Source organism: Jaculus jaculus, chromosome 3 (assembly GCF_020740685.1).
Source record: "Jaculus jaculus isolate mJacJac1 chromosome 3, mJacJac1.mat.Y.cur, whole genome shotgun sequence".
Taxonomy (NCBI): Eukaryota; Metazoa; Chordata; class Mammalia; order Rodentia; family Dipodidae; genus Jaculus; species Jaculus jaculus.
In genome coordinates this window covers 39487239-39631417 of record NC_059104.1, presented here as the reverse complement: position 1 = coordinate 39631417, position 144179 = coordinate 39487239, and positions in this window count along the sequence as shown.

The following is a 144179-nucleotide window of genomic DNA, read 5'->3' as shown; positions in this document are numbered from 1 at the left end:
AATAAATGTGTACCTTTTATTAATAGCTTTTAATATCAATGGCCTTAAAGTACCAATCAAAACATGCAGGTTTATGGATTGGGTTAAAAAGTAGGATCCTTCTATTTGTTGCCTCCAGGAAACTCACCAATCCATAAAAGACAGACACTATCTAAGCATAGAAGGCTGAAAATGTTATTTCCAGCAAATTGGTCTAGAAAACAAACAGATGTTGATATCCTGATATCTGACAGGGTAGATGTTGCAGTCCGGTTCACATTGCTGGTAGAAATCACCCAACTAAGAGCAGCTTCTGGGAAAAAGAGATTTATTGTGGCTTAGAGGCTCGAGGGGAAGCTCCACGATGGCAGGGAAAAACGATGGCATGAGCAGAGGGTGGACATCACCCCCTGGCCAACGTAAGGTGGAACACAGCAACAGGAGGGTGTGCCAAACACTGGCAAGGGGAAACTGGCTGTAAAGCCCATAAGCCCGCCCCCAACAATACACTCCCTCCAGGAGGCCTTAATTCCCAAATATCCATCAGCTGGGAACCTAGCATTCAGAACACCTAAGTTTATGGGGGACACCTGAATCAAACCACCACATTCCGCCCCTGGCCCCCATAAACTGATATCCACACATGATGTAAAATACAATGCATTCAGTCTGACTTTAAAAGTCCCCATAGTTTTTATCAATCTCAATGATGTTCATACATCCCCATAGTTCAAGATCTTTTAACTGAGCCATAATACCAAAATATAACCTCAAAAAACCCATAATGATGCAGAATAAATATTCACACTGCAAAAGATGGCATTGGGCATAGCAAAGAAACATTCAACCAATACAAGATTTAAAACAACCAGGGCAAACATCAAACTGTAGCTTCAAGTCCAGCAACTCAAACCAGCGACAAATCTTCAAGTCCAATAATACCAGCAACAAGTCTCTAGCATTCCAATTCCGCCCCTCCAGCTAGGCCACTCACAGTCCTGGAAAACTTCATCGGGGCCGGCAGCTCCTCGGCAGCCATCTCATGGTCCCGGCATCTCCACTGGGTCTCCACTGCAATGCATGGTTCATCCTCATGGCCCCATGGGGTCTCTATGCAGGCAACAGGCAAACCTGCTTCACACTGCCCATGGCCATTTCCAAAACACAAGACCGTGTTGCAAACTCAATGACCTTTCCAGCATTTCTTATACTCCACGATACCAGGTAGGTTGCCAATTTGTTAATCCAGGGGGGAATAAAGCAGACTTTGAAGAACAGGACTCCTTGAGCACTCAGGCCCTTTCAAAAAAGTCTACATTCTTCTTGTTGCCCCAGCGCAGGTCAGCTAGCCCAGTCTCAAAGGTTGTAATCTCTCAGTTGCAGCTGAATGGGCAACAGTTCACCCAAAGATTTTTCTTTCTGTGCCATATCCCTCTGCACACACCAGTTCATTTCTACGCAAAGCAACCCTGCCCAACTTCTCAGGACATGGGCACAAGAGCAAGCTTCTCACACAAACTGTTAGCCCAGTCCAAGCAAAGCTCTTTCTCACCCTCATAAACCTCACAGTCCATAGTTCTTATTGCATTCAGGTCTTGCAGCTCAGACCAGAATAGTCCATTAAGCTGTACTTACAGCACTGCGAGGCATCTCTTAGGCCAAGGTTTCAAATCCTCCCACATTCCTCTTGAAAATCAGCTCCAAAAGGCCGAAGCCACACAGTCAGGTGTCTAGCAGCAATCCCACTCCTCGGTACCACTTTACTGTTGCAGTCCGGTTCACATTGCTGCTAGAAATCACCCAACCAAGAGCAGCTTCTGGGAAAAAGAGATTTATTGTGGCTTAGAGGCTCGAGGGGAAGCTCCACGATGGCAGGGAAAAACGATGGCATGAGCAGAGGGTGGACATCACCCCCTGGCCAACGTAAGGTGGAACACAGTAACAGGAGGGTGTGCCAAACACTGGCAAGGGGAAACTGGCTATAAAGCCCATAAGCCCGCCCCCAACAATACACTCCCTCCAGGAGGCATTAATTCCCAAATATCCATCAGCTGGGAACCTAGCATTCAGAACACCTAAGTTTATGGGGGACACCTGAATCAAACCACCACAGTAGACTTCAAACTACCATTAGCTAGGAAAGATTAAAAAAAAATGTAACCTAATATTGACTAAAGGAACACTCCAGTAGGAAGACATTGCAATTCTAAACATATTTGCACCTAATATATGGGTTCCTAATTTCATCAAACCAAAACTATTAGAATTAAGGACATAGATAACACCAAACACAGTTGTTGTGGGTGATTTCTATATCCCTCTGTCATCAATTGATAGGTCGTCTGGGAAAAAATAAATAAACAGAGAAGCATCTGGATTAAGTGAGGTCATAAAACAAATGGACATATCTGTACCTATATGTACAGAACATTTCACTCAAATGCTGTGGAGTACACATTACTTTCAGCAGCACATGAAACATTCTCTATAGTAGACCTATATTAGGATACAAAGCAAATCTTAACAAATACAGGGAAATTGAAATAATTCCTTGCACTCTAGCTGATCACATTGGGAGTAAACAGCAAATAAACAGCAAGAAAAGCTATAGAGCATACACAAAACCATGAAAACTAAACAGTGCACTACTAAATGATGACTGGTCCAATTAATAAATCAAAAAGGAGATCAAAAATCATAGAATCAAATGATAATGAGAGCACAACATATCAAAACCTTTGGGACACAATGAAGGCAGTCCTAGGAGGGAAACTTACAGTTTTCAGTGCCAATATTATGAAATTACAAGGTCGCAAGTAAACAACTTAATGCTTTACCCTAAGGTCTTGGAAAAAAAAAAATTCAAACCAACAATCAGTAGAAGGGAAGAAATAATGAACAATAGGACAGAAATTAATGAAATAGAAACAAAAAACTGAAGAGTTGGTTCTTTGAAAAAAATATATATGATTGGTAAATCCTTAGCAAATCTAACCGAGAGAGAGAGAGAAAGAGAGAGAGAGAGAGAGAGAGAGAGAGAGAGAGAGAGAGGACACAAATTAATAAAAAATTGAAATGAAAAGGCACTATTATAACAGACACCAAAGAAATTCAGAAAATGATAAGTATATACTTTAAGAATATATACTCCACTAAGTTTGAAATTCTGAAAGAAATGGATGATTTCCTTGATTTGTATGACCTACCAAAATTAAATCAAGAAGACATTAATCACTTAAAACGACCTATAACAATTACAGAGATACACACAGTTATAAAAGTATTTCCCAACCTAAAAACTTACAGGCCCATGTAGATTCACTGGTGGATTTTACTAGACATTCACAGAAGAACTAACAACAATGTTTCTCGAACTTTTCCATGAAATAGAATAGGAAGGAAATCCACCAAACTCCTTTTATAAATTCAATATCACTCTGTTACCAAACCAGATAAAAAAAAGAACAAAAAAGGAAAATCATAGACCAATCTCCCTCATGAACATAGATATAAAAATTCTCAACAAAATATTGGCAAACTGAACACAAAAGTATGTCAAAAGGATCATTCACTCCAACTAAGTAGGCTTTAACTCAGAGATGCAAAGATGGTTCAATAAATGCAAATCAATAAATATAATGTACTATATAAATGGAAAGAATAACAAAGAAACACATGTTCATCTCAATAGATGCAGAAAAAGCATTTGACAAAATCCAACATTCATAATGATAAAAATCCTACAGAAACTGGGAACAGAAGGAACATATTTCAAAATAATAAAGGCTGTTTATGACAAACCTACAGCCAATACAATACTTAATGGGGAATAACTTGAAGCTTTTCCACTAAAATCAGGAACAAAACAAGGGTGTCCACTCTCCACTCTTTTATTTAATATAGTACTGGAAGTCTTAGTTATAGTAAAAAAGCAAAAGATATACATAAAGTAGATACTAATTGGAAAGAAAGATATTGTATTATCATTATATGCAGGTGATATAATTCTACACTTAAGCAACCCTAAAGACTCTACCAGCAAACTGTCAGAGCTGGTAAGCACTTTGAGCAACAGCAGGATACAAAATATGCACACAGCAGTCAGTAGTCTTCCTATATACTAACAACAAATGTGCTGAGGATGAAATCAGGGAATCACTCCCATTCACAATAGCCTCATTTTTTAAAAAAGCTATCTTGGAATAAACCTAAACAAGGAGTAAAGTTTCTCTACAATAAAAACCTCAAAACACTCAAGACAGAAATTGCAGAAGACACTAGGAAATGTAAAGGCATTCTATGCTCTCAGATTGGAAGAATCAATATTGTAAAAATGCCAATCTTACCAAAAGAAATCTACACATTTAATACAATCCCCATCAAAATCCTAAAGGCATTTTTAATGGAAGTAGAAAAAAATCCTAGAATTCATTTGGAAGCGCAAAACATTCTAAAATATCCAAAACAATTTTGAGCAGGAAAAGAAAGACGATGGTATCACCATACTTAATTTTTTATTATATATTTTATTTACAACTTCTATAATTACAGGCAACAAACCATGGTATTTCTTTCCCCTCCCTCCCCTCCCCTCCCCTAACCCACTTCTCGTTCATAGCTCTGCTCTTTGTTATATTCCCTCCTTTTGTCCATTAGTCTCTCTTTTAATTTGATGTCATCATATTTTTCTCCTATAATGAGGGTTTTGTGTAGGTATTGCTAGGCACTGTGAGGTCTTGGATATCGAGGCCAAATTCTGTCTGGACAGTAGTATGTAGGGAGTGGTACCCTTCCTTTGGCTTTTACATTCTTTCCGCCACCTCTTTTGCAAAGGACCCTGAGCCTTGGAGGGTGTGAGATGTTTCAGTGCTGGACACTCCTCCATCCTTTCTTCTCAGAACTATGTTGCCTTTTGGGCCATCCCAATGGTCATGGCCTCTGAAAAGAGAAGCTTCTCTAACCAAAAGTGAGAGTAACGTTACTGTATGAGTATAAACATTACCATGTTTAATTCTAACCTATATTACAGATCCATGCTAATACAAACAGCATGGTAGTGGTACAAAAGCAAAAGTGTAGATTAATGTAACAGAATAGAGGAACCAGATGTAAGTTCTGGTAGCTACAGCTGTCTGATTTTCAACAAAAATGCCAAAAATACTCATTGGAGAAAAGACAGCCTCTTCAACAAGTGCTGCTGAGAAAACTGGATAATTTATATGTAGGAGGATGAAAATAGATCCTCCATGCAAAAATATTAAGTTCAAATCCATCAAAGACCTTAATATCAGACATGAAACTCTGAAACTGCTGAGGAAAAAGTAGGAGAAACCCTTCTACATTTTACCATAGGCTATGACTTTTGGAATATAATCCCAGTTGCTCAAGAAATAAATCCACTAATCAACCACGTGGACCTCATGAATTTACAAAGCTTTTGTACAGCAAAGGAAACTGGAAATAGAGGAAAGAGGCAAACTACAAAATATGAGAAAATCTTTGCCAGCTGTAGATGTGACAGAGGATTAATATCCAGGATTCATAAAGAACTCACAAAACTAATAATAAGCAATCAAACATCCTAATTTCAAAATGGACTATGGGACTAAGTAAAGACTTCTCAAAAGAAGAAGTACAGACAGCCTATAAACATCTAAAAAAATGTTCTACATCCTTAGCCATCGAGGAAATACAAATTAATACTATCTTGAGATTCCATCTCACTTTTGAAAGAATGGCTATTATTAAGAAAACAAATAATAACTGCTGGAGAGGACATGGAAAAAGAGAAACCCTCACACAGATAAAAATAGATTAATCATATGACCCAGATATACCACTCCAAGGCATATATCCTAAGGACTTGTTGCCATACCTTTGAGATACTTGCATATCCATGTTTGTTACCCCACTATTCCCAATAGCTAGGAAATGGAACCAGGCTAGATGTCCCTCAACTGATGAGTGAATAATAAAGGTATAGTGCATTTATATAAATGGGTTCTATTTAGCAGTAAAGAAAAAAATAAATTATGGAATTTTCAGGGAAATGGATGGATCTGGAAAGGATTATACTTAGTGAGGTAACCCAGGCCCTAAAAGCCAGGCACCACATGTTCTCTGTCATATGTGGATCCCAGCAACAAATATTTGGACTTATATGTGAGTGGAATGAAACTTGTTAGTAGAGGCCAGTAAGCCAAAAGTGTCTGTAAGGGAGAGAGGAGAGTGGGCAACTTAAGAGGATGGTATTTTACATACATAAATAGAAGTACAGAGTACTGGGGGTGGACAGGCCCCCAGTGATGTCAGGGGAAGAGACTGGATAAGGGAAGAGTGGAGGAAGGTTAATCAAAATCTAAAAGGATATGAATAAGTCGTATGGAAAAGTACTATATTTTGGACAGTGGTGCACCCAGAAGCTGTAGACTGTTGCTTGAAAATTTTCAGTGCCAGGGATGGAATATATTCCTGTGAGTTGTTGCGTAGGGAGGTCCCTGATACTCCTCCAAAACATTACTGGCTATTGCTGAGGCTCTTGGTTTCCCACCAGGAAGAGATGACAAAACCCTATTGCTGAAGGCTCCACATGCTTGGGCTGCAAACACTGAGAAACCTAGCTGGAGCTAAGCTGAAAACTTTTTTCATGTACAACAGCTGGCAGAAAGCTGGAGAAAGCTATGCTGCATGCAGCTCCATGGGAGAAAGAGAAGTCAACATTGCAGATAAACAACAGTGGACATCACTGTAAATCTTAAGTTTGGCCAGCCAGGCCAAATTATCCAATGGGTAAAACAGTGGCATGTATGTTATGCTGGGAACCAACTGTTCTCTAATTGAACTGAAGGCCTATTCCAGAGGAGGGAATACATGCCTAATACTAAAAACCTATTACAGAGGAAGTCATGAGTCCTAGGGGTATAACACCTACTGGTGTTTGGCTAAATGCATATATTATGCTGACTACACTGCCCAGTAAGCATTTTTCTTAATGTTCATGTTCATAAATTAATGATACTCTCACTTTTGGCTACAGAAACTTCACTTTTCAGATGGTAGTGATCTCTGGGATGACTCTACGGGCACTATGGTTCTAAGAAGTGACAGAGGAGTGCTCAGCACTGAAACATTTATATTATAACTTCCAAGGTTCATGGTCCACTGCAGAAGTAGTGGCACAAAGAATGTAAGGGCCAAAGGAAGGGTAAGACTCCTTACAATGTGCTCCTCCAGACACAAAATGTCCTGGATACTCATGACTTGACAGTGCCTGGCATTACCTAAAAAAAAACATCATAATAGGAGGAAAAGATGATATCACAATAAAGGAGAGACTGACTGAGAGGGAAATGGGGATATGATGGAGAATGGAGTTGTGAAGTGGAAAGTGAGGGGATGTAGGGAATTATCATGGCTTATTGTCTATAATTTTGTAAGTTGTCAATAAAAAAACCTTACATTATGAAGTGGAATACTATTTAGTCATAAAATGTGGAACTTGTATATCAGGAAAAATAGACAGACTTCAAAATAATCATGAGCAAAATAAGTCTGATAGTGATACATAATATTAGTCCATACAAATGAATTCTACAAAAGTACAAAGTAATCTATTTTGCTCAAGGTGACCTCAGTGAATCCCTGGAAGATGGGAATGGAGTAGTAGTAAAGAGAAGTGTGAAGATTAGAAGTGGGCACAATGTTTAGGGGATTATGAATATGGTTAAGCAGCTCAAGAGTTAGGACAGTGTTATAGCTTTATGCTTTTGTCAAGAAACCAAGCTATATGCTTTCATTTAAACAGCTTTCCATGTTACACTTGTTAAAATGTAGCTGTTAAAAATTCAAATAACCAGCTTTGTTTATAAATGTTGATCAATATCTTGATGGGCTATCACTTAAAAATTTCCAAGCTCATATCATAGTATTAACTCTTCTATAATGTATTCTTTCCAAGGTGACTGGTTTTACATTTACTGTTGCAGTCCGGTTCGCATTGCTGTTAGAAATCACCCAACCAAGAGCAGCTTCTGGGAAAAAGAGATTTATTTTGGCTTAGAGGCTCGAGGGGAAGCTCCACGATGGCAGGGAAAAACGATGGCATGAGCAGAGGGTGGACATCACCCCCTGGCCAACAGAAGATGGACCACAGCAACAGGAGGGTTTGCCAAACACTGGCAAGGGGAAACTGGCTTTAATACCCATAAGCCGGCCCCTAACAATACACTCCCTCCAGGAGGCATTAATTCCCAAATCTCCATCAGCTGGGAACCTAGCATTCAGAACACCTAAGTTTATGGGGGACACCTGAATCAAACCACCACATTCCGCCCCTGGCCCCCATAAACTGATATCCATACATGATGTAAAATACAATGCATTCAGTCTGACTTTAAAAGTCCCCATAGTTTTTTATCAATTCCAATGATGTTCATACATCCCCATAGTTCAAGATCTTTTAACTGAGCCATAATACCAAAATATAACCTCAAAAAACCCGTAATGACACAGAATAAATATTCACACTGCAAAAGATGGCATTGGGCATAGCAAAGAAACATTCAACTAATACCAGATTTATAACAACCAAGGCAAACATCAAACTCTGTAGCTTCAAGTCCAGCAACTCTAGCCAGTGACAAATCTTCAAGTCTGATAATTCTAACCAGCAACAAGTCTCTGGCATTCCAATTCTGCCCCTCCACCTAGGCTACTCACAGTCCTGGAAAACTTCATCGGGGCCGGCAGCTCCTCGGCAGCCATCTCGTGGTCCCGGGATCTCCACTGGGTCTCTACTGCAAGCCACGGTTCATCCTCATGGCCCCATGGGGTCTCTATGCAGGCAACCAGCAAACCTGCTTCACATTGCCCATGGCCATTTCCAAAACAACAAGACCGTGTTGCAAACTCAATGACCCTCTTTCCAGCATTTTATACTCCACGATACCAGGTAGGTGCCAATTTCTTAATCCAGGGGGGAATAAAGCAGACTTTGAAGAACTGGGCACTCTTTGAGCACCCAGACCCCTTCAAAAGAGCTGACATTCTTCCTGTTGCCCCAGCGCAGGTCAGCTAGCCCAGTCTCAAAGGTTGTTATCTCTCAGTTGCAGCTGAATGGGCAGCAGTTCACCCAAAGATTTTCCTTTCTGTGCCATATCCCTCTGCACACACCAGTTCATTTCTATGCTAAGCAACCCTGCACAACTTCTCAGGACATGGGCACAAGAGCAAGCTTCTCACACAAACTGCTAGCCCAGTCCAGGCACAGCTCTTTCTCACCCTCATAAGCCAAACCTCACAGTCCATAGTTCTTACTGCATTCAGGTCTTAGAGCTCAGACCAGAATAGTCCATTAAGCTGTACTTACAGCACTGCAAGGCTCCCCTTAGGCCAAGGTTTCAACTCCTTCCACTTTCCTCTTGAAAATCAGCTACAAAAGGCTGAAGCCACATAGTCAGGTGTCTAGCAGCAACCCCACTCCTGGTACCACTTTACTGTTGCAGTCTGGTTCGTATTGCTGTTAGAAATCACCCAACCAAGAGCAGCTTCTGGGAAAAAGAGATTTATTTTGGTTTAGAGGCTCGAGGGGAAGCTCCACCATGGCAGGGAAAAACAATGGCATGAGCAGAGGGTGGACATCACCCCCTGGCCAACAGAAGATGGACCACAGCAACAGGAGGGTTTGCCAAACACTGGCAAGGGGAAACTGGCTTTAATACCCATAAGCCGGCCCCTAACAATACACTCCCTCCAGGAGGCATTAATTCCCAAATCTCCATCAGCTGGGAACCTAGCATTCAGAACACCTAAGTTTATGGAGGACAGCTGAATCAAACCACCACATTTACTAAAGACCAAGTTCAAGATATTAGAAATTGATTTAGTTATATTATACTTAAGGAGGCAGAAGATATAAAAGAGAGTAAGCTTATTCTGATAGGTCAACACATACAAAAATATCCAAGTATAACTATATTTATGTCAAAGCAAAGCACAGTGGCAGGCATCTGTCCTAGATGTTTGAGTTCTAGACAAGCTTGGAGCAGGCAAAGTAGTTGGTTTCACTCTGTGTCCTGGAAATTGAGCTAACTGTTGATGTTCACAGCAAATCTACATGTGAGCACAGATTTCTTGAGACTACTCAAAGGTGTCAGGATCATCTTGCTCAGTGACAGAGAACTTGAACCCATGTCTTTCTGAATCCACAGATACCCCCTACCACCTCCATTCTGCCTAAATGCACTCTCTTGTATTCTCTTTCAGTAAATATACAAAGCAGACTTAGACAATCAATTATTTTTTTTTCTTTTAAGAAACATAAAAATAATAACCCAAAACTTAAGCAGTATGTCAGCATTTCTGAAAATAAAATGAGACCATCATTATCATATAGGGATGGAATAAAAGCAGGTTAAAAAAAAAAAAAACTACAATTCAGTCAGAATGATTCTATTAGGACAAATCCTCAGAGAGATAAAAGGAGCAGACAGATTGCTACTGAGAGAGAGAGTGTTGAAACTGAATGTGATAACACTTACAGAAATGAAAGTTGAAATGCTTAGAAGAATGAAAAAACAAATGCAGTATTTTCTCTCTGTCTTACCACATCAGGAGAAAGGGAAATGCATATTTTGTCAATTTATCCTAGTCATTGATCTCTTGGATACTGGATCTAATGAGGCAAGTAGGGAAAAAAAATGCCAAGTGGTTCTTACCTCTGCACATTGTTGAGTTCAGGTTACTATGAAAAACTTGTGCTTCACAAAAGAAGGCCTATTCAAGTGGAGGTTTCCATCATCATAATAAAATATAAATCTTAAATACTACCAATGATGGAAGTAGTCTTTTAAATGCCTAACAACCATCTTCTGCTAAGGTGACACTAGACATTATCACATCTAAACATCAACATGAAGAGGAAACAAAATTCCTCAAACATCTATCTTACAGGAGCTGCTTTCCAAAATAAAGAATTGCTCTGCATTTTCAAGATTGCTGTCACTTTTTTTTTTTTTTTTAATAGCAGTAAGACTACTTCAAATGGGAGGTCATTCCTCATATGCTACATCAATCACTCTTTTAGAAATCATTGGACTATATCACAATTAATTGAATTCAAATCAATTAACATAGAAAACACAATGCATATACACATCACATCATTGAAATATTAATCAGCTTTTCAGTCACATATAAATAGGATGTATAATGGAATATTTAGTAATGGTACACTTTACCAAATATAATTAGTTCCCTGTAACAATTTTAACTGAAGCTCCTGTCACATTATTAGGCATATATTAGACACTGAAGAGAAAAAATAAAATCAGAGTTGTAAATTATAGGACATCTGAAAAATATGAAAAAATATAAAATACTTAAATTGCCCATTTTATGAAATATTAATCATATATGCATATTCAATTTTTCATACTATGTAGAAGAATTTTGATATTATATAGCATTTATTTATGCGGCTATACAGCCAGGCCAAAGGCCCTGTGTACACTTAGACCTTTTTCATATACTCTATCTATAGAAGGGCCCACCCTTCTGGGGGAAGATTTTTCTCCCTTAGTTAGTCTTTCCTACAAACATCCTCACAGACATGTCCAAAGGAAGTATCCATTATTTGATTCTAATCAAATTGATAAGAGTTTAACTGTGAAGTATATTCCCTTACACCTTGTATTCACGAAATATTCCTAAAATCTTGTCAGAAATACTTCTAAAGTATTAGTCAGTTTAAACTGAAAATGGCAAAAGAAAACCTAGAAAAAATTTTCTTCTTATATTGTTAAAGATTTTTTTTCCCCAAAATTCATTATTACAAATTGCACATAACAAAATGAATCATCTATACCACTTTTGTTTTCTTATTTTATTTCTTGAAATTTTTCATATATTTAAGACCATATACTGGGTCACAAAGACTGCCTCCACATATTTAGGAATATTGACATAATTCCCTGCATGATATCAGATCACAATGCTATATTGCTAGAAATCAACAACAAAAGAACCACCAAGAATCCCAATGGCACCTGGAAAATAAACAGCACACTTTTAAACAATAAATGGATAGTTGATGAAATAAAAAAGAAAATTGCAAACTTCCTGGAATTGAATGACAATGAGAACACATCATACCAAAACTTATGGGACACAATGAAAGTGGTCCTCAAGGGAAAATTCATAGCACTCAATACCTTCATAAAAAAGACAGAAAGATCCCAAATGAATAACCTAATCATCCACCTAAAGGCACTGGAAAAACAAGAAAAATCCAACCCAAAGAGCTCCAGAAGGAAAGAAAACAATAAAATCAGAGCAGAAATTAATGAATTGGAAACCAAGGAAATAATTAAGACAATTGACAAAACAAAGAGCTGGTTCTTTGAAAAAATAAACAAGATTGACAAACCCCTGGTCAATTTGATCAAACAAAAAAAGAAAGGCTTCAAATTAACAAAATTCAAAATGAAAAAGGAGAGATCACAACAGACATAAGTGAAATTGGGAGAATCATCAGGACTTATTTCAAAAACCTCTACTCCACAAAACTGGATAATGCGGAGGAGATGGATAAATTCCTGTACACATACCATCTATCAAAGATAAACTCAGAGCAGATTAATCACCTCAATGAACCCATCACACTCATGGAGATTGAAAAAGTAATAAAAAAAAAACCTCCCCAAAAAGAAGAGTCCAGGACCAGATGGCTTCTCAGCTGAATTCTGTCAAATCTTCATGGAAAAAACTCAAACAACTCTTCCTTAAACTATGCCAAACAATTGAAGAACAGGGAAAGCTACCCAACTTCTTTTATGAAGCTAGTATCACCGTAATTCCAAAACCAGGCAGAGATGTCACAGGAAAAGAAAACTACCGTCCTATTTTCCTAATCAACTGAGATGCAAAGATCCTGAACAAAATCCTAGCAAACCAAATCCAACAACACATCAAAAGCATTATCCACGATGACCAAGTGGGATTCATCCCAGGAACACAAGGGTGATTCAACATACAGAAGTCTGTCAATGTAATACACCATATAAACAAGCTTAAACATAAAAACCATGTAATCATTTCGATAGATGCAGAAGAGGCCTTTGACAAGATACAACATCACTTCATGATCAAAACACTCGAGAGAATGGGCATAGTTGGTACATATCTTAACATAATAAAGGCAATATACAAAGCTCCAAAGGCCCAAATAATACTTAATGGAGAGAGACTGGAGGAATTCCCATTAAGATCAGGAACAAGACAGGGTTATCCTCTCTCACCTCTGCTTTTCAATATAGTACTGGAAGTCTGAGCTCAAGTAATCAGACAGGAGAAGGAAATAAAAGGGATACAATTTGGAAAGGAAGAAGTTAAGTTTGCTCTATTCGCTGATGACATGATTGTATATGTAAGAGACCCGAGAGACTCCATCCTAAAACTCCTGAAGGTAATTAACTCCTATAGCAAAGTAGCAGGATACAAAATCAATGCACAAAAATCAGTAGCATTTCTATATGCAAATGAAAAAGATACAGAGAAAGAAATAAGGGACATAGTCCCATTTTCAATAGCAACAAAAAAATAAAATACCTTGAAATAATGTTAACCAAGGAAGTGAATGATCTATATAGTGAAAACAGAAAAACACTCAAAAAAGAAATCGAGGAGGACTTGAGAAAATGGAAAGACCTCCTGTGCTCCTGGATAGGCACAATTAACATTGTGAACATGACAATCCTACCAAAAGCAATATATAGATTTGATGCAATTCCAATTAAAATCCCTACAGTGTTCTTCACAGAGATAGAAAAAAAAAAAAAAAAGATCTCAAATTTCATATGTAAAGGCAGAAGGCCTCGCATAACCAAACATATCCTCAGCAAAAGAAATACCTCTGGTGGCATCACCATACCAGATCTAAAGCTATATTACAAAGCCATACTAATAAAAACAGCATGGTACTGGCATAAAAACAGGAGTATAGATCAATAGAATAGACTTGAGGACCTGGACTTTGGGTCAAGCAACTATAGCTACTTGATATTTGACAAAGGCCTGAACAATAAGGCTGGAAAAAAGACAGCATCTTCAACAAATGGTGTTGGACAAACTGAATAACCACATGCAGGAAACTGAAACTTGATCCACACATTTCACCATGCACTACACACAAATCCAAATGGATCAAAGACCTCAATATAACACTAGAAACTTGAATACTACTGGAAGAAAATTTAGGAAGTACTTTCCATGATATAGGAATGGAAAAAGACTTACTGAACAAAATCTTGGTAGCTCAAGTTCTTAAACAGTCACTCAACCAATGGGATCATATGAAGCTGATGAGTTTCTTTACAGACAAGCATACAATAAGCAAAGCCAATAGATTACCCACAGAATGGGAGAAAATATTTGTGGGTTATCCAACTGATAGAGGTCTAATCTCTAGAATCTACAAAGAACTCAAAACTCTATACAGTAAAAAGTCAAACACCCCACTCACAAAATGGGGCAAAGAGATAAAAAGGAAGTTCACTGAGGAAGAAATACAAATGGCAAACACACATTTAAGAAAATGTTCATCATCCCTAATCATCAAAGAAATGCAAATTAAAACAACTATGAGATTCCACCTTACCCCAATAAGGATAGCAAACATCAAAAATTCAAACGAAAATAAATGCTGGCGAGGATGTAGAGAAGCAGGAACACTCATCCACTGTTTGTGAGAATGTAGGATGGTGCAACCACTTTGTAAAGCAATATGGAGACTCCTGAAAAAGCTGACTGTAGGAATACCAACAGACCCAGTTATTCCCTTAGTGGGCATCAACCCTAAAACCTTGAAAACACAGGCCAGAGATATTTGCTCAACTATGTTTTTAGTGGCATAATTCGTAATAGCTAAGAGCTGGAATCAACCCAGATGTCCATCACTAGAAGAATGGATAACTAAGATGTGGTATATCTACACAATGGAATTCTATACAGCAGTAAGAAAAAATGACACAAAGAAATTTGAGGAAAAATGGTTGAACCTGGAACAGATCATTCTCAGTGAACTTACCCAATCACAGAAAAAAAAAAAAAAAACCTCGCCACATAGTCTCACTCATTCACAGCACCTAACCTGAATCTACCTTACACACCCAGCAAGCATCTCATGGACTAGACACTAGGAGGGATGGGGAGGGTGGGGAGGGCATCGAAGGGGTGAGAAACACTAATCTAGACCCAAACAACAATGGTACCATAAAATTCTACTTCCTAAGAGGCAGACCAAATGGCTGAATCTTCACCAGGCCCTTTCAGGAAACAGCTGAACCACAAGACACTGCAGAGGGTAGGATCAAGTCTAACCTAAAGCCTCTACATCTTCCCTCCCTCCCTCTCCCTCTCCCTCTCTCTCTCCCCCCTCTATGTCCTATATATTAGTTACCTTTTTTTCCTCATTTTTTTAGGGGACACTGACCTGTAACTCCCAGTACCAGCATGGGGCTATCACCCACAATGAGCTTTTGATCAGAGAAACCAACAAGGTTTTCTAAAAGAATGACAGATTTATGTCACAGTACTTGATGACCCACCAAAGGTTAGTGGTAAGACCCTATTGCTGAAGACACCATATGCAGCTGGCACATAAAATGGAACAGCATGGCTGGAAGCCAGGAGAGAGTCAGTCCCAAGACAGTCAGCGTGTCTAGTGCCAGAAGGTGCTACATGGACAACTGGGGAAAATGACCAATATCTGTCCAAGCAACTCATGGTCCAACCAGTTAGCAGCAAATAACCTGGTGTGATGCCCACACAAGTGCAATAGTGGCACACAGCCATGGTGGGGAACCAAGTGCTCTTGATTTGGCTAGCTGATCCCCTCAGTGGTACTAGACCCATAGCTAGAGCTGGGAAACAAGTCAGAACCATATCCAAACATAAGCCCACTCTCCAATATGAAGCTACCATCAATAATGGGCTACAAGAGGGCCTATACCTGTTAAACTCTCTACGAAAAAAAGTAAGGGCTATCTCATTTGTCCTGGTGCTAACTTACTCTCCGTTGGATAATCTGTTTCTCTTTTTCAGGTAGATGTAGATCCTAAGGAGAGAGCCACCCCATCATGCCTCCAAAGGGGCTCGACTGAAACTAAGGAAAATTGGCGTAACAAGCAAGGGTGCTGTTTTCTGGATGAACCGGATACCAGAACAAGGGGAAAGGAGACCAACACAGAGAAAAAGCAACTCCTACCAAATCAGAGAACCAGAGCCTCAGAGGCCCCCAACACCTCATCACTGAAGCAGACCAAAAATGAACCCAAAGTGGCTCAGGGAAATTTTGTGGAAGAGGGGGCAGAAAGAATGCCAGAGCCACATGTTGGGTCATGATATACAGAGACATTTATTGTACCAATAACTGTGGGCTAACTCCACAATGCATGACCCATTTACATCAACAAGGAGGGGCCATTGGGGAGGGGGTAGGTTACAGATGAGCCTAATAATAGTACCAAACTGCCTGTTCTTGCTGAATAGAAAACTAATAAAAAAATTTCATATATTTATGTAATGTGTTTTAATTATAATCCCCTCATATCCTTTTCCATAGCTTTCTCTTGCCCCCTTCTCCATCTTCCTTTTATTGAAACTTTTCATCCCAGTTAGCCTCTCTTCTATTTAGATGTATTTTGGGGTTGGGGATTTAGCTCAGTGGATGAGCGCTTGCCTAGCAAGCGCAAGGCCCTGGGTTCGGTCCTCAGCACTGAAAAAAAAAAAAAAAATCATAAAAAGACCAAAAAAAAAACAATCATAAAAAGACCAAAAAAAAAAAAAAAAAACCAAGGGAACTATTTAGATGTATTTTAATTTCCATGTGTGTGTATGTGTGATGGATAATCTCTGCCTGTTAACTAGACAGAATTTATAATTAATGTGGAAACAAAGTTCTGGTCATGTCTGTGAGGGGTTTTCTAGATAAGGTGAGAGTACTTGTCCTCATTGTGGTCAGCAAGTTCCATGTGATAGATTCGTATACTGCATAAACAGGAAAGTATCCAACATTCATTGCTGTCTATTTCATCAGTGTGGAATCAATGTGAATAGCTTCCTCAAGCTCTTGTCATCATATTCTCCCTATAATGATGGACTATGACCTGGGATTGTACATGGAAATAAACTCTTTCTCTCTTAAACTAAATTTGTGCCCGGTATTTTGTCCTAGCAATGATAAAGCAATTCATTTTTACATGACCCACTGAGTTTGTGCTTCTCAGCAAAGTCAGTTTGACCCCTCAGATTCTCTTTGAGTTCATATTAATTTGAAAGTGTTTTTCAATTTCTGAAAAGATATCATTGTGATTTTTGTAGATATTGCTCCAAATCTATGGATTATTTTTGGGTACAATTGCTATATTAGTAGTACCAGTCTTCCAATCCATGGACGTGATGTGTTTTCTTCCCCTTTTCCTTATGTTTTCCTTTTATGGATATATATTTTTTATTGATTTGAAAGCAAGAGATACAAATAATAGAGACAAAGTGAATGGGTGTTCTAGGGCTTCTAGTGATTGCAAATGAACTGGAGTCTTTAAGCTTTCCAGGTAAGTACCTTAACTGCTGAGCCATTTTCCAGCCCTCCTTACATTTTCTTTAATTTATTTCATCAATGGTTTATGGCTTCATTTAAATAGTCTTTCACCTTCATGATTAAGTTATGTGCATGTCATTCTCCCTAATACTACATAAAATAGAATTTCTTGGGCAGATTTCTGTTTCAGATTGCTCATTGTTTGTTTATAGAAATGCCAAAAGTTTGGAGTACTTTTTACTTAAAATGTTATAATTTTGCAAGCAGGGATAGTTTTACTTCTCTTCTTCTATCTATAAGGATGTTATTTCAGTTATTTCTAAAGCCTAATTATTCTAAAAAAGAAGGGCTACATGTAGATCTCTTTATCTTATTCATGTCTGAAATTGTTCCTGTCTTTCATCACTAAGAAATTATGTTAACTTTTGTCTTACATATATAGTGTTATGTCTCATTGTTGTATTTCCTTTTATTCCTTGAATATTACATAACTTGTTAGAAAGTACAAACAAATATTTATATCATGAAAGAATTTTGTTTTTCAAATATTTTTAATACTGATTAAGAGGACCATGCGCCATATCTCCTTCATTGTACTTAGAATGTAAGTTATAATTTAGATATGGTTTAGGTGAGCATCCAAACCTTGTTTTGAAATTAATAAACAATTTAAAGTACAAAAGGAGTAGACAGAATCTGATTATAGTTTGGAGTGTTGTATAGGCAATGATCAGGTTGAAAATCATAAGGGTAGGTCCTCCATGGTTGAGTCTCCATGGATTTATAAGGAGAGAGAAAAGATACAAGACAGTCAAACATGCCCTCATCTTTTGCCATATGACACCCTAGTTTAAACCATCAAGAATGTTATGCCAGCTGAGGAGCAAAAACACAACCCTCTTTTCTTTTTCTTTTTTTTTTTTAATATTTTTTTAAATATTTTATTTATTTAGCGACAGAGACAGAGAGAAAGCTAGATAGAGGGAGAGAGAGAGAATGGACACGCCAGGGCTTTCAGCCTCTGCAAACAAACTTCAGACGCGTGCGCCCCCTTGTGCATCTGGCTAACGTGGGACCTGGGGAACCGAGCCTCGAACCGGGGTCCTTAGGCTTCACAGGCGAGCACTTAACCGCTAAGCCATCTCTCCAGCCCTCTTTTCTTTTTCTTTTTTAATTATTTTTTATTTATTTGAGAGTGACAGACAGAGAGGAAGAGAGAGAGAAAGAGAGTGAGAGAGAGAGAGAATGGGCGCGCCATGGCTTCCAGCCACTGCCAACAAACTCCAGACACATGCGCCCCCTTGTGCATCTGGCTTATGTGGGTCCTGGGGAGTCGAGCCTCGAACCGGGGTCCTTAGGCTTCACAGGCAAGCACTTAACCGCTAAGCCATCTCTCCAGCCACAACCCTCTTTTCTTTATGAATTAACATGTCTTAGGCTTTTTATTGCAGTAATGAAAAACAGGACAATAAAGTATATTTCACTGATCAGCTTTTGTCTACTGAACAATCCTTGTATTCTAAGAAGAAAATTTTGATTGTGGTGCATAGACTTTTAAATATGCTGCGGAATTACACACACACACACACACACACACACACACACACACACACGTATGCATTTGGTTTCAGATATCAATGCTTGTAACAATGATCAGGTGATACTTTTCTCACTACTTTATATCATTGTCTTACTATGATATCTTAACAACATTGTAGAATGAGTTCTGAAGTTTTCCCTTCTCTTCCACCATTTTGGAAAAGTTCAAGTATTACTTATTTTTCAATGGCTAATAGAGTGTCAAAAATGAAGACATCAGGTACACAGCTTTTGCTTTTGAGAAGTTTTTGATTACTGATTGAATCTGTTTGCTAAGAGATATCCAAGACCAATGAGAATAAGTACTTGAAGAAGTCAACTAATGTTATGATCAAAAATGCAATTATAAGGCAGTACTAGAATCCAGAGTTTCTGATTATAAGTTTTTATTCTTGCTATTGTTTTACACTTTCATAGTATCAAAACTAAAAACTACAATTGAGAATACTTTCATTATGGAAAGGAAGTATTGTTTTAATATGTAGGAATTCTATTTTAGAAGTAAGCATTTATATGAGAAGATTATGTTTTGCGGATTTGTTATGTTACTTTCATTCTTTATGGTTATCTAGAAGGAACCAGTAATGTCCATGTCAGCCCCTTATATCTCTTCTCCAATTCATAATTCCACATTAGAAAGTTTTCTGTTTTATATCATAATTCCCATAAAGTTACCCCCAAATCAAATTTCATCATCATAAACAATTAAAAATAGTTTTCTGTGCTATCTTTCTCTTTTCCTTTTTTAGTAGTTACATTTTTAAAATTTTTATTTATTTATTTGAAAGTGACAGAGAAAGAGGCAGATAGATAATAGACAGATAGATGATAGATAGATAGATAGATAGATAGATAGATAGATGATAGATAGATAGATAGATAGATAGATAGATAGATAGATAGATAGAAGAGAGAGAGAGAATGGGCATGCCAGGGCCTCCAGGCACTGCAAACAAACTCCAGATGTGTGTGCCTCCTTGTGCATCCAGATAAGTTGGGTTCTGGGGAATCAGGCAAGCACTTAACCACTAACCATCTCTTCAGCCCAGTAGTTACTTTTTTTTTTCATTTTCTTATTGAGAACTTTATATTCTCACTTAGTATGATTTGTTTTCCAGGTCCTTCCATTTTCCTACAGCTTTCATGATTTCATTTTTTCTTAATGCTGAGTAGAATTCCATTGTGTATATACCACATCTTCTTTGTCAATTCAAAAGTTGAGCATCTGGACTGACTCCATTTCCTAGCTATTGTGAATAGAGCATCAATAAACATGGTGGAGCAAGTATCTCTATAGTAATGTATAGAGTCTTTAGGATATGTGCCCAGGAGTGGTATAACTGGGCAAAAGTTTGAACTATTTTATATATAACTTCCATAATTATAAACAATATCCCATGGTAATTCCCTCCCTTCCCCCACTTTCCCATTGGAAACTCCACTCTCTGTCATATCCCCTCCCCCTCTAAATCAGTTTCTCTTTTATTTTTATATCATCATCTTTTCCTCCTATTATGATGGTCTTGTGTAGGCAGTGTCAGGCACTGTGAGGTCATGGATATTCAGGCCATTTTGTATCTGGAGGAACTCGTTGTAAGGAGTACTACCCTACCTTTGGCTCTTACACTCTTTCCAATATCTCTTTCACAATGGACCCTGAGCTGTGGAAAGTGTGATTGAGATATATCAGTTCTGAACATTCCTCTGTCACTTCATTTCTGCACCATGGAGCTTTCTGAGTCATTCTAAGGCCACTTTCATCTGAAAAGCGGAGGTACTCTAACTAAAAGTGAGAGTAGAATTAATATATAGGTATGAACATTATGAGAAGTGCTTACTGGGCAGTTTAGTGAGCATAGTATAGACATTAAGCCCATAGTATATGCAATTAGACATTATACCCCTAGGACTCATAACTATCCCTGTTATAAGTTTCCAGAATCAGGGATGTATTCCTTCCCATGGAGCAGGCCACTAGTCAAATTAGAGGGCAGTTGTTTTCCCCCATAACAAATGTGCCACTTACTGCACCTGTTGGCTCATTTGGCCTGGCTGGCCAAATATAAGGCTTGCAATGTCCACTGGTGGGTATCTTCACTGGTGTTTCCACATTCATACTAATTTCTGAAGTGTCTGTCCAAGTTTGCACCCCGACCAACAGTGGATGATGGTTCCTCTTTCCCCATACAATCACTAGTATTTCTTGTCTTTTTTTTTTTTTCTTTGATAATAAGCATTCTGACCAGAGTGAGATGGAATCACAAAGCAATTTTAACTGGCATTTCCATGATAGTTAACAATATTGAGCATCTTTTGAGTTTTTATTTCTTCCTTTGAGAACTCACAATTCAGAATTTTTTTGAGTCAGTTGATTATTGTTGTTTTTTAATTGGTTAATTTTTGAGACATTTGTATATTCTAGATAGTAAATCTCTCTCAGATGTACAGATGTTGTAGATTTTTTCAAATTCTATAAACTGTCTGTTGATTGTGGATGGCTAGCTTAGCTGAGCAATAGTTTTTAATTTCATAAGATCCAAGTGTTTAAGCAATTGTCTAATTACTTAAGGCTACTGGGGTCTTATCCAGAAATTATTTCTGTATGCTTATATATTCAAGTGTTTTTACTACTTTTTTTTTTCTACTCATGTTAGAATTCAGGTCTCAGGCTAGAGAGAAGGCTTAGCTATTAATTCACATGCCTGCAAAGCCTAAGGACCAATGTTCAATTCTCCAGATCCCTTCTTAGCCAAACGAAGGTGAGGGAAGCACAAGGTCACACAGGCCCACTAGATGGTGTAAGCATCTGGAGTTTGATTTCAGTGGCAGAGGCCCTAGTGTGCAATTCTCCCTCTCCCTCTCCCTCTCCCTCTCCCTCTCCCTCTCCCTCTCCCTCTCCCTCTCCCTCTCCCTCTCCCTCTCCCTCTCCCTCTCCCTCTCCCTCTCCCTCTCCCTCTCCCTCTCCCTCTCCCTCTCCCTCTCCCTCTCCCTCTCCCTCTCCCTTCCCTCCCTCTCCCTCTCCCTCTCCCTCTCCCTCTCCCTCTCCCTCTCTCTCTCTCTCTCTCTCTCTCTCTCTCTCTCTCTCTCTCTGTCATTCTCTATCTCCCTCTGTCTGAAATTAAAAGTTAAAAAAAAAACCTTCAGGTCTCATATTAAGGCTTTTACTCCATTTTGAGTTGACTTTTGCATAAAGTGAGAGAAGAGGATCTAGATTAATTATTTCACATGTGGTTTTCCAGTTTCACCAGCACCATTTATTGAAAATGCTTTTTCTCCAGTGTGCATTTTGGGCCTCCTTGTCAACTTTCAGGTAGCTGCATTTAGTAAAACTTATACCTGTGTCTTCTGTTATATTCCATTAATCTATATGGTTGTTTTTTTGTGTGTGCAGTACCTTGTTGTTTTTATTACTGTGGCTCTGTAACATATTTTAAAATAAGGTTTGATGACACCACCAGTGGCAATTTTTTCTCCTGTGGATATTTTTGGTTATCTAAGACCTTTATGTTGCCATGTGAATTTTGAGACTAGTGTGTTATATTCTATTTCTGTGAACAATGGTTCTAGAATTGCATTGCTTCTTCATATTGGTTTTGGAAAAAGTGACCATTTTCACAATATTAATTCTTCTGCCTCGTGAGTATGATAGTTCTTTCCATCTCCATATGTCTTCATCAAGTTCATTATTTAGTGCTGTAATGTTTTCATTGTGGAGATCTTTCATTTACATTGTTTGGAATATTTCAAAATCTTTGATATTTTGTGGGTATTGTAAATAGGTCTGCTGCCTTCATTTCCTCCACAGTATGTATGTTTTTGGTATAAACAGACTATTAATTTTTGTGTATTGATTTTTTTGCTGAAAGAATTCATCAGTCTAGGAGGTTTTTCTTCTCTTTTTTCTTTTTTCTTTTTTTCTTTTGGTGAGTTCTTTGGTAGCTTATGTGTGGCTTCTTCCTTCTCAATACATATTCCTTGTTTTTATTTAACTTGCATGACATGCACTAAGACTTCAAGCAATATATTAAACAGCAGTGGGGAAGGTGGACAATCCTGTCTTGTTCCAGCTCTTAGTGGGAATGCTTCAAGGTTTTCCACAGTTAGTATGATATGGGATTTAGCTCTGTTCTATATAGACTTTATTGTGTTGAGAGATGATCCTTCAATCCCCAGTCACTCCAATGTATTAAGAATTATGGGATTTTGTATCTTGTCGAATGCTTTTTCTGCATCCATTGAAATTATCATATGATCTTTGTCCTTAAGACTATTTATGTAATGCATTATGTTTGTCAGTTTATGTATGTTGAACAATGTATGGCACTAAGGATGAAACATAATTGATTGAATTAGATGAAACTGTTATGTGTTCTCAGATTTGATCAGAAAGGATGTTATTGAGAAATTTTCATATAAGTTCATTATGGGCATTGGTCTGTAATTATCTTTTCTTTTGGGGTCTACCCCTTTTTGCTATTATTTTTGTAATGTTGAATTCATAGAAGGAGTTAGAGAGAATTCCTTCCTTTCAAATTTTGTGTAATGATTTAAGAAATGATTGAGGTCTTCTATAAAGCTTTGGAAGAATTTGGCAGTGAATCCATGTGGGCCTGTAGTATATTATGTCTAGGATACTTTAAATATTCCTTCAATATCATTAGAGGTTATAACTCTATTAAGGTAATTTGTCATTTTGGGTTTAGTTTTGGTAGGGTGTGTATGTGAAGAAATTTGCCCATTTCTTCCAAATTAATCCATTTTTTAAGGTATTGATTTTTAAAATATGTACTAATTATTCCCCTAATATCATTGGTATATGTTGTGACAGCTATTTTATTAAGTTTTTTTGTTCATTTTTATTTATTTGAGAGTGACAGAGAGAGAAAGAGGCAGATAGATAGATAGATAGAGAGAGAGATTGAGAGAGAGAGAGAGAGAGAGAGAGAGAATGGGCAAGCCAGGGAATCCAGCCACTGTAAAGGAACTCTAGACGTGTGCGCCCCCTTGTGCATCTGGCTAACATGGGCCCTGGGGAATTAAGCTTGGAACTGGTGTCCTTAGGTTTCACAGGCAAGCACTTAAATGCTAAGCCATCTCTCCAGTACATAACATGTATTTTAAAAATGTATTTTATATTTATTTGTTTGACAGAGAAGGAAGGGGAGAGAAAATGGTCTCTCTAAGGCCTCTAGCTACTTCCAATGAACTCCAGACTCAAGGACCCCTTGCGCATGTAGCTAATGTGAGTCTTGGGCAATAAAACCTGGGTCCTTTGGCTTTGCAGGCAAACATCTTAATCACTAAGCAATCCCTCCAGCCTGTAACATTTACTTTTCTTGTTTTTTCGAGGTAGGGTCTCACTCTGGTCCAGGCAGACCTGGAATTAACTATGTAGTCTTAGGGTGGTCTCAAACTCTCGGTGATCCTCCTACCTCTGCCTCTCAAGTGCTGGGATTAAATCCATGTGCCACCAAGCCTGGCTACATCCACTTTTTAATCTGTAATCTTTTTTATGAGAGTCTTCTCTCTTTTATCTTGACCAGGGGATTATCAAGGTTCTTTTCTTTTCTTTTATTTTTTAAATTGTTTATTTTTATTTATTTATTTGAGAGCAATAGACAGAGAAAGAGGAAGAGAGAGAGAGAGAGAGAGAGAGAGAGAAAGAGAGAGAAAGAGAGAGAGAGAGAGATAAAATGGGCATGCCAGAGCCTCCAGCCACTGCAAATGAACTCCAGATGCATGTGCCCCCTTGTGCATCTGGGTAACATGGGTCCTGGTGAATGGAGCCTCAAACCGGTGTCCTTAGGCTTCACAGGCAAGTGCTTAACCACTAAGCCATCTCTCCAGCCCAATCAAGGTTCTTTATTTTTTGAAGAATAAGTTCGTTCATATTTTTAATCATTTTCTCCATTTCCAGTTCATTGATTTTTTTATTTCTTTCTTTCTCTCTCTCTTTCTTTCTTTCTTTCTTTCTTTCTTTCTTTCTTTCTTTCTTTCTTTCTTTCTTTCTTTCTTTTTAACCAAATCTTCATTATTTTTTTCCATCTTGTACTTTCATGTGTGGATTGTTCATATTTTTTCTGAACTTAAATATTTATCATTAAGTTATTTATTTGTTATCTCTATATTTTTGTAATATTGGCATTTGCGCTACAAACTTCCTTCATAAGACTATCTTTATTGTGTCCCATAAGTTTAGCTAGGTTGAGGTTATTTTATGTATTTTAGTTATTTATTGGAGAGAAAGAAGGAGAGAGAGAGAATGGGCACACCAGGGCCTCTAGCCACTGCAAACGAACTCCAGATGCATGTGCCCCCTTGTGCATCTGGCTTACACGAGTCCTGGAGAGTCAAACCTTTGGCTTTGCAGGCAAGTGCCTTAACTACTGAGCTATGTCTCCAGCTCTAGGTTGAGTTTTTATTGTTAATCAGTTCCAGGACACTTTTTAATTTTCTTTTTTATTTCTTCAATGAGCTATTAATTCTTCAGTAATGTGTTGTTCAATCTCCAGGAATTAATTTATTTTCTGCTATTTCTTTTGTTGATTTACTACATTATGATCAGATGTAATTCAAAGGAGTTATGCCAATTTTCTTGAATTTGTGGAGATTTACTTTTGGTCCCAGTATATTATCTATTGTAGAGAAAGTTCCATGAACTACAGGAAAAATGTGAATTCTGTAGTGTTTGGGTGCAATATTCTATAGATGTCTGCTAAGTTCATTTGCTCCATGGTGTTATTTAGTGCCATTGGTTATTTATACTGTGTTTAAATGCTCTTCCTATTGACAGTAATGGAGTATTAATGTCAATCACTATTACTGTGTTGGGATTTATCTCTGAATTAATATCTGGTAGATCTGGGGTTATAAATTTTAGTGCACATTTGTGTGTTACACATGTGTTTATGATTGTAATATTCTCTTTAAAATTTTCACTTCATGAGTATAAAGTGGCCTTACTAATCTTTTGATTACTTTTGGTTTACAGTCTATTTTGATAGATATTAATATATCCACATCTATTTGTTTCCTATTTCCATTTCCTTTGAGTATCTTTTTCTATTCTTTCACCCTAGGGTGGTATTTATCTTTAATGGTAAGGTAGATTTCTTGTAGACAGCAAATGGGTAGGTCCAGTTTCCTGATTCAGCCTGCTAACCTGCGCAATTGGACTTGGGAGTTTATTCCAACAAGGCTCTGAGTTATAATTAAGAGAAATGAGTTAATATCTGTCAGAATTAAGACTTCAGAGTTTGCTATTTTATTGATCTTCATTTTCTTTCACCTCTGTATTCTTTGTTTTTTCCTCTTAAACCATCTCGAGTATTGTTTTTTTTTTTCTTTTCTGTGTTAGATATCCCATCAAGTATTTTCTTCAGGGCTAGCTTAATGCTTATATTTTCATAAAGCAATCATTTTTCAAGAAAACTTTTTTTTTTTGTTTCTCCTTCTATTATGAAGGATAACACTTCTAGATACAGTTGTTGGGTTAATAATCAGGATCTTTCAAAATTCAAAACACTCCATTTCAAGTCTTTCTTGCTTTTGGAGTTTACACTCAAAAAAATGCGATTTTGATGAGACTACCTTTTCAACTGGTGAGCTCTTTTTCTATTGCAGTTTTCGATTCTTTTCATTTTCTGTGTTTAGTTTAGGGTCTCACTCCAGCTCAGGCTGACCTGGAATTCACTATTGAGTCTCAGGGTGACCTCAAACTCATGGCAATCCTCCTCCCTCTGCCTCCCGAGTGCTGGGATTCAAGGCGTGTGCCACCACGCCTGGCTCTGTGTTTAGTTTTTAACTGTAATGTGGTGTGGGGAATTTCTTCTTGGGTACTGTTGATTGAGTGTTCTGCATGCCTGCTGAGCTTAAAGGGACTATCTTTTGTAAGATCCAGAAAATTTTCTTTTGTAATTTCATAGATGATATTTTTTATGCTTGTAGCATGTAGTGCTTCCTCTTCTTAGATCAGAAGGATTGTAATATTTGGTTTTTTAAGGTGTCCCCAAATTTTCCTCATGCTCTGTTCATACATCTTTTTGAACTTGCTATTGATATTTTTCTCCCTGATATATTTCTTCTCATGTGTCCTTGAGCTCTGATATTCTGTCCTACACATGATCTATGCTGTTGCTCTAACATTCTTCAGAGCCTTTAAAATAGGCTATTTCATTACTGTTTCACATTAGATATTTTCTTTAGCATCTACATCACTTTATTGATTTCATTTTAATTTCTTAATTTGACACTCTTATTTTCCCTTGAAATTCTTCTTCTTCATGTTATTACATCCTTATTGAGTTCATTATACTGTTTATTGAGCTTTATTCCTTTATTTATTCTTATTAAGAACATACTTTGTGTGGACACGTCATGTGTTGGTACCATCTTTTTCCTTCTCCCTGCTTTTATTTTGATGTGATTCTCACCCATTTGCCTCAGCTGTCTATTGAGTTATTTATGTTTTTTCTCTTCCATTTCATTCAGCTATTTATTGATGGCCTTATTACTTTTTTGAACGTGCTTAGCATTATTCCATATTGGAATTCTATGTCTGAAGTTTTCTCTAAGAAATTTTCATCAGAGTCTTCCACTATGAACCTAAGCATTCTTGGTGGGGATATCTCCTTGTTTTCTTGTGTTATTTGTTTTGTGTTGGGGTCTACCCATATTGAGGTAGTAGTTTTACCTTGCTGAGAGTACAGCAATAGCATTTCTTCTGTGGCCTATGTTGAGTAGACATGACCTGTCTACTTACAGGTTTAGGCTGGGCTTCATCTTGTCTGCTCAGTCTCCACATGGGGTTAGACTGAACCCTGGATGGGCTGGCTTACTTATTCAGTTAAGCTTCTGGGTAGTATGATCAGCTTGAGAGCTCCTATAGTGGGTGGGCCTCAACAATATGATCTTAAATTTAGGAAATGGTACATCAAACACCAAACAATATTTAGTTAATTTCTTTTTTTTTTTGTTTTCTGGCATATCTTTTGTGTGCATGGATATTTACATGTTTGGCATATGTATATTGTGTGAATGCATACTTGCATAAATTTTGGTATACATATGTGTATTATATGCATACATCAGTATGCATGTTTGCATGTATTTGTGTATGTGTGTTTGTGCATGCATGGGAAGGTCAGTGGTTGAAGCCAAGTGTCTTCTTAGGTTACTCTCTATTTAATTAGGCAGGGTCTGTCACTTGAACCCACAGTTCAACTTGTCAATTTAGCTACTATATATAGCCAGACTTCCCTGGGGATGCCTAGTGTCCATGTTTCAGGTGCTGGTATTCCAGATGTGCCACCATGCCCACCAGCCATTTAGGTGGGTTCCAGGTTTCCCGACTGATATCTTGTGCAACAAGTGTTTGTATCCACTAAACCATCTTCTTAGCCCTATTTTTTTTTTTCTTTCTGATGTAATTTATACATCTCAGTTTCTAGTCTTTTTGTCTATTACTTTGTCTGTGGATTCTTGTGTACTTTACCATTTTGTTTAGAGTTATATGATAAAACTTATAGGTAGTCTAAACTAAAATGTTGAAAAAGTTATTGACTGTTATATTTAAGTATTTGAAAAGATTACTATGCAAGTAATGGAATTTTTAATGTTTATTACAACTATGGATAATAATACGGCTATCTTTTTACCATATAATAAAGAATATATAAGAAATTGAATTCTATTTATTGAAATACATCCAATTATTTTGAGATACCTTGGAACAATGTCAAGATATTATATTACTTTTTTCCCTTAATTAGCACAGTAGAATAATAGGATATGATTTTTTTAAACAGCAGTGTGTGATGAATGCTATGGCTTCTCCTAAAAAGTAAGCTGAATAAATTAGTAACATGTTAGGAACATTTTATGTTTACATATTTAAACAGGTTTGCATCTAATAGCATGAATTTTTCTTTTTTAGACCTTTCCATATAGTTTTATTATCTTTTTTTTAAAGCAAATCAAAACTGTAACATTTCCATATCAATAACAAGGTCAAATACATAATTAACATTTGTATAGTACATATCACTATGTAATGAAGCTGTGCTAACACCACTTAAAATGATATAGACTGGATGAACTTGACTTTGACAGATGGGATCACAGAACTTAAAAGCTTACGAACAGAAAATGAAAGGTTTTGCAAAATGCCAATCTAATATTCAGCTCTGTAATATGGTAGCAAATACCACAATTAACTGTATACGCAGGAAATCAATTATTTTAATTCTTAACATTCAAATATTACTGAATAAACAACACACTGCAAATAAGAATGTATCGTTTCCACCATCTGTTATTTTGGTGTTAATTTGCAATTCTGAACTTTCTGATCCTTCCATGCCCACACAGTTATTTTTGATGAACTTATATGAATATTAATTAATTAAATTACAAATTGATTTTTGTAAGAACAGCTCTACATAAAACATATAATATTTTTATCCTTAATTTTGGATCCATGGATCACTGAGCAGAATAAATTAATGAGCAAAATAAAATTTACATTGTATGTAAGCAAGAAAATAGGAAGAAAAGATTATGTTCCCTGTGATGGTTTGAATAGAATAGATGGCCCCCAATATATTCAGTTGTTTGTTTGTAGTTTGCATCTGTAGCCACCTGGCTGAAGGCAGTATCACTAGGTGGATCTTAAGGTGTGGTGGTGGGTTTCAGGTTTCAATCTAAAGATATGCAAAATGTGCCTAGCTGGAGTTCCTGAAGTGTGCTATACTGTGTGGCTTTTTGGCTTTTAGGCTTGTACTTTTCTGTCTCTCTTTGGTCCTGTGAAAGCAGGCCAGTTTCTTCTACCATTATGGAACTTCCCCTGGACCTGTCAGCTTCAATAAATATCCCTTCCTCCATAAGTGTGCCTGTTCTGGAAGTTTATCTCAGCGAACCTGAATCTATCTGCTACAGAATTTGTATAAGAACAGCTTTACATAAAACATATACTATTTTTATCCTTAATTTTGGATCCATGGATCACTGAGCAGAATAAATTAATGAGCAAAATAAAGTTTACATTGTTTATTATTTTTATTTATTTATTTGAGAGTGACAGACAGAGAAAGAGGCAAGAAGAGAGAGAGAATGGGCATGCCAGGCCCTCCAGCCACTGCAGATGAACTCCAGATACCTGCACCCCCTTATGCATCTGTCTAACGTGGGTCCTGGGGAGTTGAGCCTCAAACTGGGGTCCTTAGGCTTCACAGGCAAGCGCTTAACCACTAAGCCATCTCTCTAGCCCAAAATAAAATTTACATTGTATGTAAGTAAGAAAATAGAAGAAAAGATTATGTTCCCTAAAAATTATGTTATATGCTTTTGCTTAAAATGTTTGTGATGGTCCAAACAGCATGTATTCCTCATTCTACTCTCTAGTCTACTAAATGATCATTATTCACTTAGATATCTGTATTTGGTTGATTAGTTTATTTCTATTTCACTGATACTTCATGAGAAAACCTTCAAATATTCACATTCTTCATGTCTTTCTCAAAAATCCCCTTATGCTGAAAATACTTTCAAATAAATTCCCATCATTTCAAATTTGCAAGAATGAAAATATTAAATTGTTTTTTCTGATAACTATAGTTTCCATAATCTTACACTTTATGAGAAATGCCTAAAATTGTTTTCTCTTTGATACAATATTCAACATTTTCCCCCCACGGGGTTGTTGGTTGACCTCAGATGTATCAAGACCATAGCCCATCTTATCAGACCAGTAGTTTTCTTCAGATCTCCCCATATGTCTGTGTATCAGCCCCTATATCTGCAGAAACAACTTTCAACAACTGCCTTTACGAATGTGTTTACAATGAGAATGCTCCTTCACTTTCCAGAGCCATGTTGCCTACCCATTACTATTGTTATAAATGAAAAGCCCAGGCTTTATAGCCCAATGACCAGGCTTCACAACCAATCCCAATACACCAATGAATAAGATAAATTATGATGAAAAGCCGAAGAGAGGAGATGTGTTCAATATGATTCCACTGGTTTAAAAAAAAAAAAAAAAGTAGGCAGAGACTACCTTTAGGGTAATAACATGAGCTTTAGGTTTCAATGGATGAATAATTAGAGGAATAATTCTATGGACAAGGTGTTCTCCTTTGGGGGATAATCAGTACTACAGGTTAAGAGTTGTTTGGTAGTTTCCATCTGTTCTTACAAACATAATTATGTATCAGCCCCACATTTTTGTTTGTTTGTTTCTTTCTGCAATTCAAGGTCAGTCCATGTGAAAGCTTAGGACCAGTTACTTACCTTTGTGTACTTAGTTTTAAATGGAGATGAGATTGGTTAGGGGGGTAGAAATAAGCATGTGTCTGAGCCAACAGAAAAGATATTGAGTCAAAATGAAGGTGGAGATACCAGGCTTCCAATGGGTTGATCTTACCTTGTAAGCACTAGTGAGGAGTCAATATTTGTAGCAAAGTACCTTCCAAGTTCCTGTGACAAACTTTCAAAAAATTGCTAATATTGTGGCTGGGATTTGGCCAGTGGGTAAGAGTCCTTGTCTTGCACTCAAAAGGCCTGGCTATGGCCACATATGTCTATATCCCAGTACTGTGGTGAGTAAAGACTAGAGAATAGCTGGAGGTCATGAGGAAGACAAACTCTGGGATCAGTGAAAGACTTCTCCTCAAGGAAACAAACAGATGCGTGATAGAGGGAACACACTTAATGCTCTCTTCTGACTTTGGCACATGCTCATAAACCCTCCCCTAAGAGAAAGAGAGAGAAAGAAAGAGAGAGACACTATACTATACATGCCAAAATAAGAATTTCTAATTTCCAACCACTGTATTTGATACTAAATGAAAATACAGAAGATGAGAGACATTGTACTGCCATCTACTATATGCTTGATCTCTACTATTCCTGTTTTTATAACATTATGTTCTAAGTATTTAGAAGTAGTCCTCATAAATCTCTTCATTAAAATGGAAAAGAAAAAAAAACCCTTAGTTTTCAAGACTTGACATGATCTGACAGTACTCAGCTAAGACAGGGAGAAAACATGGAAGGCCAGGATGGGAGTCACAACCGTGTAGGAATACCAAGGCTCTTCACAATATGTAGTTTATTGTCTGACTCAAGGGTGTAAATCACAAGGCTGCTTCCATAGAAGCTTGGTCTTCAAGAAGTTTATACGCCTTCTAGTAAGATATAGGAAAATGATGGTTGTCATTTTATTCAACATATACTTATTTGACACTCTCTGTATAATGGAAACATTCTGAAACATTGGCAGTCCACCAGTAAAGATAGCATTCATATATGTACAGGATGATATATGAGGATGGATGAGAAGATAGGTAACCAGAAAAAGCTCCCTATTCTCATGTGAAAAATTGATAAAATATAAATGTCTTTTATTAAATATTAGAAAGTAATATTTCTAATATGAATAAAATAGCAATGAAAGTAAAATAAAACCAGGAAGCAGAAATGTTCTAAGAATCCAAAGTGTACTATGTAAGGTGTTATTATAATATTTTGTGTATTTATTTATTTATTTATTTAAGAGAGCGAAAGAGGTGAAAGAATGGGTGTTCCTGGGCCTCTAGTCACTGCAAAAGAACACAAGATGCATGCACCAACTTATGCATGTGGCTTATGTTGGTACTGGGGAACTGAAGCTGGGTTCTTAGGCTTCACAGGTCAGCACCTTAACTGCTAATCCATTTCACCAGCCTGTAAGGTGTTTTTTTTTTTTTAATATTATTTATTTATTTATTTATTTGAGAGAGGGAAAGAGGGAGAGAGAGAGAGCGAGAGAGAGAGAGAGAGAGAGAGAGAGAGAGAGAGAGAGAGAGAATGAGCATGCCAGGTCTACAAGCCACTACAAATGAACTCCAGATGCATGCACCTCCTTGTGCATCTGACTTATGTGGGAACTGGGGAATCTAACTGAAGTCCTTTTGCTTTACAGGCAAGCACCTTAACTGCTAAGCCTCTCCTTTCCCCCTCTAGGGTGTTTGATAAATCCATTAAAAAACTATTTTTCTAGTTTAAGGTTTTGAGAAACAAATAAGAATTTATCTTCTAAATTTGTCAATTAGTACACACAATTTGAGATAGAAAGATTATCTATGTATACTAATTGTTACCTGTTATGGGTTTTTTTGTTTTGTTTTGTTTTTGTCTCATTTATATAGAATCTAATTGAAGGAAAATTGACATTGGATTTTGAATGTATTCAGTTTTCAATTTTGTGTGATTTTACATGAACTTAGATTTAGCAGAGAATTCCTTCCATTTAAAAATATGTGTGTAGGAAATATTTGAATTTAGTTTGCTACAAAATTTCTCAATAATAACAAAAACATACAAATCCACTTGAAAATATTTATTTTCTCCTACAAAACTTGGTCTTCCAATTATTTAGAGTCCAGAAGGAAAAAAAAAAAAAAACAATGTGAACTTAAAATATAGAGAACATTTGGAAATTGTGATTTCAGGGGATGAATAAGTCTAAAATTCTACCTCCTTGAAATTTGTTTCCAGAATGTTAACTGCAAAGCAAGTTATATATAGCAGTAAATGCATGCTTAATTTGTGCAGAAATCATGGTGTGATGAATACAATTAAGCGCCTCGGAGGGAATAATTATATTACTGCAGAAAGCTGGTGGTTCTCAAATTGCTTGGTGCCTGGACTTTAAATTGGCCTGATTTCCTGTTGTGAAAGTCACCCATTGCAGCAACACCATTGCAGTGGCAGCGATGCGGTTTCAAAGTCACCCAGAAAGAACATTCTTTCTGATTAGCTGCCATAGCTCCTTCCTAAGAAAGAAAATAATTCACAACATGCGTAATAAACTCCATGCCACTGAAAAAAAAGTTAAAATGTGTTAAATTGTGTATATTGTTATGCCTGTCATTCAGAAAATAGCTTTATTTTAAAGAGGAATGACTAAGAGGCTTATAATAGTAGATTTTTAAGTACCCGTGCCACTAGCTTATAAAACTTTTAATGGAATTATTTAGTTAATAACAATTTCATTTCATGATATTTAGATGTCTAGTGCCTTGAAGTAAAAAAAAAAAATGGTAGGCTATCTTTTCCAGGGACATAATCATTTCTAATAAAATGTAAATGTAATACTTTAATCCTAAATAAAAAATTCAGCACTATATTTGAATTAGTCACTGTTAAATGTTACCAAATAGCTGCCTAGCTGTGTCTGGCTGAAGAAGCATTATTTGGTCTTAACTAATTTTGTTTGTTTATAATGAATATATAGACAATGAATCATTTAATGATTCACAATAGATTAACACAAGGCTGTTTATATCTAGGACTTAAAATAGCAAGGTCTCATCTGTGAGTCTCAAACAATATGTAAATATTAATAGAGAACACTGTTATTTAATAACTTAAAAGTTACTGGAGTTAGATCAACATCAGTCAAAGTATTAAGTAATGGTGTTGACCAGAGAGTAAAGAGATAAAGAAAACTTACTAATGCCAAATAAACAGTTAAGAAACCCAGAAAATGAAAAGGGAAGTGCTCTAAAAACTTTTACCTCAGGGATTCCATCATTCCCATGGACCAATGATATCCACTACCATAGTTTTCAATGGCTACCTCACACAGAGACTAATTAAGATGCCACATGTCTTGTGAAAGCAATTACTAATTTCTTGGACCTTGTAGTCAGTATGCTTCTAGTTGCAGTTCATGACCTACCCAAACTGAAGAAGCTGTATGATTCACCCGACACTCGCCATTATCATGGGACATGTGGTTGTAAAGCCCTCACTCAGGGATGAAACAATGCTAGTTTGCTCTCCAAGGATACCCTGCAGATATGTGATGTCACACATTCACTTAACAGGCACTGTCGTTCTTGTCACTGATCACACTATCAGTATAGATCATGTAATACCTAATTCCTCATGACCTCTTTGTTATTTTTATTTACCTTTAACTTTGCTATTCCTCAAGAATTGTTGACTCACAATACTAGCTGCACAGAAGACCATATCAGTGATCTATGGACAGTATTTGTCCCACAACTAAGAATAAAAGAAAACATCCTGTCTTTCTCATGAATCTTTACAAAATTTGAATATTTGGTTCACATCTGAAATGAAGATACTATGAAACTTGAAAACATGGAATGATTCCTGTACTTAAAAAAGTAAAAGAATTAAACTATAGGCAGTCACAAGACTGTTGACTCAAGTAAATTCCTTTGCTTCTCTTGATCAACTCTGAAAGGCCTAGAGACTTTGCAAGTATAACCTTTCATTGAACAGAAAACAAACTACTCAGGAAACATTCTACAGGTCAAATAATGCCAACTTTGTTTCTATTTCTAAATGTCTTTAAGGTCTACCTCATTTCCATGTACTGTGTAAACACACATAGTTACATACATGCACACTCAGAATCTACTCTGCAGGTAAGCCTATTACTGGTCTTTTTGTGTGTGGGGGGTAGCAGAGAGTGAAGGAAAAGGAACTCACTGCAAATTGTAAGAAGCATGCATTCACCCTGTGTTGCTAGGTGTTTCTTATTACTAATGGGACATATTCCTAATCTATCTCAAACCCTCTATATAAGTGGGGACATAGCTTTCACTGCACATTCATACTGTATTCTCTAACCACATAAGCACACTTGTTTAGCATCTCAGAGAATAGATTTATGGTTAACTCAGTTAAAATTATTAATTTATTATTTTTAATTTTAAAGGAGACCATGAAAAATTAACAAAGAAAAGACAATTGATTGGGAGCCATAAATAAAGAAATAAATCAATATTCTTCCATAGAAGAAAATCTAAAAGCAATGTTAATCTTACTGATTTCTGAAAGTACTATTGTGAAAACCAGCATTGCTTTTATTTTATCTGCAACCACCTGGTAAACAGAAAAATATATAATTACCATGTATTAGTAATTATGTCAAAATAATAAATCCTGGCACAGGAGAGATGGCTCAGCAATTAAGGAGATTGTCTGAAAAACTTAAGGACCTGAGTTTCATTCCCCAATGCCCATGTAAAACCAGATGAGCAAAATAACACATACATCTAGAGTTCCATTGCAGTGACTAGAGGTCTTGGCATACCCATTTTCTCTCTTTCTGTCTCTTATTGCAAATAAATAAATATTTTTTTAATTTTTTTATTAATTAGTTTTGTATTCAGCAAATACAGGCAGTTTGGTACCATTGTTAGGCTCATCTGTGACCTACCCCCCTCCCCACTGGACCCTCCTTTTTGAGGTATTGTGGAGTTAGCCCACAGTTATGGGTAAGATAAATGTCTCTGTATATCATGACCCAACATGTGGCTCTGACATTCTTTCCGCCCCCTCTTCCGCAAAGTTTCCCTGAGCCATGTTGGGTTCATTTGTGGTCTGCTTCAGTGATGAGGTGTTGGAGGCTTCTGAGGCTCTGGCTCTCTGATTTGGTAGGCATTGACTTTTCTCTGTGTTGGTATCCTTCCCCCTTGTGCTGGTATCTGGTTCATCAGAAAACAGCACCCTTGATTGTTTCGCCAATTTTTCTTAGTTTCAGCCGGGGCCCTTTTGAGGTATGATGGCGTGGCTCTCTCTTTAGGATCTATATCTATCTGAAAAAGAGAAGCAGATTCTCCAATGGAGAGTAAGTTAGCACCAGGACAAATGAGATAACCCTTATTTTTTTTAAAAGAGAATTTAAACTTAGAAATAGTAAATACCTATACAGAAAAAGTTCATTTAATTTTTGAATTTTGAATTTTTTCCTGCAGTTCCTTATATACTTGAAAACAATAGATGATTAACAAAAACCTGTATGATTAGATTATACTATTTAATGTACAATATCATAACTTCAAATTAACTAATATCTGTATATTGTAAGATAATTGAATCTTATGTTTTCATCATAATATATTGAATTATATATCTAAAAGTAAATTGAATATCATTTATCAAAGGACATGGTATCATAATTATTCTCAGATTCTTATATGAAAAAACATTCTTTCATTAAAACTATTTTCAAATTATTTCATTTTATTTATTTGTGGGAGAGAGAGAGAGGGAAAGAGAGAGAGAGAGAAAGAGAGAGAGATGAAAGAGAGAATGGGTACACTACAGCCTCCAGCTACTGCAAATGAACTCCTGATACATGTGCCACCTTATGCAAATGCCAAACCACCAAGCCATCTCACCAGCCCTAAATATAAACATTCTTAACAATATTATGATTTAAATTTTGTACAACAAAATATGAGTGATATGCAGGAACATGTTTTATAAATAGTTATATCTGTTCAGATTGCTTGCTCTTTTGTGGAAATATTGTTCTTAAGATAATTTAAATTTTTGAGATTATTTTTCGGATTTGAATAACCCTATTTCCATGTAATCTCTCATTTATTCTGTTATTTTTTTCTGTTGGCTAAATCTTCATCATTAAGAGGACTATTAAAATTTACTGAACAGTGGGCTGGAGAGATGGCTTAGCAGTTAAGCACTTGCCTGTGAAGCCTAAGGACCCCGGTTCGAGGCTCGGTTCCCCAGGTCCCACGTTAGCCAGATGCTCAAGGGGGCCCACGCATCTGGAGTTCGTTTGCAGAGGCTGGAAGCCCTGGAGCGCCCATTCTCTCTCTCCCTCTATCTGTCTTTCTCTCTGTGTCTGTCGCTCTCAAATAAATAAAAAAAAATTAAAAAATTTTAAAAAATTAAAAAAAAATTACTGAACAGAGAGAATCAAAAGTCTGAAGGTCTTACATGTCTCTATGAATACCATGTGAAATGCTAGGATGTCATTGTGACACATGTCATCGTAGACTCCATGGGTTTTCCCCAAACACAAGTAAAAAGTCTATCATTGTACCATGATGCAAGAATGTTTATGGGTAAGAGCACTAACAGGAATATCAAGTACAAGATCTGATTTTGTGTTTTTAATTAATAGAATCTTAAGACAATACCTGTTATACTACCTACGTTGTGTGGGTAAAGACTGCTCCCAGCTACAAAGCCCTGTTTGTCCTTCATTTTCTGGATTGCAGTTTCAACATCCAGATGCTGAGGAGAGAAAATTTTCTTTCCAGCAGTAGCATCTGGCTCATTGGCAGCATCTGCCTGCCCCTGCGCTGGCTGCATCACACTTGTCTTGAGGCTGTGGAGTGGTTAGGATGCTGATGTGACTCCTTCACTTGCATGCCATCATTGCTAACTCCTCATGTTTCCCTGTGTGATCCATTTCACACATAGCTAGTTTCTTATGAATCAATTGTATTGTAAAAACAATCTATGTGTGATTTGACATATATATCACATTATTGAAGTTATTTTGGCCACAAAAGATTTCAGATGATGAAATAAATCTAATTATTGTTTCCCCCAATGTAATGAAAAGGAATCTTATTTATATTTTCTTTGTTCCCTCTCTATATAAATAGATGCAATTTTGACCATTTATAGAGTTGCTATGTTAAAATTGTACCAGAATAATAATTACAAGGATGATGATTGGAAAAATAACTGATAATGATATTTAAAAAGCAAGGACAATATTATTTAATTTTATTTAGTTCTAGATTCTATTGTCTATGTGTTTTTTTTATCCTTAAAACTTATTTTGTGTGTATGTGTGTGTGTGTGTGTGTTTTGTGTGTTGATGTGCTAGGATTTCTTACAGCTGTAAATGAATGTCTATCCTGACTTATATGGCTGGAGAATTGAGCGCAAGGCCCACAGACTTCAGAAGACAGCACCTTTAAACACTGGGCCATCTCCACAGTCTCATAATCATCACTTAAAAGTTTGAAATTAATTTAAACAAATTTTACTATTCTATCAAGACAATGAATGTTCTGGGGGAAGAGAAGAGAGAGAGAGAGAGAGAGAGAGAGAGAGAGGCACAGAGAGAGAGAGAGAGAGAATGGGAGACAGAATATCACAGGGAAGAATGTAGGACTGCCCTGAGAATTAGGACTATATTCTCTGTAGGCCATAACATTGGACACAGTTTTTTTTTTTTTTTTTACTTCATTTATTTGAGAGCGACAGACACAGAGAGAAAGAGAGACAGAGGGAGAGAGAGAGAATGGGCGCGCCAGGGCTTCCAGCCTCTGCAAACGAACTCCAGACGTGTGCGCCCCCTTGTGCATCTGGCTAACGTGGGACCTGGGGAACCGAGCCTCGAACCGGGGTCCTTAGGCTTCACAGGCAAGCGCTTAACCGCTAAGCCACCTCTCCAGCCCCATTGGACACAGTTTGATAACACCTCATTATTAGAAGATATTTCTGAGAACTTACTGTAATGGATAGATTTACATTTCTATCTTCTCTGACTCTCTCTTATTCTCTCTCTCTGTTGTTGGGGAGAGAGGGAGGATAGGGTTACACTTCTCCTTGGTACATGGTCTTTGTTTTCCTACAACTACAATTCTTTCTATGATTTTCAAGTTTTTATTTACAATTTTGTTTGACTTTTATTATGTATGATCTTGTAGCATAGATGAGATATAATAAATATCTGCATTAGCAGAAACAAATATTTTAGTGAGGTGATCAGGAAGTGAGAAGAGTAAAATGTCTCTGTGACACCTGTAAGAGGTCTAAATTACACATGAACTATGTTACTGAAGATAGTAAATATTACTAATGTCCTTGCACTCCAGAAAAAAAGTTTATTTTCTGAGGTTTTTTATCTTATTTCCTTAAAATAATTTAAACTAATACTTCCTTTGAAATATTAAAGTAATTGAGTTTTTTCCCCCTAGGATAGACTATGTTGAATAATTGCTTCAGATAGCCACATAATTTTCAATAGCTTTCACAGCCATGCTTTCATAAGGTGTTTTAAATCTCCAAGAAGTAAACACCAATGACAACTGGAAAACATATTTACAACACTACACCAAGCTAATACCTTCAATGTACAAAGTGCTCATAGGATTTTTAAAGGGTAAGTGTGATTGAATTAAGAAAAAGTTCATTCAAGGATAGGGACATTGGGGCAGGAGGGATTGCTTAGTGGTTAAGGTGTTTTCCTGCAAAGCCAAAGGACCCAGGTTTGATTCCCCAGGACCCATGTTAGCCAGATGCACAAAGTGGCACATGCATCTGGAGTTGGTTTGCAGTGGTTGGAGGCCCTGGTACACCCATTCTCTCTCTCTCTTTCTCTGTTAAATAAATAAATAAATATTAAAAAAGAATAGGGACTCAAAGTTTATTAAAAAAAAAAAATACAAATGAAGCCAGGCATGGTAATACATATCTTTAATCCTAGCATTCAGGAAACAAAAGTAGAATATTTGCTCTGAGTTCATACCCAGCCTGAGACTACATAGTGAATTCCAGGCCAGCCCCTTCTAGACTTAGACTCTGTCTCAAAAAACAAATATAGCCCTAAAAATAAAAATCACAAATGGCTCATATATTTATAAAGAAACTACTTATATGTGGTATGTGTATATGTAAAATCTGTAAATATGTATGCATCTTCTGTTATGAAGTCTTTTAGGATAGCCAAACAAAATAAAAGATATATATATATGAGTTTTTTGTAGACAGTATCATGGCATATGTCTTGAAAACTATTGAGAAGAAAATAGTCAAAATCAAAACATGTCTCCATTTTCCTCAGTTTTGTGTTTAAAAAGAATTTGGGTGGCAAAATAAACCCTTGCATGCTTAGATATATATAAATATGTAAATATTTTAAGAGAAACTTATAAACACTACATTTACATAAATTGAGGTCTCATTACATTGCACATATTTTATAAAAAATGTTTTAAAATGATCAGGTATGGAAAATAAAGTAGCCATTAAAGTTATTTGGAGCCATAAGATCCCAGCACTTTTACTGGAGGGATGGCTTAGAAGTTAAGACATTTGCTGCTAAGCCTAAAGACCCATGATCCATTCCCTAGTAATCACAAGAGGCAAATACGTCTGGAGTTCATTTGTAGTGGTTAGAGTCCCTAACATGCCCGTTTTCTCTCTCTCTCTTTATCTCTCTCCTCTTCCCCAAAAATACAATATTAAAAATCCCAGCCCTATTAACACAAAGGTTTTGCTATAACTAATTTTAGAATTAAAAGGGAGGAGAATTAATGTTAGGCAGGTATGGTAGTCCAGGTACACACAAAAGAACTCTAGTTAGGAACACACATAAAATTTGTCGTCAACTTGCCATCAACTAGCTAATAACATTAAGGCACATGTCACCAGGTCTTGTATCATTTATAAAATGAGGACTGAGGTCTGACTAACCAACAAACTCCATTACAATGACTGTGAGTTGGTCTCATTGCATTGGTAAGAGGAAGCTGGCCTGGCCTTCAGAGTGAAGTAGGTGGATACAAGCCAGGACAGGCTCAATACAAAGATTGATGCATGCACAAGGTCAGAGTGCACTATCTGAAAGGCAAACTGGAGGAACATATGACACTTTGAAGAGGTTTTAGGGGCATAGTTAAATTGAAAGGTGGAATACATGGACCCATGTTGTCACCTGACCAATGATATTGTAGAACTTGGAAATAAAAGGAACTGTAGAGATTATCCAATCCAAAACCACTTTACTAATTAAAAAGCTAAGAATGTTTATGTAATGTATTGAATTTATGATGAGAAAAGTGACTTTTATTTATGAATATCAAAAATCACTTGTATTGCATGTCTTCTATGTGCCAAGTATTATTCTAGGCCCCAAAGATTGCACTATAAATGAAGCAGACACAGTCTTCTGTGTGCCAAAAGGGAAGTTAGAAAATTAAAGCAGTTTATGAGAAAATATTTGGGGGTGGGTCATATTTTGTATTTAGTGGCCAATTAAAGCTTCCATAATCAGATTATGTTAAAAACAGAAGTTACAGAAAAGATGGAGCCAAGTGAAAATTTTGGAGTGAGACCAGGGCATAGGAAACTGCACGAGCTGAGACTGAAGTATACTTTGGGTGTTAAGTTCACCATCCAGTGCCATAGATATAGTTCATGGAATACCTCAAATTTAGCATTCTTGATTTTTTAAAACATCCTACCTATTAAAATAACTGCCATGCTGCTCTAAACCTATGTAAACTTTTTCTCCTACCATGAAAATTTTTGCCTTCAATATTAAAAACTTGCAGAAAAAAAATGTGTTTAATCACAATTGGTTTATCTTTAAACATATTTGCTGCCAGTTTGACATTTAATGTTTCTTTCTAGCTTTTAATTATTACTCAAGACACATGGTTAATTCTGGCAATAGTGTGGCAAAGACAAGGAAATCTTACAAAAGACACCACACTTTGCAAATTAGGGAAACAAATATAGTGGAGTGGCTTAAAGTAAAAGTGTATTCGTGTGATTTCCAAGGGTTCCAATCTATGCATGTGTATAAGTAGATGCCCCCTTGCAAGTGGATGAGTAAAGTATGTAAACATTGTGATGGGCAGAACTCACTCTGAAGGAATTTGAGAATGAATTTAACTGTACTTCCCCCTCCGTGGCCCAGCACTTAGACAATATGGGTACCACTTCCCTATCTGGCCCATGCAGATGAAAATCATAAATGGTTGTAAAACTTTGCTTTTGTTAAAGTAATAGTCAGGTTCTAAAGTTTAGGTCAGAAAACTTTTTAAGGTTATCCAGGCATACATATTCTCCATAATTACAATCTTAATACCAAGGCCAACAACCAAATTTTTTTGGACTCATCACTGCTATCATTTTATAGTTTGTAAGGATTTTTTAATATAATAATAAAATTTAAGAAAACATAATGAAACTTTTTGTCTTCTGGAGTTAAAACAATAGCAACACAATACAGTTACCAAAATAAACCAGAGTAGGTGTTTTTCTATAAGCTCTTAGCACTTGCAAGTCCAGTTCAGTGATCATGCAAAGCACTTTGTTAAAAAGGAATGATTATTATATCATCATAAAGATGTTAATAATACAAACAGCAAATTAAATAATCTCTATAATTACATGTATGGTCTCTATATAAAAATTTACATGCCTTAGTCTGACTATACTCAGGATACAAACACTTTACATATTACTAAAGGAAAATGAAATCTTAGCTAAAATTGATTTTACAAAATTAAACAGAACAACAGAATATCCCATGACCTACAAGCTATATCTTGCATTCAATGTGCTTCACCACTTAGGTGCACAGTAAAAGAAAGGATTCAGTTGGTACCAGGGAAACAGATGGTGAAAGTTACCTGCTGACCAAACAGGATCAGCAGGGTGGAATCGGGGTGGGTCAGCTCATCTGGAATGGAACTGAAATTGTCATTACACACATCAATTGTTTCTCATACTACTGTATGTCATGCGGTGCCCAGGGGCCGTATGGCATGTCTTGAAACATTTAACATAAAACTGCTGAAATATAATTTTGGCCTCACATTCCAAAGTGAGTTGTTAAATCCCCACAATAAGTAATTAATGCAGCCAGCATTATATTTGTTTAATTAAGTATTCTTCCCTTCTGTAAAGATGCAGCAACATTGTTTGGTATATTTTCAGTATGTCTGCCAATTTATAAAAGTAAAATGATCCTGTATTATTGTTATGAAGTTAATCAAGACTTTATGGGACAGTTATGTTACTACCAAGGTTGTTTTATTATTCCTTTCTTACTATAGTATATATGTTCAATGAGCTCATTATTCATGTGGCAATGATTTCACTAATTACAAATTTATTACTCTATCTCTAATGGGACAAGCTTTGAGCATCCTAAGTTATAGATTTAAACATAAAGATATAATTCCCTGGGAAAATTAGAAAACAAAATAATGCAAGAATTCATTAAAATATTAATTTATGTAGTTATATCAGTATATTATTTTAAAGCATTTTGTAATGTAATATACATTTGACTTGCAAATTTAAAATTTCAAGATATCTATACAATTGTGACTAAATGATGAAGATGAAATTAACAATTGGCATTCAAATGCTCTAGGTGAAAATGTAGGAACCATTGAAGAGATGACATGCAAACAATTATGTGTCTGAATTTCAGCAAAGAAATATGCTGTAGAAGTTTCCAAATTAATGAATTTTATTAATAAGTTTCATGTTTTAGATTTTGTATTGTACTTTCCACATATTTCAAAATTTGGGAATTTACTCACACCTATTAAGAAAGGCTTCATAGATAAATAAAATGTACTTAAAATGGAAAGAAAATATGAAATAATTCATGTTAAAGAGAAAGGTACACTAATTTTGCTTTTGTTTCATAATTTACATTAGTTATTTTTATTTTCTCCTCATCATTAAACTTATAATGTAATTTTGAGATGTTTATGTATATTTCTCTTTTATTTACAGTCTAATATTTGTAAACAACCCATAAGTAGTGTTTTGAATAATAGCTGTGATTTTAAGGATCATACTGTAATGTAGTTATCATCATTTTTATAAACTTATCCAAATGTTCCTAATGCTACATTCTCTCTGTCTGTCTGCCTCTCTTTGCAAATAAGCAATTAAAAAATATTGTTGTCAAATGATTAAGACATTAAACAAAATGTCATACTCATAAAATAAAAACATATACTATATCAAATATCTTGTTAAGAGCATATTACTAATACAATTATATATAACCTGTATAGTAGAATGTGTGAGAGATAAAGCTAGAGTGTATTTGCTTATAAAGTCACACTTGACTTTTTCCTGTGGAAAGTAGTAAGCCTGTATAGCACAACCATTTCTCTAGACTACAGTATACACCATATTTCTCAGTCTATATAATATAATGAACAACTATTTTTGTGAGCATTTTAATTATCCCAGAAATGATCCCCCACTTAAATTTCTGCAAATCCTTTTAACATCACCCTATCAGTTAGTTGACTTGACAAAAACTCAATATTATTATTATCCATAATATTAGCTATCAATCATTATACTGCTGCATGGAATTACTCAAATGATACCATATTGAAGTCTCCAATGATAAAGTCACAAATATAACATAGAAATTATCCTACAAAATTTATATTTGGAGTAAAGTATGTTCCCTAGTTCCATAGCTATAACATATAGATCTTACCATGTCAGTGTTGCCTTTGTTGATTAATCTTGATTCAATGGCTGATGTGGGGTGATAATATTTCCATAAAATCCTATATCATTTCATTTTTTCTGCTCTTTAATATTTTATAAATATGTATTTGTTTAGGTCACTTGCACACGTATAAAATGTAAATGGTTTTAATGACCATTATGCATTATTCACTGTGCCTTTAAAAGGCTTTTCTTTCAATTGTTTAATAAATTATTGTTAATTTTAGTTTGTTTATGGCTATAATGTTAAGTAAAGTACAAAACATTTATTGAAAATTTATATGGACTAGTTAGATAGTTGCTTAGATAGCAAATAATGTACAAAACTAAAAGTCATGATAAATATTAGATACAAATAAAAACCATGCTACATGGAAAACAAAATCTGAAGAGCATTTTGACATGAAAAAAAAAAAAAAAAGATATCAGCCAGGCATGGTGGCACATGCCTTTAATCCCAGCACTTGGGAGGCAGAGGTAGGAGGATCACTGAGAGTTTGAGGCCACCCTGAGAGACTCCATAGTGAATTCCAGGTCAGCCTGGGCCAATGTGAGACCCTACCTCGAAACACCAAAACAAACAAACAAACAAAAAAAGGTACCAAAGCTTGATTGAAAGGATATTTGGCAACTAACACTGATAAACATTAATATATGCCAATATAACAAAGATAAATGAAATAATACTGAGAGAAAATGTCAAAAAATAGTAGAAACTATAAAAAGAATTTAGCACAATTGTTTGGGTTTAAAAGAATTAAAATCTCCAAGTTCAAGGCTTCAACTTCACTTATAGATGATATAACATTTAAATATAATGAGTAAAGTTTAGTGGGAAATTTTGGTATTATCTGCTTCATAATGTTTTCAATGCATTTTGTTATCATGTGTATATAAAACAATGTCATTATGTAATGATAAACAATATATGTTAGTGTTCCATGTTACAAACAGACATGCAGACTGTTAAATTTAAGAGCACATCAAGAGATATTATCATATTTTTATAATGCAATTAAAATTCTATAATTTTGAGTCTGTATTCTTGAAATTATAAATATACACATGTTTATTGTTTTCCTAAACATTAAAACCATCCAGATATTTTAAAAATTATAATCAATAACTGTAAATTGTTATAGTAAACCCTACTTGTAATAAAATTATTAGACATCTTTATTTGTCAATGTAGAAATTAGAATGTATCTGTAACATTATAATGTAAACATGCAATAAATATTACAACAAAATAAAGGTAAATTAATATGAATCAAAATGAAAGGTGCTCTTAGGGAATTAACATGGCACTAGGTGATAAAAGTGCAGTTCTTAAGGCTTTACAGCTTATAGAAGTTTGATTTTATTATTATGAATGAATAACTTGCAAAAATTCTCCATTGTGTTCCCAGAGCAACAAAAACAATAGGATAAGTTCACAGTAGAAGGAATAGTAACATATACGTATTATAAGCAATGTGCTTGTATGATAATGGAGACTAACAAATGCAAAACCTGCAGATCTCAGCAAGCTAGAAATCCAGGAGAGTTTATATTCTAATTCAAGTCTGGAACCAATCCAAGAAAAGACAGTGTTAACTAACAACTCCAAAATTGAAATGCTGGAACACTCTCTTGCTTGCAGGAGGCCTGTTTGCTTAGTCCTATGAAGATATACAGCTAATTGAATGAGGTTACCACATTATGAAAGGTAATTTGATTTTCTTAGAGGCCACTGACTTAAAACTTAATCTCATCTAAACACTCTTATACAAACATCTAGAGTACTATTTGACCACATATGTAGCTGCTCCATGACTCAGTGCACATGAAACATAAAACTAACCATTCTTGGTAGTATCTTATCTAAATCTACCTGAATATGTCCATTCATGATGGGACTCACAAATAGTCAGAAATAGACTAACCTAAGGTGGACACCTTTATAAATATGGTGTGTATGAAGAATAACAGATCTATGAGTGTATGTCAAAACTAGATCACAAGAGGGAAATTTATGATGTGAAAACAGAAGTTACATTTAGAGGCAGTGTGAAAATGAGATATTAGTAGGAAAGTTTGTTATAAATCTTTCCTCAGTGCATTTACTTTGGGAAAAGAAAGATTGTCAGAAACACTTAACAATAGTTGTGACATCCAAATTTTGACACTATTTCTAGAAAAAGAAAAATCTACATACCAGGAATCAGAGAGAATGTTGGCTCTGAGGTGATTAAGAGCAGATTCATGATGAAGTTGTTGCCACTGATGTCATGAGTCACTCATCTGGATCTCAAAGTCCACTGACATGCCATGATTATAAGACTAATTTTGAAAAGCTAGAGGATGCTGAATTGAGACACCATAAACAAAGATAAGTTTCTTACCACTAACGTACAGTTACTTCTATAGTATTAGAAAACAAGAGGGAAGCTGTGCCACAAATCAGTGGGGCGCTAAAACATTTCATTCTTTTGTTTCAATCATGCTTAAATTTGATAACACTTGTTTTTATGTGAGGTAGCAGTTTCCATCTTTTACCTTAATCTAAGGATGGATTTTTAAAATTGGGATTCCCCACAGGTACTCAGTTAGAGATTGTCATTAGTGCTATTTTCTTCTCTCTGTTTTCCTCATCCACATAGACCATGTTGACACTGTGCTATTTTCCCAAAGATGTTATTTTAATGGACATTACACTGGTGAATTTGGCAATAGCACGCAGCCGAGTTGGGAGGGAATGTGGCTTCTTCTGCTGCATCCTTTGGCAGAGATACAGGCCTCAGATTTATTATCCCCGAATGCCTCATCTGATTTCATTTCATTATTTTTACAACACAGGAAGATGATTTTGGTGTCCATAGGCCAAACTTTAACTTGCCATAACCCTATCCCAAAGGCCTCTGTGCTTCAGAATGTCCTGGTTCTAAAAGCAACTGCAAACTCTTTAATAAAACCATAATAAAAAAGAAAACTCAGTCTCTGCAAATGTTTGCCTTTCCTTGCTCCTACTCCAATCTGTGCTGTAGGGACGTTTTCTGTGCCAAATCCGGTGCCTTTGGAGTGTGTCCCCAAAGACATCCAAGCTTTCTAGGCTATCTCTTTGAATAAATGAGACAGTTAGAATTGGCAGGACTTGCTCCTCGTCCTCGAAGCTGCAGGGAACGAGAGCACTGGTCTCTTCCCGGTGTTCGCTTTTGAAGTTCTTCTTTATTTGTCTTTTTGTTTTGTTTAAATAATGAAGCCCTAGACTCAGAAAATGTGAGCTTGATTCCTTTCTCAACATTTTACCCTTTTTATATTATTTTAGAAAAGTCATTTAGTTTTTTAAAAAATATCTGTAGTGCCCCCTCCCATATGAAGTAAATATTTCTTGCTTGGCCATTCTGATGACAAAATGGGTTGGAATATTTAAAAAACTACATAAACACAAATATTAAATATTATTATTTATTTAAGTAATTCCATTGTGATTCATACATTAAGTGAAACATATAATTTTCCCAAAGGATAATTATTAACCAATATATTTATGATGAATTGATTTAAGAGACACATAATTTCTTATTTCTTTTTACATGTTTAATAGCATCTTTACACAGTGAATCAGAATGTACTATAATCATTAAAAGACTTGGATTCGTTTAATTATTTCAAAGGATGTAATTAAGAATGTTATATGAACTGGAGAATAACCTACAGCTTTCCATGGGTGAGTCTATCTCCAAACACAAAAGAGTTGTGATTATTAAGGTAAATTTGTATCTACAGTGTGTCTGCAGAAAGAAAGAAAGAAACATACTTTGAGTCATTTGTACCACATGTCTATGCATTTAGAAAATATTGAAAACCATGAGCATATGTTGGAGATAATCAGCTCATTCATGGCAAAACCTAGAAGTATATTGCCAGGAATTTCAATATTTGACACCTATTTTTCCCCCACTGGTATTTATGCCAGGCTAATTGCAAATGGAACTAAAGTGGCTTGTCAGATTTAGAATGCCTCTTCTTTCTTGGATCTATACATGGTTTTTTATATAACATCACATTTACTTCAGTTCAGTCAGTATTTAAATAAAGATTCTACACTAAAAGTTCAGTGCCTCACTTCCTGAGACATGCCACCATCCAATAATAGCACAGACCTCAAAAGCAATGTCATAACTCTTTGTCTGCCAGTGCATTATGTAATGCCGGGTACAGAAACGTTAAGATAAGGGTCACCATATTCTCTCTTCAGTGTGTGATTTGGCTTAGTGTGCACTCATTTTTGAAAGACATCTGAGCTTATTCTATAACAAGGGCATTTTAAATATATGTTTTAATTGTGTATTTATTTATTTATTTGAAAGCAGATGACAGAGAAAAGAGAGAGAGAGAGAGAATGAGTGAACCAGGGCCTCTAGCTGCTGCAAAGTACATACGCATGTGTCATCTTTTGTATCTGGCTTAAGTGGGTATTGGTGAATTGAACCTGGATCCATAGGCTTGCACGCAAGCAAAGAAAGGCATTTTCAAGGAAAATTAATATATTAACTTGCATTTTCAATAATTACTTGAATACATATTACAAATACTTTATTTTTCTTTTATAAGTGCCCTCAGGCAAAAATTTTGTGAAAATTTATTTTGACATATTTTATCCTGCCGTGCTTGGTACTGGTCAAAATTTATGACCAACATGTTAGGTAAAAAACTTGTGAGCTTGTACAAAGAGAAGTCAATTACCTTATGTGGACATTAAATAAGTCATCCATGAGGATCACTGTGATATTGAATTGCATTCTGCCAAGTGGATATGGTGCTGTCTACTGGGTATGGTAGCGGAAAAATTCCAAAAGTAGAACATTAGGCCTGGGTAGATTGTTCAGTAGTTAAAGGTGCTTGTTTTCAAATCTTGACTGTCTGTGTTTGCTTGGCCAGTATGCAGATAAAGGCACAAAGTGACCATGTGTCTGGAGTTCATTTACAGTGTCAGGAGGCCATAGTGTGCCCATGTATTTATTCACACACACACACACACACACACACACACACACACACACACACACATTCTCTCTCTCTCTCTCTCTCTCTCTCTCTCTCTCTCTCTCAATAAATAAATAAATAAATAAATATATCTTGGGAAGAAAATAGAACAAGATATGACACAAAAAGAGATTGGAAATTCAGGCATCCCTTTAATACTCAGGTCCATCATTTCCATGAGAACTAGAAGAGTTCCAAAAAAAGAAAATTTCCCATGGCATATTAAAGAGCTTGGATTTTATGTTGAAGGTTATCCAGAATTCATAGTAAGACTTCAACAGAGAAAATGATATTATTAGATTTGCATTTCAGAAAGAAAACTGGCAGAGGCAGCCTAGTTGTTTGCCAAAAATGATGAAGCTGTCAGGGTCTGTTCCAAACTGGTCTCTTGGACTAAAGGAATTCTTAACATTCCATACACTGGACTTTATATGAACAAGATTTAAACTTATATTGCACTGGGCTACTAAATTTGAGATTTATCTGTTATGGTAGCTAACACTACTTCACTAAGTAGCAGCCGCTGTTTCTTTGAAGTTGAAAGGCACTGCACACAAAAATGGAAATATGACTGGGGGTATTCTTTGCTCAGTGGTTACTGGCAGGATAAAAAAAAAAAAAAAAGTGGTTGTGTAAGATTGCCAGCAAGATGGAAAAAAGTAAGTCAGATAAGTGTGGCTTTATAGCATTAGTAAAGATAAAATACATTTAGATTTCAAATGATAAAAATAAACAGAAAGTCAATGAGTAAAAGGAATTTGGAAGTAAAGTTTTGACCAAGAAAGCCTTTCCCAAGAAGAATCATAATTGTTACTGCAAATAGCCTGAAGGTCACCACCAATGGGCAAAAACAGTAAGGAAGCTCAAAATAATCAGGTTTGAGAATTATGTCTAGGAAATAATTTTGGGTGCATTTTTGGCAGACCAATTAGCTAGAAACAAAGAGATCAATATTTTAAAATATTTGAGGAAAGCCCATTATCCATGAAACTGTACTTCATATTAAAATATCCTTGATTGCTTGATAGCAAATTTACAGTGGCAAAAGCTGTCTATAAAAATGGCTAAAGTACTATACAAGCTGTCACTAGAATTTTATTCATGGTCACAGCAGATATTAGACATGGAAGATTATAGTGAAATGAAACAAAACCACATGTAAAGAAATCTTTCCACAAAGAATACTCAGTGTGTAATCATGGTTCCCCTTTCTTCTTACTGGAGGAGATTTAAATGATATACACTAAAAATTTCCAAAATTTCAGTGTATCATGACTTAATGAATCTCTCATTGCAAAGAAGAATTTTATTTTCTCAAGCACATTTATGAATTTTTTTGTTAAGGAGCAGGAACAGAAAATAATTAAATTTAGTTCAAATATTGATTGACAGCAGGTGCTAGAATTAGAATTTGAAACTGTGTATTATATAGATATCATGGACTTTGAGCAAAAATGTCATAATTTGAAAGCATATTGAGCCATCTGTTCTGGAGAAGAGATGGGAAATGTTTTAATTGTAGAAAGGCAATGAAATGGATATTTGTTAGCTTGAAAGATGGATGATATCAGAAACTAGCCAAGTGTTTGTCAAAATAGTCCATCTTAGGTACAGCTAGGCCATTTGTCCTTGCCATCCTCATGATAATATGTGGGCAAATCCTATACTAATAGATTATAGGTAAAGAAAATATACACTATATTTAGATGTTGCTTATTAGTGATGAGTAATCTTTCATTCTCTTTCTTTGTATGCTCTTGAATGCAGGCAACCCATCAGAGCATCCCCAAGTCCCAAAGGAATTGCAAAGTCACAGCTTGAAAGTACCTGAGTCTCCTTCAGACTTGTCTCTGTCAGTAATTTCAGGGGCAGTCAAGCCATCATCTGCCAACACTGAATAATGGACTTGTAAAATCAACATCAATTTCATAAAATCATCAAAACTCTTTGTGGTCACAGCTGTTAGCATTCTACTAAAGATAGGCTGAAGAACTACAGAGGTGAAATAAAATCAACCAGATGTTTATTAATATAATCCAGGCAAGGGACAATGGGGTACTTGATGTTAGATGTTAGTGAGTACAAATGTAGATGCTAAGACAGATTTGAAATGCTTTAGTAAGTACCTTTTAAACTAAGAATTTAAAAAAAGGTACAGATCAAACCCCATATTTGTGAATTAGATAAGCATATAAGCTGATATAAATAAGAAAAAAGTAAACATTAAAAGCAAATATGTTTTCTTTTTTTGTATTTGAATTCCTAGAAGAACATTCACCACAAATAAACATTGCAAAATTTCAATACATATGAAACACAATAATAAAGTGAATTTACAGTGGTAGACATATAAGTAATAAAACAGCAGAAATACACCATGAAATTTCCAAGGTTTGTTGGGTAGTAAAATAACAAAAAACAATGACAGAATGAATGAAATTCAGAGAACAGAGTACTTTGAATTAAGAGATCATAAAAGACAATTGAACATTATACACACACATTACACACACACACACACACACACACACACACACACACATTTATCTATCTCTCTATATCTATCTATCTATCTATCTCTCTATCTATCTATCTATCTATCTATCTATCTATATATATATATATATATATATATATATAGAGAGAGAGAGAGAGAGAGAAATGTATATATGGAGAGAAAGAGATAATTTCATATTGAAAATAAAGTTCAGTAAGTAATGAACAATGTCCACCTGATTTTTCAATTAATAAAGCTAGCTGTTTTAGCAAAGACACTCTTGAAAGAGGAAAATCAAAGCATCAACTTTAATTATTGGGAGGGAATGAAGTTGACAGTGTGCCCTTGAGGTGGAACTTGGGACTTCCAGCTTCAAATGATTGTAAGCTGCCAGAAAGTAGATATATTTATCATTTTGTTTTGTTTTGTACTTTTCTGCTATGTGCCCTTCACCATAACAGAGAGTGACTTGTGCTCCACAGTGAATACACGTAGCCCCACTGAGGAAGGCCTTCAGTGGAATAGAGGAGGGGAAGGAGACATCAGAGTATAACTAGAAGGGGATATAAGCAATTTGTAACATGTTCATGTATTAAAGTTCTCAACCAAAACAATTAAAAAGAAACAAGTAGACACCAACTACTGACCATAATCTCAAGCCTTGAGCCAAAATAACCCCTTTCCCTTTTAAGATGTTTTATCAAGTATTTTGCCATAGTAACTTAAAGCTGACTAAACAGAAAGGAAATGGAAAAAAGAAGGAGGAATTATAGTGACCATATATAATTTCCACCAGCATCTTATTTTCATAACCTGTGCACCATTTCCTACCTACTATGTGACTGGCTATTTTAAGAATCCAAAATCCTCAGCCTTTGTCAGAGAATGATCCTTAGATTTTGAAGTTGGAAATATGTCCCTTATCTCACTTCTGAAAAAGGCCTTGGTGCCAATTTCTGCTTAATATTGGGCATACAGGCCAGATCCCTATTGCCTTTATGGGAACACATCTGTAATGTTTTCTATATGTCAGAGTTCTCTCTCCTGTGAATCAGGCTAGGATGGACTTACTTGAGTTTTTGTTTGTTTGCTTATTTTCACTTAACTATTTTGATTAGTCCATTTCTCTTAAAGGTTTTCTATGAAAATCACTCCTTCATAAGTCATAATATATCCTTGCATCTAATGTACCTAATTGCAATAGCCTGAATTGTCAGTAAGATTGCCTGTTAAGAAAGCCTCTACCTATGCAAAGAAGGAAACCATCCCAAAACACCTCAGGGGAAGCCAAGGAGAGTCAATATTGTAGATGAAGACAGATAGATACTAAAGCCTTTTTCCACTGTCTCTAAGCTCAGGCCACTCAGCCTCCACTAAAGAGTGTGTACTTAATTTCTACTGCTTTCTCACCTGCTCCTGTAATCCTTGACCATTTGCTTGCCCTGCATGTGCTCTGACATGAGTCTTTTTCCTTCAGAAGCAGTGGGATGAAGACTGTTTCTGTTGTTGGGCTCAGAGAGGGTGTGGGAGGAAGCACCTACAGCCTTAATACAAATGATTAGCACTTCCCTGAAGTGTGACTCACCAGTAAGAGAGAAAAATATAAGACATATAGAGAAAATGCAAGATACCAAGCTCAACTTGAATTTCAGATAGACAAAATTTTTTCTAGTATGTTTTATATAAGTATTTGTTTCATATATATACAAATACCTTCAAGTGCATATGCTTAATATATGTGTATCCAATAAATGGCTATGTTTAAATTCATGACAGTGTATTCTAGTAATGTATGTTGGTTTTGGGCAAGATCCATAATTTTTATAAACAGGATGTATTAATACTAAAAGTATCCATTTTCATCTGAAATTCAAATTTAGCTAAGCAGTTTGTATGCATTGTTACAAGCCAACTTTTTGACAAAATTAATTCAATTTAACAGATTTAATGTATTTCACTGATAGCAAGAGGATGTTCTTATAAACAAGTGATTGTTGTAGATATCAACCAATATATGGTAAACTGAAATCATGTGTCTCCAGTATTAATCACTTTACTTTGTATGACATAGTGGTATTTATTATGTGGTATTCCAACCAAAATAGCCATAATGAAATGTTACATAAAGAAAACTGGACTCCTGTACTAAATTACTCAATAATTTCAATGTGAAATAAATATTCTAGATTAGGCAAGGCTAAAGAAACCAGATCAAAAAAATTATGTTAATAATTAGACCCAAGGTAAGATAGGAATTTCATATAATAGAAAATTTAAATGATTGAAGACAAATTTCCATATGTTTAATAATATTGTATGTTACTGGGCACTTTGATGGCTATAATAGAAAATATTCTGACTCATGCAACATGTCTGGTATTTGGGATGGAGAACGGTAATGAAAGACATGAAAATTTAAAAATTATATTATCAAATTGTTGCATCTTGTGGATTACCATTGATGTATTACCAGAGTCCTTAACACATCATGAGTAACCATTCAGATTTTTAAGTTGTGTTTCAGGATCACAGGGTCACTCCAGACACATAGACTAAAGGCAGTTCAAAGCTAATTCCCTAATGTTGGTAAAGTAAGTCAACTTCTATTGGAATGAAAATGACTCTTCCACTAGGGTGAGAAGATGATTTCCATAGCCAGAGCACTCATCAGAATTTTAAGGATCAGAGTCCCCAGCATCATCATCATCCAACACATCCCTTAGGCAACCGTCACCTCCCCCTTCCCTGTACGCTGACAATCAGTGATCTCACTTTACCAGTGGAAATTATGTGAGACAAGGAGTGCTAATTCTGCTTTAATTAAGACAGAATATGAGTAAGATTTTGTGCTCAACTTTCAGTAATGCCAGCTCTAGTGGATAGAAGAGAAAAGGGTCTCATTCACATAATACATAATCCCTCACCCCACCCCACTCAACCTCACACACATTCTCTAGTGATATTAGGATCATCCAGCTAGTACTGTTGCATTCCTTAATTTGACAGTTATCCTAATGTTTCAAAGACACCCAGATCCTCCCTTTGGATAGGGAGTCAGTGCTTATTGTTGGAACATGGCTTGCTGTTCTCTTTCCATCTGGAAAGAAAGTCATAAGTATATTTAAATCTAATTATATTAGAGACCCATATATAAATCAGAAAAGTCACCCTTACCAAGTTATGCTTTTGGCACTGAGTGTGGCTCCTATTTAAAAAAATAAAAAAATATATAAAAACAGAGTGTTAGGTTGGAGAGATAGCTTACAGGTTAAGGCAACTGCCTGAGAAGCATAAGGACCTATGTTCAACTCTCCAGATCCCATGTAAGCTAGACACACAAAGATGAGGTAAATGAAAGGTCACACATGCCCATTAGGTGGCAGAAGCTTCTGGAGTTCAATTGCTGTGGCTGAGGCCCTGGTGCACCAACTCTCTCTCTGTAAAAAAAAAAAAAAAAAAAAGAAGGAAAATATAAAGCTATGCAATGGTTCTGTAGAAACCACTATCAAAACCAAAACTCTTGGTGGTTATGCTCCAGAGAAACATCATTAAAATGAATGTGCAGGAAGGGTGACAGGATCAAATACCTGAAAACTAGGGACCATGGTGAGCCTGTGCTATGCTATCAGTGTGAGACTAGAGTAGAAAAGATAAGAAAAACTAAAGATAGAGTTCCAAGCCACAGGCAGCACACTAAGTGACCAAGAAGACCCAATATTTATATTTAAGCATCATGATAACATGGCAAAACAATGTTCAGCTCAAAGATGTCAAGTACTACACTATAGTACTTTCCATGTCTCTCTATTTTTCTCTTTGTCTTCTTTCCTTCTTTCCCTTCATCCCTCTTCTCCCACTTCTCTCTTTCTCTCTCTCACTGGTAAAGAGAAACATTCACCTGGGGTTGGGGAAACAGGTAGGTAAATAGATAAGTAGGTTTGAACAAGTAAGCAGACTTCTAGGGTCATGACAGAGTACATGGTCCTAGTTTTAACTTCCTGTAATAAGAAACTACTTCACTAGAAATTGGATTCAGTGCTTAACAACCAGAAAAGAAAAGAAAAAAAAAAAACAGATTATTATTTGCCAGCAAAAGGAGATCCAGAAGGTGAACACTTGTAGGATTTGCCTTTTATAGTGGAATGCTCTGTGAACCACGTTGTTGGGCTTGGTATGGAATAGGGGATAGGGCTGATTTGAAGATGAGGAGACTGAAATCCAGGCTTTATGAAGGGAGCTTCTGCCCAGAATATTGTTCAGCTCACAATCCAGATTTTTGAGCACAATAGAGACTCCTGGGGAAGAAGAGATGAAATTTAGAGGTTGTGAAAGGGGTGACATTTGTGCTTCAGATTGTCAGGGGAAAACTATTCCCAAGTGTAAGAAGGTCAACAATATCCTGCACGTCATCATCAACTGAGAGTTAGGTGATAGTGTGATTATACCTAAACTCTTGAAGCGAGCAGGTGCTATAAGAATTTAAACTTGTCTTGGAGAAATGGCTTTCTGTTAAGGCATTTGCCTGTGAAGCTAAAGGACCCAGGCTTGATTCCTTAGGACCCATGTAAGACAGATGCACAAGGGCACATGTGTCTGGAGTTTGTTTGCAGTGGCTGGAGACCTTGGCATACCCATTCTCTCTCTCTCTCTCTCTCTCTCTCTCCTTGAAAATAAATAAATTAAATTAAAAAAATAATTCAAACTTAAAAGGCACAAATATTGGAGAGAAAATTTAGGTCAAGACCAAGCAACGTGAATAGACCATACAGAGTATCTCAGGTAATCAAATCAAGCTTGAGAAATGATATGAATGAGAAATAGGAACCATGCCTATGAGGAATGACTGAATCTTAGAATAAAGACAGATTTGAGTTCAAAGGGAACCCTCCAAAAAAAGAAATAATCTCATCCAAAGAGGAATAAAATGATTCAGTAATTTTACTGCCAGAATAAAAATCAATACTTTTCAAAAGAGTTAAAATTATTCAAAATTCCTATAAAATATTCACAGCATCTAGATGTCTTAATTTGTTAATGCTGCTTTAACAATGTGCAACAGCAAATTACTGTGTCACAGACACCAAGGCTAGAGGTTTAAAATTAACATTCCTTCACTAGGTTTTTGAAGATCAACAATTGAACTCCGGAATTCTCTCTTTATCTGTCAGAAACATAAATTGGAGCATTACTCCAATTGTTACATAGAATTCTGCATGAATAAGAGTGGGTCATTAAATTTAATGTTTTGTTCATAAGGATATAGGATTATATTGGATATAAGATGAAGGAACACATTTTTCTTTTTCTTTTATTTATTTATTGAGGTAGGATCTCACTCTAGCCCAGGCTGATCTGGAATTCACTATATAGTCTCAGGATGGCCTTGAACTCACTGTGATTCTCTTTCCTCTGCCTCCCCAGTGCGGGGATTAAAGGCATGCACCACCATGCCCTGCCCTTGAGGAACCTTTTTGAATGATGATGAAGAATTTTTCTTCAATAATGTAATATGAAACACTGAAATTTAACTTTTAATTTGTAGTCCTAAGGAACACAGGTCAACCCAAAATTATATATAGAGGTGAAGAATATATATAATTATTAAATGAATAATATATGTAATTATAAAATAAAATATATAATATACATTTCCACATATGCTAGCAGCTTGAAGAAATTTGATACATAATCAAGGAAGTTGAAGTAATGGGTATAAATAGGCTTTAATAAAACCTAGATGTGGAAATTATCAGACTGACATATTTCTATAATAATATATGTGTATGGCATATAATGAGGTACAACAGGCACAAAACCTCTCTCTCTCTCTCTCTCTCTGTGTGTATGTGTGTGTGTGTGTGTGTGTGTGTGTGTGTGTTCTGTATGTGTGGTGGCATGAATGTGAAATGTCCCTCACAGCCTCATGCACTTGATATTAAGCCTCGTAATCTCCAGCTGGTGGAGCCCCAGGAGGTGAAGCAGTGCTGGAGGAGGTGTGTCACTGGAATCAGACCTTGAGGTTTATCAGTCTAGCCCTACTGGGTGTTCTCAGGTCAGCTTGCTGAGACTACTGCTTGCATCCTCTGGCAAGAAGATATAACAAGATATGACAACCCACTGCCTCATATGCCATGATTTTCTCACCATGAGGAAGTTTTACCTCAAAATTGTAAACCGAAGTAAGTGCTTTCGTCCCATAAGCTGCTTCTGGTCAGGTGTGTTGCCCTAGCTACAAAAGTGTAACTGCTACAGTATGTATGGGTGGGTATGTATGGTGAATATATATATGAATGTATGGGCAGATGTGCACCATTGCACACATGGGGAGGTCTGAGAACACCCTCAAGATGTTTATCCTCTCCATCCACATGGCTTCAGATAGAGTCTCCATTAGATTCTACCCCTGCCCCACACATGATCTCTGTGCCCCAGTTTTTCTGCCTATGGGCTTCGCTAGGCTTTGTCTTTCCTGCAGGCACATTGGAATTACAGACACATGTACCACTTTGTGTCTGGCTTTGTGAGGGGCTGGGAAATCAGTCTTTCAAGTCTGGAAGCAAGTGCTTTAAACACTGGACCATTTCTGCAGCCCCAACCTCAAGATTTTTTTAAATGTAATCAAAATAAGTTAATAAAGGGACTATCATCAAATAAACATAAATATTAGAACAAAGAAAATACATAAACTATAAAAATCTAGTTATATACACAGATACACATAATAACCATCCAATACACATATATATAACATTACAATAAACATATATGTATATTACATATATATTATATGCATATAACATATGCAAAAAACATAATGAACATTTAATTAATTAAAAAAAGTATATATTTATATATCGCATAATAAACATCTATATAACATATATAATGAACAAATTAGTATCCAAAAACATACATATATATATATATATATATATATATATATATATATATATATATGATATGAGAGATGACATTGTATTTATATTATATCTAAGTTATAGAACAAATTCAGAGGATGAACAGTAAATTTGATGGAGGTTGAATATCTATTAATGAACCTAAACTGTATACAAGGAAAAATTAAAGAAATATTTGTTGAATTATAAAGAAAATTTAATCAGCTAAACATAGATTTACTAGAGCCCTAGGCAGAAAGAAAGAAACATAATGGGATTCAAACATATTTGGAAAAATTATATCCAAAGAAATTCCAAATGTAGTGAGAAACTAGTCTAGGAATCTGAAGCATAACCATGCCTAGCAAGACAAGTACACATAATGCTTAGGAATACCATGGCATATTTTATGCAAACTACTGAAACTAATAGATAAAATATAAAGGAAATTAGAAAAGGTACATTACCTAGCTGAATGTAGCTTAGCAGTGTCTGCCTTGCATGTGTGAAGCCCTGAATTCAAATCCCACTGGCACACATTGTGCTGTGCCAAACTAAACTAACAATTAAATAAATAAGCCAACAAATATTTATAAGATGTGTTGTACACAAGCTAATGGCAACTAATATTTCACCAAGAAATATAGGGCATAATGGAAAGATATAAACTATATGCAGAAGTTGATACTCAGCTATCTTTCAAATTAGTCTGACATAAGCATACTCAACAGACAAGAACTAAGAAGCAAGCCTTCTAAAACATGGTATTCAAGAAACTTGTTTATTTAGAAGAAGAAACTCAAGAGAACTTTAAAAAGGAAACTGATTAATATGAAAGAGCAATACACATATAATAATTACTAAAATAATAGTAAAATTGTAGATGTTGGAGTATGTGAAAAGCATTTTTATAATTTCCAAAAATCTTTAAAACATGTATTTATTATTTAACAATCTGAAGTATACTCTGAATCTTATAATGTATAAAGTAGTAATTATGTGAAAAATGATAAACAGAATACAAGGCTAGTAAACAAAATCTATGAGTATGATGTGCATATATATATACATATTTTGGTTTTCCATGGTAGGGTCTCACTCTACACCAGGCTGACTGGAATTCACTATGTAGTCTCAGGGTGGACTCGAACTCTCGCTGATCCTCCTATCTCTGCCTCCCAAGTGCTGGGATTGAATGTGTGTGCCACCACGCCCAGCTGATACTTTTACATTTTAAAATTTGTTGTTTATTTTTATTTATTTATTTGAGAGCAAAAGACAGAGAGAGAGAGGGAGAGAGAGAGGGAGAGAGAATGGGCGTGCCAGGGCCTCCAGCCACTGCAAATGAACTCTAGATGCATGCGCCCCCTTGTGCATCTGGCTAACATGGGTCCTGGGGAATCGAGCCTCGGACTGGGTCTTTAGGCTTCACAGGCAAGTGCCTAACCGCTAAGCCATCTCTCCAGCTCACTTTTACATTTTATAGGAAATGTAATATCATCTCTGTATAGACATGTTTCAGATGTGTATAATTTTGCAACAAACAGAAAATAATCAGAAGATAAAATATAAGTACCATGTTCACCATCATGTGTCTTCAGAAAAATTAAAATTAAAAATAAAATTCCTTCTCACCCCAATCAGAACGGTACCAATTCAGAAAGCAACAAGTGCTGGAGAGGAGGTGGGTAAAAGGGACTCCTGAGATACTGCTGACAAGAAAACAAACTAGTCCAACGATGACAGAAATTCGAATGGAAGTTTCTCAAAAGATTAAAACATAAACCTACCCCTACTTCAAGACCCTCCTATCCTACTCCAGAGCATTTGCTTGAAAGACTCAAGTCAACCCATCACAATATCTAAGTTATAGAACAAATGCTATGCCCATCAACACAGGGACATGTAAGGGAGACATGCTAAAAGTACACAGTGGAACGTTTTGCAGCCATAAACAATGAAGTCATAAAAAGGATACCCTTGGAAATAATCATAAACTCAATTTTAGAAACACATGTTTTACCTTAGCTGTGGGTCCTAGATATTACATAAGTACATATAATCATATATGAACATATTTTATGAGGTAACAAGTCAAACTTCTTTGGGGGACCAAGAGACTAAATAAACGGAGAAGGGAACAGAACAAAAAGGGAGAAAAGAGGAATATGGGGAAGGGATACACTCCAAAGGCATTGCAAACTTGCATGAAAAATGACTTTATGTAACCCAGTTTCAGAAACTAAAAATTTAAAGAGTCAAAATAATTATGAATTAGTATACAAAGGTATAGGAACAAAAAACATCTGTGCCAGAAAGTGCTACATGGGCGACTGGGGGAAAATGACCAATATCTGTCCAAGTAACTCATGTTCTCACCTTCTTAGCAGCAAATAACCTGTTATGATGCCCACACAAGTGCAATAGTGGCACACAGCCATGTGGGGTAACCAACTGCTCTTGATTTTGCTAACTGATCCCCTCAGTGGTATGGGACCCATAGCTGGAGCTGGGAAACAAGTCAGAACCATATCCAAGCATTAGCCCACTGTCCATTATCAAGCTACCGTCAATCATGGGCTACAAGAGGGCCTACACCTATTAAATTCTCTATTTAAAAAAGTAAGAGCTATCTCATTTGTCCTGGTAATAACTTACTCTTCTTTGGAGAATCTGCTTCTCTTTTTCAGATACATGCAGATCCTAAGGAGAGAACCACCCCATCATACCTCAAAAGGGCCCCAGCTGAAACTAAGGAAAATTGGCAAAACAAGCAAGGGTGCTGTTTTCCTGGTGAACCGGATACCAACACAAGGGTGAGGAGATCAACACAGAGAAAAATCAACTCCTACCAAACCAGAGAGCCAGAGAGCCAGAGGCCCCCAACACCTCATCATTGAAGCAGACCAAAAATGAACCCCAACATGGCACAGGGAAATTTTGTGGAAGAGGGTGTGGATAGAATGTCAGAGACACATGTTGGGTCATGATATGCAGATACATTTATCTTACCCCTAACTGGGCTAACTCCACAATGCATGATCCATATACCTCAACAAGGAGGGTACAAGGGGAGGGTGTAGGTCACAGATGAGCCTAATAATGGTACCATACTGACTATATTTGCTGAATACAAAACTAATTAAAAAAAATTTAGCCGCGTGTGGTGGCTCACGCCTTTAATCCCAGCACTTGGGAGGCAGAGGTAGGAGGATCGCCATGAGTTCAAGGCCACCCTGAGACTACAGAGTTAATTCCAGGTCAGCCTGGACCAGAGTGAGACCCTACCTCAAAAAAAAAAAAATTAAAAATCATCTGAAAATCTTGAAAATAAATAGCAAGATTGTAGGCTAAAACCATAGCAAATCAATGATAACATTAAATGTCACCATAGTGTAGTTACTTCCTTTGTGAATTACCTAACCATCTGCCCTCAAGGAAGCATATTTGTCATGGTGACCACAGAACACCTTGGCCCACAATCATGGCAATGGTGGAAGCAGAAGCAGAAGATTGCAGTGACAGTTACATCTGCGGTGACAGTGATGAGCTGTTAGTACTCTCGTGTAGGATGGAGTGTTAATCAATATCTCACCTGAGATTCCTGCAGTCTTCCAATATGTGGTCTTTGGGAGTGTTGGCGTGCAGCAGGAAAATGAATGAGTGAACATGGGCACCCTTCACTGCTGTGGCCTTACTAAGCCTTCAGTCATATTGAGTTTGAAGTTTGGTGATACAGCTACTTTCAAGTCATTCATACTCCTGTAAGTAACTCCATAAAATAGACATAGGCTGGTTCATCAAACCAGATTTGGATGGACTCCTTTGATCTACAGATTTTCTTTTACCTGGAGTGAATATACATTTGTTTACAGTCCTCCTCACCCCCACCCCTTACAAAAAAAAAATGGTTATGCAAAGAATGTAAAAGTAGCCTATAGTCACACAATGGAGAATGTCCTGTCAGATTTCAAACCTATGAATCAGCCACATTCACTGTGCAAAAACATACTTCAAGTAGAGAGCACCTATGGCAAAGAGTAATGTGAAGATGGTAAACCACGCAGATAAGATTACACAAGAAGGTGGAGCCAAATAGCAAGTGAAAGAGTATTTAAAGAGACAATATTTTAATTATAAAAGGACCACTATATTAGAAGCATATAAAACCCAATATGCAGATTTAGAGAGATTCTAACCATAACTGAATATTGCAAAGATGAAAGGCAAAATCATCTTTGAAGTATTTGACATCCCCCTCCAGTAACTGATAGAGCAAATTATAAAGTTTATAGTGTCAAACACCATCATCATCCAGCCTAACCTAGATGGTATTTACAGAGCCAATCCACACAGTCATTGTAGATCATTCCATAGACATGGGCTATTCATGATAATATATTGAAAATACTTAAATCACAAACATTACAATTAAGACCATAAGATAATTAACTTTAAGTTAGTACTATATCTCAAAAATATTTAAAATTTAAATTTGCTACTTATTTCTAAATTAAATAAATGCAGAAAAAATAAAAACATAGAAAATATCTTCTACCCAATTACTGCAAAGTACAACATAAAAATATTATGATGATACTAAAGGAATGCTAAAAATGTAGTTTTAAAGTAACATATTCAATTTTATGTGCAATCTTGAGTGTGTCATGAGATAATTATGTTCTGGTTATATCTGAGAGAATGTTCACAGAAGAGCAAGGCCTCTGAATAGGTGTGAGCAAAGCAGACAGCTCTCTCTCATCTTATGTGAGACTCTTCCAGCCCTTGTAGAAGGGAGAGCTCTCCACACACAGGCCTTCCTTCTCTTCCTTACTGCTTGAGCTGAGACATTGTATCTTCTTCTGCCCATATACCTTTGAGTCCTTTAATTCTATAAATGTCAGACTTAAACTAAAGTAGGTACTCAGCTTTCTGGCTTTCTAGCCTGCAGACTTCACTGTTTCCTTAAGCACACATGACACAACTTGTATTTTTTTTCTTCATGTCAGTCATCATTTGGTGAGTTATCATCACAAATCCCTTTGAATCCTTATACATGGTTTCCTTTAGCTCACTGAACTTAAAGTAGATGTTTTTTAAAGTGCAACATCTGGACTCCTTATTAGTTGGTATTTATTTTCTTGTACATGTCACATGTTTCTGATTTTTTTGCATGACGCCTAATATTTTGTTGAAAAATCTTACATGATATCTTTTGATAAATCTGGATTCTGTTATCAATCTCTAAAAAAATGTGCAAGTAGCTTTATTTACTGGTTTATGTTATTTTTTATAATAGCATGGACAAGAGAAGATTCAAAATTTGGTTTACATAAGAAGATGGGCTTTGCTGTTAGTATACAATTACAAGATTTAGAAACAAAATATTTCAAGAGACACCCTATAAGCCATACTTTTTCCTTATGCCTTTACTTCCTGCTAACTCAAGAGGCTAAAGCAATTGGATTTCCATAAGTTCTAAGATAGCCTGGGATACTAAGTAAAACACAATCTCAAAAATTTAGAAGAAGAAGCAGGAACAAGAGGATGGTAGGAGGAAGAAGACAAAGAGGATCAAAAGGATATGGAAAAACAGGACATTAATAATTTAGATTATTGAAATACCATCTTCATCATTTTACATTAATGCTATAGTAACGTCTAAAATATAGCAACTGTTTATCAATTAAGTGGCATACAATATGAATAATTAACAAAGTTACTGAATAGTTAACTATATTGTTACTATTGAAACACATACATAGGTCAACTTCCTATGCTTAAACATTTTTAGGAACATTCTTTACATTTATTGTTCACCATGTAATTTAAAAAGTTCTTGATTATTTAATATTCACCATCCTGTTAAAACTTGCTGGACAATTTGTCACTTGTCTTAATGGTAGCTTTATGTTATATTAAATTTTGTGTGGACCACGATGTACTAGAGACATTGATTAGCTACAAGTTTCTTGCATTGAAACAAAATTCCTCTCATCTCCTGCTCTATTTTATAACTACGTATCTTGTTATATAACATATGTAGACACCAAAGAACGACTGCCCAATCAGCGTATTAAAGTGTCTAAGAATGAATAGTAGCTCTGCATTCGGTGGTGTAAAAACGTGAGTGGTAGCAGGCAGAACACCACGATGTGGAGTGGCCAGTGTCCATAAACTAGGAAACCAGGAGATGGGGCCAATGTTGACACTTCAGTTCTTAATTATCCTAATTAGCGACCATCAGAACAGCAAAATAATGTTTATTGAGCCTGGCAATGTTAGAGATTTCATTGTGCTTATTGATTATTTTGGCATCCATGTTACATTGTTGACTCTCATGCTGTGTAGTTAACAAAAATCTCATAAGCCACTACTTTTTATGAACTGTGGTTAAGCTATACCCTTTCCTTCTTTCCCTTACAAAATTACTATTTTGTACCCAAATTAAGAGTTTTCAATTTTTGATGTTCTCTTATCCAACCAAATTCGGCTTATTTTAATAGTACACAGACAAGTCTATCATTTAGTAAATGATGGGTGTCTACAGTTATTGTGATAATGAATAATATTTCTTCATTAAATAAAAGCACAGAATGCACCAATTGTCACCACAGTCTAGAGAGAAAAGGTATCATTTGTATTATTATCTTAAAAATCATAGACTGTAATCAAGTATGTATGGAAGTTCACAGGATATATTTATTTTTGACATTGCATAACTTACTATATTTTAAGTTATTATATACTTTTAAATTTTGTTTTTAGTTATTTGAGACAGAGAGAAGATGAGAGAGTGAGAATGGGCATATCAGGGCCTCTAGCCACTGCAAAAGAACTACAGGCACATGTGCCACCATGTGAATCTAGCTTACATGGAACCTGGAGAATCAAACCTGGGTCCTTAGGTTTTACAGGCATATGTATTAATTGCTAAGCCATCTCTCTAGCCCAAGTTATATCTTAATTAATAAAAATATAAACATTTATAATTTGTTACATGATGTTTTGAAATATGTGTACACTACCAAATGGCTACATCCAGCTAATTAAGATGCATATTACCTCACATATTTACTTGTGCACATACTTTAAATTTACTGTAGTAGTCATTTTCAAGTACATTATTATAAGCTACAATTGGGTTTACTGATATTTATCAATATTTTTGACTACTCATTCTGACTAATTAAAAATTGTTATTCTTTGATAACATAACCTTGATTTCACTTCCTAACACTACCACTAGAATCACCATTATACTGTTTCCTTCTATGAGTTCATCTTTATACAATTCAAAGTTTAAAGCAGGTCCTGTCTGACTTTCCATGCATGGCTATTTCAAAACATAATGTGAGGTGGAACTTCTATCAGGATTTATAGAAGAAGAAGCATAGGCATGAATGGCAGATGGAAGTATAGTTCCAGGCATATGTGAAAATAAGGAGGGGAATTCTTTGAGGCTAGAGACTGAGGGAATAACCTATGTGTAGGCAGGCAAAAGTACATAATTACTGCATTTATTTTTTCTTTTTCCCTTTCCTTAATAGACATTTCAGGTAAATTGAAAGAATTTATGTATTTTCCTTTTGTACATATACACTTTAAAATATTTAATTTATTTAATTTATTTATTTTCATGCAGGAAGAGACAGACACAAGAGAGACTCAGAAAGAGAATGGACATGCCAGGGCCTCCAGCCATTGCAAATGAACTCCAGATTCATGCTCCACTTTGTGCATCTGGATATACATGTGTACTGAGGAATTGAAAACAGGTCCTTAGGTTTTGCAGGCAAGCACCTTACCACTGAGCCATCTCTCTAGCCCAACATACACATCTTTTTTTTGTTTGTTTGTTTTGTTTTTTTGAGATAGGGCCTCACTCTGGTCCAGGCTGACCTGGAATTCACTATGTTGTTTCAGGGTGGCCTTGAACTCTAGGTGAACCTCCTACCTCTGCCTCCCAAGTGCTGGGATTCAAGGCATCTGCCACTATCCACCATGCCCATATCCAACATACACATCTTTTAAACCTTAGAGACATATATTTCTTACCACAAAATGCTGATGATATAATCTTTAGAAAAAAGGCAAATGAAAGGTATATTCTTTTGAATGAAAGTTAATATTTTCTTAGTTGGAAAGTTTCTCAAAATTCTATAATGAAAATATTGAATTATGTTCTGTCCTTCAGTTTTATAAATGTGCACTGTTACATATTTATAAGTGAATTTTCTTCCTCAACATTGTTTTCCTTAATTTGGCCTGCTATGTGATCTGCTTGTTTAAACCAAGAAAGTATTTATAACTAAGTTGACTGCTTCATTTCAGCATTGATATAAAGGGTAGTTGTTGAAATATTAAGAAGGTGTTACTGTGGGAAATATTGTAGAACATAGTAAGAATTAACAGTTCATCAGTATGAAGAAACATCTGAGGATTTTATTTTGGTGGGGGGGGTGGGGGAGTGAGGTAGGGTTTCACTCTAATCTAGGCTGAACTGGAATTCACTATGTAGTCTCAGGATGACCTCGAACTCATGGTGATCTCCTACCTCTGCTTCCTGAGTACTGGGATTAAGGGCATGCACCACCATGCACAGAATCTGAGGGATTTTTGAGAAAAGAAATCATGGAATCTGAACTGTGGGGAATTCAGGTGATGTTAAAGAGGCATATAAGGTAGGTATAATAAGGCTCTGTAAAGAAAAGTGGAGTTGGCCCACATCCAGTACTGCATATATTTGAAAAAGTATTGGTATAGCTGTCTCCAGAACATCCTGAGGAAAAAAGAAGCTGAAGAGAAGTTTAGTTTAAGCTATTAGTAAATCTGTGACATCAGTTGTTCCCACTGCTCTTATGTTACTGTTAAGATAAGTTATAAGGAATTTATCATTCACAGCAAAAGTATCACAAAAGCTACTTGTATGGTTCATAAGAAATAGTCACATAGTTCTTTTCCATATTTAGTTCCTGTAGTTCATGCCCATAGTTTGTTCTTACAGTCCATCTCCCTACACATCTAGGCTGGTTTTACTTCCTATTTATTGTGAATAGAACAGCAATAAGCATGGATGAATGACTATATCTATAGTAATGTTTTGAGTCCTTATGCCAAGGAATGGTACTGCTGGGTCATATGGTAAATCTATTTTTGACTCTATCAGGAACATCTACACTGATTTCCACAATGGATGAGCCAGTTTACATTTACACTAACAATGGAGTAGTGTTTGTCTTTCTACATACCCTTGCCAGCACTTATTGATTTCTTTGAAATAGCCATTCCTACAGGGTCAAATTTTCAGTTTTAACTTGCATTTTCCTGATGGTTTTGCATGTAGAAAAGTTTCAAGTGTTAATAGATCATTTTATTTCTTCAAAAGAATTTACTATCTAGGGTATTTTTTTGCCTATTTATGATTGGGTCATTTAATTTTGTTTTGTTAAGTTTTTGGAGTTCTTTTATATTCTAAATATTAATCCATTTGTAGTAGATTCTTGTGCATGGAGAGAAATAAGGATCTATTTTTATCCTTCTATATATATAGATTTCTAGTTTTCCTAGCATTATTTGTTAAGGAGGCTCTCTTATTTTCTCCAATAGATATTTTTGGAACTTTTCTCAAAAGTCAGGTGGCACTGTGAAATCAACAAATAGGCCATTTTGTTTCTGGAAGATTGTATTGTAACAATCCTCCGCTTCCTTTGACTCTTAAATTCTTTCTGCCACCTCTTCCACAATGGATCCTGAGCCTGGAAGGGTCTGATAGAGATTCCTCACTTAGGGCTGAACACTCCACTGTCACTTCTTCTCAGAACTATGGTGAGTATTGACTCACTCTGGTGATCAAAACCATAAAAAAAGAGAAACTTCTCTAACAAAAAGTGAGAGTAATATTAATATGTGAGCCTAAACATAAGTATTTAAAGGGCAGATTGGTGGGCATAATATATCCATTAGCTGGGAAATAGTAATTGTTACTCACCTAGGGCTTGTGACCTCCCCAACTACAGGCATTTGACTAAGTTTTCAGTATCAGGTATGTATTTCTTCTGTAGAGTGAGCCCCCAGTTCAGTCATAGAGGAGTTGTTTTCCTCATAAAAGATATTCTGCTATTGCAGTAGTTGGCACATTTGGCCTCATTGGTCAGCTTTAAGATATGGAAGATCCAATACTAGTTAACACCATTGATGAGTTCTCTCTCCCAGAGTACTAGTTGCAACATAACTCTTTTAATCATTCTGATAGCTACTCAACTGAGTTTTCCAACTCAGCTCCATCTTGAATTTTCAGTGACTGTAGCCCAAGTGAAGTCTTCAGCACCAGGGTATTACCATCTAGTTCTGGTGTGCAACCAAGAACCCTGGTAATAGCCTATAATATTTTGGGGTATCAAGAGCTTCCTTGTCCAAAAACTTACTAGAATGTATCCTGTATACCCTGGTACTGAAATTTTTCTAATGATCTGTGGCTTCTGGGTAGATTCTTATCTACCTCCATAAGAACTTTTGCCCAAACTCTCTTTTATTAAACATATATATTTTTAGCTAGCAAAGAATGTAGGTTTCATTATGGCTGACTCATAACATCTAAAGTATTTTGACTAATTTTTGGATTCTATTTAATAAATTTCTGCCCTGTTCTTCAATATTTCTTTATGGCTACTAATTTGTGGTTTGGTTTGTACTGTTGTCAATATCTTATTATATAGAATAAATTATTTATGTATGGTCCATCTTCAAATGGCTTTTCCAGCCTATCAGTTTCTCCACGCCCTGCCTCATGTCAGATCTCAGCAGTGGCTCCTGGTACTGTGTGCATGTCACTCACTCAATGCATTTCTCATGCTTACAAAACCAATACCAAGTGTGAAAGGCACAGCTATATTCTTAATTTGGGAATGAAATAAACCAGTGGCTTTGAAAAGCAGATTTCTTCCTTTCAAAAGAGTTTGCATTCCTCACAATCAGTCTTTCTGGGGGGAGTCACCTCAGGTGTTTCTTCCATTGTTTTAATATAAATCAGTTGAAGCATATTCCTTAAGATTGTTAATGTGTTTTACAATAGCAGCTTCAGCAACCAGTCTCTGTGCCAGTAATTTTAAACTTCCTTGACTTTTTCCAAATTTAAATCTTGTATCTCTCAGTCTTGTAACTTTAGCCAATCACATCATTCCATTACAAATTTAACCTTGATCAAACTCTCTGGACATGGGCAACAGAACACAGACAGCCTTTACTCCAGTAACCCAGTCACAACAAAGTTATCTGCAGTGTTTCCTTCCCTTTAGAAAGTTCATAAGTCAAGCCTCCATATAAAATTATCTCTGCACTTAGCATTTTCAATTCTCATCAGAATAGTCCATAGTACTGGATTACCACTTGAAAGGTATCCTCAGTTGCAAGCACCATGTTTCCCATTCCTCTAGCACAAAAGTTTGAAAATAACAAAATCCACATAGTCAGAATTCATCAAGAAGCAACCTACCCATACCTGATACTAATTCTGTTGTAGACAGTCTCAGGTTACTGGAATGAACCTCCAGACCAGACATAGTTTATGTGAGGAAGAAAGTACTTACTTGAAGCCTGTAGACGTAGGGGAAGTTTCACAATGGTAGAAGAAGCTGGCCCACTTCCACAGGCCCATACCAAGTCAGCAAAAAAAAAAAAAAAAAAAAAAAAAAGAAGCCACCAACACCACACCACCAGCAAGCACACTTCAGGAACTCTAGGCAAAGTTCAGGCATTTTGCATGTCTTAATCTGCTTATTTAAGACAGAACACTCACTGAGGATCCTACAAGGACAAATACTTGCTTCCCTCTTGTGGCAGACAGCTTCAGGTTTGTTGAGATTAATTTACAATCTAGGCACATTTGTGGAACAAGGCATATTTATTAAAGCTTACAGATCTAGGGGAAGTTCCATAATGGCAGAAGAAGATGGCCTGCTTTCACAGGTTCAGAGAGAGAGAGAGAAAGAAGCTCCAAGCCAAAAGCCACACAGCACACTTCAAGAACTCCAGGAGTAACTCAGGCACTTTGCACATCTTTAGATAGGAACCTCAAACCCACCACCACACTTTAGGGCTATACCATAAGATCCACCCACTTGACACCACCTCCAGCCAAGTGGCTATAGATGCAAACTATAAACTAATAAAACACTGACTGTATTGGCAATCATCTATTACCCCACATCTCAATAAAATAAAATATAATGTTTCACCAAGATGGGTTGACTGCAATACAAAAAAAAAAAAAAAGTCAGAGAAGTCAGACATCTCAACCAAGGATGCCTCATCCAGCAACTGAATCTTACAATGAAATCATAGAGATTCAATCCCAAAATGAAAACACAACATCCAATGTGACCCTGATCAAAAGAATTGATGAACTGGAAGCAAGCCATCAAAAAACCAACAATTGCATGAGTGAAATTAAACAGAATCATCTCTTAGGGCACTCATCTTTTGACATTATGCTTAATTTAATTGAGGAAAGCTATAGAAGCCTAAAAAGACATATAAATGTATTGAAGGTGGTGATTCAACAAATGAAATATCTCAATAACAAGTTGACTAAGCTTAATGAAGACTCGATCAAATGTGAGAATGAACTACAGGAAGCATCAAAGAAAAATAACAAAGAAATCAGACCTTGAACTGAAACCATACCTCCAAAAAGAGATGGACATAATAAAAAAAAAAAAAAAAAACAGAAAACAAAAGTCAAATAAATATAGGTTTAAAAATCCTTTCTACCCCTCACTAACAGAATTACACATGTGGAAGACAGAACATCTGAGCTGGAAGGCAAGACAGAAGAAATTGAATAGGAGGCTAAAAACTTTGCTAAGTTCAAAAGCCAGGCATGATGGCACACACCTTTAATTCTAGCACTTGGAAGGCAGAGTCAGGAGGATTGCTGTGAGTTCAAGGCCACTCTGAGACTACATAGTAAATTCCAGGTCAGCCTGGGATAGAGGAAGTCCCTACCTTCAAAAACCAAAACCAAAAACTTCCCTAAGTTCAAGAAACCATGTGGGAGAACTGTGGGATACACTAAAATGACCAAATATCTGGATCATGGGTATACCAGAAGTAGAGAAAATCCAGGCCAGAAAGATAGATAACATATTCAACAAGATTATTGGAGAAAAATTTCCCAGTCTCTCAAAAGAGTGGCCCATCCAGACGCAAGAAGCTCATGGAACACTAAAGAGACTGGACCAGAGGGGGAAAAAATCTCCAAGGCACATCATAATGAAAACTCTCAACAATGAAAATAATGCTAAAAGCAGTGAGAGGCAGTTCACTACACACAAAGGACTACCTCACATTTCTCAGTAGAAACCCTGAAATCCAGAAGGGACTAGAATAAAACATTTCAAAGCCTGAAAAACTATGGTTTCCAACCCAAGCTACTCTACTTAACAAAAGTATCCCTCATAATAGTGGGTAAAGGAAACTTTTCCATGGGAAAAAAAGTTAACTCTATGATTATATGAACACAAAGCCAAACCTACAGAGATTATTTCAGTGAATACTCAACACAGAAGAATGAAACAAACAATGTCAACAGCCTAGAATAAGTTAACAATAAATAAAACTAGAGCAGAGCAGGCTCAAAAAAGTACAAATCCCAAGGAAGCACCAGTTCCCATAAAGCACCCCATCATGGCAAGGATTAAATTCAACCTCACAGTCATAACCTTAAACACCAATGGTCTTAACACACCTATCAAAAGTCAAAAGTTAACAGGGTGGATGGGAAAAGTGAAACCTATCTGCTGTCTTAAGAAACCCACCTCACCCCCAAAGACAGACAACTACTCAAGGTGAGAGGATGGAAAATGATATTGAAACAAATGGAAATAGAAATAAGCTGGAGATACTTCATTAATAACTGATAAAATAGACTTCAAACCAAAGGTAATCAAAAAGGACAAAGAAGGCCACTTCTTACTCATAAAGAAAATGATCCAACATGAGGGAATCACAAAATATAAATCTATATGTGCTAAACATAGTTGCACCATAGTTTATAAAATAAAACTTGGGCCTGGAGAGATGCCTTGGTGGCTAAGCTGCTTGCCTGCAAAGCCAGAGGACCCAGGTTTTATTTTCCAGGACTCACATAAACCAGGTGCAACAGGTGGTACATGCATCTGGAGTTTTGTTGCAGTGGCTGGAGGCCTTGGTGAGCAAGCCCATTCTCTCTCTCTCTCTCTCTCTCTCTCTCTCTCTCTCTCTCTCTCTCTCTCACTTTCTCTCTCAAATAAAAATAAAATATTTTTTTAAAATGCCTGACAACAAAAAGTAACACAAACACTATCATAGCTTGGGATTTCAATACTTCCCTATCATCAATAGGTCATCTAAGCACAAAACCAACAGGGAAATAATAGAGCTCAAAAACACCATAGATCAACTAGACATAATGTACACTTACAGAACTTCCCATCCCAATTTTGCATAATACACATTCTTCTCGGGAGTTCATGGAATTTTCTTCAAAATAGACCATTTATTAGGCCATAAAGCACACCTCCATAAATTCAGGGAAATTGAAGTAACTTCCTGCATCATGTCAGATCATAGTGTTTTGAAGTTAAAAATAAAAAAAAATTTAAAAAAATAATAAATAAATAAAAAAAAAAAACAAGAGACACACAGGAACTTCACCAGCTCCTAGAGATGGAACAACACACTTCTGAGCAAGGAATTGGTTGTGGAAGAAATCAAAACAGAAATTATACAATTCCTAGAATTTAATGGTAATGAAAACACAGCCTACCAAAACTTATGAAACATAATGAAGGCAGCCCTAAGGGGAAAATTCATATTGGTAAATGCCTTCATAACAAACACAGAGGGATTCCAAATTAGTAACCTAACTGTCCATCTAAATGAATTGCAAAAACAAGAAGTATCCAATCTTAAGAACTCTAGATGGAAAGGAAAAAAAAAGAAGATAAGAGCAGAAATTAATGAACTGGAAACTTACAAAATAATATAAAATCAAGGAAAGGAAGAGATGGTCATTTGAAAACATAAACAAGATTGCTCAAACCCCTGGCCAATTTGATCACGTGGAAAAAGAGAAATCTCAAATCAACAAAATCAGAAATGAAAAAGAAGAAGGCTATAACAGACATCAATGAATTGAAAGCATCATGACATACTTCTTAAACCTCTGCTTCACTCTACTTCACAAAATTGGATAATCTGGAAGAAATGGATGACTTCCTAGCCTCATGCCATCTACAAAAACTAAAATCAGATCACATTAATTACTTAAGCAAACCTTTCACATCTATCAAGATTGAGAAGGTAGTCAAAACCTCCCCCCAAAGAAAAGTCAAAGACTGGGTGGCTTCTCAGCCAAATTCTATCAAAACTTCAGTGCAGAACTGAAACCAACTTTTCTCAAACTATTTCACATAATTGGAGAGCAAAGGATCCTCGCCATTGCCTTTTATGAAGCTGAGATATCTGGAAGAGATACAACAATAAAACTACAGGTCTATATCCCTGATAAACTTAGATACAAAGATCTTGAATAAAAACCTCAGCTACTGAATTCAATCACATAACAAAAGCATTTCCCACTTTGACCAAATAGGCTTCACCTCCATGATACAGGGATAATTCAACACATGGAGATGGGTCTACACGTGGTCCACCACATAAATAAAGTTAATCACAAAAAAATACATGATCATCTCAATTCATGCAGAGGTCTTTTACAAAATACAACACCCCTTCATGATAAAAATTCTGGAGAGAACAGGCATGGAGGGTTTATATCTCAACACAGTTAAGGCTATATATAAAGCATCTAAAGCACACATTCTGCATGATGTATCTATAAAAATATTTTGTTAATAATAAAAAAGAAATAAAGCTGATATGTTGGATAAAATAGTAGAACAATAAAACAAAAACATGGGGATCAGAGAGCCACATAAATATTACCAACTAAACTTTGATTTAAAAAAAATGAATTGCAATCTAAAAAGCCAGCTTTTCAACAAGTGATGTCATCACAATCAGAAAATTTATATTGAAAACATGAAACTAGACATGGACTATACAACTTCTGACAAGGTTTGCAAAATACATCACAGAAGCATAGGTGAACTACACAATATTAAGCTCCAGAGAGAAAGTATAGATAAACTCATAAGTGAAAATGAGTTTGGTACTGAATTTAGGTATTTTCTGAGTTACTTTCTATGGTGAAATCTTAACCTGTAATACCTCAGAATAAAACTTTATGTAAAATAGTTTCTTTGCAGATATAGTTAATAATGATGAGGTCACACTAGATTAAGAGTTATCCATTGATCAGAATAAGTTGTGGACTTTAGTTTACAATACTACAGCAATATCAGTTCATTGATTATAATAAAAACAGCATACTAATGTACAATGTTAACAATAGTGGAAATTGATAGTATGGTTCTTGTATAGTCCTCTGTGTATCATTCTCACCATTTTTCTGTGACTTCATGCTGTTATAAAATTAAGTGCAGATTTGTCTAAAGTTGTAAAATTATGGATAATGCATTAAAAGCATATCTTTAATATTGTATGAATGATTTAATTATTATTTTCCCTTTATCATCCTGAAATTCTTACATTACCCAATCAAACTGCTGACAATTGCTTTTTAAAGAAATTACTGAGGACTGGAAAGATGGCTCAGTGGACAGATACCTGCTACACAAGCCTACATATTTTGGATGCCAAGACACAATATAAAAACCAGGCATTGTACTGAGCATCTGTAATCCCAGTACACCTATGACAAGATGGGATGTGAATTACAAGAATCCCCTGGAAATTTATGGGCCAACTTGCCTTGAGAGGGCAGCAGTGATCAATGAGAGACCCTGCATCAAACAAGGTCAAAGATGAAGACATACCTGAGGTTTTCCTCTTTCCACATGGCATGGCATGCATTATGTGGCACACATGTGTTCCTCTAGACAAATATCCTCACCCCTATTGTTTTTATTGATATGATATGTCATCCTTTAACTAAAATAATACATTATCTTGTTTACCACACAGATGTAATGAATAATCAGCTATTTCTAAGATTTCAAATTGTGGATTTACTTATGTTTATGATTCTTCAAGTGTAATAAATTTTTCAAAATAAATTTTATTTCAGAGCATTTTTAGGTTCACAATAATAACTTTTAAATATAGGGATTTTTTTTCAATTGAAAAGAGCCAATAACAGTTACTTGCTTGGTTGATTACATGATAAATATTGTTCTCTACTATGTAACGCTTACCAATAAATGCCAATAATAATTGCAACAAAATCTTTTGCTTTTAAAGCTGTGTAAAAGGCAGAAATAATCATGTAATCATCTTGTAATTATATGGTACTTACTATGCAATTACATAGTAAACACATTGTAAATTCAAAATAATTACATGGTTATTTGCATTATGCTTAGTATCTAATCCAATTTTGACACATAAAATAGTGGTAGCATCCAAGGTTTGCCCAAATTTCTCCCACCTACACTACATGATCAATAATAATCCAAATAATTTAAGGAAATTATTGGACAACTGTTTTACTGTGCATTATTGGAAAACATTTATATTATTGCATAGGTGTAATTCTAGATTAATAAAGAATGGGATTAGCAATTAGTCTATAAATTATCAATTAAAATGTGTGCCAACCAAGATTTTGGTGTTGGTGATATTAAAATGGTATTTCTATCAAGAACAATGGAATTGATGATTTTAAAAAAAAGTAAATAAAATAGCTTCATAAATATTTCTTATGATTGGCAACGGACTGTCTTTATGCATCGTTAATATTAAGTATATTGATTTTCTATGAATATTTGAATATTTTTCTTCACTGTGGTAGTTTGAATGTGATAGTTCTTATACATATATAATTATAGACAGAGAGAAACAGAGAAAGAGAGAATGGGCACAAAAGGGCCTCCAGCCACTGCAAACAAACTCCAAATTCATGTGCCACCATGTATGTGCATCTGGCTTATTTAGGGCTTGGAGAATCAAGGACCAAATCCTGGGTCCTTAGGCTTTGCAGGCAAGTGCCTTAATTGCTAAGCCATCTCTCCTGCCCAGAATGTGACAGTTTTAACATATGGCCCTATAGACTGAGGTGTTTTGTGAAAATTAAGCTTGTAACTTGAGTCCCTAGTAAGCAGGTTCCTTATACAAGGGCATGTGCCCCTAAGGTCTAGTCTTGGATTCTTCCCTAAGGTGTGTGGAGAGCAGTTTGAAACTCTGGCTCTTCATGGTTGGTGCTGGTCTTTTTGTACTGCTGGCTGTTGCTGGTGTCTCTGCTTGGATCTAGGAAAATGAGCCAACTTCTTCTGATACTGATGGAGGTCCCCCTGAAATTTGTAAGCTAGAAATAACCCCTTGCTTTCTATAAGATGCTTTGGGTCAGTTATCTGTCCAGCAATGGGAAACTGACTGCAACACTCACACTCACCGAACTTCAGCTCACAGAATGCCCTCTCTTGCTAGCTTACAGCCTCAGCAGCTGTTTTACCTCAAGCTGGACAACATGCTAATATTTCACATTTTCTTCAACTTTATGTCATAAAAACTGTGTTTGGGACAGACATCACCAGGAGGAACAGTGTTCCGTTGGCCCGCAGTGTTCATTCATATAACACACGCTAAGCTGAAGAAACTACAAACAACAGAGACCTAGTCACCCCATCCAACACTGCTTTCAGGGTGAACTTTCCACAGGAGTGGCAATGAGGAGACAAGGGAATGCACTTCACATCTTGCAGAGCATGTTTTCATAGCATAGATGTGTAAGTTCAGGATACATAGATTATCTTCCCCTCCTCTCCACAATTCTACAGAGATCATGCACTTCAAGGGTGCATGTGATAAGGATGAAATTAATCCCAATATTTCATGTTGGGAATAGTTTTGCAACAGGATGCATAAAATTTTATGCTTTGGAGGCTGGGGCCATTGCTTACTTTTTATGTATTATTATTATTAACAACAACATTTTGTATGGATACATCATGTGTTGGTACCCTTTTTTTCCTCATCTCTGGCCCCATTCCATTGGGGACCCTTCTCAGTGGGGTCAAAGGTATTCTCTATGGCATTGTGGGAGCAGCAGGCAGTTATTATTATGGGGGAGGGAATATCTCTGGGCATGATGTGTGTTTCAACCTGTGGCTTATATAATCTTTCGCCCCTCTTCCACAAAATTCCCTGAGCTATGATGGGTGAGTTTTAAATATACTTCAGTGATGAGCTCTTGAGAGCCTCTGAATCTCTGCTTTGGTAGGTGTTGGGTTTCCTCCGGATCTGTCTCCTATACCCATACTGATTTTCAGGTTCGGCATAGAAACAGCACTCATGCTTGTATCCCCAATTCCTCTGTGGTTTTACCTATGGAATGGCTGAAGTGTGAGAGGTAGTTTATTCCCTCTGGTCTCACTACTTTATAACAAAGAAGAACAGATTATTTGACAGAGAGTGAACTCATCATAGTTTAAATGGAATAAGCATTATTAATATGGGGAAAATTTCCATGGTTTATTATAGCACTTGTCACAAAAAAATGAGAACTGTATTTTGGACTCCTAATTCCCAGTAAATGCCAGAGGGATATGTTGATCTGTGTGTAATCACAATGTTTGTGAAGCAGAAACCATGGGGTAGGATCTTTGCGACAGGCTTGTTAGCTAGACTAGCCAAAATTGTGAGCTTTTTGTCCTACTGAGACTCCATGGACTTTCCCATGGAAGGTATTATAGTATGTGTATATGGTGTGTGTTTGTGTGTGTGTATGCTTGTGAAGGCTAGAGGTTGACAATTGGTGTCCTCAGTTGTTCTCCACCTTATTTTTAAGAGACAGGATCTCTCACTGAACCTATATCTCAATAATGTTGCCAGACTACCTAGACAGTAATAAGCAAAGTTATTATCCCTGTGACAAAAGAACATATAACCTATTCCTGTAACTTACATGGGGAGACCTACCTACGGAAGCTCATAGCATTGGGTTTATTTTGACAGAAGATAGGATGGAGGATGTTTTTTGAACAACTATAGCAGATCATACAGAGGACATGGAGGAACTTGTGTGGTGAACTTATTTGGGAACTGTTTGTATTGTATTCTTCAGGTTTTTTTTTTTTTTCTATTTATTTGTTTTAGAGAAATGCTTCATTAAGAATGCTTTTGATGGGCTGGAGAGATGACTTAGCAGTTGAGTGCTTGCCTGTGAAGCCTAAGAACCCTGGTTCAAGGCTCGATTCTCCAGGACCCATGTTAACCAGATGCACAAGGGGGCTCACACGTCTGGAGTTTGTTTGCAGTGGCTGGAAGCCCTGGCATGCCCAGTATCTCCCTCCCTCTCTCTCTCTCAAGTAAATAAATAAAAATTAACAAAAATATTAAAAAAGAATGCTTATGAATAATAGAGGACAGTCTTAATCTCAGCTCTTGTGAGGTCCCTCTATACTGAGTCACTATACTGAAAATGGCAATTATGGGAGAACGAATTCAAGTAAATAATCAAATCATACAAGAAGGAAAGAAGAGTCTCAGAATGGGCCTCTGTCATGAATCCTCACACCAGGAGAGCAGTGTTACCTTCAAAGACAGTGCTCTCATTGTCATGTGGTCCTATTTCTCAAAGGGTTCCAAATACTTATCCGATACCACTGGGCTTAGAACAAAAAAATCCCTGTACTGACTCTTGGAGGACAAAGGACATCAAACCCCAGCAAGCTCTGTAAAAGTATTCAAGGTAAAATGATGTCATTAAGATTTATCCTAATATAATATTACTAGTGTCTTTATAATAAGAAAAGACATAGGGAAGCTGGACTAATAGAGTTTCACAGATGTACAGTAGAATGCAAAGTAATATGCAAATTAGAGATTATAGTCATTCAGCTACCAGCCAAAGGACTCTCAGAGTTAAGATTATCCCCAGAGGTTAGGAACATGCAAGGTGTAGTTTTTGTTACACTCTAAGAGGTAGCCTTATCTTATTGACACCCTGATATCAAACATGTAGTTCTTAGAATTGTATGAGAATAAAAATTTTGTTATGTCATGCAATTTTTGGTATTTTATTATGGCAGATCAAGGATACTGTACAGATAGAGTATTTTTTAGTATCTTTCATAATCACATACACAATCATCTTCAACAACAGTCTTTCATATAGAGTTGTATATAGAAATATACACAGGTATATTATTGGGATGTTATTTCCTGTGAGTTATATTAGTTTGTGTCCTCATAATAAATATCATGAACTGACTAATTTAGCTGACACAGATATTTTCTTCTATCTTTTGTGTCTAGAATTCTAATAACAAGGGGCTGACAGTATTTATTGATTCTGGTACACCTGACTTGGCTTTTAAATGACTCTCACTTTCATCTGAAGGTCTTTTCTCTGAGCATACACATTTGTGCCAAAAGTTTTACTTCCTTTAATGATAGAAATCATTCTGGATTAATGTTTAGCCTAAATATCTCATTTTCACTTAGCAGTCTCTTTAAGTAACTTATCGCCAAACACAATCACACTGGGAGCTGTTGCAGTCTCTTTGCTGGAAGAAAACACCTAACCAAGAGTAGCTTGTTGGACAAAAGGGATTATTTTGGTTCATAAACTTGAGAGGAAGCACCATGATGGCAGGGACAATAATGGCATGAGCAGAGGGTGGACATCACCTCCTGGCCAACATCAGATGGACAAGAGTAACAGGAAAGTGTGCCAAACACTGGCAAGAGATAGCTGGCTATAATACCCATAAGCATACCCACAACAATACACTGCCTCCAGGAGGGTTTAATTCCAAAATTGTCGTTATCTGGGGACATGGCATACAGAACACCTTACGTTTATGGGAGACATCTAAATTAAGTCACCATAGGAGCTAATGGACAAGGGGGATGCAGGGTAGGACAGTTAATAATAAGTATGTAACAGTATAAACAATCACAACATAAGTAGATATGTGCTAAAAATGTAAACTGGTGAAGATGACATTGAACAAGGAAAATCAAAAGGAAGAAATGAAGACAGAACAATTATTTCATTTTCTAACTTACCCAATTTATATATAATGAAGCTAGAGTCAAACAAATGCAAAGTGAATGAATTTCTGGTTTATAGAAAAAGGCAGGTTTTAAATAAAATTTTAAAAATACAAAACCATACAGACAACAGCTGTGGTGGTTTGAGTCAGGATTGATAGACTATTCTGGTCAGAATTGAAATACCTAAGTGCAGTAACAACTATGGACAGCAAGGTTTGGCTTATGAGGGTGAGAAAGAGCTTTGCCTAGACTGGGCTAGAAGCAGTTTGTGTGAGGGGTTTGCTGTTATGCCCGTGTCCTGAGAACTTGTGCAGGGTTGCATTGTGTAGAAAGAGACTGATGTGAGCAGAGGAATATGGCACAGGTTTAAAAAAAAAAATGAAATCTTTTGGCTAAAACTGCTGCCCATTCAGCTGCAATTGTATGAGAGACTATAACCATTGACATTGGGCCTGCTGACCTGCATTTGGACAACAGGAAGAAAGCAGGGTCTTTTGAAATGGCTTGAATGCTGAAGTTGTGCCCTGTTCTTTGAAGTCTGCTTTATTTCCCCTATGGATTAGCAGGTTGGTAACCCACCTGGTATTATTCAGTGTAACAAATGCAGGAAAGAGAGGGTCATTGAATTTGCAACATAGTTTTGTGTTTTGGAAATGCCGTAGGCAGTGTGAAGCAAGCTTGTTGGTTTGCGTGTGTGGAGCTCCAATGGGGTTGTGAGGATGAACTGTGGGTTGCAGCTGGAGACACAGTGGAAATGCCAGGACTACTGAATGGCTGCCAGCATTGGATGAGGTTTTATGGGACTGTGAGCAGCTTAGCTGGAGATTGAGGGAGAAAATTAGATCTTCAGAGACTTGTCAATGATTACAACTATTGGAGTTGGAGATCTGTCACTGACTAGAGTTGTTGGACTAGGAGCTATGTAATTTGATGTTTGTCCTGTTTAAGTCTTGTATTGGTTGAATATCTCTTTGCTATGTCCAATGCCATCTTTTGCAGTGTGACTGTTTATTCTGTGCCATTCTGGGTTTTGGGGGAAGTTTTTGGTATTATGGCTCAGTTAAAAGAGCTTGGATTATGTGAGACCCTACCTTGAAAAAACAAAACAAAACAACAACAACAACAAAAAAAAACCCTTAGATTATGAGATGCTTGAGCATCATTAGGGTTGATTAAAAACTATGGGGACTTGTAAAGTTGGACTGAATGATTTCCATTTTATATCATGGATGGTTATCAGCTTATGGGCACCAGGGATGGAATGTGATGGGTTAATTTAGGTGCCCCCATAAAATAAGGTGTTCTAAACTAGTACTCCAGCTGATAGAAATTTAGGAATTAAAGCCTCCTGTAAGCATTGTATTGTTGGGGGTGGGCTTTTGGTTATTACAGCCAGCTTCCTCTTGCCAGTGTTTATCACACTCTCCTGTTTCTGTTGTCCACCTGATGTTGGCAAGAAGGTGATATCCCCCTTCTGCTCATGCCACCGTTTTCCCCCTGCCATCATGGAGCTCCCCCTGAAGTATGTAAGCGAAAGAAAACCCTTTTTACCATAAGCTGAATTAGGTTGGATATTTTTTGCCAGCAATATCAACCTGTCTGTAATGGCCATAATGTGGAAAACAAAAAGCTAACAAATTAACTAACTGCTTCTGAGCCATCCAGAAATGATTGTGGTTCAGGAAACTATGATTTTAGCACTATGATAATTTTAACCTCTGATCCATGTAATGTCAGGTGTTAATGCATGTTATTTATGGTGGCTAGTTGGTGACTAGGTGGTGATGCAAGTATAATGAGTTATTAAAATTACAAGTTGCATAAACTATGATTGTTAATATGGATTGTCAACATGATTGTATTAAGGGATGGCAAGGACATTCAAAAGGCACACCATTGACTGTTGTATGTGAAGGTGTTTCCAGAAGCAGGTCATGAGGGCTGTGAAAGAAGAAATGGTTTTGTTCAGTGATGACTTAAAATTTTGAATAGATTTCTAGAAGCAGGTGGATTGTGGACAGTGGGCCTAGTAAAAAGAAGCTGGTTTAAAAATAAACAATTTTTTTTTAAAAAAAGGGCTGGAGAGATGGCTAAGTGGTTAAGCACTTGCCTTGAAACTTAGGGACCCCAGTTTGAGTCCCAATTCCTCAGGACCCACGTTAGCCAATTGCATAAGGGGGCACATGCATCTGGAGTTCGTTTACAGTGGCTGGAGGCCCTGGTGTGCCCATTCTCTCTCTTTCTCTGACTCTTTCTCTCTCTGACACTCTCAAATAAATAAATAAAAATAAAAAAAAATAAAAGAAAGAAGTTGGTTAATGGGACATGTCTTTGAGGATATATTTCACCCTGAATCCATCCTGCTATTCCTCTCTGATTCGTGATTGCCCTGAAGAGATCAGCTTGGTTTTCCTGTACTCCTCCACAGAGATGTTATTCCTCACCATAACTCAGAAGCAACCAGCCAGCCATCAACTGAGAACTCTGATTAACTGAACCAACACATGAATTTTGTTTTTTAAAATCATTTCAGGAATTTATCACTGTGAGGAAACAAGAAACACTAACATGTAGACTTAATAGACACTTCTAAGTAATGAAATACTGCAAAGGACGAAGCTCAATGGAAAAAAAAATTAATTACTTTAAATTTTTGGAAGCTGAGAGTGAGAAGTCAAAGAGTCCACAGGATCAAAGTCTTTGTGAAATCTTTAAAGGATTGGTCCTCTTTGGAAATTCTGGTTGGCAGAACACAAATCTGCTTCTGTCATTACAAGGTCTTCTCTCATTGTGACCATGTTAGTACATGTTATAAGGACATTAGTCACATGAATTTAAGCCCAAACCTGTGGCAGTATAATCTTATTTGAGTGTCACAACTTACAACTACAAGGACTTCATTTCCAAATTAGAACACGTTTATAAAGTATAAACATATATTCTTTGAGGGGATTCAATTTCACCCATTGCAATGTGTTTAACAATAATAGCTCTACAATGTGACAGCAAGTTTAGCTAGATAGGAATAAAGATTTGATATTTCTCTGATGGCAAAGTTATTTTAAAATAGGATACAGATTTTCAAAAGCTAAGATGCATATTTTATGCCAGGAGAAACAGAGAATTCAGAAACTATAATTACTACTGGGCTTAAATTATGAAAATAAATATACACTTAGTTAAGAGAGGATAATAAAGCAAAAGCATAAGATCATAAAAGACACTGGCATAGGAAACAAAAAATAAACTGGCATATATAATCTAACCACAAAGACAAGGGAAGACTTGCTATTGAAGTAAAAATTGATGAAAGTTTTGAAATTAATAGAATCAAGGTGTAGCTTTTGTTTTCCATAGGAAATATACTTTATATCTAAAAGTATAGATAGGTTGAAAGTAAAAAGAATTAAAAAAGATACATTGACAAGAGGAACAATAATTGCATTACTATCAAATTAAATCGTGAAAAAGTTCTCTGCCTCATTTTTTGAATAGATTGAGTTATTTATTGTTTAGTTTTTTTGAGTTCATTATAGTTGTTTAGATATTATGCCTCTGTCAGTGATATAGCTGGTGAAGATTTTCTCCCATTCTGTGGTTAGTCTGTTGACTCTGTTGATGCAATGTTTATCTGTACAAAAGCTTTTTAGCATCATGAGATCCCAGTGGTTGAATGACTGTTCAATTTCCTGGCTACAGGGGTGTTGAGGCATTGTTCTGGAAGTCTTTCCCCACTCCTGTATCTTGGAGAGTTCCTCCTATTTTTCCTTCAAGGAAAAAAAGAGCTTCTGGTCTAATGTTGAAGACTTTAACCCAGTTGGAATTGATTTTGGGGCATGGTGAGAGGAGTGGATTTGAAAAGGGAATTCTCAATAAAAGAAATACAAATGACGAATACTCACTTAAGAAAATATTCAACGTCCTTAACCACCAGGGAAATTGAAACAACTATGAGATTTCAACTTACTCCAGTCATGGTGGCAAACATTAAGAGACCAAATGACAGCAAATTTTGGCAAGAATGTGGAAAAGAGGAACCCAAATTCACTGCTTGGAGGTGAGTAAAAATTTTAACAAAACTGTGGAAATCAATATGGAGACCAAACCATTATTCTACTGGGCAGGTATGCTAAAGGCTTCACTCTTCACTGCAGAGATATTTTCTTAATTTATTTTTATTAGATATGACATATTTATCATGTAAAAAACACATGTTGGTACCATCATTTCCCTCCTTCTTGTCTCTTTTCTGAAGAGGCCTTTGTTGGGGATGTAGATTAATGCTTTGGGGACTGTGGGTCATGCATTATATGGGTGGAGAGAGGCAATGTCTCTGCAAAATGTCCCAACTTATGGCTCTAAAAATCTTTCCACCCCCTCTTCTGCAAAATTTCCTGAGCCATGTTGGGTGAATTTTAAGTCTACTTCAGTGAGGGGCACTTAGGATCCTATGGATTTCTGTTTTGGTGGGTATTGGGTGCACTCAGTGTCTATCTACTTCACCCTTGTGCTGATATCAGATTCACTAAGAAAGTAGCGCTCTTGCTCAGTTCCCCAATTCCTCTGTGGCTTCAGCTGGGACTGAGGTGAAGTGTGCTGGGTCATTTATATCCTCATATACTGTTCCCATTTGAAAAAGAGAAGCAGATTCTCCAATAGAGACTGAAGTCAGAACCAATTAAATAGGATAACCATTATTAATTTAGAAAGAATTTAAAGTGTGACCCTCTTATAGCCCAAGATTAGTGGGCGATTGACAATGGAAAGCAGAATTATATCTGGATATGATTCTGACTTCTTTCCCAGTTCCAGATATGATTTCTTTCCTTCCCACTGAGCGGATCCATTAGCCAATGCAAGAGCAGTTGTGTGCCAACTATGGGTGTGTGCTAACTGCAGGGATATTTACTCAACAATGTTTATAGCTGTTCAATTCACAATAGCTATGAACTGTATCAACTCAGATGCCCAGCATTTGACAATTGGATAATGAAGATGTGGTACATATACACAATGGAATTCAACTCAGCAGTATGGAAAAATGATACGAAGAAATCTGTAGGAAAATGGACGAACTTGCAATAGTTCATACTATGTGACCTTACTCACATACGTACAGAAAGACAAAAGCAGCACGTTTTCCCTCATTTGTGGTTCCTAACCTGAAATAGACTGAGTTGCAAGCATACCTGACAGGCAATGCCAGAGTCAGATAATAGGGGTTGAAGTGTTTTGGGGAAGGAAAATGGCAGGATGGGGGGGAGCTGATATGCACAAATATAAATCCAAAAATGAATTGGTACCATAGAAACCTTTCTCTTGGTTAGCACACTAAAAGATAAAATCCTCAACAGGAGTTTGCAGGGATTGGATCATCTGGAAAACGGGATCTGGAGAAGGTGGAATGAAGCCTAATATTAAACCCAAATATATAATTGGAATATACTGTAATATATTTAGAATTGAATTGTTACTATTTTTTAGAATTCATTAAAATGTAGGACTATAATTCTTATCTTCAGCCTACTATGATGACTGACCTCACTCTCTGTTGTAGTCTTCACTTTTACAGAAGGTAGGAAGAACCAAGGAGATAAATCACACCTCACACATCAGCCAAGGACCAGGTGACAGCACAGAGGAGTTGGTGAGATGAATATGAATGCTGCTTCCATGGCAAACCTAAGAATCAGCACTAGGATGATGGAGACAAATGGAGGATACTCAAAACAATGGAGGATACTCAAAACATAACAAAGCAGAAATCTAGAAGCCACTGAGAGCACAGCACTAAAGCTGGCTTAAAACACACCCACTATGGCTCAGGGAATTGTTGCAGAAGAGGAGACAGAAAGATTGTAAGAACCATGGAGTGGAAGGGGCTGTTCACAGGCATTGCCACCCTTTTACAAAGACTGGCTGATGCTCTCACATCTCATGACTCACAACCCCAAGGGACATACCAGCAATCCCATGGATGATGGTCCTCAGCAGAATGGGGACAGAAAAAAAATGATGGTTCTAATACATAATGTGTCCCAACAAAGTTTCATATTAGTAAAAAGCAAATCTCAAAACAAAACTATGGCTATAGGGAAAAAGTTATCCTGAAGCAAAAGATGCATAAGGAAAGCTTTAATTTCCTTATTTTATAGGTTACTATGCAGTCACAGTAATCATAACAAGGTGGTATACAGAGATCAATGATTAAATACAAACATACATATACAGATAAATACATTAAGTAGAGTAGATTTGGTAGTTCATAATATCCATTTTATGTTTAGATCAACATAAATTCAGAAGAAAATCATAAAAGTTAAATAAGGAAATAATTGTCTTGTCATTAAATAATTCAGGTAACATTGACATACATAAAAATAAAAATTTCAGTGCCAGGGATGGGATACCTTCCAGTAAGTTGTTGGCCAGGGAGGTCCCTGATGCCCCCAAAACATTACAGGCCATTGCCTAGGCCCTTGGTTTCCTACCAGGAATACATGGCAAGAACCTGTTGCAGAAGACTCCACATACTTGGGCTCCAAGGTAACTGAGAAACCCTGCTGGAGGTGAGCTGAAAATCTCCTCCATGTAGACCAGCTGATAGAAATCTGGAAAAAGCCATTCTACATTACAGTTCAATGGGAGAGAGAAATCACCAGTGAAGATACGGAACAGTAGAAACGGTAAGCCTTATAAATGAGCCAACAGGTGCAATAGTGGTATATTTGTTATGGGGAAACCACCTGCCCTCAAATTTGACTGGAGGCCTGCTCCATGGGAGAAAATATATGCCTGATACTGAAAACCTACAACAGGGGTAGTCATGAGCTCTAGGGGTATAATATCTTCTGCTGTCTGATGAAATGTATATACTCTGCTCACCAAACTGCCCAGTAAGTACTTCTTTTAATGTTCATATCCATATTATTAATGCTACTCTCACTTTTCACTAGAGAACCTTCTCTTTTCAATGGCAGTGACCTTGGGATAATTCAGAAGGCACTGTGGTGCTGAAAAATGACAGAGGAGTACTCAGCATTGAAATACCTCAATCACACCTTTCATCACTCAGGGTCCATTGTGGAAGAGATGGCAAAAAGAATATAAGGGCCAAAGGAAGGGTAGGACTCTTTACAATGTGCTCCTCCAGACACAAAATGGCCTGGGTATCCATGACCTCACAGTGCTTGACACTACTTACACAAGACCATCATAATAGGAAGAAAAGATCATGACATCAAAACAAAACAGAGACTGATTGAGAGGGGCAGGGGATATGATGGAGAATGGAGTTTCAAAGGGGAAAGTGGGGGTGGAGGGAGCGAATTTCCATGGGATATTGTTTACAATTATGGAAGTTGTCAATAAAAAAATAAATATAAAATTTGAACTAATTCCTCAAACATTTTACAAAATTTGTTAAAATTGAAACCTAGACATAGGTATGAAATCTAACACTATAAAATCCTTAGTTGTGTATAAAAGAATAACTCCTTAGTCCATTGAGTTGGATAATTTCTTAAGTAGACCAAAATATCAAGAATGAAAAGAAAATAAAACTGAATAATTTCAAAAATAAAATGTTTGTGCTGTAATGAAGCCCTGCAAAATAAATTTAAAGATATTCCTTGATACCAAAGAATTTAGGAAATACTAGGTTTCAGTCATCATGGCAGGCTGAAGATAAGAATTATAGTCTTACATTTTAATGAATTCTAAACAATAGTAACAATTCCATTTTAAGTATAGTATAGTATATTCCAATTATATGCTTGGGTTTAGTATTTTTTTTGTCTTTTTTTAAATTAATTAGAAACTTTGCATGGACAAATATTCTGTTTATTGCTACAGCACCATTTTCTAGTAACATGAAAATTACCCTTCCTAAATTTAAAATATTTTTTATGCTCAGTTCTTTTAAGGAGTGTATTCCAAGATGAACTTTATCTGGCTTTGTGTTATCTTAAAAAAATGCATCTTGCATAATGTATTAAATTATGGATTAAATCAAAAGACATAATGTTAACATCCAACTGCTGTTTATTCAAGTCAATCTACTTATATATACAAATCTGATATTTACTTCTTAAAATATTTAAAAAGCATAAGTGCCCATAAATCAGTCATGACAATCATTGTTAAAGCAATCAATAATAAGGAATATGCATTAATTCAAATAATATTGATAGGCTCATGAACCTGCATCAGTCTCCTCTGAAGTAAGAAAAATGAGACATCTTTCAAAAAAATCAATATTTTTCTTTTTATGTCATTCACTTGAAGATTATCAATAATATATGACTTCTTTTACCTTATGTGTCAATGGCCTAACTTTTAAATACAGGCATCTTCATATTTTAATCTAAAATGATAATGTACAGGGAACTTGTGGACTAAACATCTTTTGAAAGTAATACTTTTAAATTTGATGTAAACATGTATGTGTGTAATTGTATGCATATATGTAGTTACACAGTCATCTGCGTGAGCTTTTATCCCCTAGAATTTGTACAGCAGTGTAAGAAAGCTCTGCCTTTTAATATGCACCCCTAAGCCCTATGGAAAATGCTCATTTGTTTCATTTGTAAGGTAAATTGCATGAAGAAAATAGCACAAATCTCAGTACACATCTTTTTAGCCCTGGTGAACTGGGACGTTATGCAGGTATGTATTTAGGTAAAAATACAAAATGTGAAATTACTACACTCATTCATCAAAAAAGAAGCATTTTAATTGGTTATAGGTGGAAAATATCTACTTGACAGTCAGTTTCTCACTTTCACGTAAGTGCTTTGCTGCTTGGATGCCTAATCTTGTTTAGTGTAGGGAAAGTAATTTGACATGAAAGTACCTAGATGGCTGCCGAAAATTAATTGCCAATTAAAAAAGAAAAATGTTTGTGCTACTCTATAAACAAGCCAACATATAAACCTTTCAGTCTTGTTGCTTTATTTATGTCTTTATAGATCTGGTTTCAAGCTATTTGCATACAATTTACAAATTCATATTATAATTCTCCAGTATATTTATGATTTTATAGTTGTATATATTTTACCTCCATAAGAAATATTTATTTCTGTGTGCTTCTGTTGCTTATTATTTAACAAAAACATCACATTGCATTTGATAGTTTATGTGTCTTCTTTAGACTAAGACATTTTTATATGGAAGGCAAAAAGAAAATATATTAACACAACCAGTAGACACAGATTGAGCACATGGTCAGAAATACACCACACACACACACACACACACACACACACACACACACACACACCACAGTAACCCTATCTTCCCAGATAAGAAAATGTCCCATATCCTTTATAACTTCTAACATCCCAGATATCAAGGTTAGTAATTTCTATTTACTTTGCTTGTGTGTGTGTGTGTGTGTGTGTGTGTGTGTGTGTGTGTGTGTGTACACTTGTCAGGGTTTCTTGCAACAGTAAATGTATGTCAAATTTGATTAATTTTTTATTAGTTTATTTTATTTTATCTTTTTAGTTTAGTCTAGTCTAGTCTAGTCTAGTTTAGTTTAGTTTAGTTTAGTTTAGTATAGTTTACTATAGTTCAGTTCAATTCATCCTAGTCTAGTATAGTTTAGTTTAGTTTAGTTTAGAGTGCATCCAGTTTTGGGTGGGTGCTGGAAAATCAAACAAGGGCCAACAGAATTTTATACACTCAACTTTAACCACTGAGCATCTTTCCAGGCCCTGATAACAACCCTTAGAGAGCAAAAAAGGCTTTGTAGATATCTCTCTCAAAAATTTAAGGATTTTGGGCTGGAGGGATGGCTTAGCTATTTAAGGTACTTGCCTACAAAGCCAAAAGACCCTGGTTCAATTGCCCAAGACCCACAAAAGCCAGATGCACAAGGTGGTACATTCATTTGGATTTTGTTTGCAGTGGCTTAAGGCTCAGGTGCACCAATTCTCACTCTCTAACTACCTCTCTCTCTCTCTCTCTCTCTCTCTCTCTCAAATAAATAAATAAAATATACGTAAAAAATTTTAAGGATTCTGAAAAGTTTACTACATGTTAAAGATAGTTTTATTTATTTGAAAATCTAAGTAGTCAAAATGGGAGAAAATCAAATATATAGGTCTTACAAATTGTTAAATTTTGGTAAAAGTTGCAATTTTGAGCCATCATAGCTACAAAATATCAAATAATGAGAACAATGTACTATGCTCATCAAACTGCCCAGTAAGCACTTTTCTTAATGGTCATACACATATATTAACACTACTCTCACTTTTTCATTAGAGAACTTTATCTTTTCAGATGGCAGATGGGATGACTCAGAAGGCATCATGGTACTGAGAAGAAGTGACAGAGGAGTGCTCAGCACTGAAATATCTCTATCACACCTTCCAAGGCTCAAGGCAGAAGAGGTGATGAAAGGAATGCAAGAGCCAAAGGAAGGCTAGGACTCCTTGAAACATCCAGAACAAAATGGCCTGGATATCCATGACCTCACAGCACCTAACGCTACCTACACAAGACCATCATAATAGGAGGAAAAGATAATAACATCAAAATAAAAGAGAGAATGACTGAGAGGGGGAGGGGATATGATGGAGCATGGAGCTTCAAAGGAGAAAGTGGGGGTGGGGAGGGTGGGAATTACCATGGGATATTATTTACAATCATGGAAGTTGTTAATTATAAAAAAAAATTCTAAAAATTTTAGAAAAGAAATCACTAAATATAGGAAAGATGGAGAAAATTGTAGGAATAAATACTTCAGAGCTGATAATAGTATAAATGAGGTATTCACAGAAGAAAAAAAGACACCTGTAACATAGTACTCAAACGACCTTTCTCACACATAGATTGGTATTGTATGAAGGGGTACAAATCCTGTAACAGGAGTTCTGTACCAATGTCAAAAGTACAACCTTACACTTTCATCTTGTAAAGCAGTGATTCTTAAAATTTAAGCAATTATCAAAGGCAATTTCATTCTATATTTGGTAGTAATTGTTTAGGGTCATGTTTATAACTAATATTTATCATACTTGATATCTGCAATTTTAAAAAATATTTCCCAGTTTAAACAATTTTGAAGCTTTTGTGGGTTATGTAAAATTGGCAGTGAAATGAATGTTAGTCACTGATTCAAGATTAAACCCTCATCAATGGTATCATACTGCACCTGAAGGGAAAATGATAAAAATATTTTTCCCAAATAGCAAAACTAACAGGAATACTGGTCATTTAATTTTGTTACTAAGGCATACAAATAAATACCATATCAGGAATGAATTAAAATATATAATTTTTGTAATAAAGTATAAGTTTTGTATGGCTACATCATGGATTGGTACCATTATTTCCTTCCTCCCTGCCCCCTTTCCGCTGAGGGCCATCCTCAGTGGGATTGCTGGCGTTGACCATGGTGTTGTGGATCATGAGCTGTGGAAACAACAGTCAGCTATTGTGGGCAGGGGGGGAGGCATAATGTCTCTGAATTTTCCCTCCCACCCTCTGGCTCTTACAATCTTTCCATTCCCCCTCCACAAAATTCCCTGAGTCATGGCGGGGGTGTTTTAAGTCTATTTTAGTGTTGAGCTCTCAGCAGCTTCTGGATTTCTGCTTTGGTGCAATTTGAGCTTCCTCAGTGCCTGTCTCCACCACCCTGGCACAGGCTGTCAGGCTCTCTGTGGAAGCAGCCCTCTTACTCATCTCACCAGTTTCTCGGGTTTCACCTGGGCCCTAGCTAATGTGTGAGGGGTGGTTCATCTCCTGCAAGGGAGTCAGCTACCTGCCTTTGTTTTGTTGATAGATTTCGGTCGTCTTTGGTTCTCCCTGACTTCTGAAAAAGAAAAATAGATTTTACCGTGGAGAGTGAGATCAAGTTGGATAAAGGGATAAACACTGTGTTAATTTACAGAGATTTTGATGGATAACTGCCCTCTTTGAGCCAAAAACTAGTGGTAGCTTCTGATTGGAGTCCATATTCTTGGTCTACATAGGATTCTGACTCTTTTCTCACTTCCAATGATGGGCTCATTTCCTCTGAGTGGATCTCTTAGCCAATAGGAAAACCACTGGTTACCCACTTAGGCTGTGTACCACCTTGGTACTCCTGCGTCCGTCTTGTCAGGCTGGTTGCTTTTTGCATAGTTCCGACCTCTGCTAGCACACAAGGCTGTTGCTCATTTTCCCCCAGTAGTACTTTCCAGCACTAAATGGGCTAACCATCTGCAAACCTTTTACCTCAGGCAGGTAATCAAGTGCTTTGACAGAACCTTGTCATGTGTTGGGGATCTCATTTGTCATTCTGAAAAACAGCTCAATGTGTGTTGTAACCAATTTCTTGTACTGATTATTACAAGATAGAGCCGACTGTTTTAAGGTTAGGCTTCATCCCACCCTCTCCAGGTGTCTTCTTACCAGATGATGCAGTAAGGACTCTCAGTATAATGTGACCCTGCTGCTGCTGCATTCATGGGTTTGCTAACACTTTCAGGTTCTCCATCTCCCATATTTTGTAGATTTAGAGATAGAACCTAGGACCTCATAAATTTAGGCTAATGTTATACCATAATATTCTATCACAAGTTCTCTTTTTTATTTTGAATTTTGAAGCAATGTCTCGCTAAGTTGCCCAGGGTGGTCTTGAATTTGTGATTCTCCTGCTTCAGTCTCCCAAGTAGCTAGGATTACAAAAACGAACCATCATGCCTGGCTCTACATACTCCAGTCTTAATTCCTATGCTTTTAAGCATGTATTTTAAAACAATATTGGAGGAAATAACCATTACTTAATCTGTCCCAAGAGAACATTTGTTTCATGAATCAGTTTTACTCAAAATTGGGGGGGGGGGGAGTGAAATTTATATTATTTTATGTAATATTAGAAAACAAGTATATATTTATATTATAAAAATTTATTATTAGGTAATAACATATATTTTTCATATTACCAAATTAGATGCATTGCAAAAAAAGACTCCAAGTAAGTACTGTAGCCCAAGTACAGTCAGTGAAAAAGGGTTTTGATGGAGCATCTTCAGGTGCTTATGAAGTCTGCATTGAGGCAGATCCAGTTGTATGTCCTGTTACAGATCCTATGGAGTAAAATTTTCCTTTCATATTCAAGCCATTGTGTATACATTTACACAGCTGTACCTGCAGTCTTGGAATATTTTCTATTTCTGATTCATAACTGAGAAATATAGCCTTGTTGAATAACTGAGTAAAATATTTGATTAATATTATAAGTAATGTCCTTGCCCATTTAGTAAGCTGTAAGGTTCTTGAATATAGGAGCAATTCTTGCTATAATTTGCACTATTTTATTGCCTTTCCATGATATAGCGAGGAATGTAGTGTTGTGCATATTGAAGAGGTAAATGCTAGCACATTCATTGAATTACCTTCATATGTTATCTTGTTCATTTATACTTTTAGAACTATTTCCCTTTAAACATTTGTAAAACATATTATTTTATCTTGCTCCAGGTATATTATCAATCATATACTTAAAACACCTTGCATTTAAACATAAACCTCATGTTGCAAACTGTTGATCTCTTAATACTCTGAAAATAGTTATTTCATGATGTTAATGGATCTTAGAGCACAGTTCACAATGTAATAATTATCCTGCAGAATTTTCACATATAAAAATGTATTGTTATCATTTCTGTGTCTGCATAACTATGCAGAAGTCAGATGACAAACTTGGGGTGTTTGTCCTCTTGTTTCCTTTTTGGGGGTCGTAGAGGGTTGAGGTATGGTTTCACACTAGTCCAGGCTGACATGAAATTTATTATGTAGTCTCTGACTGGCTTTGAATTTACAGCAATCCTCCTACTTCTGCCTCCCAAGTGCTGAGATTAAGACATGTGCCACCATGCCAGGCTGTTTTCTTTGTGAGACAGTATCTCCCTTGTTTTGCCACTGCATGTGTGTTAGTCTAGCTGGCTGGCAAGTATCCTGATTCTCTTGGCTCTGTCTCCTATTATTCCCAGAATGTTGGAATTACAAGAGTGTGAGCCATTTTGTGTTCAGCTTTATGTGGGTGTAGGTAAATATAACTCAGGTAGGCAGGCTTGCAAGTAAGCACCTTTAACCATTGACTATCTCTCTAACACCAGTTACAAATCTTTTAAACAATAGTATTTTTTTTATTATTGGGTTGATCACCAAAATTTTTAAAGATTATTATGTGAATAATAAATATACTTGTAGGACCTTAAGAAATCTTTGAAAATTAGGGACTTACTAGAGGGCATTTGGGTAGGCCATTACTAGAAATGGCTTTGAGATATTAATAGCATTTTCTATAATTGCTTCTGATATGGTATCAAATGTAGGAAGAATAAAGAAGAGAGAGGGAGAGAGGACATGCAGTAGAGAGAAAGAGATTAAAAGCATGAATTTATATAGAACACATTATTTCCAATATTATTATTATGAGTTTATTGTTGCAATTTTTTTTATTTATTAGATAAAAAAATTAGGAAATGAAACATGACATGTGAAAAATGCTTGAAACTCGGTGTAATAATCATGGAGTCTAGATGATTTGTACCCTCTCGAAATAACACACCTTTAAGCTTTTTTTAAAAAAATGCAGTGATTTTATTGATATGTATGCATAACCCATTATGTTATCACATGTGTCTTGTCAAGCTGTTTTGATGAAGGTAGAAAAAGACATTTTATTTCAAGCAATATTGTATTTCTCAGATATCAACCATTAGGAGGTTGCTGAATATTTTACATGTAGATAGTAAATTGCAATTTAGAACATTAAAATTATCTTTTCCTACTAAATAAGCCATCAGTGTCCCCTACACTTCTGACACTAATGTAATTATTATTAACTTGTGATTCTTATCTCAGACAGTTATACAGATAACATAAGCCCTAAGTAACATTAAATTGGCCAGTTTGACAATCTTCTAGTACTGATGGTGCTGTGGGTGTTTTACTGTAGCATATGTGTATAATTAAGTAATAGCAAGTAGGGATTGTGGGTGGTTAGATAATTAAAAGTCTCTTATTTCTAATTTTTATCATGGTTTTAGGTCATAAAGGGTACAGACTAAAACTTTCTGGCTATTCTATATTTTTGTATAGATATACTTATGGTTATAAATACACAGATATTTAGTGTGGCAGGTTGAATGTTGTATTTTTAATGAATAGACTCGTTGTTTCATTAAAATTGAACTTTGAAATCCATAAGATTTGAAAATTTAAAATAAGGTCATATGAAACTATTTCTACTGTAAATTTGATAAACAGTAGGTTTCAACTGTGGAACTTTAAGCAATCCCCAGAATTAGATTTGTTATGCAAAAGTATAACATATATTGTTAGTGAATTCTCCACTTAAGCAGGAGATTTTGAGGTCAGAAGTTATTTTCTCTTAATATAATGTAAATGTGTGTCAGGCAAAAAGAGTTTCCTTTAAATCCAAGGAAATAACTGGACAGAACCATTGAAAAACTGATGCAAATTGAGGCAAAATTCAGGTAGATTTCTGATAAATTTTTTGATATTTGGGAGAGACACACACACACAGAGAAAGAGAATGAACATGCCAAGACCTCTAGCCACTGCAAATGGTCTCCAGACGCATGTGCCACCATGTGCATCTGGCTTACATGGGTACTGGGAAATTGAACCTGGGCCCTTAGGCTTTGCAGGCAAGCACCTTAACCGTTAAGTCTTATCTCCAGCATTAATAAATTAGGTGTTTGAAACAATATACAACTTAATTTCCACAAGTCTTCAAATGTCTGCATATAAGTAAATATTCTGGATGCCTACTAGCCTGAAACATAATGTAAAGTTCTCTATACTATTTAAATTTTGTTTCAATAATGCAGGATTATAAAGTTTCTAAAGTCCAGAGTCTTGCAACACAAACACTCATTTCTCACCCACAGATGTGTAGAATGAGTGCAACATATGTTTGTGTTTGTAAGGCTGCAAATGGTCCTCAGTTTAGAACAGTTCTGTCTTGATTTGATTTCAACCAACACCAAAGAAGCTCAGACAGAGTTTTAGCTAAGCAAGGCAAGTCCATAGGAGCCCAATAGTCTTTCATGAGTTAAGGTAACTTTTAGAAAAACAAAATCAAAGTGGCAGGAATATGTGCCATTCCACTATAGACTATGGAAAGAGCAAGGGCAAAGAGAGAAACCTAGACAAATGATGCACTCTCAATAACTTTCAAATGTGAAAGACAAGATAATGCACTTTTATATAATCAAATATAAAAAAGTGAAAAACACAGGGTAAGCCATTTACGAATACAGAGACAACATCAGATACATTAGACAACATAACTTCAAGTCATTTAGGATGAAGTCTGAAAACTGGCATCATTCACTTGCATCATTCTTGGAAGAGAATTCTCAATGTATCTTTACATCATGCAAGCAGCCACTAAGTGCCCTTTGCCCATAATTCTGTCTTAAAGGATTTCTGTACAGTAAACAGACTTGGAAGATAGACATGATGTCTCCATTTAGAGAAAGGGTCAAGCATGCTTACAGCTGAATTTCTTATGTGCTTGACTAAACAGCAATTATTCATGATTTTTGCAAACATATATAACTATATATGGGGATTGTTTAAATTATCTCTTTACTTATAAAATTTTGTCTGCTTGATCTGTCAAATTCTATTAGACATATTTCAGTACCATTCAAAATTGTTTATAAAATGCTGGTTAGATTTACCTACTTCTGATTGTGAGTTTCTTTTATTCCTTTCCTTTGCATTTGAAGAACATGATATTAAAAACATAAATGTTTAAAATTATATCACTCTGTAGAAATGAATGTTTTCTCATGAGTAGTACTTTCTTACCCTACAATACTTCTCTATGTATTAGTCTCTACTTTTTTTTCTTGTTTGTTGTACACCCCAGAAGTTCTGCTGCCATTTGCTTACAAACTGATTCTGCTTCCACACACTCTCTTTCTTCTTAATTTTCTTTTTTTTTTCTTTTTTTGGATACTGGTATGACCAAATATTAAGATCGCTCAAAAAAATCAAATAGATATTTCATTGGTAACTTAGGTCCCAAAAATGACAATACTTCTCAGAAACCTCAAGTTGTGAGTGCTTCTTGATGACTCAGTTGGCACAAGTTGAGGAGGTGTGGCTCCTATTGAAGATCAATTCTGAGGCATTGCTCTGGCAGTCATCCCTGGGTTTTATATCCCAGCTTCCAAAAATCTTAGAAATCAAATTCCTTGTCTTAAACTTCTTCCTTGTTAAAATATCAAGATTGATTCTGTCTTTCACTGAAAATCACAAAATACTAAACTAATCCAGTAATGGGGATGTAGGAGTAACTCCTGGTTGATATCAAAGTCTGAGACTATTTGCAAAGAAAATACAAGTAACCTCTGCATGCAAATTTCATGAATTACCTAAATTATCCACTCCTCCCCCCCCCCCTTTTAGGAGATCATATGATGAAGATGGGGAATATAAGACTGTAGAGAAGAGGAACTGCTTCCTGCATGATAGTGATGCTAGAATGGTAAGCTTAGAGCTTTACATGTTGAATAATAGTATGGTGCAAAGAACGTTTCTGTGACCTTCCTAAAGGAATAGTGAAGCCATATGCTGTAGTCCAAGAAACCACTGCTACATATATTCAATTCAGAGTATCCTCTGGTATTTGTGCTAATTGGAATATTCATTTGGAAAGCATTAGAGACTGATGCAGAGAAAGATACTTTAAAGGATGTATTTGAATTAAATTACTCTTAAATTTTCACTCTCCTTCAGTCTCACTTGGCAGCAGAATGAGTTTTTACTCAGACATGCTGGAAGAAAATTCCATGAGATTCACCTCACTGCCAGATAGAGCTCACAGTCATAGCCAATATCACATTTCATATCCTGGGGCACCAGCAGTTATATGTCATAAGAAATCTTAGATGGTAGCATTGTATTTTATCCCACACCTCAAAATTATGAACAGGACTGATTTTAATGATGCTAAGCCAAAAGAAAATGTAATAACACTGGCTTAAACAGAATGAATGTATTGACATGTGTCATATTATATTTGACTTACATATACAAACCATAAGACATCAATGCTATTCAAGAAAGGTATGAGTGGGCTGGAGGAATGGCTTAGTAGTTAAGGCACTTGCCTGCAAAGCCAAAGGACCCAGATTTGATTCCCCAGGACCCATGTATGTAAGCCAGATGCACAAGGTGGCTCATGTATCTGGTGTTCATTCACAGTGGCTGGACACCGTGACATACCCATTCTCTCTCTCATAAATAAAATAAAAATAAATAAATAAATAAATAAATAAAGCTATGATAGAACCTAATTTTATATTAGCATATACAAAACAGAGTAAAGTGAAATTAATTGCAACAATGTATTATATTTAAGCTATTCAAAATTCATCACTTCAAAATAAAGTCACAATTAAAAGCATTTCTGATTGGTTTTGTTTCTACTGAGCTTAAAATTCAAGTATGCTTCTATATTTACCTAATATCTCAATTCAGACATTAAATTTGTATCATAAATACTTTGTTTAAACAAATTTACTTTAGAAAATGAATGACCATCCCTAATTCTGTGCTTTGAATTATTCTATGTACTAAAATGTATTAATATTTATATCATATTAAAAATTATATTAAAATCATTTGGAAAGAAGAAATGTAAATTTGCTAGATTTAAGGAAAGAATTAAATAGCAAGAGAAATAATAGGTGTTGGAAAATCAACAATATTATCAATGCATACATAGCTCACTACAATAAACAAATCTTTCAGGGCCAGTTATTCATGTAGACAATAATATGAAGCCATATCATAATACTGATAGTGAAGGAAGAAGGAAAGAATATGTGTGGGTAAAGAATTAAAAATAATTTCAATTCTTTAACGATTGCATACAAGATTTTCAGAAACATAGAATGATATACTACAAATAGCAATTAAAAAAAATCTTTAGAAAACATTCTGAGACCTATTCTTAAAAGATTTAAATCTTCCTAAAATAATCAATTCTCTGCCGAGTTAAAAGAATACATGCAGATGTAATTGCACCCAACTCATCAGAAAAGAAATCAAAATTATTTAAGACATGGCAGTGCCAACAACACCATGTTCTAAAGAACAATAAAACTGTATATTTAATATCTTTAAAAATAAAATAAAATATTAAAAAAAATTTAAATTCCAAAGCTGGCAGTGTTGGCACATGTCTTCAATCCCAGCACTCAGGAGGCAAAGGTAGGAGGATCACTGTGAGTTTGAGGCCACCCTAAGACTACATAGTTTATTTCAGGTCACCCTGAGCCAGAGTGAGACCCTACCTCAAAACACTACAAACAGTAATACAAAAAAAAAAAAAAAAAAGGTCTGTACTTTTAATACCTTGAATTAATTTAAATATTCTGATTCTCTAGAGATAGGAATGTGCAAATTATAATGATATGAGATAGTTGAAAACTGGTGGCAGATTTCTCAGTGAATAAAGAAAAACCAAAATTAAAAAGTATATTTAAGGGCTGGAGAGATGGCTTAGTGGTTAAGTGCTTGCCTGTGAAGCCTAAGAACCCCGGTTCGAGGCTCAACTCCCCTGGACCCACGTTAGCCAGATGCATAAGGGGGCGCATGCATCCAGAGTTCATCTGCAGTGGCTGGAGGCCCTGGCATGCCCATTCTCTCTCTCTCTCTCTCTCTACCTGCCTCTTTCTCTCTCTGTCACTCTCAAATAAATAAATAAAAATAATAAACAAAGAGTATATTTAAAAAGTGACTGTTATACAAACTTAGAAAATTTCACTTAAATAACTTTTTAGGAAAATAAGGATTGTAATCTCTTCTTCCTAAATCCAATTGCAAAATGTAACTCTAAATAAAGTAAATGATATTAATATAATATATTTAAAGCCAATCAAAGGCTCTCAATGTTGAGCTGAGTGTTCTGGTGCATACCGTGGGTTCCAGGTACTCAAGTGGCTAAGGCATGAAGGTTGCAAGTCCGTGGAATGATTATGAGCCAGGTGTGGTGGCACATTCCTTTACTCCAAGCCCTTGGTAGGCAGAGGCAGGAGGGTCATTGTGAGTTCAAGGCCACCCTGAGACTACATAGTGAATTCTAAGTCAGTCTGAGCTAAAGTGAGACCCTAGCTCGAACCCCCCTCCAAAAAATAAATAAAATAATAATAATAACCACAATAAAAGTACAAAAAGAGAGCTGAGGATGTAATTCAGTGGTAGAGCATGTGCCTATTATGTAAAAATCCCTGAGATCAAGAAGTAGTACAAAAAAGAAAAGGAAAATTTTGAAAGTTGGTATTATTCTTACCAATTCAAAGCATAAAGTGAAAGATTAAAATTATAATAACATATAAAACAAACTGAAGAAATGAATAAAGATGGAATGTTGAGCAAGGTATAGTGGCACATGCCTCAAATTCCAAAAATTGAGAAGAATCAGGAGTTCAAGATTATCCTCAGGTACTAAAGAGTTGGAAACCACCCTGTGTTACATGACACCCTGTCCAATGATAAAAAGAAAAATTCAATCTTATGTAATGTGGAAAAAATCACTCAACTCAGTGACACATCAAATGCAAATAGTAAGGCTGATTATTTTCAATTATAGGTACATTGTTTAATATAGTAATACTTTATATTTATAACAAATATGAAAAACTTTCATTTCAAGGGTTCATTGTGCATACGAATACCATTGGGCTTATAATGCCAGTATTAGGGAGGCAGAGGTAGAAAGATCCTATGAAGTCTCTCACCAGACAATCTAGCCTATGATAGACTGTCTCAGAAGAAGAAGAGAAAGCCGGATGGCTCCTGAGGATGACATCCACAGTTGTTTTCTGACCTCCATATGTGCATATTCTCATGTGCACCCCAAACACATGTTCACCTGCACCCTTTAATGTCCTCATATATACGCAAAAAGGATTATACTTCCCATATCCTATTTTTTTTCAATTTATCCACAAAATGTTATTCTAATATTGAAAGTTCCCTGAATTTTTTTTTTCTTTTTCCTTGTTTTCTCTTTCTTAAAGGAGGAGGGAGTAACTAGGCACATTGGAGTAAAGTATCTTTTGTGAGAAACTTCCATGCAACTGAAAACTGGGAGGTAGGGAATGAGGGAAAACAAAATCACTCACAACAAAGAGGCAGCTACATAAAACCTAGTACTCCCCAAAAGAATTTCTGCAAGGTTCAAAATTCTTCCAGTTCACTTAAGGAGTTCGCATAGAACCTGCAAGACCCACATCAACCTTTCCCGTTAAAAAGAGATAAAAGGGAAAATCTAATGAGTTGAAACTCATCACCATAGTGAGAATAAGAGCAAGAGACCCTGGTCTGTGGGCAGCAGCCCTCTTTGTTTCACACTGAATGCCCTCACCTAGTTATTAGTAATTTCCACGAGTAACCTGTCGAACAACGAGGGACCGTAATTTGTAAAGGTGCATTGCCACAGAATGCAGGCTAGTGCTGAGCTAGTAAAAAGGTGAGACAATGAGATTGACATTGCTGACACTGGAATCTGGTGATATGAAGATTAGTTTACAATCAAATTACTTTCATATTCACTTATAGCCAAATAAGTAAAGAGGCCACCTGTAAAGTATTCTCCCCTGTGAGTAATGTTATGGAGGCCATTATAATAAACACATGCTTAAGGCAGCAAGGAAATCAGTGGAAGTTGTTACACACACAGGTTGTTCAAACCTGAGTAGGATTCCTCTAAATGAATGATTCATCCACAATAATGACACTAATTCATTATCAAGTTTCAGTTTATACCTATTTTCATTTTTTCCAATCTGTTTCAGTGCAATTGAAGTGGTGGTTTGTTGTGCTGTTGTTTTAAAATGTTATTTTAAGTACATAATTTTACTCCATTTGTGCCAACAAAATGCCCGAACACCTTCATTAGAAATAAAGCAAATCTGTTCCATAGTACTCTGAACAGCAGGCGCTGTATGCTTTATTGAACAGAAAAGCTTTAACAAACCTTGTCTCGCACACATGTTCATTCTACACGAGTCTGTTTATGTTCCCGAACTTCCTGAAAATGTGGGTGCAACAACAAAGTAGTGTTTAGCTCCCCTACTTTCTTGTCCAGGTGGTTGATTATATGGTTTGGCATATTTTTTGCAGGTGGTATACAAAATCATATAGACCAGCTGTTCAGCCCACTGAGTAATACTTTGCTAAATGACACAGTCCCAGCCATACATAACAACGTATCATGTTGATGTTAGAGCGATATCTTTCCTGGATTCATTTAATTCAGAAAAGAATTCTCTAAGAAAGACATTTTCCTGCCTTCATTTCTGTTTCACGCTGGGTAATGTTGGCAAGAATTATTCATGGCACATGTGAGCAATTCAAAGAAATATTGTAAAAAAAAAAAATAAAGCAACAAGGCAGCCTTGCAGAGGTGCGCTATCAGCTTGATGACTTGGCATGCTGCCCTTGGTGCTTGGCACGGCACCCTGGCTGCTGGCATGGGGGATGTTATATACACTTGCCATCAGGCCTCTCCTATGCTTCTTGCTGTGCATGATCAATATCGACCAACTGCATAAACAACCAGATGAACCTTGTATCTGAGGGATAGCAAATAGCATTTGAATTATTTTACATAAATCTGAAAATGTAATCGTGGTTGACATTCCTATTAGTATTATATCTGAGCACGATGATCATAATTGAGTAACATTAAATTTAGTTTATTGAGCAGCAGTCCACTGGCCGCTTTGCTGTGACTATGATCTGTGTAATGAAAGCAGCAGTACGAAAAACTCTCTCAGTTGGTAACCCCTCTTGGAAAGCTGCCAAAGTATTTATTGCTATTTGTGCAATTAATGGCCATATTGATTCCCCCCCAACACTAAATTGTAGATAAGTTGTACTATGTTTTCTTAGCTCTTCAAGGTTTGTTTCAGCTGTAATTAATGTGACTATAAGAATAAGCTTCCATTGTTCTTAGTAGCTGGTTTTCCTGTCTGAGGCACTTGCAGCTCACACATTGCAGTGGTTTGAAATGATTAAATTGATAAGTGGCTCTATTGCCAAAATAATCCCATATGCTGAAGTATGATTTATTAATGTTCAAAAATCAGAAGGTAAAACTCCACCAGCCAAAATGCTGTGGTGGTTAATCATCTGTTCTTCCAGCTAATTCCATAATCCTCAACGTGACAATCAATTCATCACAGTGAAGTGGCAAATTTATATAAATCATATTTCCAAGTTCTACATGCAGTCGATAAAACATATTGCACATTTCCCATAAATTATGTGATATAATGTTAATTTATTTTTCAAATTAAAAACTTTAACTACCCTATGTGTTTATCCATTGTGCTTGTAAAGTAATGTGCTTTGTATTGGCACATTGAGAAAAATCTCACCATACGAAGGGAAGAAGATTTGATGTCCTTTTGGGAATACTTCCTAGGAATACTGGACAATTCTCAGAAATATGAGGAAATTCTCCCGTTGTGTTGTTTATGGTTCAAATTTCTTTTACAGTAGATTCTCTAACTTGGAGGAGATGAATAGAAGAAAGAAAATTATCATTGGTAGGTTCGGTGCTATAGTATTCTAAATTCTGGTATGTATTTCACATACATCAACTTAATTTCAGGGAGTTTGAGTAGGCATGCCATGATTTCTTTCTTTTGTGCATTTCTTCCTAAATTTTGTTTAATATTAACATTAAGAAATAAGATGGGGCTGGAGAGATGGGTCAGCAATTAAAGACACTTGACTGTGAAGCCTGACAGCCTAAGTTTGATTCCCTGGTACTCAAATAAAGTCATATGCACAAATGGTGTAAGTGTCTGGAGTTCATTTGCAGTGGTAGGAGGCCTTGGCACACCGATTCCCTCTCTACTTCTATCTCTGTCTTTTCTCTCTCAAAAAAAAAAAAAAATCAGTAAATACTTTTAACAGAAAATAAAACATACAGTGTAGAAAGTAGGGGCAGCAGGGTATGGAAGGTATACCAGTGGCTACAAAGTTCAATTAAGTTTTAGGGGACTACCATTGCATAGTGGAGTGATTTCATACTAGCAATTTGCTGTCCATGTCAAAAGCTAGAATTAATTATTTTAGATATTGTCACCAGAAAGAAATGATACAGTTTTCAGGAAATAGACACGTTTTGTTTTGTTTTGTTTGTTTTGTTTTATTGAGGCAGGATCTCACTATAGCCCAGGCTGACCTGGCATTCACTATGTAGTCTCAGTGTGTCCTTGAACTCATGACAATCCTCCTATCTCTGCCTCCCAGGTTCTGGGATTAAAGGCATGTGCCACCCTGCCCGATAGGAAATAGATACATTTAAACTGACTTGAAAATTACACTAGGTATACATGTACTAAACATCACATGGTACCCTAGAAATATGTGTAATTTTCATATTTTTATATATCAGTTGCAATAATTTAAAAAATTAACAAAACCTAAAACATAGCAATATAGTGTTCTTAGCTTCCATAGACACATGACAATGTATTATCCTCTCAAAAAAGTAATTGAATAGGGAATGCATTTCTTCCTTATGAAAATATAATCCCTCCAATTATTCTATTAAAATAGGGCCCTATACATTCTGCACATGAAATATACATAGCAGAAATCACGACATTTATAAATGTAACTAAATGTGTTCAGTGATCGGTATTTCAAAATTTGAAAATCTCCCTGAAGGAGGAGCTCTGTGAACATCCCTGGGATCAGACAAGTCAAAAGAATTAACACAAGAAGGAAAACAGTCTGGATCCTACGTTTATGTTCCTCCTTCTGTCTGTTATTTCTAAGAATCCCTTTGTATCTGTACTACTTTTTATCTGAACTGTAGGTCCATTACTTCAATCTAAAAACAGCTCACTACTTGATCTATCCATCAAAGTCATCTTCTCCCTCATTGCCTTACTTGTCCCTAAGTTTAACATATGATTTTTCTTCATGTGCGGGTTCCCTTTACTCATACTCTGGAAAATTCCTTAAAGAAAAGAATTATATAGCATCTGTCATATAGAGTGAAAAAAAGATAAAAAGCATTCTACTGAAATAATATTTCTACCACTAGGAATTATATGATTAAAACCATATGATTATATACTGTAATTACATGATTGATAATTATATTTTTGTCATATATCCCTGCAACAGAGTATGCCTTCTTTCAAATATAATTACCAATATTTATACATGAGAAATAATGCTTGTTCTGGAGGAGAAAATTTATCTTAAAGATGAATCACTATTAAGGATAAAAACTGCTATATCATGGAGTTACAGTGAGTTTAGTCAATTTCTACGCTGTATGAAAAGGCTGGCAAAAATGGGACATTGGGACAATAGCCAAGAAGAGGCTGACAGAACGGAGCAGTTAGCACTTGCCTGGGCACACAGGAGCTTGGCAGTGGTGTCTGTGTTGAGCATAATGAAGATTTGTTTCACCTCACTGTGAGAAGCAGCAGAGCTCAATTCCAAGTATCTGTGACTGGGCTATAAAAGAATGCAGGTGAGACATAGAGGTGTGACAAGTGGACCCTCTTCTACTCTAATTTAAGCAGTATCAGGATTGGTGTGAAGCCACATCTTCTAGTATCATGAAATCTATTTATTGAATAACGGTGAGTATGGATATGAAAGGGCATCTCTTCTATGTTGGGCTCCTATGGTCATGTGCAGGGAGGTTACATATGTAACTTAACCTTTCTTTCCTCATGGCATTTCCAAGGGCCTGAGTGATGTTTATTCCAAATTATCAATATGTGATTTCAGAGAATTTAAAAGAAGGTGAAAGATGGCACTACATTGGAACCAAGGGCATGTATCTGACCATGGTGGACACCCACCAAGAGCATTCACTAAGAGGATGAAAGCATTAATGTGACCTCATAAATTTTGGAAACTAACTCCAGACATGCAGGTAGCCAATAATGTCTGCTTAATCAAACCTCAATAAATTCCTTGGACCACATGGCTTGAGAGAGATTCCTCTGGTTGGCAATACTCCATTCATATTTTCAAACATCACCATTGAGATAAGTTAATAGGGTCAGCGACTTCACTAGGAGAGGACGGACAAGGGGCACACTGGAACTGAGATGGAAACCAGTTCCTCTTGGCTAGCTCTCATAGTGTGGGAGCTGTTGGGGATAATGGTCACTAACAGTGTAAATGAGCAGGAGATCCTGCAAGCAATGAAATCAACCAGCTGGGCATGAAGTACTTACTTAGATGAGTGTGTCACATAGCCTATGTGAGTCACCAGCTGTTCTTGGTTTCGACCTGATGCCCACTCAGTGGAAGAAAACTCGGTACTGGGAACTACTTCAGAATCTCATGGATAGGAAACTCCAGAGAGAACCTCCACTGCCCTTTAGCTAAGAAGAGTGGGTGAACACATCAAAAAGTATATCAAACAATGATGCTTATCAAACCTTTAATCCAAAGTGCTCTCATGAGAACCTGTTTTATTTCACATATGGCAGAGAATGCTGGGGAGCTCTAGGATCAATCATTATGACAAGAAAAGATAGCCAACTACCTATAAGATGTACCGTCTCTACCACATCTGCCAGGGTCCAGAAGACCTGTCCAGGAAGCAGGAGACAGGAACACTGCTCTCACTGCTACCTTTACAACCGGTTCCAAGGAGATGACAACAGACTTCAGTCACTCAAAACTCATCAAAACAGGACTCCAGAGGCTACAGAGAACTCAAAACTAAATCAGACTTCTAACATGCCTGCCAAGGCTCAAAGAACATTTCAGAAGAAGGGACAGAAAGATTGAAGTAGCCACAGGGTGGGTAGGATTAGCCTAATGCATTGCCCCCTCTACAGAGACTGACTGAGACCTTTTAATATCCCACTGAGGAGGACCCTCAGCAAAATGGGGCAGAGGAAAGGGAATATAAGAGTATATAACCTTTAAAATATGAAATTCAACTAAGAACTTAAATAGTTACATATTCAATAGAGGGATAAACTGCAAATATAAAATATTTATTTAGTGACAAATAAGGCAGTAAAACATAGAAATAAAGAAATAAGACAAATCAAAATAAATAATCAAATAAGTGGTATAAATTCAATGACAGAAGTTGAGTAAACAGGCAGAATTGTCAGATCATGGGGGGCGGGAAACACGATTCAGCTTTATGGTACATTTCAGAGAGTTAGAGATACATTCAAAAGAAAATATAATGTGGTTAGGGAGATGGCAATTGGTTAAAGGCACTTTCTTCCAAAACCTACCTGCCCAGTTTCAATTACTCTGTACCCCCATGAAGCCAAATGCTCAGAGTGGTACATGCATCTGGAATAGGTTTGCCTCTCTCTCTCCCTCTCTCTCTCTTGATCTCAAATAAATAAATAAGCAAATAAATATTTAAAAAAAGAACAAATAGGTATGGAGGTGTTATAGTCCTTGACTTGCATGCATCAAATCCTAAGTTTGATCCCTAGCACTGTAAAAACATCACAAATAAAGTAAAAACATGAAAAAAGCTGTGCATAACTACATGAAAAAATTCCCACAAAATGTTAAAATTGGCTACATCAATACTATATAATAGATTTTAACAGTAATAATGTAGACAGATAATGAAACTAGTATTTCATGATGAAAGAATACTTGGAAATATATGCATGTTGATGTACTTAATTTAAAAACACAAAATATTTGAACCAAACATGCACAAAATTAGTAGAAACAGGAAATTTAGCAATAATATTTGATGATTTCACAATCTCACTCTTATCATATGCAAAACAACAAAGCAACAGGAAGATAAAGAAGACAAATCACATTTCCTCTCCCCTTTCCAGAACCTGAACTCTTCACTATACCTCAAATATACATAGTCCTTTGTATTTCCAAGCCCTCTGAATTTTTGTAGAGAATTATTTTCCCCCTTGAAAGATATGAAAAGGTAATCGTTAGCAGAGGGGCTTCAGATTTCTTTAGAAATAGTATGCAGGTGCATGATGACTGTCAAAATCACTAGGTCCACCCCTCACTTATAAGACCATAAGAAATATATTATTTTCTCAGTCCTTTCTTGATCCTTGCAGAGGAAGAATTATACCTATTAATATTGATATTTTTGGTATACAATTTGGTATAGCTATAGAAAAGGGAGAGGAATTGAGTAATTCACTGTGTCCCTTACAAATAGAAGGTTGAAAATCAGAAATATTTCACCATCTCCCTTAGTGTGGGTTCTGTATGATAAGAGAGCCATCTCCCATTCATGAGGACAGTCTTTGCAAGTAGAGTGACATTTTTATTCCCCAACATTTGCTTAATGATACGAGTGCAAAAATATTTGCTTTATTAATGTCTATGCAACTGTCTCTTCCCACAAGTATGGCATATATTGCTATTTATTTTTATTTCACTTCTTGGTACTTTACTCAGTTCATAGATCCTTAATACACTTTTACGAATGGATAAATGAAAAGAAGAATAAAGTTTTAAAGCTATTATAATAATTATTGTTCTCCTGAACTATATACAATTATTTTCTCCTATATCAGAAATGCCACTTGCTCAGCATTCATATATGTTGGCATGTTTCTCTTCTGGCTTATTGGGTTAATGATTTGGTCACTTCTGGAAGAGATAGTGACTTAATCTGATAGGGATCAAAGATACTGATGTTGCCTCAATTTAGGTTGGATCAATATTGCACCTTTTAGTGTGTTACCCCATTTTGTTTATGGAGTGTGAAATACATAGCCTTGTACATTTTTTCTGTGCTTTTCATCCATGCATACCCAGCACTATAGTACATGCATCATTTCTGCTAACCTTGGTAAATTAGCAGAGGTAGCTGGGTAATCAGGCAGCTGAATGTTTGGGTAGTTTATCTCTTTTTATGAAATAGAAACTGTTAAGGAGAATTATTCCAGAGACCGACTATGGATGGCATGTTAAGGATACTGCTGTTCTAAAATTAAAAATAAATGTGCCAAGTTACTCATTAAAAACATGGTGGCAATCTCTTATCATGGACCTGTGAAAGGGGTCCAGTTTCTTCTGTAAGCTTCAATAAATCCATTCTTTCTCCTAGAATCAAAACAAACAAACAAAAAAGTACATGGTGGGTTTCATTAGTAAGGTGGTGAGATAAAACCAGAATCATACAGCTCAATTTTTCTAATATTTTTCTTCCTAGTGAAAAACAAGAGAAACCCATTTCCTTTCAGTCTTTGTGTTTAATTGAGAACATGAGTCCCCTTTTAACTCCCAGTCTATGTGTGAGTACTTGCTCTTGCTAAGAATGTATTCCCTTGAGAACTATGTTGACAGCTTTGAGCTGTCAAGGAATCATTATAATCAGCGCTAAAGATATGAAATCAGAAATAGAAAGATTTCATGTTTATGGTAGCAGGACCACACACTGTGAGAGTATGCATTTGAAAATCAGCACATGTGGTATGCAAAGCTAAATCACAATATTGAAGTTGAGGAACTGAAGATTTCATAGTGTTTGTCCAAAATCATGATTTTAATTTCAGTAACATTTGTGTGATATATACCAACAAGAAAATAGCAACAAAAATGATAAATGGTAGGTCTTATAAGTACACAGGAAAACAAGGCAGCCCAAATTTTCTTTCATTGTTAAATCTTTAAGGAGAAGACCAACCTGGAGGTATGGAGAAATAGAAAATTTATTTTCCTGTCTTTTCTTTTACCAAGTTAGGGTCTCAATGGAGACCTAGTACTCACTCTCTAGTCCCAGACTTGCCTCAAACTTGTAGCTTTCTTTGTACCTCTGCCTTCTGAGTGCTTGGATTAAAGATGTGAACCACCATGCCTGGATATAGAAAGGTTTTTATTTTTTAATTTTTTTGGTTTATTTTTATTTATTTATTTGAAAGCGACAGACAGAGAAAGAGGTAAAGAGAGAGAGAGAGAATGGGCAAGCCAGGGCTTCCAGCCACTGCAGATGAATTCCAGATGTGTGCACCCCCTTGTGCATCTGGTTAACATGGATCCTGGGGAATTGAGCCTCGAACCAGGGTCCTTAGGCTTCACAGGCAATCACTTAACCACTAAGCCATCTCTCCAGCCCTAGAAAGGTTTTTAATAGAAGGTAAAACTGCATATTCAAAAGATGTCATTTCACTGTAATTGCCACAGTATCACAAATGTCAGCATCATTTTAATGCTATACATCAAACTTCCAGTGGTTTGGTGCTTATCTTTGGTTGTCAGTGATATTATTTAGAATCACTGAAAAACAAGTCTCTGGCCATGTCTGTGAGGAGTTTTCTACATTAGGTTAGTTGTGATGAGAGGAATCACCCTAAATGTGGGCAACGCAATCCCATGAGCTGGGTTCCTAAGCTATACAAAAAAGAAAAATCTAGCTGAGCATTTGGCATTTATCACTCTCTACTTCCTCCCTGTGGATGGGACCATTTGACTCCACTATAATGGACTTCCCTGAAAAATAAAAACACAAGTTACATACTTCCAACACACAATTTCACTGAATAAGTGTTACCATTCCAAAAGCGAAGAATGCAGCATGTTGTAGTCAGCTCCATGCTGCTGGGATGAATCTCCAAACCCAATACAGTCTATGGGAGGAATGGATTTATTTGAAGCTTACAGATCAAAGAGAAGTTCCAATGATGGTAGAAGAAGCTGGCTCCCTCTCACAGATCCATACAGAGTGAAAAAACCATCACCAGCACCTTCGAAAGTAAGCACACATCAGGAACCACAGGCAGAGCTCAAGCACTCTGCATATCTTAGGCTAGAAACAGATTCATCACCAGTCAAAGCTTATGGATGGACCCTAGGATCCACCCATAGTGACATCTCCTCCAATCAGGCAGTTGGAAACCCAAGTTATAACTACTACTAAAGCACCTGAATCTATTGAGAGACATCCATCCAAATTACCACACTGCAGAGGTTTGAATAGAATAGATGGCCCCCAATATATTCAGTTGTTTATTTGTTTGTAGTTTGCATCTGTAGCCACCTGGCTGGAGGCAGTGCCATTGTGTGGATCTTAAGGTGTGGTGGTGGGTTTCAGATTTCAATCTAAAGATATGCAAAGTGTACCTAGCTGGAGTTCCTGAAGTGTGCTGTGGCTTTTGTATTTTTGGCTTGTACTTCTCTCTCTGCTTGGTCCTGTGAAGACAGGCCAGCTTCTTCTTCCATTTATGGAACTTCCCCTGGATCTGTAAGCTTCAATAAATATCCCTTCCTCCATAACTGTGCCTGGTCTGGAAGTTCATCTTAGTGAACCTTAAGCTGTCTGCTACACACACCTAACAAGGAAAGAATGGAGCAAAGCAAGACAAAAACCCAACAGAGAAACATGAAATCTCACAGACCCATGTACACTACCTGAGACTTGTGATAGGATTGTCTGAGATGTCAGCGGTATTATCTGGTCCATCCAGCTCTATTACCTACAGCATATAGTCTCCTGTCGAGTAAAATATGCTCAAAGTCTTCACCTTTCATCTGCAGACATCCCATGATCCTTGTGTCACTATCATCGTGGCTTCTCCAATGAAACTTAGTGTTCATCTCCACACTTTACATATTCTCTGTGTCCTCTCCCATTGCCTAGCCTCAGTGACTCTCTGGAATTATGATGTAGTACTCCATAACTGCCTCAACCATATATTGGTGCATTTTTCATGCCTGTAAAACATGGTCTACACTGACACTATCTTCTGCAAGGTCAGGATGGAGCTTGGCCTCTGGTCACAGTTGTAGCAATCTCTGTTGCTGGCCATGGGAACATGAAACTCTTTCAACATTTTCTCTTCAGGATTTGCTCCTTTACACAGAATTCCCATGCTTACAAGCTATAGACTTTAAAGGGAAAGAGTCTTTCACTTAGGATATCTTTCCTATCATCCCAATGCAAGGCAGTGGGTTTATTCTCTAACAATTATATTCCCTCTGACAGCTGCAGTATCTGGAACATTAAACCTGTTCACACTTCTTTCCTTATAAAAGTCCACCTTTTTCATTTCGTTCTGCTGTGCAGGTTGCATTCTTTCACTGCTCTGAAAAAGAGAAGTAAACAAAAATCATGTCATGGTCTTAATGTAATTCTCTGTTTCTATTTGCTCCACAAAGACATTAGTCCATTATCTCTTAATCCAACACCATTTAAACTTCATGCATCCAACTTTTTTTTGCCAGACTATCACATGAACTGGCTCTGGCCAAGTTCACAATAGAGTTGTTGCTCTCCTTTGATGCCTTATGAGCTGGGTTTCCATTGTCCATATTATCCTCAGCTTGCAGGAAAATGAAATTACATCCATATTTTTCACACTGCCCAAAAAAAGTTTAAAGTATATCAAAGATCTTAAAAACCTAAAACTCTGAAACTATAGAAATGTAGAGAAAAGATGTGAAGATACACAAAAAAGTACAAATATTGCAAATAGGACTTTAAAAACACAGAAAATAATCCCACTAATTCTTATTAAAGTCCTGTTGGGCCTTGAAAGGCCCAGATGCAAGGTCTAGTGGACCTTCCTGAGCCTAGATAAAGCTTGGCGATCTGCCTCAGGCCAGCTATGACTCAGCAAGACCCCTACTGGCCTCTGGCCTGTTACTGCAGCATAGGAGTTGGAATTTCCCCATGTTCACACTTAGAACCAATCATTTCAAAAGTTGTGGTATACTATTGGCCCTTACCTCTCTCTCCATCCTAGAATCCTCACCCTCATTCTCAACACTATATAGGCAAATGCCTGTAACAATAAAGTGAGTTCCTACTTCGACAAGACTCCAGGCTTGGTGGTGTGTTCCTCTCCGTCGACACTCATCCTCCTTCTCAACCCCTTGGGAGGAACCAGCGGGCCTGGTCCTTCCTCAGCACTACCTGCTGGGTGAGCCCGGCAGCCTGGCACCCAACGTGGGGCTACAGGATCCTGGCCGACTGGTTGAGGTCAATTGGTGTACATGTGTGAGTGAGTGTATCCTCATAAGTTATGAGGCAATCTTCATATTTAATGTGCTAAACTTTGCTTCTGTAACCTGTGCTTGTTTGTCAACATCTTTTTGTTCCCTTTCTCTTTGTATTTCTAAATGGGTCATATGTCCCTAGTGGACACACTGTGTGGCTTTTGACCTTTAGGCTTGTGCTTCTCCCTCCCTCCCTCCCTCCCTCCCTCCCTCCCTCCCTCCCTCCCTCCCTCTCCCTCCCTCTCCCTCTCTATCTCTCTCTCTCTCTCTCTCTCTCTCTCTCTCTCTCTGTCCTTAGGCCTATGAAGGCAGGCCAGCTTCTTCTGCCATTTATGGAACTTCCCCTGGATCTGTAGGCTTCAATAAATATCCCTTCCTCCATAACTGTGCTTATTCTAGAAGTTCATCTCAGTGAATCTGAAGCTGTCTGATACAGAACTTGGCACCAAGGAGTGGACTGAGATGAACCTGACCATGTGGATGCTGATCTTTTTGAACATTTGTTTTGGAGAAACAGGCATGGACTTAGTGTTTGCAACTGAAGGTGTCTCCTGGAGTGGTAAACCAAATTTTATGGGCTATTCTGGTGAGAGTCTGAGAATGCTAAGTACAGATAATATTAGACTTTGAGGCTTGGCTTATGAGCTTTCTAAGGGGAAGGAAAGACTGCAGAGGACTGTGTTGGAACTGGTCTACTGGCATAAAGGCTGGCTGTGTCCTGCTGCCCAGGCCCAAAGAGTTTGATCAAGTTTAAATTTGTAATGGACTGATGTGCTTTGTTAGAAGTATTGGACTGAGAGATTTAAGATTTTAAGCTGGAAAACTTTAAGCAAGTTAAATTTACTGGCACAGAGACTGGCTTTAGATTACAAAAGATGCTATTGTCAACACATTAGCAATCTTAAGGAAGATGGCCCAACTGTTTACCATATAAAGGATGCCTGAAGGAAACTATCATAGAAATGCAAATACTTTTGGATGGTGGTTGAGTTTGCATTGTTTTAGTCTCTCCTAGATATGCCTTATACCATTTAAAAATGTTTACTCTGTGCCTTTATATGTTAGAAGTGTTTAACTTGTTTGATTTTATTCAGTTGTTTATTTGTTTGTAGTTTGCATTCTGCAGCCACCTGGCTGGAATCAGTGTCATTGTGTGGATCTTAAGGTGTAATGGTGGGTTTCAGATTTCGATCTAAAGATATGCAAGCAGGAGTTCCTGAAGTGTGCTGTGGCTTTTGAACTTAGGCTTATACTCATTATTCCCCCTTTGGAAAACTTAAATATATCTTCTTATCAGTTGATACTTTCTCCCATGCCTGTTGGGCATCTGCACATGCCAGGGAGAAATCTAAACATGCCATTAGTCATATGCTTCAATGTTTTGCCAATCTCAGACTGCCTGATCAAGTAAAAGCTTTACAATTTTCCTCCAGGCCTGGCAAATTACACATGCCACAGGCATTCCATATAACCCTCAAGGCCAAGCTATTGTTGAAAGATATAACCAAACACTTAAATAACAATTACAAAACCAAAAGGAGGAATCACTACCCCCCCCCTATGATCAGCTAAAGAAAGCATTATTCACCTTAAATATTTTAAATTTTTCTAGATATGAAAAAATGTCTCCATTTCAAAAACTGCCTAATAGGTTAATATTATTTATATATTTTCAATTATATAGCATGGTAACTGATCTTAATGACTAAAAAATTAACAGTGAAGCCTTTTGTACTGTTTATGAAACATGTTACCATTCCAGAACACTAGCAATGGATAGATTAAATGTTTCAATTCAACTTCTGGCAGAAAATGAAGAGACAACTGGGTTGATGCCCTTGGTTGACTCCTGAGCCTAATCCTTCAGTACAGTCACCCCAAAATTCTTCATGCATTATTACCCTTTTGGTGCTAAGGGATCTGTTGTAGACACTTTCATGATGAGGTATGAACATCCAAATGTAACACAGTTTAAGAGAGGAATGGATTTTTTTCATTTATTGTTCCAAGGGAAGTTCTATCAATGGCTAAAGAAGGTGAGTCCCACTCATAAATGCAAGCAGAGAGACAAACCACCAACAGCCAACAAACATCAAAAGGCAGCAAGCAAAAACCTGCAACAAGCAAGACCCCCAGAGCTCAGACTCCTCTACATATCTTTGGGCTGAGATTCAGATTTGCCCCCAAACACAACTTTGGACTGGAGCTCAGGCTCCACCTCAGTGAGGCCTCCTACAGCCAGGTGGCTGGAGGCCACAAGCTTCATTTTGTAAAACACTTAAGTCTATGGGAGACGTACATCCAAACTACCCCAGGATCTTTCTTCAATCTTCCCTCTGTCAGTTATGATAAATTAAATTTCAACCCTTTCTTGACCATCATTATTTTAATGCTGATTTTAAAGTCTATGTAGACTACACATGATATTTGGGACGGTTACCCTAGGAATTTGTCTTACTGCTCAAATGAGATATCTTGAATGCTTTTTAAAACCTGATCATTCCAGTGGCACTTACTTCAAATTTTTGAAGCACTGCATTTTCTTTATCATATACCTAGTGAAGCATGCATAGCTCTGGGTGCATGTGTATAAAACTCAGTAGTTACTTGGTCATAATTATCTTACATTAAATACATTTGTGAGAACAAGAGGCTGACTCGGTGGATAAAGTCATTTGTGCAAACATGAGGACCTAGGTTCAGTCTTCAGTACTGACATAACAAGCCAGCTGTGGCTACATATACCTGTATCCCCACCTTCCAAGTACACAGAGGCAGGAGGGTCACTGGGTCTTGAGGTCAACCAATCCAACAACAACCAAACAAAAAAAAAATCAAAATTAAAAATAGCAAGTCTCACATTTACTAAAAGACTCTGTGTTAAGAAAATAAGGCAAAAGAAGGATGGAACACACCAAATATCCTCCTGTATCCTCTGCAGTGTGCATGTGTGGGTGCACAGACTTATACATATGCATGCATACCCCACATGCACACACCACATATAGTATGCCAATCATACATCAAAAGATGCATTTCAAGATCTGTACTACTAGTTTGAGATCTTATAGAATTCAGGACAATCTCAATTAAAAAGTAATTTTGGACAGCAGCATTGATGGGGAAGGATTTCATTTGACAGAGCCATAATATTTTAGACAGACATCCTTTAAGTGCTTAACATGTCTCCATGTAGAATTCAATCGGAATTTGACTCAGCTTAAGGAAAGCAAAGGCATCCAATACAAAAAGATTTTTTCTTGTTTTTAGTTCCTTATTGGGCATCTGCAGACAAGTAAGTAGTCACTTCTGTTTTGTCAAAAGCTGACTGTAAATCTATATTACTTTACTAGCACTTAGAGTAGTCCACTTACAGAGGCTGCACTAGCCAAGCAATGCATAGAATATTGGTAAGGTTTTTCAATGCCCTTCTTATGGTGTGTGTGTCTGTGTGTGTTGAGGTGACCGGCCTCCTTTATTCTATTAATCTGAAATACTCATTCTGGCTGAGCTTCTGGAACTTATGCCACTCAGATAATGATATTCTCAGCAATGATTCTGAATGTATGGTTGTTTGGTAAACTTGACCAAGGTTGCATGTTCTTAGCAAGAATGTATCATATATGGCTGGTGTGTTGGGACAAATCTGTAATCTTAACACTTAGGAGACTTGGAACAGAGGATCAACAGTTCAAGACCAGACTGGGTTACATAGGGAGACTACATCAAAAATAAAGTTAAAAGAAAAATAAGATAAAGAACAGTGTGCTGGAGAGATTGCTTAAAAGTTAAGGCACTTTCCTGCAAAGCCAAAGGTTACCAGTTTGGTTCTCTGTGACCCATGTAAGCCAGATGCATAAGGGAACACATGTGTCTGGAATTTGTTTGCAGTGGCTGGGAGCCCTGGCATCCCCATTCTCTCACTCTCTCTCACTCTTTCTCGCAAATAAATAAATAAATAAAATATTATTTTAAAATGATAAAGGAAAATAATAAAAGAAAAAGAGAAGAAAAAATAGACATACCTACTGTTTTCCTGGATACAATAAGTAAAATCTGACAATTTACAACCCAATTATTCTTAAGATTTTAAAGAGCACCAAAATATAATATTTATAACAACACTAACAAACATATCCCCAAAGATTTAGCATTAATAATATTGAATAATTCAATAAAATCAATGAGAAAAAGTTGTGAATTTGTTTTTCAAGCTTCTCTTTCTTCCTCCTCTTCTTTTTCTTATTTTCCTCCTCATTATATCTTCTTTCTCCTTCTCCTCTTTTCCTCCTCCTTCTCCTTCTTCATAGTTTTTGAATTGACAGAATAAGTTCCTTAATTTATCACCTTAAGATACATTGAGGCTTAAAGCAAAAAACAAATGAACAAAATAGAAAACTTTATTTGTGCCCTCTTCTGGTCATAAAAATAAGTTTAAAGACGGGTGTGGTGGTGCACGTCTTTAATCCCAGCACTTGGGAGGCAGAGAAAGAAGGATTGCCTTGAGTTTGAGGCCACCCTGAGACTCCATAGTGAATTCCAGGTCAGCCTGGGCTACAGTGAGACCCTACCTTGAAAAACCAATAAATAAATAAATAAATAAGTTTAGTTTCATTTAATCAAAAATTAAAAACTTGCCATATTCAAACTACTTTGTTGTTATTATTAAACAAAATCCATTTTCCATATCAAACAGATGTTAGAAGCATGATATATAGTTTTGTTAAACAATTCTATAATCCATGTGTTTGTACTAGGAAAATCAGGCATGCATTTGACAGTCACTTATGAACACCATGGTATGTACTTTTGAGGAGATTGCACTCTACTGAGGTAATACATTTAATGATAATAAAATTCTAGTGCTGGATATTACAGTATTGATCACAGAGATGACTTATCATCCAATATGGAATAACTAGAGCCTTAAAAAGATTTCAAAATAATCATTGCATATGTGATGATAATAAAATTAAAAAGTAAATTGAGAAAAATATGGGAATGGAGAGGTAGACAATACAATTCACGGGCCAGCTAGTCTACCCTAATTATGTCAGTTAGTCCAGGCATGGTGATGCATACCTCTAATCCCAGGACTAGAGTGGATGCAGTAGGAGGATCCCTATGAGTTTGAGGCCAGCCTGAGAATACATAGTAAATTCCATGTCAGCTTGGACTAGAGCAAGACCTTACTTTGAAATAAAAAAGGAAGTGTGAAGAGTGCCTAATAAATGACACCTAGTACTGCCTTTTGGCTTCCACACTCATCTTCACACATGTGCACATATATGTACACACACGAGTACATAAACATACACTTGCTAAAACACAACACAGAGACACACAGAATGGAAAAATTGCTAGCATATATGTAACCTTAAATTTCACAATGTAATTTTGTATACAGTATCTTTCTACATTCCCCATCATAAATGGTCAGGCACTATAAGCTACTGATAGGCACTGGTTTAAGGATTTCTAAATATTTTCATACCTAATACCAACATTAGGTAGCTGAGGCAGTCATTGCTCCCCAGATTTTACTTTAAAAAAATGGAAATTCAGGATAATGGAATAATTTCAGAATGCACATAACTATTGATGCCAAACCAAGATTGAAATCAAAATCATCTGATCTGAAATCATGCTCTTTCTAGAGAAAAAATAACTTTGAACTGAATAGGAAATTTTCTTTCTTAATGTATAATGAGAACAAAATTAGAGTAAGTAATTTTTTAACATCCACTGAAAGGTTTCAGTCTTAGCACAAAATAGCTGTCATTTCTATTTCTTGGCTCTATTTATTAGTGGATTGTATATTACCACTTTAACAAAGTCAATCTAATTTTTTCATCAAAACTTTTTCTTACAGGCTAGAGAGATAGCTTAGCAGTTAAGGCACATGCCTGAAAAGCCTAAGGACCCCGGTTTGATTCTCCAGGTCCCACGTTAGCCAGATGCACAAGGGAGTGCATGTGTCTGGAGTTCATTTGCAGTGGCTAGAGGCCCATTCACACTCTCTTTCCCTCTCTCTCCCTACCTCTCTCTGTCTTTAATTAATAAATAAATAAAAGTAAAATCTTTATTTTTTTGCTTACTGTATTTTACTGAACCTATTCATGAAATTGACAGAATTCAGTCATTATCACATTAGAATATTTGGGTAGTCCATTCTAACTTTGAGTAATAGCTGATCAGACTTCAGTTAACCTCTTTGAATCAATGAATAAGTAACAATCTACTTTTTATCTATTATATATCACAACTGATGCTATGGTGTCATAAAACAACACACCAGTAATTGCTGAAATACTTTAAAATATAAATTACTGGACTCCACAAAAAGAATGATTATCTATTATTTATAAATTGTAAAACCTGATTTCCAGGTAAGATGGTGGCATAGGTAAAACGCCAAAGCAGCCTGGGGGGAAAAAAGACCAAAAAAACTCAGCAAAATACAAAATTTTACTAAAAAGTGAGGAGTATAGGAAATTGAAGCAACAGCGGAGAAGTAGAAGAGATATCCAGAGCATCCAGAGCCCGCACAGGCGGGAAAAGAGGCCCTGGCAGCTCCGCCAACCACAGTGGTGGCGGCACCCAAGAAAGCTGCCAGCCTCGGCTTAAGCCGCAGGAAAATCCAGGTCGGGGAGCTTCCACTCACACCAGAGCTCTCTGCAACTCAAGAAACGTGAAGGGAGAGCGGCAGTGAGCAACGGAGGAGCAGACAATGAGGTAGAAGAACACATGGAACAGCGAGAGAACCAGAGCAGCTGCAGCTCCCTCCCCTCCCCCACTGCCTGAGCCCAGCTCCAGTGAACAGAGCAGCATCCCAGGACCTGGCCACACCAACTTGGACTGACAGCGGGACCCAAGCAGGAGCAGAGTCCGGCAGCAGCATCAGCAGGTCCAGCACCAGTAACAGCAGCCCCAACAGCAGCATATCCAGTAGCGGCAGCAGCAGCAGACCCAGTAGCAGCAGCAGTAGTGGACCCAGCAGCAGCAGAAGCTTTGGCAGCAGCAGTGGCTCCAGAAGTGGTAGCTACAGCAGCAGCAACAGCAGAGGCAGCAGCAGTGGTGGTCACAGCAGCTGCAGCTTCAGCTGCTGACATACCCAGCAGAGGCAGCTTTAGCAGCAGCAGTTCTAGCAGCAGGGGTGCTGATTTGCAGGGTCACAGTTGCCAGGCTCGGTTTGACCCACAGGAAAAGCCAGTGCCCAGCTCCAGAAATCAGAACAGCAGCCCGACAACCAGGCAGCAACTTGACTGAGACCAAAATCATCCAAGGTAACTAGGATTGCACCAGGGAAGGGTCTCACTTGGTTATAAGCTGACATGCATCCCTCAACAGACCAGAAATCTTAACCTCTATGTTGATAGAGGATCTGGTTGTTATAATAACTACTCTAGCATACATACTTGGGGCTGTTTTTGATTGAATGGGTACAGTGTTTGGCTAACTTTTAGAATCTACCTGTATTTTATTCCACTCAGGCCACATGAATACTCCCATAGCAAGGAAACTCAACCCCCAGAAGCACCTTTGTAGATACTCTTAGAGACTTAAGAGCCACACCTAACACCTTAAGCTCCTACCCTGAAAATATATAACATCAAATCAATTGATGCAGCTAAGAATACCCACCTAGCTAGAAAATCCAAGCATTAACTTAATCCAAGATGCAAAAATATATACATTATAACACAAGAAACACTAAAAAGCAAGATGATATAAATCCACCTAAAAGTATTAATGCATCAGAAATGACCTCCAGTGAGAATGAGTTAGAGGAAATGCCTGAGAAAGATTTCAAAAGAATGATTATAAATATGTTCAAATAACTCAGAGAACAAATCAAAGGAGCCAAAAAAGAACTTAAAGAGGAAATCAAAGGAATCAAAGAAGACACAGGACACCAATTTAATGAAATAAAGAAGGCAATACAAGACATAAATAAGGAAATAGAAATAATAAAGAAAAACCAGTCAGAATTACTAGCAATGAGGAACACAGTTAATGAAATGAAAAACTCTGTAGAAAATCTCAGCAGTAGAATGGATGAAGAAGAGGACAGAATATGTAAGCTAGAAGACCAGGTGCCAGATCTAATACAGTCTAACAAAGAGAAAGACAAACTTATAGAAAAGTATGAGTGGGAATTTCAAGATATTCAGGACACTATGAAAAGATTAAATATAAGAATTCAGGGCATAGTAGAAGAAGAATTCCACTCCAAAGGCATAGTAGGCATCTTCAACAAAATCAAAGAAGAAAATTTCCCCAAAATTGGGAAAGAGGTGCCAATGCAGATACAGGAAGCCTTTAGAACCCCAGCCAGACAAAACCTGGAAAGAACCTCTCCTTGCCATATATAATCAAACTTCCAAACACACACACCAAAGAAAAAATATTGAAAGCAGTTAGAGAGAAAAACCAAGTTACCTACAAAAGCAAGCCCATCAGGATTACAGCAGATTATTCAACACAAACTTTTAAAGCCAGAAGGGCTTGGAGTGATGTATTCCAAGTTCTGAAAGATAACTATCAACCAAGGTTACTTTATCCTGCAAAGCTATCCATTCAAATAGATGGAGAAATAAGGACATTCCATAACAAAAGCAGGTTAAAGGAGTATTTGAGGACAAAACCAGCTCTACAGAAAATACTTGATAGAATCCTCCATGCTGAAGAAAAGGAAAAGCACACACATAAGGAACCTAGAAAAAACAAGCGATACTCAAATACTAGTTAACACAAGAGAGCACACGTAGAACTGGAACCACAAAAAAAAAAAAAAAAAGGCAAATATAAATACACACCTTTCAATTATATCTCTTAATACCAACTGCCTCAATGCCCCAACGAAAAGACATAGGTTTGCAGACTGGGTTAAAAAGCAGGATCCTACAATTTGTTGTCTCTAAGAAACTGACCTTTCTACAAAGGATAAACATTATCTTAGGGTGAAAGGTTGGAAGACGATGTTTCCCGCAAATGGGCCTAGAAAACAAGCAGGGGTTGCTATCCTAATATCTGGCAAGGTAGACTTCAGTCCAACGTTAGTCAAGAAAGATAAGGAAGGTCACATTATATTGATTAAGGTCACACTCCAACAGGAGGACATTACAATACTAAACATATATACACCTAACATGGGGGCTCCAAATTCATCAAACAAACACTATTAGAACTAAGGTCACAGATAACACCAAACACAGTGGATGTGGGAGACTTTAACACCCCACTCTCATCAATTGACAGGTCATCCCGAGAAAAAATAAACAGAGAGGCATCTGGACTTAATGAGGTCATAGAAGGAATGGGCCTAACAGATATCTACAGGACATTTCATCCAAATGCTGCAGAATATACATTCTTTTCAGCAGCACATGGAACATTCTCTAAAATAGACCATATATTAGGACACAAAGCAAGTCTTAACAAATTCAGGAAAATTGAAATAATTCCTTGCATTCTATATGACCACAATGGAATTAAACTACAAATCAGTAGCAAGAAAGGCTATAGAGCATACACAAAATCATGGAAACTAAACAATACACTACTAAATGATGAATGGGTCAATGAAGAAATCAAAAAGGAAATCAAAAAAATTTATAGAGTCAAACGATAATGAGAACACAACATACCAAAATCTCTGGGACGCAATGAAGGCAGTTCTAAGAGGTAAATTTATAGCCTTAAGTGCCTATCTTAGGAAATTAAAAATGTCGCAAGTCAATGACCTAATGCTTCACCTTAAAACCTTGGAAAAAGAAGAACCAGGCAAACCAAAAATCAGTAGGTGGGCAGAAATAATAAAGATCAGGGCAGAAATTAATGAAATAGAAACAGCAACAACAACAAAAAAAACAATCCAAAGAATTAATGAAACAAAGAGTTGGATTTTTGAAAGGATAAACAAGATTGATAAACCCTTAGCAAATCTGACCAAAAGAAAGAGAGAAGAGACACAAATTAATAAAATCAGAGATGAAAAAGGTAACATTACAACAGTTTCCAGAAAAATTCAAAAAATCATAGGGACATACTATAAAAACATATACTCCACAAAGTATGAAAATCTGAAAGAAATGGTTTCCTTGATTTATATGACCTACCTAAATTAAATCAAAATGAGATTAATCACTTAAATAGACCAATAACAAACATGGAGATCCAAACAGTTATCAATAATCTCCCAACTAAAAAAAGCCCAGGCCCGGATAGATTCACTGCTGAATTTTACCAGACCTTTAAGGAAGAGCTAACACCATTGCTTCTTAAGCTTTTCCAGGAAATAGAAAAGGAAGGAATTCTACCAAACTCCTTCTATGAGGCCAACATCACCTGATACCAAAACTAGGCAAAGATAGAACAGAAAAGAAAATTACAGACCAATCTCCCTCATGAACATAGATGCAAAAATTCTCATCAAAATATTGGCAAACAGAATACAAGAGTATATCAAAAAGATCATTCACTCTGACCAAGTAGGCTTTATCCCAGAGATGCAGGGATGGTTCAGTATACACAAATCTATAAATGTAATACATTATAAAAATGGGTTGAAGGACAAAATTCACATGATCACCTCATTGGACGCAGAGAAAGTATTTGACAAAATCCAACATCCCTTCATGATAAAAGTCCTACAGAGAATAGGAATAGAAGGAACATATCTCAATATAATAAAAGCTATTTATGACAAGCCTACAGCCAACATATTACTAAATGGGGAAAAACTGGAAGCTTTTCCACTAAAGTCAGGAAAAAGACAAGGGTGTCCACTGCCCCCACTTTTATTTAATATAGTTCTGGAAGTCTTAGCAATAGGAATAGGGCAAGAGATGCACATAAAAGGGATACAAATTGGAAAGGAAGAAATCAAGTTATCATTATTTGCAGATGACATGATACTATACATAAAGGACCCTAAAAAGTCTACTAGCAAACTGTTAGAGCTGATAAAAACCTACAGCCATGTAGCAGGAAACAAAATAAATACACAGAAATCAGTAGCCTTCATATATGCTAACAACAAATGCACAGAGGATGAAATCAGAGAATCACTCCCATTCACAATTGCATCAAAAAAAAATAAAGTACCTTGGAATAAACCTAACCAAGGAAGTAAAGAATCTCTACAATGAGAACTTTAAAACACTCAAGCGAGAAATTGCAAAAGACCCTAGAAAGTGGAAAAACATCCCCTGTTCCTGGATTGGAAGAATCAATATTGTGAAAATGGCAATCTTACCTAAAGCAATCTACACATTTAATGCATTCCCTATCAAAATTCAAAAGCATTCTTCATGGAAATAAAAAAAGAAACAATCCAAAAATTCATTTGGAACCACAAAAAACCTAGAGTATCTAAAATAATACTGAGCAACAAAAATAAGGCTGGTGGTATCACCATACCTGATTTTAACCTATACTACAGAGCCATAGTAACCAAAACAGACATGTAGATCAGTGGAACAGAATAGAGGACCCAGATGTAAGCCCAAGTAGTTATAGCCACCTGATATTCGATAAAAATGCCAAAAATACTCATTGGAGAAGACACAGCCTCTTCAGCAAATGGTGTTTTGAAAACTGGATATATATCTGCAGAAGGATGACAATAGATTCTTCTCTCTCGCCAAGCACAAGAATTAAGTCCAAATGGATTAAAGACCTTCACATCAGACCTGAAACTCTGAAACTGCTAGAGGAAAAAGTAACAGAAACCCTTCAACATGTTGGTCTTGGCAAAGACTTTCTGAATACAACCCCAATTGCTCAGGCAACTGGGACCTCATGAAATTACAAAGATTTTGCACTGCAAAGGACACAGTGAAAAAAGCAAAGAGGCAACCTACAGAATGGGAAAAAATCTTCGCCAGCTATATATCTGGTAGAGGATTAATATCTAGGATATACAAAGAACTCAATAAGTTAAATAATAAGGAATCAAACAAGCCAATCATAAAATGGGCTATGGAGCTAAATAGAGAGTTCTCAAAGGAAGAAATACGAATGGCATATAAGCATCTAAAAAAATGTTCCATGTCACTAGTCATCAGGGAAATGCAGATTAAAACTACATTGAGATTCCATCTCACTCCTGTCAGATTGGCCACCATCATGAAAACAAATGATCATAAGTGCTGGCGGGGATGTGGATAAAGAGGAACCCTTCTACACTGCTGGTGGGAATGCAATCTGGTCCAGCCATTGTGGAAAACAGTGTGGAGGTTCCTAAAACAGCTAAAGATTGATCTACCATATGACCCAGCTATAGCACTCCTAGGCATATATCCAAAGGATTCATCTCATTTCCGTAGAAGTACATGCTCAACCATGTTTATTGCTGCTCAATTTATAATAGCTGGGAAAAGGAACCAGCCTAGATGTCCCTCAACTGATGAGTGGATAATGAATATGTGGCACATTTTTACAATGGAATTCTCAGCAGTAAAGAAAAATGAATTTATGAAATTTGCAGAAAAATGGATGGACCTGGAAAGGATTATACTAAGTGAGGTAACCCAGGCCCAGAAAGCCAAGTGGCACATGTTCTTCTCATATGTGGATCCTAGCTACAGATGACCGGGCGTCTGTGTGAGAATGCAGGAATCCTTCATGCGGAAGAGAAAGCAGAGCACACATATTAGGAAAGAGGAAAAAAATAAACCATAATCTAATAAAAGATAAAACAAGATAGTTAAATCATGAAGCAGTGAAAAACAAGAGGAATGGTGAGAATAAGCACATACTTTTTCAATAATAACTCTTAATATTAGTAGACTCAATCAAAAGGAACAAGATTGCAGACTGGATTAAAAGGCAGGATACTGCCATTTATTGCCTCCAGGAAATTTATCTCCCCAGAAAAAGATAGACACTGTCTTAGGGTGAAAGGATGGAAAATGGTATTTCAAGCAAATGAGCCTAGGAAATAAGCAGGGTTTGCTATCCTAATATCTGACAGAATAGACTTCAGTTCAACATTAGTGAGAAAAAGATAAAGAAGGTCACTTTCTATATTACAATCATAAATTTATATGTGCCTAATATGGGTGCTCCCAATTTTATCATGTATGTATATGTATATGTATATGTATATATATATATATATATATATATATATATATATATATATATATATATATATAATGTCTTAAGGGTCACAGATAATACTAAACACAATTGTAATGGGTGACTTCAATACCCCACTCTCATCAACTGACAGGTCATCCCAGCACTTTCAAACACTCAAGTAAGAAATTGCAGAAGACACTAGGGGAGACATCCCATGTTCTTGGATTAGAAGAATCAATATTGTGAACATGTCAATCTTATCAAAAGCAATCTACATATTTATTGCACAAAAATCCTAGAATAGCCAAAACAATTTTGAGGAACAAAAATGAGGCTGGTGGTAGGTATCAGCATACCTGATCTTAAGTTATATTACAATGCTAGAGTAACAAATGCAGCATGGTACCGGCACAAAGACGGGTTGTAGATCAATGGAACAGAATATAGGATCCAGATGTTAATCCAGGAAGCTACAGCTATCTGATTTTTGGCAAAAATGCCAAAGATATTCATTGGAGAAAAGACAACCTCTTTAACTAGTGGTGCTAAGAAAACTGGATATCTATATATAGAAGGTTGGAAATAGGTCTTTGTCTTTCTCCTTCCACAAGAATCAAGTCCAAATGGATTAGGGACTTTAATATCAGACCTGAAACTCTGAAACTGCTAGAGGAAAAAATAGGGGAAACCTTTCAACATATTGGTGATGAATTTCTGAATATAATTCCAATTGCTCTATGCATAAAGAAAAAACACTAATCAACCACTGGGATCTCATGGAATTACATAGCTTTTGCTCAGGAAATGACATGGTGAATAGAGCAAAGAGACAACCTAAAGAATGGGAGAAAATCTCTGCCAGCTGCACATTTGGCAGAGGATTAATAACCAGAATACACAAATAACTCAAAAGAAAGAAAGAAAGAACTCAAACAACCCAAGTAAAACTATGGCTATAGAATTAAATAAAGAGTTCTCAAAAAAGAAATATAGATGGTATATAAACATCAAAAAATGTATCCTACATCCTTAGCCATCAGGGAATTGCGAATTAAAACTACCTTGAGATTCCATCTCAGTCTTCTTAGAATGGCTATCATCAAGAAAACAAATGCCAATAAATGCTGGTGAGGACATAGAAAAAGAGGAACCCTTATACACTGTTGGTGGGAATGTATTCTGGTATAGCCATTGTGGAAATCAGTGTGGAGGTTCTTGTGACAGCTAAAAATAAATTTACCATATGATCCATCTATAGCACTCCTAGGCATGTATCCTAATTACTGTACTCATCACTACTGCCATGTTTATTGCTGCTCTATTCATAATAACTAGGAAATTTAACCAGCCTAGATGTCTATCCACAGATGAATGGATAATAAAAATGTGGTACATTTACAGAGTGGAATTCTATTCAGAGGTAAAGAAAAATGAAATTATGAAATTTGCAGAGGAATGGCTAGATTTGGAAAGGATTATACTAAGTGAGGTGACTCAGGCTCAGAAAGCCAAATATCATAGCTTAGTGAACAAGCCTTGAAAGAAAGTATAATGAATCAAAAAAGTTGTTTAATGTGTTTACTTATTTATTTGTTTTAGAAAAAGAGAGAAAGAGAAAGTTGCTGACAGGATGAGAGTATAGACACACCAGGTTCTCTAGCCACTGCAAATAACTCCTGGCACGTGTGCCACCTTGTGTAGTTGGCTTATGTAAGTACTGGGAAATTGAACCTGAGTCCTTAGGATTCACAGACAATTGCCTTAACAACTAGGAAATCTCTGCAGCCCTAATATGTCTGTGTATGTTTGTTTATTTAATGCTATGTCAATATAAGAAAAAGGTGATTCTTTTATAATAGTCAGTCACTTTTGGGTTTTGTGTTTTACAGTTTGATTGGACTATTTGCATTGGAAATTTAGCTTACTGAAATAGAAATTGGGTCAAAACTCCCAGAAACATAAAACAATTAATCTGAATTTCACATTAAATCAGTTTTGCTCCTACAGGTAACCTGCAAACAATGAATGCTTTCTTTATAGTTATCAAATTAGTAACCAATAAATAAAATAAAATACCTTCCACTGAGAGAACTCAGTGTCTCTGCCAATAAGCATTCACACATAAAGGGGAGTGTGTGTGTGTGTGTGTGTGTGTGTGTGTGTGTGTGTGTGTGTGTTTACAGAAAAAGCCACAGGAAGCAACTTGTAGACTGACAAAAGCAATGAATGTGTTCTTTCTGGACCTGGAGAGGTTCCATTCCATTTCCTTTAATCATTAATCAAGAGGAACTGAACAATGAATCCAGAACTTGAAAATTTTGCACTTACTGGAAAAAGTTAAATTACTTAATTTGGTTTTCATCTTCTATTTTCAAGCTGAATTTCTGCATGAATGTAAGAATTTATATTCTGCTTATCTGTAATAATAACTCATTAACATTTTAAAACATGTTGATTTTATATCTTGCTTATTTTAGTTTTTAGTTGTTAAATAGATTTTATTTTCAAAATTATAATTTTGAAAGTCCCATTAGATTTATAGATATTAGAATAAAAATTAATAAGAGGTCACATGCTTTATTTGATAGCATGTGATCAATAAACAGATGAATTAGTGTGAAAATTGATATTTTAAGAATTTCAGGGCTGGAGAGATAGCTTAGTGGTTAAGCACTTGCCTGTCAAGCCTAAGGACCAGTTCAAGGCTTGATTCCCCAGGACCCACTTTAGCTAGATGCACAAGCGGTGCACGTGTCTGGAGGTCCTTTGCTGTGGCTGGAGGCCCAGGCAACCCCATTCTCTCTCTCTCTCTATCTGCCTCTTTCTCTCTCTGTCTGTCTCTGTCAAATTAATAAATAAAAAAAAAAATTAAAAGAAAAGAATTTCAACCCTGTCCTTACCCCACTAAATTGTAAAATAATAACTAAAAGTGAATTCTAAAAGCACAGCTAATATTCTCATTTTTCTAATAATCTAAATTTTAAAATGAATCTTCTTTTTAAATATTCAGACTTATTATTTGATAAGTCTTTCTAGCAAAAATTCATTGGCATTTTGATTAGAATAGATTTTGTTGTTCTACAATGTTGATTATTTGTGTCCTGTGATGAATATCATAATTTTTTAAAAGGAAAGTGACCCACCTTTAATCTCAGCCTTCAGGGGCAGAGGTAAAAGAACTGCTGAGTTGGAGCCATTCAGGCACTACAGAGTGAGCTCCAGGTCAGCAGGGGCTAGAGTGAGACCCTATCTAGGAGAAAAGGAAAGTGTTAAAAATCTGCTTACATTTTAACTAATTTTTGTAAGTTCCACAGTAGATTTTGTTTCTTCTACTTCCCTGATTAGCTAACATATATCATGTTGGACAAACTGAAGCACCAGTGGACACCGCCCAGTCAGTCAGTCCATCACATATATTATGCATACAGTTTTGCTTCTCATGCAAAATAATGAGCCCAATATTTTGAATTTGTTTCGCCAAGAAACCATAATTGAACTAATAATTATGTAACTTCAATGGCAATAAATAAAAGAAATATGAACTTTTTAGATGAAAATCAAGGGCTATTGGGCTGGAGAGATAGTTTAGCGGTTAAGTGCTTGCCTGTGAAGCCTGAGGTCCCTGGTTTGAGGCTCTATTCCACAATACCTACATTAGCCAGATGCACAAGGGCCACACGTGTCTGGAGTTTGTTTGCAGTGGCTGGAGGCCCTGGCATGCCCATTCTCTCTCTCTTTCTCTCTTGTCTGTCACTCTCAAATAAATAAAAATAAACAAAAATTTTTAAAAAAGAAAAGAAAATCAAGGGCTATAGAGATAGCTCAGCATTTAAAGGTGCTTGACAAAGCCTTTTGCCAGAATTCAGTTCCTCAGAATCCATGTACATGAAGGTGCAGAAAACAGCACATGCAGCTGGGCATGGTGATGCACACCTTTAATCCCACTACTTGGGAGGCAGAGGTAGGAGGATTATCTCGAGAGTTTGAGGCCACCCTAAGACTACATAGTGAATTCCAGGTCAGACTGGACTAGAGTGAAACCCTGCCTCGAAAACCAAAAACAAACAAACAAACAAAAAATGGCACATGCATCTAAAGTTCCTTTGTAGTACCAGGAATTCCTTGTGTGCATGTTAACCACAAACAACCTCTCTCTCTCTCTCTCACCTTTCTTATTATCTCTCATGTGGTGGTTTGATTCAGGTGTCCCCCATAAACTTAGGTGTTCTGAATGCTAGCTCCCCAGCTGATGGATATTTGGGATTTAATGCCTCCTGGAGGGAGTGTATTGTTGGGGGCGGGCTTATGGGCTTTAAAGCCAGTTTCCCCTTGCCAGTGTTTGGCACACCCTCCTGTTGCTGTGGTCCACCTTCTATTGGACAGGGGGTGATGTTCACCCTCTGCTCATGCCATCGTTTTCCCCTGCCATTGTGTAGCTTCCCCTCAAGCCTGTAAACCAAAATAAATCTCTTTTTCCCAGAAGCTGCTCTTAGTTGGGTGATTTCTACCAGCAATGTGAACCCGACTGCAACACTCATAAAAACAAAAATGTTTTGTTTTGTTTTGTTTTGTTTTTATAAAAGAAATTAAGTGCTTAGTCCCAATATGGTTAAGTTTCCTAAAATAATTTGACCTGAATTAGGTATGAATAGGTTAGCTGTAAAAATTAGAAGTTACAGCTAGTGTGCTGGTGCATGCCTTTAATCCCAGCACTCTGGAGGCCGAGGTAGGAGGATTGCCATGAGTTCAAGACCACCCTGAGACTGCATAGTGAGTTCCAGGCCAGCCTGGGCTAGCGTGAAACCCTACCTCAAAAAACAAAAATGAAGCAAAAAAAAAAAAAAAAAGCATAGAAGTTACGATAAATCTTCTAATTGTAATACATTGAAGGAATCCTGAAGTTATTGCTCCATTTGAAAATAATAAAATGGATGAAATTTGAGTATGATTTATGCATGAAGAATGACAATTCTATTAAATAGTAGATCTGTACTAAAATAAAACTCTGGTTTTGTATCAGAGACAGGCAAAAAAATTAAACTATATGATTTTAATTAATTTAAAATGCATTATTGTTTCCACATATCTGATGATTTCATGATATAATCAACCATATTGATAAAAGTAAATAATCAGGAATTAAAATATTCTTTTCATTATTATCATATCATTCTTAGTTGCTAGATTCATGGAAGCATTTTGAAAAATAGAACCAGTGGTATGTATATGTTTAACATTTGTGAATGAACCTTTCTACACTCTTTATGGCGAAAGAGATCATAAGGATTGATCTGTGACAATGTCCTAGGCAAGCTGTACTCCACAGACCAATGACAACAACACCATCTGTGAGCTTATTAGAAATTCAGTATCTCTGGTTCAAGTTCAGAGATACTAAGTCAGAATCTACATTTTCAAAGAACTCCTTCCCTCTTTATTTTAAAGCACCGTATTGCAATCTTTGTGTGCTAATGAGAAAATATTTAAAGAACCCCCAGAAAATTTATTTTTTTAAGTTTGAGAAGCACATGTATAGATTTTCCTGAGTGAGCATAAATAACAGATAATATGTTGGCTATAAAATACGACTGTTGAAAATTTAAAGGCAAAACTGAGATAATGATCCTATGAAAATATAATTAATATTTATTTTATAAATTGTGAAACTGTTATAGATATCATTCTATCTAAGATATATACATACATATATAACCATGAACATGAATATCTGTAAGAGATATTTTCCTATTTTCAAAACTAGATTTGTATATAGACTATTTCTGAAATATCATACATGCTTTGTTATTTGTTAAAATATTGGAGGTACAATGGTAACACTTATTTGCAGCAACAGAAGCATTAATATTTAAAGCTATTGTCTGTCTTTGTCTCCTACTGATAACTATTTTCCTTAAAAGCACTACAAAAGACACTTTGAACAGATGGTGGCTTGTTTCCTCTATCCTGCATCCCTTCACAACTGCCACTGAGCCTCACCATTCATTAATCTTCCATAGACTTCCAGTAGTCCAGCAACTGAATTACACCCATGCACACACTGAGGCCAGCATTTCTGTGAGGCTGAAAATTAAACTAAGGAGCACCATGCCAAGTCTTCTAACCAAACTTCACTATGAGGCAGTTAGGAAAATAAACACTTAGCTTGGAGGATCACTCATGAATGGACAATCAAAATGTTTGGCTGGCTGGCAATTAGATTTTAGACACTATGGTGTATACCAGAGATTTTAGGGTGGGATTAAACTTAAAAAACAACTATCTTGAATTCACTTTGACTGATAACTAATTTAAAAGAAAGTTTTTCTTCCCATTTATATCATTTTATTAAAAACTTCAGCTTCTTTTATCTAGATCCAAATTTCCAAATTTCACCAAAATTGCTCCATACTATTAATCTGTATAATCTTAAATAAGCAATTAAAAGATATGTAATTTTGTGGCATGGTATCCAATTATCCTAAACTTTTCCATATATAGTTATCAATATGAAAGGCCTTAGTTTGTTAGATTATAATCTTATTCTCAGAATTATAAAATATTATACTGATATAGTCTTTTGTAATCTATACTCCAAACTAAATTTTCATTTCATTTCTTGTGCAAGCAGTAATTTTTTGAAACCTGAATATAGATCTTGTTTAGCATCTCACATTAGTTATCTTATCTCTTTGGTTCCATTCATTCTTGATACTTTTATCTGAAATTTTTTTTAATTTTATTTATTTATTTGAGAGCAACAGACACAGAGAGAAAGACAGGTAGAGGGAGAGAGAGAGAATGGGTGCGCCAGGGCTTCCAGCCTCTGCAAACGAACTCCAGACGCGTGCGCCCCCTTGTGCATCTGGCTAATGTGGGACCTGGGGAACCTAGCCTCGAACCGGGGTCCTTAGGCTTCACAGGCAAGCGCTTAACCGCTACGCCATCTCTCCAGCCCTTATCTGAATTTTTATGACTTTGATAATTTTGAAGATGTTGCTAATTATTTTATTGATTGACCCTCATTTTAGATTGTGAAAAATTTCCTCATAACTGGATTAGTGAAATTTGGAGGCAAGGCCAAAAAATTGATTGTATGTTACTGTTGATGCAAGATTTGATTAGCTTCTTAAGGATACATTCCAATTTATTTTTCCCATGAAGTCACTCTTTTCTCTCATTGTACTGGATTTTGGGCTCCTTTTGAAACACACTAAAATATCATGGAAATATAAATAAGAATAGAAAATATCCATCATGTGTATAATGTACTAACTTTCTATCTTTATAATGTTTGTGGAAAACAAATTTTGTTTCCACAAGATAATTACACTAGAATTTAAAAAAAAAAAAAAACAAATGCTATGTCCCATTTTTGATGGTGGACATTTATAAATCATCAATTGACTTAAATTTCAAAAGAGAAACAAGATATCAAAAACAACTTTCTCCCATATTTTCTTGAAGTTTGGACTATTAGTAAAAATACTATTTTTGTACATTTAAAGTACAAAGATGAAGACCAATCTCCCATAACATCAGATAAATTTGCATTATTGTCTAGTTTTAAAATTAATAAAATTTCAATTGTGTACAAGTTTTATTAATTAATTTCTTGTTGCAAAATAAAAATTTGATTGATATTTGAAACCAGAGCTATCCTTTTATTTTTTATTTGTTTGTTTGTATATGTGTGTGCACCAGGGTCTTTTCCCACTGCAATCAAATGCCTGTCTGGTTTTAGATATATGGCTGGGGGAATTGAACTCTGGGCAGCAGACTTTGCAAACAAGTACCTTTAACTACTGAGCCACCTACTCAGTACACCAAACCTATCTTGTGACATAGTAGACAGTGAACATTAAATATAATATGCTCAATCTTCATAATTATATAACTTTATGCAATGGGATTCCAAAAGCTCAGGTTATTGTGCATTGAAATTCATCCACCATTCTCTATATACTGATATACAGATCTCTTAGAAAATTATACTAAATGTAATCTTTACTATTGGAATTATGATTTTAAATATTCAAATACAATCCTCTTCATATGAATAGAAACAGATTTTCTCTTTTAACAAAGTATTACATATTTTTTCAAAAAAGTGGTGAAATATCAACATTTATTGTCTACCTTGTATCAGGTTTTATACTAAAGGCTCTTTATTTTTAAAGGACAACACTACTCAGTTCTGCTGTTGGCTCCAAATGTAACCTGGCACCTGGAACCTTAGCACATGGGCCTCCATGTACTTTTTAGCCTGACTCTGAGGAAGTTCTTCCTTATGTTGTCTTAGAGCAGGAAAACCCTTCTGAGGAATTCTTAGTTTAATATCTCTCAAATCAATTTAGATTTTCATAAGATGAAGCCCTCAATGGATTTGGACTTGTATTCAGGGAACCTCTTTTAATGCCTTAACAAAGAACACTGAGTTTCTTTTTAGCGATGTTAATCAAACTAACAATTACTGCTCTTTTCCCATCTGCTTTGTATGCATGCTTAAATTTGATGATGTTACTTTCCTTCTCAAACTTCCTATGCTTTTCCACTTCTCTTACTCTAGACCTAGATAACAGCAGTGAACCATTACTAGGGCACTTCCTGAATTCTGTCCTATCTTGTGATCTCCTCTGTCAAACAAATTACTCCATTGCATTTTAATTCAGCTTCACTCAAGTTCTCAGCAAATGGGCAGAATGCAGCCAAGTTCTTTGCCAAAATATGACGTAAGTAGCCAGACTCTAACCGGGTTACCAGTAGAATCCTTATTCCTCTCTGAAACCTCATGAGACAGGCCTCCGCCAGCTACATTTCTCTCAGAATTTTGGTCTCATAAACTGATGCCAGAATGGACCTTTAAGCTTAACTTACAGTATTCTTTGACTTTGAGGGTCTACCTAATGTTCTAAACTCTTCTACATTCCCCCACTATCCCATTCCAAAGTTCTCTGAAATCTGGGCTGGAGAAATTTTTTTCAATGTTTAAAAGCCCTTGCTCACAAAGAGCTATGAACCACATGGTCATGTGAATTGCAGTAATGGCCTGGCTCCTCAATACCTATTTTATGTATTAGGTTCTTTTCTTATTGCTGTAACAAAATACCTGACAAAAGCAATTTATGGAAAAAGAATTTATTTTAACTCATATCTTGAGGACATAAATTCATTATTGTGAGAAAAGCATGGGAGCAGGGGAAGGAAGTGACTGGTCACATTTTATACACAGTTAAGAAGCAGACAGGGTAAACAAAAACTGGGACTCAACTATAAATCCTCAAGGCCTGCCCTTATGTCTTCCAGCAAGGCTGCACTTCCAGAGCAACCAGGTGAAGACCAAATGATGGATCCCATTAGCCTATGGAGAACATTTAATACTCAGTAGTAACACTGAATGTTGATTATTTATTGCAATGTTTACAGTCAAACATGACAAATTTTCTTTGATATTTGTCACATACCAAAAGGGATTCATGATTTGGGTTATTAACTGTTAGTTGATAGAAAGTATAATTTGGGAAAACCTTTACTCTAAGCTTTCCCCAGATTTCCTGAAAGTGGAAAAATTTACATATAAATGGTAATATAAAAATGTGAGGTTATATCTCCCAGTTCCTTCCATACCTTTGAGTTCCTTGGTCCCAGGACCCCCACAGCTGCCTGGACCCAGCATGCCTGTGGTGGAAGCAGGCCTCTTACTCCACCTTCCTGGTTGCATGACCCCTGGTCTCTAAAGCCCGGAACCCTGCTCCAGAGGGTACATTTGGATTAGTTGGCTAGAGCTCCCAGTTCTTTTCCCACCTCCCAGTTTCCTGGTCCCAGTACTCCTGTTGCTGGCTTGAGGCAGCCTGGTCCCTGCATGTGCGCTATGGAATAAGGCATTTTTCTTTGGTTTCCTGATTGACTGGACTCTAGGTCCCCAAATCCCTGTTCTCCTGAGTCAGAAGTTGCATAGGTCCCTGTGTGATCTGTCCTCTTGCCTCAGGATCCCTATCTTCCTGGCTCCTGGCTCTCCTAACACTAGTTCCCTTATGCTGAAGAGTGAATACAAGTGGAATGAGTAGGCAAGAGTTACTAGCACCCCACCTACCAGCTCCCCAGGTTCTGTTGTTGTATTGGTAATCTCCACAATCTGTGCATCTGTAGTTGTAACCCAATTATACCAATCTGGTTCACATCTAAAACAGGCCATTCACTGAATATAGACAAGGACAAATATTTGTTCCTCCTCAATAAAATAAAACTTTGTTCTCAAAGGAAAATTTACAAATGGCTAACACACACTTAAGAAAATGTTCAACATTGCGGGCGTGGTGGCGCATGCCTTTAATCCCAGCACTCTGGAGGCAGAGGAAGGAGGATTGCCGTGAGTTCGAGGCCACCCTGAATTCACCATAGTGAATTCCAGGTCAGCTTGGGCTGGAGTAAGACCCTACCTGGAAAAAACAAAAACAAAAACAAAACAAACAAAAAAAAAAAACTTAGAAAATGTTCAACATTCCTAACCATTAGGGAAATGCAAATTAAAAGAAATATGAGATTCCAAATTAGCCCAGTAAAGATAGAAAACCTTCAAAAATCAAATGAAAACAAATGTTGGCAAGAATGTGGAGAAATAGGAACACTCATTCTCTGTTGGTAGGAATGAAAGCTGGTACAAGCATTATGGAAATCAATATGGAGACTCATGAAAAGGGTGAATATAGAGTTACCAACATACCCTATTATCACCTTGTTGGGCATTTACTCTAAAAGCTCCACATCTCAGTTCAGAGATATTTGCTCAACCATGTTTATAGCTGCTCAATTCATAATAGCTAAAACCTGGAATCAACCCTGGTGCCCATCATTGGAGGACTGGATAACCAAGATCTGGCATATGTACATGATGGAATTCTAGTAAGCAATCAGAAAAAAACAAATGACACAATGAAATTTATAGAAGAATGGTCGAACTTGGGACAGATAATCCCAAGTCAATTCACACAATCACAGAAAGACAACCTTTCATGGTCTCACTCATCTGTGGTTCCTAACCTGGATCAGCCCAAATTGCTGACACACCTGAATAGCATCTTCAGGCTTGGACAATAGGTAGGGTAGAGCTTGAGGTAAGGGGAAGGGTGAGGGGAAAACAGGACTGAACCCAAATTGAATTGGTACCATAGAATCCTATATCCTGGAAGTTAGAATAAAAAGTGGAACCCTCAGGAGGCCCTTAGGGGAACGACCTGAATTGAAGGGTCCTGAAGAGTAAGAAGGGTGAAATGAAACCTAACCTTAATGTTTTCCTATTTCTCTTTCTTTACTTTTAGTTTTTTCTTCTCTCTTTCTGCTTGCCTGTAATTCCTTGTACCAGGATGTGGTTTATATCCACAATGAGTTGTTGATCAGAGACCTGATAGATCTTCCAAAGCAAACAAGACAGACTTCTGTCTTTATTACCCACCAGAGGTTAACAGTAAGAATCTACAGATGAAGACAGAATACCCTGTCAGCACAGACCATGTACAGACCTTGCTGAAATCCAGAAGAGAGCCAGTCCCCAGATAATTAGTCTATCTAGTGCAAGAAGGTGCTATGTGAGCTACCAGGTGAAAAATAGCCAACATCTGTCCAAGCAACTCAAAGTCTATATGATTCATAAGAAAACATCCTGATGTGATGCTCACACAAGTGCAATAGTGACACACACCCATGATGGGTAAGCAACTTCTCTTGGATTGGCTAACAGATCTGCTTAGTGGAAAGGAATCCATATCTAAAACTAGGAAACAAGTCACAATAATATTCAGGTAATGATTCTGCTTTTCGTTGCCAAGCTCCCACAAATATTGAGCTAGAATAGAGTGTGTACACCCTTTAGATTCTCTCTAAATTAATAATGGTTATCCAGCTTAACCGGTGCTTATTTCACTCTCCATTGGAGAATCTGCTTCTCTTTTTCAGATGGTCACTGGGCCTGAGGAGATAAATGACCCAGCACACTTCACTTCAGCCCCAGCTGAAACCACAAAGGAGACAGAGAAATAAGAAAGAGTGCTGCTCTCATAGTGAATCTGATATCAGCACAAGGGTGAAGGAGATAGACACTGAGGACACTTAACACCTACCAAACTAGAGATCCAGAGGCTCCTAAGTGTCCATCACTGAAGTAGACTTAAAATTCACCCTACATGGCTCATGGAATTTTGCAGAAGAGGGGGTGGAAAGACTGTTAGAGCCATAAACTTTGGGACATTTTGCACAGAGACATTGACTCTTTCCCATAACTGACTGCTGTCCCCAAATTACATGACCTACAATTCACATGAAGTTTACCTGTGTCACCAACAATGAAGTCCTCTTCAGAAAAGAGGCAAGGTAGAGGGAAATGATGGTACCAACATGTATTGTTTACACACTAAATATGTCCATATATAGTAAAAAAAAACATATAAAATAAAAGACTTTTCCCTGAGATGGGTTGACCACAATGCAAAAGAAAAAAAAAAAAAAGAAGTCAGAAAACTTTTCTGACCTCCATCAAAGAAACCTAAACAAACAAACAAAAAAAAATGGAAGCCTCCAATAAAATCACAGAGAAAGTAACAGAAATTGACTCCTAAAATGAAAACACAACAAGCTATGTGACCCTGATTAAATGAATTGCTGAACTGGAAGCAAAAGATCAAAAAAAAAAAAAAAGTTGCATGAAATTGAGCAGAATCACTTCTTAGAGCACTCAGCTTTTGTCACTAGGCTTAGCTTAAATGATATATATATATATATACATATATATATATATGTCTCAAAAGAGAGATAAATAAATAAAATTGAAGGTGAGTCAAAAAACAGAGGGTCTTAATAACCAGGTGATTATGCTTAATGAAGACATGACTAAATGCAAGCAATTCTAGGAAGCATAAAAAAGTAAGACTTTGAACTGAAATTATACCTTAAAAATGAGATGGATATGAAGCAAAATAACACAATAGAAAATAAAAATCAAATAGAGCTTTTGAAAACCTCTCTAGATCCCTTCAGTAACAGAATCACTCTTTTGTCGAAGACAGAACCTCTGACTTGGAAGACAAGACAGAAGAAATTGATCAGGGGTCAAAAAATTTGGTCAGTTCAAAAATCATGTGAACAGAATACAAGGGGTCTGTGGTCTGTGGGATATCCAAAAATGACCAAATAACCAGACTATGTGTATACTACAAGTGAAATAAATCCAGGTCAAAGACATAAGGAACATAGTTAACTAAATTATTGAAGAAAATTTTCCCCATTTCTCAAAAGAAAGGCCCACAAAAGAGAAGCTCACAGACCACCAAAGAGACTGGACCAAAGGAAAAACTCTCCAAGGCACATCATAATTAAAACTTTTAACAGTGAAAACAAAGAGAGAGTGCTAATAGCATTAGATGAGAAACAATTCACTACATACAAAGACAACCGTACCAGAATTACCTCAGATTTCTCAATGGAAACTGAAAGCCAGTATGACCTGGAATGGAAGACTTCAAAGTCTAAAGCAACTATGGCTTCCAACTCAAACTACTGTATCCATTGATTGTATGCCTCATAACAGATGTTGAAAACAAAACTTTCCATGAAAAGTCAAGCCTATGATTATATGACCATAAATCTGAACCTATAGAGAATAATTCCGGGAATACTCCACACAAAAGAGTCAAACAGCCAATCACAAGAGCCTACAAGAAGATCATAATAATTAAAACTAGAGCAGGCTCTAAAAAGTACAAAGGAAAGAATTCACCAAATCCCATAAAGAATCACATCACAGCAGGAATTAAATCAAACCGCAAGTAGCCTTAACAAGTAGTCTTAAAACACATGCACCAAAACTCAGAAAATGTTGCAATAGAGGGGCCAGAAAGATTGTAAGGTAGTTTGGGATGCCCAGAGGCACTGCCTATCCCCAATAATTTACCACTGTTCCCACAATGCATATCCCCATTGGGAATACCAACAACTCCACTGAGGAGGGCCCCCTGCAGAACAGGGCCAAGAAGTGGGGAAAAGATGGTACCAACACACAAAATATGTACTTAATAATAAAAAAAGAAAGAAACGTGTCATATTTCATGCCCATCTATGTAGGAGAAAGCCTTTATCTCAGTGCTAGTAACAATAAATAAAATAAAATAAAAATAAAAACAAATATTAGATGTCTATAACTTGTTTAAATTTTTTTCTAAATGTTCTGCATTTAACCAAGGAACATGCATGTGTTCATCAACCATATTCGTAAGAAAATAGTTGAGAACATTACTCAGAATTAGCTCTGTGTTGCTTCTATAACAAATCAGTATAAACACAGTGCCTGGAATCAATGCAAATTTATGATCTTGTAGGTTTTAGGGACATATGTTTAAAATGAGACCCACTGGGCTAAAAGAAAGGTCTCAGGTTGTGTTCACTTATGCAAGTTTTAGAGAACAATTTGTTTTGCTGTTTTTCCAGGCTCAATTAGCCACCCACATTCCTTGGCTAGTGAATACCTTCTTTCTCGGGTTAATAATATTTTTTCTAGTATTTCTCTGAAAAATTTTTGCTTAATTTTCTACTTTTAAATACCCCTGTATTTACAAGGCACTTTCTCAGATAATCCAGAATATTTTAAGATGGGATAAAATTAACAACCCTAATTTCCTGTGCCACCAAACACAACCTGTTCATGGATTAAGAGAATTAGGATATAAACATCTTTATGTTCTGCTTAGGAGTCCATTGGTCTGAGTGCCATATATAAATTACTTAGTTGATGTAGGTTAAATGCTAATTAGAGTTTTCCACTAGAGTTTTTTTCTACCATTTGAAATACCAAAGTGTCTTTTCTTCTAGCCATTATGAAATTGTTTACTTATTGTATATAAGTCAGTAGATGTACAGATTACTGGGGATGGAAAGGACTAAGTGAGATCATGTGAAAAGACCAAATAAAGGAAAGGTGGGGTTAATCAAAATGAACTTTTTTACTTAACTTAGAGTATTAAAATTTTTATTTCATGGGGAGTTCATTTCAGAGATACATACAGATTTTTTTTCAGTAGGATAGTCATGTTTAAATGCTGCAAAAATCTATGAGTTTGTTCATAGCAATAGAAATTATCAATTTCAATTTCATAATAGTGTATTAATTAAACACAAATAAATTACAGATTAATCAAAGATGCGTTACCCTACATAAATAATTTATTTAAAACTGGCATATTAAAACAAAAGCATTGTTAATCAGAGACATCAGTTTAGATACCATTTTTTTAAAAAAAATTATTTAATTGCATGTGTGTATGTGTATAGGTGAGTGAGTGAGTGAGTGTGTGTGTGTGTGTGTGTGTGTGTGCGTGCGCCACTCTCTTTTGCCCTGGTAAGGAAACATATGATCTTCTTTGGGCTTGGCTTTATGTTGATGCTGGTAAATTGAATCCAGATTTGCAAGCTTTGCAAACAAGTATCATTAACCCTTGAGATATTTCTGCAGCCCAGTTTGTGCACCTTTTAAGTTTAATATTAAATTAAGAAAAACACTGACTCCACATATTGTGGTAAGTCCATTGCCCACTGTCCACAATATTCATTCAATTTATTAGAAACTGGGAAGCAGAGAAAAGATTGTCCTAGATTTTTCAAGGTGCTTTTTACCTCCAGATGATAATGAAGGAGTATAGAATGTAAACCTTTTCCCCCTCCTAACATTTTCCATGATTTGAAAATAAGCATACATTCATGCATACAGATACACAGACACAAAAAGTCATAGATAATTTACTGATAATTGAGAAGAAAAAATGTTATATAGCAATAATCTAGTATAGCCCTTCGCTTATATTATATTGTAATTTATTGATCTAAAAGATCATGGAAGTGATTAGTACATTGATTCTTGCTTCAGTCAGCAGGCAGAATGTCTTATTGTATGCCTCTGTAGCAGGGTAAACATTTTCATAACACCTAGCTGTTCTTCTTACAGCCACATAATAACCCAAGTTTCTCTTCTCAGTGTCTCACCACCCATCTGGAGACTCATGCTGAGTTCAAAACACACTTGTCAGTAAGTGGACGTGCAGGCTGGCATATGTAGTTTGATTGGCCACTGGAAGTATCCTTTCTGCAGGATCTGTGTTTGAGAATATTGAAGTTATCATTCTTTTTTTTTAATTTTATTTTTTATTTGAGAGCGACAGACACAAAGAGAAAGACAGATAGAGGGAGAGAGAGAGAATGGGCATGCCAGGGCTTCCAGCCTCTGCAAATGAACTCCAGACGCGTGCGCACCCCCTGTGCATCT